This window comes from Sprattus sprattus (genome assembly GCF_963457725.1).
Source record: "Sprattus sprattus genome assembly, chromosome: 9".
NCBI lineage: Eukaryota > Metazoa > Chordata > Actinopteri > Clupeiformes > Clupeidae > Sprattus > Sprattus sprattus.
In genome coordinates this window covers 23,596,553-23,740,731 of record NC_137928.1, presented here as the reverse complement: position 1 = coordinate 23,740,731, position 144,179 = coordinate 23,596,553, and the positions used below count along the sequence as shown (strand labels likewise).

Genomic DNA, 144,179 nt, shown 5'->3' with positions numbered 1-144,179 from the left:
GTTTAAGATTTAAGTAAATGTTTAAAAAAAGAAAAATGTGTAGGCTACATTTGAATTGCTTTTAATGAATTAACATTAAACAACTATGTATTTACTTCTGGTCGTATCATCCGTAAATAAAAGTATATGGGATGCAATATCAAAATTATAAGGAAATACATATATTGATGACTATAACGAGACAGATTTTGTTAAGATAAGGGACAAAACAGGTTTTGATTTTCCCAAAAAATATTTGGATAACTTCCAAAATATATGATTACATTTCTGTCAAATGAAGTTTTGTCTATCCAAACATGTTTTGGTTCAACCTCCCAGTTGTAGTTTTTTTATGTTAATTGAATGTTTGCTGGGTCAGCACTTGATTTTTGTCAACACCATCATAAACATAAATAGACTTATGGAAATTATTTTAAATGATCTTATCAGAAATGTTTGTACTCATTAGTTTTCCCAGTTCCCCTTATAATGTACACAGGTCTTTAAATCATTAAAAACAAAAGTTTAGAGCCAAAGAAGTCAATGTTAAATGAGTAGAATTGAAATCAAACCACAAATTACATTTGTCTTTAACCTTCAGATTTAACAGAGACATTTTTAAGCATTAAAAATACACATCTACATTGGAAATGTGTTAGTCTTTGAACAAATATCCTTCAAGGAATGAAACAGATACCATTTTTTTTTTTAAACTATAAAAAAATATATCTGAAGGAGTTGACACTCTATATCTAAACTAGATTTAATTCGACACATGAAACTGAAATAGCAATAACAATGCATAGGAAGTGATATTTTTGGCATAAACAGCATTAAAATGATTAAAATGGACACTAAAATGGCCTTAGTCAACACCATCAGAGAAAGTCAACTCCATCAGACACAAATGTTGATGGTGTTTGATGGTGTTTTGATGGTGTTGACGTCTGATGGTGTTGACAAAAAAAGTACATTTCTCCTTATATCACACAAGATTCTCACAGGAGCCATCTTGTTTATCATCTGTTGATCATGGTCCAGCCAATCTATATAAATAAACACTAGATTGCAGAACATTTTACTCTAATGTTGACTCTTTAGCCATTTTGGAGTTGATACGCTATGGTTGTGACGTGTGCATATTAGTAAATAGATATGAAAAACAAAGTATTATTAAAAACTTACCAGAGCTCAAATTTTCTCATGTCACCAGGAAGACCAAGGAGGAAGGAAAGGGGTCCTTTGAGTTAAAGCTGCCCTAAATTATTCCTGATTTTTTTCCCAATTTAAAAAAGTCTGATGGTGTTGACGAAAACTCTGGACACATGTTCAACTGACCAGAAAGTACATTCAAAATATTTCAAAATTATTTGTTTTAATGTTTGTGAAATAAATACTATGTTATTTACATATGATATAGACAAAGTTAAATTTTATATCACTTTTCAGACTTTTTAAAGCACTGCAGTGTGATGTGACCTGCTTTCGGACATGGGTTTTTGTAGGTACTGGTCACATATCATATCATTAAGAATAAAAACAAAATGTTAGACAACAACAAAACACACTTTGTTGTGCTACCCTTGTCCTGTTGGTGAGTTTGGTGAGGATTTTAAAATATGTTACGTACATTTTAAGATAAAAAGACTGTGATTTATGTCACGGACATGTTTTGTCCCAGGTCTCAAGAATCACTGTTTTGCTATATGTGGACATGAATCGTAGGGATAATGGGTGTCAATGTATTATATTATAAGTAAGACTTAATGCCTACAGCCAGAGACACAACAAACCAACATCAATGAACTAGCAGGTCTGTATACTGTACTGTATACTGCGATCTCTTGCTGTGGAGAGATGACAAAGACAGCAAACGATTATCAGAGGAGCAAAGTGGTTCAGAGGGGAAATAGAGCTTAATCATAGCATTGGTGCCAATCCGGTGGCTATCCTGTAAACCAGAGTGAGGTATTCAAATTAAATTCTACCAGCTTTAGGGAGCCAGTGAAGGGTGATCAGCAGAGTCTCCTTGGGTTGATCAAAAAACAAATGTACCGCCGTGTTCTGAATCATCTGCAACAGTCTTACTACAAATGCAGGCAGGCCTAAAATTGCATTGCAATAGTCCAGTTTAGACATAACCAAGGCCTGCACAATTACGTTATTGAGCATATTGACTGAGATAGGGTCTGATCTTTTGAATATTATGTGAACCGACATGACCCCAAGACATTGGTCATCAAATATAACTCTTACATTTTCGAGCCTTTAGTATGCATCAATAAAGATGAACCAAGCTGGATGGTAATATTTTGTGGGAATACCAGAAGCTCAATTTTCACAATATCACAGAAATATGCAGAAATTTGAGCCGATATTGTGGAGTCATCCCGGGGGAAAGACAAGTATAGTCGACTGTCATCCATATAACACTGATAGGAGACCCCATGGAAACGGATTATCTCACCTAAGGAAGTGTAATTAAAAGGGGGGTTCAAGTGGCGATCCTAGAGGTACACCAGTGGAGAGTTGGTGAGATGTGACACTTGTCCCTGCCATGACCTCATCCACTGATGTACGATTCAAACCAACTGAGTGCTTTCAGACAGTGTAGAGAGGAGGATGTCATGGTTCACTGTGTCTAAGGCTGTCTGTCAAGTTGGGCAAAGGGACACGCAATCAGGACAGAACCTGGACCTTTCAACAGAGTTTCCCATAGATAAGGATATGGCAGAGAAAGACAAAGAAGAAGGAAACAGCACTACTGATCTTCTCGAAACGAAATGTTAATTATAATTCATAATTCATTTATGTAGATAAAACTTTAATCAAGTATGCATGTTTGTTAATCATATGCCTTTGTTAGCTGAAACATGACTTGTGTTTCTGTATATCTTTGATTCTTAAATGCTGACGGTTCTAACTCGGTGTATGTGCTTAAAAGTGTACCTTCTGTGTGTGTGCGTAAGCAAGGGCTAATACAAAGACCAAGTAGTCCTTTTTTTCTGCCTTGCTGATGCATTACATTGCATAAAGCATAATACGATGACCTTGGACATCAGAAACCCACCACGTGGTTACCCCTGCTGACAAGTGTTTTGGCGTCAGAGAACGCTAGCTTCTTTCTAAACCTTGTGTGATGTGAACTTTGCTTCTCTCTCGTCCGCTGCAGTGTGGGAGTGATCCCGAATCTCTCTCTTTCTCTCTGAGAGTGGGCCTGAGCCTCTCTCTTGCATGCCAAGACATTAGTGAGCCCGACAAACTTGTTGTTGTTGTTGAATAAATATGCAATTCCGGAGTCCTGAGGTAATTTGAGTGAATTTTCACCTAACAACTTAACCTACCTATACATGAAAACATATCCTATTTGACAGGAAACAGAATTGAACAACAATTGTGAATCTGAAAGAAGTGCAACCCAAAGACATTAGTTCCACATTCACACATAGTACACACGCAGCCATTGGGTGTCAGCAGGTTCAAAGAAGAACTGAAAGAGAAAAGTAATTTATAAAAGGTTTGTGTGAAAATATGTAGCCATCATGTTTGGAGTTAGAGGTATTGATTACCTATCCTAAAAAGGAGTGCCTCTATGTACAGGCCCATTAAAGGCTCTTACTGTGCCCGCGTCAGCATTTCCTCACAAGTATTAGGCACTCACATTGTGGTCTCACTAGCCATTATCTCATCCTCCAGAGCACCTCCTTAGAGCAAATGCAGGAAATGTCCAATCATTAGTTCCAGCTATCACCGTCACTCACAGAATATTATGCACCTGAGTTTTTTTTCATATAAAATGTAAATGACCTAAAACTTCTTCCACAATTTGTCTGTTGTTGAAAATGCATGAGTGAGCATGCACTGGCATTTTTTATCAGTGTAGACCTCATTCATAAGTCATCTCACGTGTTCAGGTGAATATATGATATACAATATTATAAACTGTTCAATTTGTACAACTGTACATAAGTATTTTTGTCTTTTATTACAGACAAGCAGTGAATTCATGTTTAAGGCCTCTTCTAGTCAATTAATACAAATATACTGTATATATCTTTTTATCTCTCTCTCTCTCTCTCTCTCTCTCTCTCTCTCTATATATATATATACAGCCGCGGAAAAAATTAAGAGACCACTTCAAAATTATCAGTTTCTCTGGTTTTACTATTTATTGGTATGTGTTAAAGTAAAATGTACATTTTAGTTTTATTCTATAACCTACTGGCAACATTCCTACCAAATTTCAAATAAAACTATTGTCGTTTAGATAATTTATTTGCAGAAAAATGACAATTGGTCAAAATAGCAAAAAAGATGCAGTGTCTTCAGATCTCGAATAATGCAAAGAAAACAAGCTCATATTCATTTTTAAACTACACAATACTAAAAAAAAAGTTCGTCTTCTCTGATGAGTCCAATTTCAAAGTTGGTGCAAGACTCTGTGGCTTGTAGGCCTCTCCAGGTCTCCGTCTAACCATCAGACGACCATGTGTTGGGCAAAGCTGAAAATTGGACTCATCAGAGAAGACGAACTAGGAGACCTTCCAGTCCGCTTTGGTTCAATCCTTATGGTCTTTTACAAACCTCAGCCAGGCAAAGTACAACGTTGTCCCGGAAGAAAAACTTGCTTCCTTTTGCTCTGACAATGTTCCCCAACTCTGAGAAGTGTTTTTTCCAGCAGGGCAATGCTCCATGCCACACAGCCAGGCCAGTAAAGGTGTGGATGGAGTATCACCAGATCAGGACCCTGTCATGGCCAGCCCAATTTCGAGACCTGAATGCCATAAAAAAACCTCTGAAATGTGATCAAGAGGAAGATGGATGGTCACAAGCCATGAAAAGAAGCCGAGCTGCTTGAATTCTTGCGCCAGGAGTAGCATAAAGTCACCCAACGGCAATGTGAAAGACTGGTGGAGAGCATGCCAAGACACATGAAAGTTGTGATTTTAAATCAAGGTTATTCCACCAAATATTGATTTCTGAACTCTTCCTAAGTTAAAGCATTAGTATTATGTAGTTTAAAAATGAATATGAGCTTGTTTTCTTTGCATTATTCGAGATCTGAAGACACTGCATCTTTTTTGCTATTTTGACCAATTGTCATTTTTCTGCAAATAAATTATCTAAACGACAATATTTTTATTTGAAATTTGGTAGGAATGTTGCCAGTAGGTTATAGAATAAAACTAAAATGTACATTCTTCTCTGAAGAGTATTTTTACAAATATTTCTTGAAGATTTTCACAATGAAATCCATAGAAATTATTTTTTTACCAAATTTTCAAGTTCAATTTATCTGTTTCGGTAGTGACTGCACTGTTTCGGTAGTGACTGCACTGTTGGATGGATGTTCATTTCTCTCCCAAAATCATCCAAAAGGTTTCTCTGGGCCGCCCTTTAGTCCACACAACACATTTATTTAAAAATTGTGGGATTGAACTACTTACCATTTCATTTTGTCACTACCAAAATCATCTGGTCACTACCATATGTTTCGGTAGTGACTGTTTCGGTAGTGACAATTCTAGTTAACTTTAAGCATAAATGAAGAATTCTAGCAAGCACACGGCTTGCAAACACATCTTTGAAGAGGTGTACACACATACAAACATAAGATTTTCCATGAAACCCCAAAAGGTTTACTTAATTGAAGAAAACATGCGTTTCAGTAGTGACAATTCTTAAGGTTACACTCTTGTGTTTCGGTAGTGACATGAAAACTAGGGACATGATTTTTTGAGTATAGTAAATTGATTTAAAAATTAAACCCACAATAAATCTAAATATTCCAAGTTCTGTTTCAACCCAATCATAAAGATCTTTGAAATTAAATCATTGAAAAAAATCTAAAAAAATTGAAAAGTGTTATTTAAAGGCATTGAAATTTAGATGTCAGGGTTGGGGACAGCTACTTCCCAATAGAAAGTACCCTATAAATGATGAATTTGTGTATATTTAGCTTATCACTATCTCATGTAATGCATTGGGTTGTATGCATATGTATTTTTATGGATTCTTTGTCTAAGCGTTAGCAATAACCTATCAATAATGGTCTAGAGCGCTTCAGTTAAGACCTACAATCCTCGGCAACATTTGTGTTGCACATACACAACTAACCGAGTCAATGTAGACATAAAAAAGTCGTGTACATAGCTTAAATCACATAAAATATGTCCCACTAAGCTCCCGAGACGCCGCCATATTGGTTCGATTTATAATCTATCTATCTAATCAACTCAAGCGTTGGTTGGTCATCCGTCCATCATCTATAAAGCCCGCCCTGACAATTTGATTGGTACGACAGAATCCTGACTTCTGATACTCTCTCCCCAATATGCTCAAAGCCAGACCGAATCTCCCTGACCAAAAATGTTGTGGGCGGGGTTCGGGCTGGTATCCAGGCTAAATGTTTTGCCTTCCAAAGTAAAATTTCTATGATCACGGTTTTTTGATTGTTGTGTCTGAACAGTTATAGACAAGTTTGAAAACATTTCACGCATGTTTTAGTGCTTTGGTAAGCTACACTATTAGTCTATATAGCTAGCATGATTTTAGCTCAAAACAGCTGGATGATGCATTTTTTCCAAAAAGGTGGGATTGGGGTGATTTGTGCCAAAGGGCCTGGGTTAAATTGTGCCAGTGATCTGTATAGAGAATTGCATTCAATTTGATCTTCATTTGAATTTCATTTTGTTCTGAACATGTGTTCATGTACATTTCCTTTAAATAGAATTGACTCAACTCAACTTTGTTCTGATGTGTTCAAGAAGCCCTACACTGTAAACCCAAACAGTTCTACTAACTTATTATCATTATGTATTCAGTACTTAAAACCTGGTATTTAGGCTGAATCCCATTTCTCCCGCTAGCCCTTTGTCTTTCCCCTTCCCCTCCGTTTTGCGCATTCATGTGGAGGGGTAGGGTTGTCCCAATTCACGTTAAGACAGAGGGGTAGGGGAAGGGGAAGCGCTTTCTACCCCTCCAAACGGAGATTTTCCGAGGGCACACTTCAAACGGAGGGGTAGACTGATTTCCCTCAATGCATTGCGAACCTGTGATCATTAAAGAAGAAACATCGCGGGAGTCAATTTAACGGAAACAGCAGGGAAAGCATCACACAAATGAAAGTATTTTCTTTGTAATTCATGATTTTAAAACGTGTTTGATGAAATGTTGCATTGTGTAAATAACAGCTGCAGGCGCCATGTTTGTTTATGTCTGGTGAGTGACAGCTGTCGCTCTCCGGTTACGTAACAGCCGACGCTTCGTACTGATGACGTACGTAATTGTTGAAGGGCTATCCCAATTCGAAGGGCTAGCGTTTCAACCCCTTCGGCTACCCCTCCGTTTGAAAAAGCGAAGGCAAAGGGGTAGGGGTAAGGGTAGGGGTAGAGATTAGAAATAGGATTGGGCCTTAGTTGACCCAACTTTAAATGTATTAGTTTTCTGAGCAAGTGAAGACGTTTTAATTGTATTGGAATGTATTTGTTTGAGTAAACATTGTAACTCTTTTTAGCTTGCGCAAGAAGTTGGAACGTACGGGAGATACACTTTCAAAAACTTGTAAGGGTGTAAAAACTAGTTTGTGAAAGACCCCGAGAAATTCAAATACCCGACGAGGCAAACTCTTGGACAATTTTGGAATAATATGAGTTCAGAGAACTTAAAAATTATGAAAATGATAACAAACTAAATCAGTATAGCTGATGTATAATTTTGAAGTTAAGTTCACTTAAAAAAAATCAAATTTTATTATGTAATGGGTTACATCAAAAGTTTTAAGTACTCTGAACTTGTTCAGGTTTACAGTGTAGGCCTTGTTTAAGAAAATTGACCTTTGATGTGCTCATGTGGCGCTATAGACTTGTAGAAAATCGGCCTCTGATGTTGTAAAATAACTTTAAATAAAAAAAAATGAGTAATTTTGCATTGAATTTGTCTAGCTTTCATATAGCATCACAGTTTCTGAGATGCAAATATACTGTTTTACTTCAACAATCAATGGCACAATTTACCCCATTGTATTCTCTTTAATGGCACAACTTACCCCGCACCGGGGGCAAGTTGTGCCACGAGACCAGAAAGCTATATTTCTTAAATACTATATTTCAGATCCAAAGTGATTGTTCCCAAGGATGCACCACATCCTGAAATATATGTACATATTTTAGTCTGAAGCGTTACTGTCATGGCCTCGCTTAAAAGTCACTTTAAGTCAAAACTGGCACAACTCACCCCACTCTCCTCTCTCTCTCACTCTCTATATATACCTAACCCCATGTGCTGCTGGGCTAAATTTGACTCATTATCAAACTTTTCTCTCTTCTAAGATCTAAAATAGGTATATAGTAAAAGAGTGACACGTGTTAGCGAAAAATCAATAAGGCACATTTGCTCAAAGAAATACCACAACTGTTTTATGTATTTATCCTCATCCAATCATCAGTGATACTGAGAAGTTGTATTGTTTGATTCCTTCTAATAAATAAATAAATAAAACTATGAATCAATGTTATAAGCCTAATGCCTTAGCCATTTGCTTTTGCGGCAGTAGAGTATCTTAAACTAGCAAAGCTGAGCATGCATTATAGCCTACGTCATGAATGCCATTAGTTTTTGTTTGTTTTGGTATCACTTCCAGGAAGTCGTTTAATAACACTATAACACAATCCTCCTGGATGTATATTGCAACAATGCAAAATATTTGCCATGGACCAAAACATCTCTGCCCACTGTTTAGGCTACACCAAGTGTTGAGAGGACGTGATTTGTTTTTTAATATGTACAGTTTATCCTATCTGTGAGACCCCGGCCCGTACCATCCCATATCAGAAGTCTCGCTCATTTTGGATAGTTTTGGAGGTGTAGCTTATCCTAACTTATGGGGTTCGACATTGCTACAGTGACCGCAGTGTAATTGTCCTAATGATAAAGGGAAAGGGGACCGTGCAACACAATGTGAACACAGTGTGTCGCTCCTCCCCTCCACTGCTGGTACCGCATGCTTACATTCTGGACAAATTTGTTGCACGACGCTTGCAGCTGTTCCACCCACAAACGGGAGTCCCCCGACTGTAACAGCACTGTCTGCGACGAGGCACAGTGAAAATCGCACCTGTGTCAAATACCAAATACGACAAAAGGAAGCCAAACCTTAAACCCTGGCAATATATAAGGAGGAATGTGGATTAAGCTACAGGCGCGAGTGAGTGGTAAGTAGAATATCAAGTGTTAGGTCTGTTCATTGTTCAGAGTTGGTTAAAGTTATGCCATTTTACCGTGGCTGCATGTAGCTGAAGTCCATTGTCGGATGTCCTCTCTCCACCAGGCTATTAAATGATGCCCCTCCGATGCAAACGCACGGATGAAGGGTGGAATAGGATAGCCATAGATCGACTTGATTTATTTGGATATAATTGCGACAAGACGAATGCTTATGAAACACAAGTTACATATTTTGTCTCATATCTTCTCTGTACTTGAAACAGTGATTACCTCCCGACAACATGACATCGGATATAAACTTTACTGCACTTCTCAACGTGTCTGAAATCAATAACAACTCTAGAGGATGTTCCCTCACGAAGACCGGGTTTCAATTTTATTATTTGCCAACAGTTTACATCATAGTTTTCCTCACGGGCTTGATAGGAAATAGCCTGGCAATATGGATGTTCGTCTGCCACATGAGACCATGGAGCAGCATCTCGGTGTACATGTTCAATCTGGCACTCGCGGATTTCTGTTACGTGCTTTCTCTACCCTTCTTAATTTTCTATTACTTCAATAAGACTGACTGGATTTTTGGCGACGTGCTGTGCCGGCTACAGCGCTATATATTTCACGTGAATCTTTATGGGAGCATTCTGTTTCTTACCTGCATCAGCGTGCACAGGTACACAGGAGTGGTCCACCCTCTCAAATCGTTGGGGAGGCTGAAGAAAAAGAACGCTATTCGCACAAGCGCATTGATCTGGTTCGTAGTTACTGTAGGAATTTCGCCCATTCTGTACTACTCACGCACAGGTCCAAAGAGGAACTCAACAACATGTTATGACACAACTACAGAGGACGAGCTTCAGGGCTATTTCATTTACAGTATGTGCATGACGGTTTTTGGCTTTTGCATTCCGTTTATCATCATCTTTGGCTGCTATGGATTAATTGTGAAGGCCCTGATATGCAATGACATGAACAATGCACCATTAAGGAGGAAATCAATCTACCTGGTAATCATTGTCCTGACAGTGTTTGCTATTTCCTATCTGCCTTTTCATGTGATGAAGAATCTGAACATGCGGGCCAGGCTTTACTTCCAGAGCCCTGAAATGTGTGATTTCAATAACAAGGTATATGCCACTTATCAGGTCACTAGAGGTCTAGCCAGCCTCAATAGCTGTGTGGACCCCATCCTTTACTTCTTGGCTGGGGACTCATTTAGGCGGAAGCTCTCCCGAGCCACCAAAAAGACTTCTCGGAAAGGAGAGAACACCCTTCAGTCCAAGAGTGAGGAGACTGCACTCCACAGCCTGCCAGAGTATGGAGAAAATGGACAACAGCGGCTCTGACTTTGCTCCTCTGAGTTGGAAATTGAGTGGACTAAACTTGTACATTGTCGAGCTGCCCATTTAATGAACCCATGTGTGTTGATGTTTGGATAGCATGATTTCAGCCTTATGTCACTGTGACCAAGTCATAGTACTGCATCATCTTCGCCAGTATTAATTAGGCTGCTCTTTTCTTGTGAGCTTCATGGATGGTTAACAAACTGAATGTTTGTTCATAATCGAAAGAGAACATTGAAGACTGTTGAACTGTCTGCTACTGAATGAGCATGTATTACAGCTGGGGTGTAGCCCCCAGGATAAACATAAATAAATGTTAATTATATTTCATTATTAATTTATGTAAGTGAAACAAACTAAAGTCATTTGTCTGAGAATGCCATTTTAAGCACTAACTCACATTTCCTTTATTAAACCTGAGATGCTCAAACTGAGTGTATGTAGGAACTGCAAAGCACTATGAATATTTTAATATTTTTTATTGTCAGCGCCACATGTTTCTATTTGAACAATGTGTTTGTCCCGCGCACATAAAATTGTGTTTTTCTGTGTAGTGAGAACCACTGATAAAGTCATTATCACATGCACTGTCATTTGTGTCTAAATTTAATTTCTTGGTAATCCATTTTTTTTTGAGAAATGAAGAATTAAAATGACTGCCTGCTAGTTGATAGTGAAATACTGGGATGTGGTGTGTGTGTGTGTGTGTGTGTGTGTGTGTGTGTGTGTGTGTGTGTGTGTGTGTGTGTGTGTGTGTGTGTGTGTGTGTGTGTGTGTGTGTGTGTGTGTGTGTGTGTGTGTGTGTGTGTGTGTGTGTGTGTGTGTGTGTGTGTGTGTGTGTGCCTGTGTGTGTGTGTGTGTGCATGTGTGAATTTCAGGCTGTTTGCATGCAGATCACGTTTTGTGTGAAGATGTATGAAGTGGAAAATGTGTTTACCTCCTTGCTCATATTGTATCCAGCAACCCTGCAGTAATGTGTGTATGGTGTGCGAATAATCAGAATCATTAAGGCATTTTTAGACAACTTGTGTAACCAATACCTTGCAAACCATTTGCTCAGGTGTTGTCATTACATCTGTGTGGAATTTATATACGTAGCAGGTATTGGGTTGTATGTAAGGATGTGCCAAAGGAAATTACATCAATTTAAGTTGACACCCAAAATATAAGTCTGCAGTTAAGGAAATTGGCAGTGTTGATGCTAAGTTGCTAATTAGTGCCAGGCAAAAGAGAATATTGAGAATGATGTCTGGTTTGCAAAGTGCAGATGTATCAGAAAAAGCATACAGATAAGCAAAAGAGCTAAACTTGGCAGTGTGCTATTGGTATATTTTAGAAGTGTTTCTTTTTTAAATTAATTTTGAAGGCACTCTCCGATGTTCAAGAACTGTTATCCAGCAGGGCAGTGGATTAACAGAATTTCAGACTTTGGGATGTTATGTGACAGTAATGATGCATGGCCTCCTCGCATCACCCTTTAGGTTCTATGAGGGACATTGGATAACACATATCCATATGCAGAATAATCAGCAGGGTGTGATTTTTAATACAGCTTGACTGTGCTGATACTTAAATAGCAGATTACAGCTTGCAATAGTTCATCAATGCTTATTTTTTTTAGATTTGAGACATTTTTAGTTAAACATTCCAAAACATATGGCTAATAGCAACTTGAAATCAAACATAGTTGGGTTTGTGTGTATTTAAAAACATATATGATTTCACACAATCAAATCTTTTTTCTTTTTTTTATGATTTACTGCACTCTTTTGTGTGACAGGAGTGTGTGAATTCATTGTGTAATTGTACCATTTAGTTTCCCTCCCTTGAGAACCAGCTTTGTTTTTTCTTTCCCCTGTGTGGGTTGATTTTCTTTTCATTTACAGAATAGGGGGGAAGGGGAACGAGAGAAGCATGAAGAGTGGCAACTTTTCTTTTTTTCTCCCTTCCAGCCTTTCCCAAGGCACCCTTTGTCTATGTGGACAAAAGCTCTGGACTTATTACTGTGGGGCAAGGAGCAAGACTGGGTAGCTGAGATCTGAGGCTGCCTCTCCACTGCTTCTGTTCTTTCTGGCATGGTGCACAGAATGCTCTGTCTAAACGCGCTGTATAAATAGAATGACTTATTTCCTGGCTTCCTGGCGGCTGAAGTAGACATCCAAGTCATTGAAAAGGGTGCATTTTCAATTCAGATAGGTGGATGTGGTTCCTGTTGTTTTGTTGCTGTTTCAGCTGCAGGGAAGATCCAAATGGCAGACGTGTTAATGACTCCGAATATCTGAGAGGGGACATTTGCAGCTCACAGTGGAGTTGAGCATTTTACTTTATTCAATTAAGTTGTGTATCACTACACTTGCTAACACATGTTTGAGACAGTTTATTTTGTGTAGCTGCGTATTCGACAAGCTTTACTCAACTCGAAAGACAATGCCACTTTTACAGTAAGACTTGCTGAGGCATGCAACTTTACAAAAATTACCAGTCTATCTTCTTTCTAGCTCATGCTGTGTTTTTTCTATGACACCATGCGTCTGCAATGGGCAACACAGGGAGGGGTTGAAAAAAAAGGAGACAGGGAAAGTGGGAAACAGGAATGCCACTAGTTGCACTTCAGGTAATAGAAGACATATAACCATGATATATGGAGGGCTGTCTTTCTGCATGAAACCTAGGCATGGCCTTCATATTAAAAGCAGCAATGGAGGTTTGTTTACAGCAACTAACTAACAGACTTGCCTTGCAAACATCAGCAACAGCACAGTTTCATGTGAACTGATAAATGCTAGCTAGTTTGCTGATAAACTGTATGTCTTGTGGCGATGCATTTGCTCTAAAAGCTTTTCTTACATTTGTGCAGGGCTTTGGACCCTGACCACAAAACTGCAGAGTCAATAGCCTGAGCAGCTAGTTAGAGCGACAGGTACGATTATCGGTCCTTCACTTGACTATATACCATTCAAAACTATTTAAGATCATACAAAAATATACCCCAAAAAGCAGATCAAAGCTACAAGTCAATAGCCTGAGCAGCTAGTAAGAGCAACAGGTACGATTATCGGTCCTTCACTTGACTATATACCATTCAAAACTATTTAAGATCATACAAAAATATACCCCAAAAAGCAGATCAAAGCTACAAGTCAATAGCCTGAGCAGCTAGTAAGAGCAACAGGTACGATTATCGGTCCTTCACTTGACTATATACCATTAAAAACTATTTAAGATCATACAAAAATATACCCCAAAAAGCAGATCAAAGCTACAAGTCATTGCTTTAAATATAACTAGCCTTTCTAGTGTTGTCAACACAGATGTTCCTGTGGCATAGTCATTTATTTGAAGGAAGAGAGGGAACAGGGCAGTTTCATTAAAAATGAAAGCGCAACTCTATTATCCACTTCATGTCCACTCTCAGTGACTTCCTTTTTCTGCCCTATGATCTTCCCTCTACCAGACTGCTCATATATTATGACTCTTAAGGACTGTAAGTAGCATAAATCTTGAGCAGCAATCTATTTTAATAATATGCTGAAGAGCCGTTATAAACAATTATTGTAGATAGAGTGCATTGACTTTTCTAATAAAGCTATACCCATTTCACCCACTGCAATAAAATAGTACACACTATGCATGAGTCTGTGGGCTCTTACACTTTCATAACATGCGCACATTCCTAAGGGCATTTGAGGGTGAACAACACCTCGTTTGGGTGTGTCTGATCAAAAAGGTAGGCGTTGCTCATGGAAGCTCTTTTGAGGGAGATATTCTGCTACTTCATAGTTTTAAACGTCTGGCTGGCGCATCTCATCTAGTCTCTGTACATTTTGACAGCATAACTTTGACCTCGTAGTTAACTCAACAAAATACGTTACCCAATTAAAGGGCCATGAAGGATATACAACTGTGCTGAAGACCACACAGACCGTGAATACAATAATCCAGTAGTTTATAATTTATTGCGACCTTAATGCACAACAAAATGCTTAATAGAAATGTAATATTTTTTGTATTTTTACAGCATCAGTACTCAGTTTAAACCACTATTTAACGTCTCATTCGCCCATTTAATATAGCTGCATGGCTCTCAGTATAGTGGCAATAAATTAGGCCTGAAGTGAGAAGGTGAGCAATTTCTTTCATTCATTTAATTTCACTTTTCATGGGTTTTGTTGTTAACACAAGCTTGGCCTACTGAAAATAATATATCAGTTTACATTTTTCCCCTGTAAAACACAACTAGTCATTGTAATAGTGATAGTGTCATGCAAGAATTTGCATCATCATGTACGTAACAAATATTCAATGTCTAAATGATGTAAAAGGCCAGAAATAAAAACCTGGCTTTTTACACCTGGAATTAAATTGCGTTTTGGGTGATGGGAATTGCAATTGGATAGTTCTTGACCACATGAAAGTACAGGTGTAAATGCACTCAAAACGCATTGATAACAGATTGTGATCCAGCCGGCCAAACCACCTCCGGAGGTGTAGGTGACGCATTGTGACCACACTGAAAACAAGTGTAAATAGAATTGCGTTGTAAATCCACATTCAACAACTACCTGGGTGGATGTATGAAATTGTGGCCAGCTCAGCACCTGACTCGTTTGGTTACTTGTTCTGCCTCTTGCTCAGTTATTCCCTGTTTTTTCCTTCCTATCCTCCGACAACGTCTTCTTTGGTTTCTTCGTTGCCTCTGCCATGTTGTCCAGAGAATACTGCGCTAGCTTCCTCTTATAGCTAGGGTCTAGTTGTTGTTGCGTGAGGTGGGTCAATAAAACATTATGTAGTTCTAGCGAGAGGTCTCGAGCCCTGAACCCCAATGTTGCAGGTGCACCAGACGGGATGTGACAGTAACACAGACGCCATTATCCGTGTACCAGTGTACCACACCAAAATGTTTTTGAAGCTTGAAACGCAGCTGTCAAGGATCCGTCAAGGATCCTTTGTGGACCTTGAGAAACACCCAATCATGCAGCTTCATGAATGGCTACCATCGTCTTCTATTCTTCATCTTTTAACTTTTATTTTACTTTTGGACCAACACAAACGAGAGGATGATGTGCCTGTATGAGAAAAGTACCCTTTCCGCTTGTTAGAGAAAATCTTGTGATGGTTTAGGACTTGGAAATACGCCAGTACGAAGTTTGTTGTAACAAGAGAGCTTTACTTGGTAAATTGTGGCACAAATATACAGCAATGGTCAACATATTTTGGAGTCAACCAATCGCCGGAGAACCTAGGATTCTGATGAGTCCTCAGAAAAAACTGTTCTTATAGTCCATCCTCACTGATGTCTTTTTGTGGGCCCCTCGTGGTAAACAGGTGGTCATGGGATCTATGACATGGTTTATCTGTTGTTCTCAGAAATAAGACATTAATGTCACATATTGTGTGAAACCCCTGCACCTCTCTCACCTTTCTCAGGGACTAGCTGACCATGTTATCTCCCTAGAGACCTACAATGTATCATTCTCCCCTGTCCTGGTCAGCTAGAAGCTACTGTTGCAGTGACCTGACCTTTCCAGGCCTGCTTTTCCACTCAAGGACTTTCTGCAAGACATTTAAAGATTGTACCTATTCTTCCTAATAAACCTATACTGAACTGAAATTATCTTACACGCTAAGGCCCAATTTTTTCTTCATTCATCAATATTCCAGAATCAAAATTACTCTCTCTGTCATCAATTCTTCCAAAATGTGTTTTGATATCTGACGGGGCATTTATTTGAGTTCTTCTGAAATTTCGACCCGACATGCTCCGCGGCGCTCCCAAGCCCCCGCCGCGCCCCTCCCTCCTCCTCCTAGTGCTCATGCAGTGTTGAGCAGACAGATGATCAACCGTAATGTTATAAACTAGGTCACCAACACTTGGGTTGAGTTTGTATTCAACAAACATGGCTGCCGCTGGAGAGCTAAAATTTGGGGATTCAAGTCTGTTTTAGAAGACATTGACAGCGCATTCATTTTGAAAGAGGAACAGAGACACGCTATCAAGGTATTTGTTGATCGAAAATATGGTAAAAGTTTAATGTATCAGCTGGCCCCGATGGTCATACTACGTTGCTCTGACTGGTTCTAGGTATATCCAATTAAGCGAATAGGCATTTCGTTTGAAACACGCCCCATAATCACAGCCCAATGGAGCAGTATCAGACTCATATTCTGACTAGAATTATGGGTATGACATCGTCAGGCTAAGTGTAATGCTGCTTGTGCTTCAACTCTGTCAGAAAACAGTTTTTTTTTAAATGTATGTGTACTGTGTTGTCAGTCAGCTTTACAGAGATTATGTAAGTCTCTATTGATTATTATGCACAACATTGATTTATCTCATTTACAAATTTTGCCAAGAAAAGAGAGACTCCAAAAGCAGAAGGACAGGGAACTGCAGCAAGCAGCTCAGGGTAGCAGCCCCCTTTGATCTTGGATCAGGCCATCAACTAGTAAAACAAAAATATCCTACTGTGTTTTTTATATATTTACTTATTATTATTATTTTTAATTTTCTAAATAGTTTTGGCGATGGGTGCCCTTTTTTTTGGTTTGAGCACCTGCCCCCCAAAATATCTGTGCATGTGCCTGCATATGATACAATCTGGATACAAAACACATTTTAATGCCAGATGTAAAAATCCCCATAGAGAGCATTGTCAGTTGCTCAGTATACATTTGCTGTAAATTATCTCACAACCAAATCTATCTTATTAGCCTATATGTTCTAAAATGTAACTGCAAATTTAGAAGGCAACCTAACTGCTACAGACAGATGAACAGAGGATAGATTTCCTTTGCCATCATTCACTTTTCACTGTCACACCTCTCTCTGTCCTGCTGCTCCATGTCCTGCTTTGCATTGAGCTTGGAAGCACAAAAGGGAATTAATCAAGGTAGAAGTCGAAACAAGTCAAAGTTTACAACGTTTAAAATGTTATATTTTTAATCTTTGCTTGGTTTGTTTGCCATTTGGTATTATTCACTTTGCTCTTGACATGAAATATTACCTGTAATATTATCTCTCCTCTTTCCTAAAAATGATAACATTATCATGAGTTACTCCATTGAAAGAATTGTCCTGGTTTTATCGATACTTTTTTCTTGTTCTTTTGTTGGAGAATGGCTGGGATGTTTTTTCCAGTAAATTGTGAGTAATTAGTTATATGATGTGATGAAATGATACACGTATCATACACGTAAATAACAATTTTGCCCAATTTTGTGTTGCTCCATTTGCTGACTATCATTACATCACACATGTAGCTCAAAGCTTGTTGCCCTATGAAATTAGGGCCCAGTGTGTTTTTCCTTCGTTCCAGCATGCCGTTGGGAACTTGCATCAATGCATCAACATACATTTATTCAACAAGCAGGCAACTAGCAACTGCTGCTTGGAACTTGATGCAGTGCATGTCATGTACTAATGTATAGGGCTTTTCTCTTCAGAATGACCCATCTTTTCATATCTTTCTCCAAAAGCATTTAGGTGGCCTGAATGGCTTATGGGGGATTCATGTTTTTTTGGAAGGCTACTGCAGATACAGATAAACAGTTTCAGACCAAATTGGCTTGCTATAGTTAAACATTTTCCCTGAAAGATACTCCATTTGACCATATTGAGCTTATTTGTGGCTGGAACACCAAAAAAAAATCAACTTTAAACAGTAATGAAACCTATCACACTAAACTAAAAGAAGCCATTTTGAAAAAACAAATCAGAAAACAAAACTAAACCAACAACACAGAGGCTTGGCCTGGAGCAACTAACCATACAACTGCATTTTCACAATGATCATTTAGTTTATTTTTTTGTAGAATGTATTCCTTACAAGATAGTTATTATTGTATGTGTAAAATAAAGCATATCTCTTTTTTTGTCAGGATCAATAGATTTTTTTTGTGTGCCTAAAAAGATAAAACTGAAGACATGTAATTTGCTTCATTCAAATGTGAGCTTTAGGTGTGGAAAATTACTGACTCACCCTTACTGAAGGATACCCTTGTTGTGAAGTGTAATGGCTAATATCACTGATCATGTCAATGTTGCGCATGTATCTGTGGTTTCACCAACGGCATTTGTAATTCAATTACAAAATGACTTTATTTTATGTAAAAATGGCCTTAAGATGTAACTAACGTATTACATATCTTAGCAATACTGTAAAGAAGAGGCCTTTCAGGGATTTTTTGCCTGAACTTCATCACTATGAGATAAAAAATGCTAATGTTTGTCCATGTTTGTGTAATGTTTGTGTGTCTCTGTTTAGCCACTCTAAATACTTAGCCTCTCAACTGGTATTTATCTAAACTTTGCTATTAAGTTCTGTAAGTAAATGTGTCTCACAGTCACACCCTTTACATAATGACATTTATTGACACAGTTACAAATTGTATGTTTATTCTCAAACTACTCTGAGATGTCCTCAGGGATTTGTTTAGCAACACACTGCAAAAATGCTTTTCTAACCTAGTGTTATTACTCTTATATTGAGATGAAAAAATCTAGTTGGTCTTGTTTCTAGCTAAATTGTACTTACCTAGTGCTCTTTGGTAAGGTTATTTTTGCCTATTTCAAGCAAATATTACTTATTTTAAGAAATCTTAACAAGCCAAATTTGCTTAACGCACTGGCAGCCAAATTTGCTTGTTTTAAGCCAAATTTGCTTAACGCACTGGCAGCCAAATTTGCTTGTTAAGATTTCTTAAAATAAGTCATATTTGCTTGAAATAGGCAAAAATAACCTTACCAAAGAGCACTAGGTAAGTACAATTTAGCTAGAAACAAGACCAACTAGATTTTTTCATCTCAATATAAGAGTAATAACACTAGGTTAGAAAAGCATTTTTGCAGTGCACAGTCACATGTAGTCTAGGCAGGAAGTAGGTACTGAGGAAGAACAGGAACTTGACCCTTCTGCTAGTCTGGCTGAATCATATGTGTACCGAAACACGCCTGCTGCTAATTCAATAGTCAGGCCATATAGACACGACTCTCCCCCCTCCACCTCAATATTGACACATTTAACACACCTTTGTTTGAATCTTGAATGGGCTGCCACATAAGCAAACAATTACATATCCGTCACAGCTTTTGGCATACTTGTGCTTTTAACGGTTTACACACTAACAGTGAAGGTGTTCCTCCCATTCCAAATCTCGCTGCAATTGAGCCTTAGATTTTACTTGGCTGTGTTAGCAAGTAACACCACGAGGACAAGATCATACAGCGGAGTTGATCTGATGCAGTGCAGTGCAGAGTTCATATCATGTCACAGACCTCAGTTTATAAACTTTCTTTATCTGAACAGATCTAAATAAATGAGCTATTACACATTGGTAAATTCCCAGGTGGGGTCCTGAATCAAATATCTCACATATAGTTTAAGTGTCTTCATGTGAAACTCTTAATAAAAGCTTATAAAACATTTGCTGTAATCTGTTGTAGTTAGAGTATGTGAAGATACTATTCAGTCATTATGTCTGCCCTTTTCTATTTAATGCATGTTTCTAAAGGCATCAATTAAGAGAGGTTGATGTCATCAAAGTTCAGTAAAACACTAGCTGTGATCCAACTCATCATTGACCGAGTAACAGACTGACTGGGGGTGTGTCTGTATGTTTACTGAGAAGCTTGTAGTGGGAAAGAGAGGAAATAATTGCAAGTCATGATAACACAACTAGGCAGGCAGGCAAATCCCCCAGGTCTGTCTCAGAAAACCAGGCCTGCCTCATTTCCGAGACCCATCGGTGTCACACGTATCACGGGGCTCATTTACCTCTACCCTGTCAGGTAATGTCGCCATTGGAGACCTAGATGGGGATCAGATTAAATCCTTGTTCCGCAATTTGTTTATAAATTCACCCTGAACTATAGTTTCCGGTATCTGTATTTTATCATGACAGAGAGGGCAATCCCTTTTCTCTGTGTGTTGATGAAACAAAATAGTGTGATACCACTGGCAAGTGTATGTCAGAATTTATGGTGTAATGTGCTTACATGTTTTACTCTTCAATGAGAGAAAGCATTTTTCACCGTCTCTGCAGATGCCTGTCTCATCAGGTACCAAATATAAATCTAGCGGGAGGATCTGTCTACTAGGGGGATGTACTGTATGCTAATGCTGGTAGCACATAGCAGCTTGGCCTCCGCGTGAAGATAACTTGTGTGTGTCCATAAATGTCTGTCGTACAGTCACACCACTACTGTTATATTACCCTGCTCAGCACGGTAGGATTCTCCAATCCAGTTCAATACATTTTGTATTATTTATTAACAATTATGGATTCTTTGGAGAACCCCATTCTTAAAACCCCCTGGAACATGTGCACATGCAACAGTTCCATTGAGAAGGAATAGAAGAAAAAGAGGAGAGCCAACAAGGATTTAGTATTGAAGGGCTTAAGTCATCTGTTATCTGTGGTTGGAAATCAGGAGGTGGTGGTGGTTTTAAGTTGATTGTCTCCAACAGATCCTAACAGGAAATACTAGTCTAGAGCTGGAGAAAGAGAGAGAACCGAAACAACAGAAAAACACACACACACACACACACACACACACACACACACACACACACACACACACACACAGAGACAGACAGACATAGTTTGATTTGCTTGACTATTATATCTATTAAAGAGGAAAGTTTTATGTGTAAATTTAAATACGCACAGAAACAGGGCATGCACTTCCTTGCAATCTTGAAATTACACAATGATCTGAAAAGCTCTGGGTGGACAGGAGAGGATTATAAATCGTTGAGGTCAGTTGGAGCAAGAATTCTCAGACTTTAAACCAAATGAATCTTGAAAAACAGCTCTAGATCTGATAAGGAGCTCGTGTAGAGTGGTAAAGGATCACTTCTCAGGAAACTCTTGTCATTCTCTGTTTGTGGGCTGGGTGTGACACGCAGTCACACTCATCTGTCAATGATACACTGACTTTCACTTGCTCCCGTTTTTACATTACTGCTTCTTCTTCTTCTTCTTCTCTTCTACCCTGTTTGAATTGCACTATAAATCAAGGTAATGGAGGTGCCAGAAACACAGCCCTTCAGTTTTACCACTCTGTCAGAAGCACCAACATCACTCCATTTGACACCCGACATCAAATCTACGACTACATGCTTTGTGCCACATATTGCATATAGCCATGTACAACCATAGATCCTTGTCTAAGATAATAAACTATCGTGTCTATTAAGAGACATTAAGCAGCAGAAATATATTGAACCATGCTTCATGTACTTGATGTGCAGGTCTTCCTGCTTGTGCAGCACCATTTATTATAATTTACTATTAGTCTCTTTGCATTCAGCTTTTCTCCATACCAGTCTGTATAACTTGTAGCTGTAGTTTATTGTACAGTATCCATACACAAGCTCTAAGTACATTTTTCCTTTAGCATGAATTTAATGCACTCAAAGGAATTCTCCATTTCAGAGCCTACCCCGTCACCCCCATCACACACACAATCTTACACAGACACATACAATATAAAACACACACACACACACACACACACACACACACACACACACACACACACTCAAGGACCCATTTTGTCTCGATTAATAAGATGAGAGGGCTGCAGTGGAACATCTGCCAGCAGGTAGTAAATGAGCTGACAGAACATATTTTTCCCTCAGGTTTGGCACAAAGTCACTTTATTCGCACACACACACCGAGACAAACATAGAGAGACACACACACGCACACACACCAAGACACACACATAGCAAGGAGGAGTTTATACTTTCTTGGTTTGAATTTGTAAGGAAGTGAGAACTAAAACTCTCTCATTTCATTTCCCCTTTCTGGATAGTTTGACTAATATCCTTCGTTTTCATTTTGTCAGTCAAATTGGTTCCCGTTAAATTGTCATGGTCTAGTGGTTTGTCTGATTAAAGGTGTGGCTGCAGGCAGTAGTGGCTGACTTTCTGCTGTGAGTGTGTGTGTGTGTGTGACTGAGGGTGTGTGAACTTGCAAATACACACACGCATGTTGTTCTGTCATTTATCACCAGAAAGTCATGACTTCTTGTGATTCAAACCATATCAGTAAATGGATCCTGAGTTTGAGAGTCCATTTTGCATCCAGCAATTGTTCCTATCTGAATTTGGATAAGGAATACGCCACATTAAAGGTGTATCAAAATGTGCAAACACATTCTGATACATAAATACATGCACAATACTGCTTCCATTCTTTTCCCACTACCTTAATAAACATGCACAAACACACATATACACACACAAACACACATACACACACATACACATACACACACACACACACAAACTCACACATACACACACAGTGCATCTAAAATCAGATAAGTGGCACTTTATCACTGCTGCCTGCATCTGCATGCAGTCTCAGGACCTCAGGAGATACACAGTGGCACTGTCATCGCTCAATGTGAGGGCTTTACACCGGAGAATACACTGTGAATGGGATCCTGTCAGGATGGTTCAGGTGCCGAACTCAATTAGCCTTTGCTCTTTGATAGATACCCTGTTAAACATTTCCTGTGAAAACTACAATAACTTACAGGCTGCTATTCACCAGTGACATAGTGTAGTTCTTTATATATTTTATTAGTATAGTATTCACAGTAAAAAGATGCATGCTGTAAAACAATGTTTAAAGGTTTTTCAGTAAATTAGCAGAAGAAAGTCAACAGCTAGTACAATCTTCTTGGCTCAAAGTGGAAGCTGATTGGCTATAACTCCCTTGATGCAGATTTATCCAGTGGGTTTGAGTATGTTGGGCAAGGCAAGGCAAGTTTACTTGTCAAGCACAATTCATACACATTTGAAATTCAATGTGGTTTAGAAATGAGCATGAACATAGAAAATGGGTGCACTGTACCAAAGCTGAAGAGAGTTACTTGGACTCTTTTACTGACTGTGAAGGGATGGTCTGCAGAAATGATTATTGGTGCCGACCTGCCCACCATCCATGACCTGTACACGGCCAGAGCCAGGAAACGGGCAGGGGAAATCATTGTAGACCCCTCATACCCTGGACATGATCTGTTCTAACCCCTCCCCTCTGGTAGGCGCTACAGATCTCTGTACACCAAAACCACCAGACACAGGAACAGTTTCTTCCCCCTTGCCGTCACTCTAATGAACAGTTGACAAATTATTATATTCTATTATATATTACATTTATTTATTTATTTTATCCTTAACTGTTGTGTTATACTGCATGTTTTCAGTTAAAGTACATTGAGAGCAACTAAACCCAGACCAAAATCCTTACTTGGCCAATAAACATGATTCTGATGAATTGGCCACTTTTTGGCCATTCCAATCTACCCCTCGGCTATTGGCCTTTGGATTGAGGGACTCAACTTCCTTTTATGGACAGGATGGGACATTGAGACTTGGAATTGGTCCACAAAACTGTACCACTCCAAAAAGAAGAGCTGCTACTTAGAAAAGTTTGTGCTGAAAAGTATGCTTCAAAATCTCCCTCTGGGATATCCTAGAGTCCAGTACTCCTCCACAAAATGCCAATAAAACCGAAGGGCCTCACTGAAAACAGAAATGACCACCCACAGGCTACTGCTTTTGTGATTACATTTATTTTGCAATATAATAGATCAACTTCGGTGATTATGTCTCAATTCACAATGAAAATTCTATAAAAATGGTGAACAAATTACAACATGTAGTCTACATGTCTGGTTTCAAGATGTGTGTATGGTCATCTGTGAATAACAGTAGACGCCTGGCAATTCTGTGAAAGTTGAACCTTCACCACAAGGCAATCAACAATGTGAACAATATGGATAGAACACCCTGGGCATCTTTGTATGTGGGCCATCTGAAGCTGAGACCTTGGACCTACCACATTATATAAATGATATGGATTTAGAATGCTATAATACAAATTGGGGTGGTATCAACATTTTGAACTAGATGTAGCAGGACCACAAGGTTGATGCACAGAGCTTTGAGACGCAAAAGGCAGCACACAGTGCTTTAGGACCTATAAGCACTGTCTATACTAGTGATCTAGGCCTACAAAAATAGTAGGTAAACTGAACTCTACAGATTTATAGTATATCAGAGAAATGAATTGCCTGCGAAATACCACCCTGCTTTCAGCCAAGGAGAAGGTAATTTAGGTTGTAGAGAAGTGGTCATACAGTGGAGGTCTTCAGGAGTTGCTAGACCAGGGTGTAGCAAAGCAGAGTTACAGCCACTACTGTCCCATTGTTGTTCAACATAAAGGTGGAACTATGTTGTTTTGTGTGTGGTCTATTGGCTGCTGACTATAAAGAAAAGAAGAGATGCCTTTACTTTGCCATTGAGGTGTTACTAGACACTCTTTCTGGTGCATCTCAACAAGGGTGGAACCAAGTGCACCACAGTGACTACAAAAGACCACACAAAACCCTTAGGTTTATTTCCATACAAATGAATGGCATATTTGGTTTCATTCTCTTCTGTAACTGGGTAGATAACTTTATGACACTTTAATGATAACATGTGATTTCTTCTTCAATTCAAGAGCACTTGCAGCAACTCAAGTTGGTACTGCAGGTGCAACAGGGTTGTTATATCAGTTTCATTTAATCAGTCTAATAAAATGTAATAACCATTATTTTACTATTTAATATTTTATAATTAAATTACTAAAATAATAGGAAACTCTTATTGTACCACTCTGCTACAGTCTTAGTATGGTATCACAATACTATGTGTTACAATTTTTTACAGTTTTATATTTTATAACACTTCATGAAACCAGATAAGTGAAGGCAATCGGAGGACTTTGTTGGCGGAAGATGGCTTTCAGTGAATATTGTGTTCAAGTCTAAACAGTGTTTAAGTCTAAATAAACAATTTATTAAAAGTAACAAACAGTAATAAATGGCTAATTTGAATCAGATATAATCACTTTAACAACTGAGTATAACAATAAACAAGGCACAAAGTGGAGTTGGGAAGTTGGGTAGTGTGGTTGTGTGTGTTCAGAAATACAGAGAAGGGTGCATGAGAGCGTCCTCGTCTGTGTGTGTGTGTGTGTGTGTGTGTATGTGTGTGTGTGTGTGTGTGTGTGTGTGTGTGTGTCTGTGTGTGTGTGAGCGGGTGCATTTGCTGTGTAAATGTACTCATAGCAATTCATGCTCCCTAAAAGGTTGCCCGTGTTGCAAAGCAATTCACCTCCAGAACAATAGGTCATTTGCTCGGCAGATAGAAAACAGTTTCCCTAACAGAAAGTCTGAAGCTTGAAGTTAAAAGAGGTAGCACTGTAAAACTGAGCAGACACGCAGAATACATTTTAGTAATCTCATTTCGTAACATTCATTTCACATAGCATTGTATGTTTAAACTGTGATGGAAAATACGTTAACTTAATGCTAACGTATAGGGGAAATTCCATAGCGACCGCGCTAGGTATTAGCATCATATAATTCACGTGCATGTTTTTGTATTTGAGCCTGATATTTGCTCGGCAGATAGATAACAGATTCCCTAACAGAAAGTCTAAAGCTTGAAGTTCTTTCATACCTTTACTTGGGAAGCACTGTAAAACTGAGTAGACATGCAGAATACATTTTAGTAATCTCATCTCGTAACATTCGTTTCACATAGCATTGCATGTTTAAACTGTGATAGAAACTAGGCTACGTTAGCTTAATGCTGACGTATAGGGGAAATTCCATAGAGACCGCGCTAGCGAATAGCATATTCATCAAAGTAAACAATTCAAACAAACTTTGGTTCATTACAAATGGTTTCGGTTCATTACGATGGGTTATAGACATCCAGACAGGATGACGTCAATCGACTAGCAGACCAATCACAGCCTTGCAGGCTGCGAGGCTTGTGTAAATCTTGTGTAAATTTTGGCGCAAGTCTAGAAAAATCGGCCGACACACGCAAGACGTGAAAAGACGCGCTTGGGGCTTGCAAGGGGCTTGCAAGGGCCTCTTACGCTTGCGCCTCTGCGCATAAATTAGGCTTGAGAGGGAGGCTGCACAGGCGAGAGATGCTATGTGCGTGAATCTAATAGTGTGCCCGCGTTTGTGTTAGACGCCAACTAGATTGTGGATGGTCACCGGATGCAAGAGCGGGTCCCAAACAAGGGATGCCTGTTTAAGGCGCCAATTAAGTTGAGGGATGTATGAGTATGCGTACGAGACAAAGGGTTTCTGCCCTGAGGACTGTGAATAACAGATTGCACATTTAAATCATAAATGAAATAAAATAACAATACTTTCTCACAGACTAGACTAATGTCTGCCAAAATGTCAGCCTTACTTGGATCGCTCTTGCGGGGCGACCAACGATGTGTACTTGCATGCTACAGTGACAGGTTTGGAGGCTGTGGGAAGTCCACAACCACTAGCACAAGGAATGTAAAATGTTCCTGTCTAGAGCTCCTAGTACCTGCTGTGAACAGGGGAGCAGACAACTGACAGGAGAGAATAGTCTCTATTGGAGCTCCTTTGGGCTAGCAACCCGTAGCATCTGCGTCTGTACCAAATACAGCCAGGTAGATGCACCTAACTAAGCTACAGAAGAACAGAATACCCCTAGAGTCAGCGAGTGCAGGGTTGGAGGATGTCTCACGCCAGTTCGGAGGGTAAGAGGTTTGTATGTGTGAATGGAGGAAGCCACCAGGGATGGAAGAGGGCCCTGCTCTCCGTATTATTGTTAAAAGTGCCCCTGCCACAGTTGAAGGAGGAACTGGCACAATTGCACAAAATGGTGGACATCGTGCAGCTGAAGAACAGCAGGGACAAATCAAGCAGGGAAACATGGAGTGGACAGAAACCAAAGTTTAAATGGGAAGGGGCTTCTGAAGTGATGGAATGGAGTTGCATCAATCATGATGATTTAAAAGGAATTTTGGAAGGATTAAAGGGTATACTGTGGAGAATAAATTGAGTCATGTGGATGAGGTCATGTATTATTATGGCGAGGACAAATTTGGAGTTTCTCAGAAAGCTTGGAAGGAAAAGCAAGGTCAAGCCAAGTCAAGACAACTGGTTGAAGTAGAGAGGCTGATTCGAGAGAGGACTCAGGTGAAGAAGCAATATAAATGAGCAGATGATGAACAGAGAGAAGATATTAGTGTGCTGCAGGCAGAGATGAAGAGTAGCTATGCTAAGGAGGGTGGAGCTCCTCAGATGAAGAAAGGAGAAGAAAGAACAAGCTAGGGCTGCAGTTAACAAGGATCCATACAGGTTTGTGAAGTCTTAATTCACTCAGAAGAATACAAGAAGTTTTTTTTTTTTTTTTTTAACAGTTTCATCCAACTTTATTCAAATTTATAGCCACAGCCTACAACTGCTAGAGGGCAGACTGACTTTTAACACACACACACACAAACACACACACACACACACACACAAGAAGTTTGAGAGTTGAATGAGAAGCCTGGAGGAGTATCTTCAATGGGTACATACTGGGGCAGGGGCATGTGGATCTTGAGTTGCCAGCAGACATTTCTCAAGTTAGAGAGATTGGTTCACCAATGGCTCGCCCAGGTGGAGAGAGAGATAGGTTCACCAATGGCCCGCCCAGGTGGAGAGAGGCTGCATCTGCTCCTGGCCCTAATGGGGTCCCTTATCGTGTCTGTTAAGGAACACCTGATGTTTTGAAATATCTATGGAAGCTTAAGGTTATTGTATGAAAAAAGGAACAATTCTGAGGGTGTGGTGTTGTGCATGTGGTATTTTCATTCTGAAAGTGATGAATGCTGTGACCATAGGCCAGTTTCAACCTATCAATCGTATTTAGAGATTGATATCATGGCTCGATGCACCCTTTTACTGTTGGTAATTATAAGGGCATCTAAACAAGTTATTTGCTGTGAGAGATTGAAGGACCTGTTTCCTCCCATCCAAGCTTATATCGACAACATGACAACACTTACCATAATTGCTCCATGTACCTGTCGGCTGTTCCCCAAGTTGAAAGACAATCTGACACGAGATGAAAAGGATGAAAGTGAAACCTAGCAAATGTGGAAGTGTATCTCAGTACGCTGGTGGGATTTCTTCTATTATAAAGAAACCAGTAAAGGGCTAAGGCAGGTGTTACAATTCCACGTTGAGTGACAGAAGACAGGTTGCAGATCTTAGATAATGTATTGTTCAGGCTATCAATACAATTACTAATATCTTCTTGTCTGGAAAATTGAAATTGTGGTGCTTGTAGTTTGGGCCTTTACCACACATAAGGTGGCTTTGACTGCGTATGAAGTTGCTATTTCAGAGGTGGAGAAATTGGAGAGAATCATTGACAAGGCAGGTAGCATGGAGTGTCACGTTTTTTGAGTACTGTAGCATTGCATGAAAATATTATTCTGAAGTTTTCAATGACCACCTTGGTGGAGGAAGACAAGCCTGGAGATGTCACAGGGTAAAGTCCTAGAAGTCAAGGACACTGATTTCACAGCAGTCAAGAACACTGCTCCAACGGCAGAGTGAGGATCCAGCGTTAAAGAACACTGCTCCAACTCCAACACTCAGGCTAGGTTGTTGGGTATGAGTACTTTCATGGGACAGATGTCCTATCCTATCCTAGCTTTGATAAATTCCACTTACACATTTTCCCATGTGAACACAGTTTCCAGTTAAGCAATTATACTGACTATTCAAGAGTGATTATTGATTACAATATCAGACATCAACTTCATTTCCTAAATGCCTTAATGCATTGTTAAGCATCACCCATTTACTCACCTTCAGCTCTGTTAGGACTACTACTACTGCAACGAAATGTCCAAATTAATTCAGTTCCATTTTCATTTTCTCACAATTTGCAAACAAACACAATGTGCAAAACTAAATGGAAATTTGGCTGCTGTTAAGTATGAAGAATCTTTTTTTTTAGTCTTTTGTTTTCTGTGCCAACCGGGTCTGTTGTGGGCTCTAAATGGACCTTCACATGTAAGCTGATAGGGGTGCCCTAAATGCTCTACTAAAATTAGCTCCCTGTATGACACTGTGATGATGTGTTAAATGTGAAGACACATTCTCTCATACCTGCTCCAACCAGCTTAAAAAAAGGTCTATACATTTTACCTCACGGATAAATACATAATTTACAAATACATACAGTATAGTTGAAATGGTAATACTTTACTTTAGAGTAGTTTATAGATTCATTAGAGAACTGGAATATAGAAATGTATGATAGATGAAAAGCTTTCACTTTTAACCTTTTAGCTCCCTTCAAACTCCCTCTCCCCAATTTACATCTCAGCTGTGGCATGCGACCATTCATATACAACCTCAACCTGGATAATCAAGCTACTGCACCATTACATTTATAGTGCACAACTCATAATCTATTTGTTTAATGTAATAGTATATCATTAACCTATTGATTATTTGCCTTTTGTTTGATCAAATAGTCCTTTAATGCACAGTTTGTGCTATGGTCATGACTGCCACACAACCTCCTGTTTGAAACTTGGCTGCTTGACCTTGTCTCGAGATATTGCGACAAATGATAGGAGGGCATGGACAAGATTGTGTCTAACATTTTCATCTAAGCATTATTGGGAAGGCAGAAGAGATGGCTAAAGTGACATCTGGATTTGCCTCCACTTCCTTCTCTCACTTAAGGGTTTTTCCTCATGATTGTTGCAGAGGGTTTTCCCTTAGAACATACACATACAGTCATGAACTATGACCCTTTGAGGTTTTTTTCTATCAGTAGCTGAACATGCAATATTAATGACAGTGAAATGTCACTGGTGAAAGGCACATATTGAGGAAAGGGTGAATGAGTCTGTGTCCATTATTTCTATCCTCCATCTGGTTGTATCCGGCCATTTGGAGGCTCACCCATTGGGACAATCACATGGCTGTGTGCTTGGGTCATCCCATCTTTCTCTTATCCGTTTGAATCCAGCTTTGTGACTATACAATACTGAGTGCTCAACACTACTCTTTTGTCATGACTTTTCTGGGGGGAAATCTCCACACACGCCCTGCTCACGCCCAGAGTGCTTTCAGCTGTCGCTGTTTTCCTCCACACTTGCTTCCCCCGCATGCATTCTGAATTCACTCAGAGCTCTTATTAATTGAATTTATAAAGATATCCTGTCTCCAGTGCAGAGTTTGAATTCACACATACTCAGCTATCCATTTTGAGATTAGCAACACAAACACAGTGTTCATTATGGCTTTTAGCTGTGCCCTAATGGCATTTCTGCATTTCCATCACACACTTTCACACATTAGCTCCACAGAGTCCAACAATATGAAATACAGCAGGAATACAACATGACATGAGACTGTTCTAAAACATTGCTGCTATTCAATTCCCAAGTTAAACGTGGCATTTGACTGAATTGTCTATATATTATTCTTTATTTCAGACACCAAGTTCCATATAAAGTAACAGACATACAATTATAATAAATAAATAAAAATAGAAATAGAGAAAAACAAAAAGATACAACACACATAATACAGTGCATTAAAAAGTATGAAGACATTTGTGCCAATGTCGTCTTAAGTTTGAGGTAAAGCGATAACAGCTCTTTAGAGGGTTGACCAGAGCCTCTACTATGCAGTTCTCAGACTTGTCCAGTCGACACATGAAGCCATACATCAGTTTTCTCAAGAGCGCCTCACAAGTTGGTACGTGCTTAGAAACAAACAACTGACTAGCACTATGCCACCTAGTCACATGAAGCAGCAATCTAAAAGCATCATTGTAAGCTACTTTCAGTCTCTGTACTCCTTTTCCTGTAATTAGACCACAAATGAGCAGTGTACATTGGTGTTATGTAGGTTCTAAACAGGGAACATTTAACCGAATCTGAGAACATAGAAAACTTTCTTAATAACATATTGGCCTGAGAATATATTTTGCAGCGCTGTCGATATATATCGTTGTCATCAGTCCAATCATCAGAAATGACATGGCCCAGCTATCTTATTTCCTCATGGGCACCAAGGGGACTGCTAGATAGATAAAAGGTATGGAAGGTTAATTTCCTATCCTGATTACTTCTGACTATCATAATGTGGCTTTTCTTTGCATTATATTTAATATCATGGTCTATGCCATACTGAGAGCACACCCTCAGCATCTGTTGCAGCCCAGCACTGTATGGGCTGAGTAAGACCAAATCATCTGCGTACAGCAGGTGATTGACAATAGATTCCCCTACAAGACAGCCTGTATTTGTCTTATTCAGCTGGCTTGATAAATCGTCCATATAAACATTAAACAAAAAGGGAGATAAAATTCCTCCTTGTCGAACTCCGTTGCCAACATAGAAAGGAGATGATACAACATTGTCCCATTTAACATGAAAAGTTTGATTGGCATACCAGAACACCAAAATCCTCACAAGAGGTTTAGGGACACCTCTCGCTAGCAGCTTCATAAACAGTTTTTCATGACAAAGACTATCGAAAGCTTTGGAAGCATCAATAAAGCTTAAAAATACAGATGAATTTAGACTTTTGTACCTAGAGACAATCTCCTTCAGAGCATAGATACAGAGATCAGTACCATGTTTTCTTTTAAAACGAAATTGATTATATATTTATATCATCATATGCACTTGGTGGTAAATCGAGTATTAGAATGGATGAGTTGAGGTTAACTCTTTTCAGGTTCATGACAAGGAGAATAGAATTTATTTAAGGCGAGAGTGGTAGAAAAGTGGTAACCAGGCATGTACTGTACAAAAAAGGGGCAGAGATCCCATTTCATTTTAGGGGGGGGACAATAAACAGTAACATTTCAGAGGCAAAATCCATTTTGGAATCCCTGCTGGACGCATGTTTTTAGGTCTCAAAAAGAGGACAAGTCCGGGTAGAAGAGGACGTCTGGTCACCCTAATTACTATATTATTCAAAAGTATTTATTTGTATTTACAATGATTGTTGGGGTGGCATTTTTATGGGGGACATGTCCCCCCTGTCCCCCCGGACAATACTGGCAAATGGGGAAAAGTGCAGGATTGGAGATTGCTGGCTGACCTCAGAAGCCAACTTCAAGTTCCACAGCGTATTGTTGTGGCTGCTATGAGACCAGACGGGGTGTTGTGCTCTAAGTGTGAGCGCATTGTTTACTTTATTGAGTTAACGATTCCCTTTGAAGATGTGATTGAGGAAGCCTTTCAGAGGTTGATTTTTTTGCGGAAGTGAGGGAGCAAGGTTGGTTAGCACTAGACCAGTGGAGATAGGTGCTCAAATTAATTTAATTAATAAAGATATCCTGTCTCCAGTACAGAGTTTGAATACACACATCCTCAGCTATAGATTTTGAGATGAATAACACAAAAACAGTGTTCATTATGGCTTTTAGCTGTGCCCCTAATGGCATTTCTGCATTTCCATCACACACTTTCACGCATTAGCTCCACAGAGTCCTGTTCTCAAACATTGCTGCTGTTCAAATCCTCCTAAGCTGAAAGATGGCATTTTACTGAATTGTGTGCCTCATCAAATGCATTTGGTGGTAAATCGTATGTAACAGTGATTGTCTGACTTCCTACATTTTGTATGAGTGTGCACACAAGGATCACATGGTTGCAAGTTCATTGGGACTGTGGTCAGTCACATATAGTGATCAGTTAGCTTTGTCAATCCACCAAACAAGTTGTCAGCTGGCTGGGTCACTTCCTGTTTCAAGATTTGTTGACTGTTTACACAACCAAGTCATTAATTCCCCCCCCCCCCCCCCCCCCATTTACAGAGTCTGGAAAGGACACATTTTTTTCTTAGACTATACACTGGAGTGACATCTAGTGGAATAAGAGGAGAGGTTAACCAAATACTACAAAGTTACCCAGCTGGCTATCCCTTTCTGTTTTCATTCTGAGTTAATTTTAAAGTTTCAGTTGGGCTACAATCATTTAATTTCACCTAGAAATGAAAATACTACCATTACCTAAACATTTTGATTTTTATTAATTGAATTCCCATAATCACTTAGTGTAAGTTTACAGTCATTAAAAATGGCAGAATCTCAGAGATGAGAAATGGTCACCATACACATCCATTGGATAAAAAAGAAGGGAAATACATCCCTCTGCATGTGTTTCATGGGACAGGAATGCACTGTCATGTGTATGAGTGAATTCATTGTTTTTGGTGTAACTGTTCCTTCTTTTATCTTGACTTAAGTCTTCTGTTCTGCCACAACACCAGTGATTCTTGCAACCATGTGCAGTCGCTGAGTGTGAAAATTACATGAGTCAATGCATTTAATGATGCTTAAAAATATATATATTTCTATTGCAGGTCATGACCTACAAAGGTTTTGTTCTTGTTCTGAGGATGATAGCAGAGGTTATTAGTGAAAAAGTGTTAAGAACTTTCCCAGATATTCCTCATTTGCCCAAATACGAATTGGCTTGTTTCCCTGTACTGCCCTCCTCCTGCAAGAATGTGCCAATGCAGCCAGTTGTTTGAATAGATGTGATTTTTTTTTCTTTTCACAAGTCTCAGCTTGACTTTATGGTCGATGGTTATATTAACATATTTCATTCAATATAAGATAGATAGATTTTGTTTTATTTCACTGTGTCAGCTACTTGCTTGGTCACTGATGTATTAATTGTAAAAAAAGACCTGTTTTGATAAATGTACTGTACATACTGTGCGACCAGTCGTGAATAATGAACTTGCTTTGACAAGAGCATGGGTACATGTCGAAGGTGGGGGATGGTTATTTGTTAAGACAGAGTGCATGGCAACTGCAGTCGGTGATAAACCCTATGTTGCTTTGTGCATCCGCCTTTGTCAAATGTCAAATCTAAACAACCACAGGTCAGATTTTTTTTGGTGCTCTTTCAGAATAGTAGCCTGAAACTGCCCTATTTGGTGATGAGGTTTTTATATGTAATTTTCATGGTGGTGGGGGTGGTGGTGGTGTCAAGGGGGCCCTGCCATGAAAAGTGTATGACAATTTCTGTCTCGTTCACTGTTCAGTGCGGCATAAAATGTTTATTCACTAGATGTAGCTATTAATAACAATAAGCACTAGAGTCATTTTGAGGTGATACTTGTAAAGTGGAGAAGAGAAGGAGTCAAAAGAGGACACTGTCCTCCTGTCCCAACTTTATCCCCTGAACTCGACTGCACCATGGGATGCACACAGTCCTGAGAGTGACATGCTGTTGAGTCGCCAGTGTAGAAAAGTGTGAAACTGAAGTACAAGCTCAAAGGTATACACGCATATACACATTTGTATAAGAATAGTGCATCCTGCATCTGCTTTATAAATGCAGTATAGATATTCTCAAGAATGGTAAATGACTAGGATAGCAGAAACAACTAAAAACTCAAATAAAAATAACATAAATGAGTAACAGTTGATGTAATATTGCATGTGAATCAGGGTAACACTGCCCTGAAACATTGTGTAATTCTACATAGCAACCCTTATTACTGTAACACATTGGGTTTCTTCTTCTTCCTTGAAATGTGACAATTGGAAGGTTTCTGACAATCTTAGCTGTGTTTCCTTAAAATCCCAATGATTTTCAACTCTACCCCTCCACCAAGTTTAACAGTTGGCCTGGTCAATTTTGCGTAATCCTGCTGACAAACAAACAAATCAATCAAGAAATGGCATTCTCTAGCTGTTTTGCAGTTGCCTGTTATAGAGTTCGAACTCAATATTGAACCAATTTAAATTGTAAATATTTGGACCGAAAAAAAGATCTAAAAATAGGGCTAAGGTTGGAAAAACCCAATGTTTCTGTTCAACTATGCAATGCAAGTCGCTTTGGATAAATGCATTTGCTAATTGACTGAATGTGAATTAACCTATAGGCCTTTAGGAGGAATTAGAAGGAATTAACCTATAAATTAACCTATAGGCCTAGTACACAAGGTAACTAGAAAAACAAGATTTTTCAGGAGGAAGTCCTTCATCAGCCTCAGAATAAACGTGCTTCTTTGTTTACCTCCTAAAGCCATTGTTTGTAGAGACATGCAAATGGTGTTTAACGGTTCTTCTCAACCAGGTGGACCGTGGACTAGTAATCAGGTTAAGGAATGACTGGGATTCATGGTTTAATGTGTACTTTTCCAATGTATTCCTGTTTGAAGTCTCTGGGATCATATATTTCCTCAGAGCTTTACAACTCAATGAACTTTATAGTTTGTCATATTGAAACTGTTGATTGTCTGACCTCTGACAAGCTATATGTGGGTTACAATGTGCTTACAAATGCACAGGTTAATAATGTGTCCTCTTTTCTAACTGTACAAGTATGTTGTGCTAGTGTTGTGGTTACACCTAATGTTATATTTTTTTTCAGTAAGAGGGTGTGTTCCTAATCATTAATCATTGCAGCCATGATTTGTTAATGTGTCTTCTGTAGCAGGCGTGTGTGTGTGTGTGTGTGTGTATGTGTGTGTGTGTGTGTGTGTGTGTGTGTGTGTGTGTGTGTGTGTGTGTGTGTGTGTGTGTGTGTGTGTGTGTGTGTTTGTGTGTGTGTGTGTGTGTGTGTGTGTGTGTGTGTGTGTGTGTGTGTGTGTGTGTGTGTGTGTGTGTGTGTGTGTGTGTGTGTGTGTGTGTGTGTGTGTGTTTGTGTCTGCATGTGTGATGACTGATTCAATCAAAAAGGTAATGGTAAGGTGCTGGCATCATATGATTAATTCCAGTGGGCTGGTATTTGATGATCAACGCTGATCAATACTCTCAGCACACCTATTAGGTAACTTCTGGGCAGGAAGTTAGTCAGGCTTACATAATCATACATGTCAAGAAGAATTCTACATCAGTTTGATCTTGCAAAATGTCTAAACTGATTTGAATTGAACATGTAGGCATATGCCATATTGGAAATGTTGAATCAGATTGGGATTTATTAGAAATAACTATGTTAATGAAAAACATGGCTTCAAAACCAATATATTTGTATTAAATAATAAACTAGACTGCAATTCTGATAAGTGCAGAAGTTGGAAGCAAATTGCCTACTACCCATGTTATAGAACTTTGGATTTAGAACCGAGTTTTTTCAAATAAAAAACTTTGTTAGACAAACTTTTAAAACATATCAACCATTTTATTGCAATGCCGCTGATTACTCAGCTTTAGTGTGGGTTAGGTTTAGGCCTATCCCTTTGATATTTAGTTAACCGATAAGGAACTCGCGATGACCTAATGACTGCCCCTTTAAGAAATGGACTGCGCCTTTAAGAAAAGCCAGCCAACTGTCTGCGCTGGTGACGTGAAGTCGCTGCGCGTTGTAGAGAGTGGGCAGGAAGAGAGTGTGAGAGCGCATTGATTACTCTTTGAACAGAAACGGTGCACAGGGTCCGGCAGGGTGTATCATGTCACGTTGCTAATGCTGTGGCACGGTCGAAATCAACCCAACACCGTCCCTAAACACCGAGCGTGCACGTTCCCCACCCGAATCGAAAGATTTGGGTTGAAACCTGTGAGCGCAAGAGCGGCGCTGTGTGCCGTTTGAACAGCAGGGCGAACAGCGGGTGGAAAGCGCGTTCGAGTGGAAGGCAGGGAACGAGGAGCCATGAGAGAATACAAAGTAGTCGTGCTGGGCTCTGGTGGTGTCGGGAAATCAGCAATTACTGTTCAGTTTGTCACTGGGTCTTTTATCGAGAAATACGACCCTACAATAGAGGATTTCTATAGAAAAGAAATCGAAGTTGACTCGTCGCCCTCAGTGTTGGAAATCCTGGACACGGCGGGGACAGAACAGTTTGCATCGATGCGAGATCTGTATATCAAAAACGGGCAGGGATTCATATTGGTGTACAGTCTGGTTAACCAACAGAGCTTCCAGGATATCAAACCGATGAGGGATCAGATTATTCGTGTCAAAAGGTACGAGAGGGTGCCCATGATCTTGGTTGGGAACAAGGTGGATTTGGAAGGCGAGCGAGAGGTCTCTTCCGGGGAAGGCAAAGCCCTGGCGGATGAGTGGAACTGTCCGTTTATGGAAACTTCAGCCAAAAATAAAGGCTCGGTCGACGAACTGTTCGCGGAGATTGTCAGACAAATGAACTATGCTTCTACTCCAAATGGGGACGACCAATGCTGCTCATCGTGTGTTATTCTTTAGATGGAAATTCACTATATTTTTAAGTTTGCAATGGTGAGTGTGCAACTTGTAATATATGACAAAATATGACTGAACAGACCAAAATGTTAGAGACCAGTTGAGCTTGAAGACATAGACATGCAGGCCTACGTCAGTGTCATCAGAATTGGAATGTGTCCTGTCATGTCTTTCAAAACAAAATTCAAACAACTGTTTACATGATAGAATACTTGAATGTTCTGGAATATAGATATAACATTAACAGCCGACACTTGGTCATAAACATGGTCGCCTAGCTGATTGTTGTTGTGAGACTACTATTTCATCGGGTATTTTTTTTTTTTTTTTTTTGGAAGTGTGTTGCAGGAATTCTAACCGTTGAGCTCTACGTGTCTCTCCCTGACATTGGAAGGAGCACAAATTCCGTTAGGGAGGTGAGACCATCGCAGGAGTTCAGTCTTGAGGATTTCTGTTTGGAGTACCCCCAATCCATGCAGCTCGAAGTCTACACCATTGAAGTAAACAAAGTGGCTGAACTGAGCTCTCCGCCCGTCTCAGTCTGCACTCCAAACTGGAACTTTTAACCTATGACGGATGGTGACGGAGTTGGACATAACCACGAAAGTTTTCCTCATACGAGGAAGGAATAAGTAGTGATTAAGTGCCGCGCATGACTTGGGTTGAACAGTCTAAACTTGCCCTCTCCCCCCGCTATGTAAAGCTCTACTCTTGGATTTTTGACGGAAACGTCAATTCGTTGAAACCACTTTTTTCAGCCAGTGCCACCCCCATTTTTCTCAGCGTAAATGAAGACTTGACTGGAGTGACGTGGGACGTCAGCGTTGCGTTCTCACGTCGAGTGCCTTCCAAAAATCAGCTATTCCCGTTCAGTGCCAATTTAAGGGCGTACAAGAATCTCATTTTAATGGCAATCCCCAGAAGTACTTAAATGTAACACTTGGTTATCCTTTGGGGGTCAAAAAGACACAGCAGCCCATTTGTTAAACGAATTGCAGTTTTCTTCTTTCACCTACAATCTTTTAATTTGGCCTTATTGGTTTTTTAAAGGTTGGTTATAGCCTAGATATGGCCAGATTTAATTTGAAACACAGGTACTGAAAATCAACCAGTTTACTCAACAAAACCTCCTCATTTAAGTCAAAGATTTTTATGTTTTGTTTCTGTTTTTGTTTTAACAAGAAATGTGATGTAACATTGCAATTCTAATATGATTGTAAGTTTAATTTCGGATCAGCTTTTTAACAGCTGTCTGTGTTTAAAGACTTTTAATACAAATTGCATTTGTATAAAAACCAGCATACCTGTGGTTGATGTCTGTTTTCATAATGATTTCATACACAGAGTGTGTATATATTGGGCACTGAGGTTAAAGACAATTCTGGTAATGATATTTTGCGGCAGGGTAAAATGCAAATAGATAACGAGAAGGGCACATATATGGCTCTGCCCTGATTCTAATGATGCTGGAAAATACTTTATTAAGAAGTAGATTTGGAACAGGTACCTCAATGGTTTAATATTTGCTGTATGTATGCCATGTGACTAGCGCAGGCATTTGGATGAAGGATTTATGTTCACATACCACTCTGCTGGTCTAGTTTGTATGAATGACCCAGAAATGAAAGGCTTTTGAGTATCCAGCCCAGTAACCATAAGACTTTTTCTCCATGGACAGCTTATCTCACCAGTTTATATGTAGAGAGACATTGGATGGTGCTTTGGGGGGAATTTGCTAAGTTGTGATTGAATGAATGTGACTATCCCTCTGTTAAGGCATGACAACATTTCCACTCTTGTAAAAATGATGAGGTATATATGATTTCAAGAAAAAGCTGTGCGGTAATTACCAACTTAAAATGTGATGCTTTATAATGCAGTACTCTGCAGATCACTGTTTATCTGCTGCACTCTTCCTGACTCTAGGGAGGGACTAGTTACTTGGTGTAGGCCTTATGTTGTATACATGGGATGTGTATGCTTTTGGGATGTTAAAGTTTGCTGAGCCAGGGAGACATCTCTTATGTCATTGTTATTCTACTGTACATGAAGGACATTGGCTGTTACACCCGCAGACATTGCTGAGGCAGTACCCACTGTATTCGAATTGAGACAACTAGTTCCTTAACAGGATGTATTGCATCACAGTCAGATTGTGTGGGTGGTGTGTGAGTGTGTTCGTGTTTGCACTTGTATCTGCACTCTTTCCTAACAGGCCTAATCACTGTCTAGTCTTTGCACAGAATTAAAGGGTTTTCTCTCTTGCAAGCTGTCTGCTGCCATCACAGGGTACTTCTGGGATATTTCTTTTTAAGTCCTCAAAGACTAGAATGTTGACTCCTGGAGTCAGACTTGCAGTTGCTAGTCATATCATAACATGGTCTCAGTGTATGTTCTGTCTGTGAGAGGACCTGTCGTGACCTCCTGTCTTGGCTCTCTAATTTTTAGTTACTTTTTTATGAATGTGTGGCAGTGGTAGAGTACCAAATGAAAGCAGAACAGGCACCCTGAACTCTAGGTTAGGCCAGTGTTTGATGGAATGAGTTTAGGCGTGTTTGGTAAACATGTGAAAAGGGTTAGGAGAGGCGTGTGTGTATAGACTTGTGATTGTCAAGTCAAGTCAAGTGTACTTTATTGTCAAAAATCTATGTAACAGGGTTAGCACAGAAGTTTGAAATTGCGTTTGACCAGTCTCCAATTTGCAGTTTAAAACATTTAAATAAGACATTGACAAAATCTCTCTCACACACAGACTCTCACTCACACACATACACACACACACACACATACACACACACACACATAGCAGCAGAAGTACAATCAGTGGTCATAAGGTGCAACAGTAAAGTAAAGTGCCAGTGGCATGGTGAAGTGACTATGGAATGTTCATGTGGTTTTCTTCAGTGTGTTGATGAGTCTGATGGCTTGTGGAAAGAAGCTGTTACTCAGTCTGCTTGTGCGGGCCCGCAGGTTGCGGTACCGCTTCCCTGATGGTAGAAGGGAGAACAGACTGTGTGCTGGATGAGTTGTGTCTTTGATGATGTTCATTGCCCGCTTGGAACAGTGTGAAGTGTACAGTTCCTGAATGGGTGGTAGGGATGACCTGATGATCTTTTCTGCTGTCCTCACCACCCTCTGCAGTGCCTTCTTGTCTGCAGCTAGACAGCTGCCGTGCCAGACAGAGACGTTGCTGGTCAGGATGCTCTCAATAGCACCTCTGAAGAAGATAGTATGTGTAGATAGATGATAGATGTGTAGTCTTGTTTTGACAGAACACCGAATACATGGTCCCATTTTAAGGGTACTATTCTTGAAAATGCCAATGCCCATGACAAAGAGCTGCCCATTTATGCATTTTTGGATGGAGACAGGTATGGAGCAGCCTGCTTTGTTGTAGTTACGTGGGCCTAGCCAGATCGACAAGACCTCAGGGCTGCTTTGACTTTGTGCACTGGGAATACCCCAGAATTCCAGTCATTTTTGTAATTCCTGGCCCTCCATTGCCCGGGCTTGTCTGAGCTGCAGACCTCACTTTTGGAAAAGGGCTTGTCCAAACACAATCCAGGCACTGCCCGTCCCAAGATGTGTGTGCCTCTCCTGGAAATCTACCCTGCTGTTTGCCAATAGTCTACATAGCTCTGGAATATTTTCTGTGCTGGTAATATATCAATGCTCAAAGAAGTGATGGCTCTCGATTAAGCTGTTTTGAGAGTAAACAGTATGAAATGGTGTTAGTACAGTAAATCATATGTTCAGGGTAGTATGTGGGTAATGATGTGTCAGGTCTGAATAATCAGATATGTCTGATTTGCTGATCTACACTAGGTACATGTGTAGTGCAGTGTAGGAATGTGTTGTGGTGGTGTCCTGGGCAGCATGTCTTCATACTGAGCTTTGTAAGAAATGAAATACACAAGTATATAAACATCTCTATGTTGATCTCAGAAGTAAAGATATGGCCGCCTCTCTGATTTAAAGGTAAAGATAAAGCACCTTAATTTAGCAGGTGCTTTTTTCCAAAGTGACGTAGATTTGCACATTGTAACAGCAAAAACATGGTGGGTAAACAAAATTTGAGTAACTTGTATCACTCCAGAGAAAAGAGACTTAAAGATTTATATTTATGACCAATAAAAGGCATTTTCAGTGAAATATGTAGAATCTGCTAGGAATGCTGATGGGTTCTTTCTCACTGTTCCACCACAATACATAATATGCATGTTTCTGCGGTGCGTTTACTTGGTGGGAGTGTTTAAGGTGTCACATAGATCACCATGGATACCTCAACAGTCTCTTGAGGTGTAGTCATGTCAGGCATTGTTATCCGACAATATTTTGTAACATGCAAAATTGCTAGTGATTTTTCCAGCTCTTCCTCCATGGATTTGTGAAAGGAGACTTAAAAGGCTGCTATTTATTGCTGCCTGTTCTGAGAAAATATTGAATTGGTTGACCATATTCCTCTTCTAAACTTACTTTCAGCAAGGGCCTCTACCTCACAACTGTTTGGGATTAAACCTCGATGTGTCTGTATGGCTGTATAGAGTATAGGCCCAGAGTTCGGGGCAGCATGTAGAGAAAACTTATTTGGCAGAAATCAATGCTTCACCTCTGTGCTGCTGTTGCTATTATTGCTTTAGCCGTTGGCATTTAGTAGTGACTGTGAAAAACCAGAGAGGAAGTTTGGTGTGATTTGTCATCTCATTCACTTTGCTCACCTTCCTTACTAGTGTGTAAAGGGTCTAGAGACAATGTGTCCACTGGACCTTTATGTAATTCTGCCAATATAGAGGGAGGTTGTGAAGACTATCTTTTCCTCTCAGTCCTTTAGGCTGACTGCCTCTTCTTTCCCACAATGACCTCTTCTCTTAACCACTCAAACTAAAGTGTAGGCTTTAATGCAGCATCTCTTGTGATAACAGCCATATTTAGCTGAGCGTTACTTGAGACTGACAAAAATGTGCCGTATTGAGCAACTTGTGTTTTATAACGGTGTTCCCAACTACAAGTTTGGAAAAATGGTGGAAACTTTTGACGGCGTTTATCAGCATCTCAAAATGAGACGTGTAAATGAATGTGGCCACTGCATGTCCGCGTATTTGTGTCCACATTGTCCATAACATTGCTTCTTCTGGTGACTGGACATAGGCAAAGACAGTATTCTGCACACTAATACAGGAGCATGGAGCACCGCTGTTAAGAAATGGGCACCTTCTTTTCCTTTAATAGCCTTATACGTATGTCAGATGATGGCTTACTGTAATGTTGTTACCTTGTTAAGCATGTGAATGATTCATACTTGTTTATAGCATTGCTTAAGAGATGTTTTGCTACTTTGTTTTTGTAAAGATATTGCATTGACCTGACATGCAAGCACCAGTTGCATCTGAAATTCAGTCAGGCAAGTAGTGATGTAGCTTTTGGTTCAAAAGTTGTTTACCAAGTGATTTCCATAAGTGTCTTTGTTTTCCTAAATACAGTCCTCAGAGCTCTCAACCGCAGTGTCCTGATATCAGTTATCAGTTTCTCCTTTTCGAAGTAATACACTGTGGAGGAAAAAGTTCATTGTTTGTTTGAGGATGGACATATTTGCGAGAAAGAAGGGGTGTGGCAGACAAAACAACTCTGACTCATCAGCCAAACCTTCGAGTGAACCTTGTCTGGAGAAACTGAAGAGTCACATAATCATGCCTCAACAGGAAGTAAACACATGACCAAACATGCACTGATAAACAGAACGTAGGACGGAACAAGCTACCATTAGTCATTAAGCCTAGTTTGACCGAAACTCCAAAACGAAATGTACTGTGACTATGTATTGCAAATATGCAAGTACGTGCATACGATTTTACATGCATTTCTACATCTGAATTTAAGTCAGACTGAGAATAGATTTATTTCCTGGATTAAACAGGAGGTGCCTTCCTTTAAACAAAGTTAGGAAAATCCTGTTCATTCTTGATCCTTGTGGAACTTCAGTTGTCAGCTGAATGTTAGGCTGTGAGAGGGCTGGTATTGTGTTTTGAGGGGATAGGCTTCACATTAATTGTTTGTATTAGTGTGAGTGTGTGTGTGTACACATATGTAAGCTTTTGGAGTCTTGTGTCTGTAGAGGCCTTCTGTAGAACACTGGTCAGGAAGGAAGGGTGGTTCCATTTCAGACTTCCTGTCTTGCTTTCTGAAAGTGTTACATTCTACCTCTTTTCTCTAGGCCTTGCTTGCCACACAGCTAGATCTCAAAATATATTTTATTGTTCTGCATTTCGGATGCTGAAGGTGTTGTAAATAGGGCCATCATTAACTGGTTCTTTGAACTAGCTGTGACTGAGTACAGGGTTTTTGACAACTGCAACCGCAAGAAATGTATATCTGTACTGTAAGGTAAATTAATAAATAGTAATGTATGTATTAGATCTAAGACTACATTTGGGTAATTAGCTGAGCTGATTTCAAAGTAAAACATCCTTTTATGCAGCCAAATGGATCACCATTTTTGGATGAAGTGTCCGACACATTGTGGGCTAATGCTTGTGAGAACGAACTCAGCAGGATTAAAGGTAGAGGAGTGGGATGGCTTGCTTGATAGCCTTCCTAAGTCAGGATGATGATGATGCCGTCAGAAGGTAATGGGTGGGTGTACCATATGACGCTTCAGGCTAAGTGTCCATATAGTGTTTTTCTTCTGAGCGCAAGCATCTTTAAAAAAAAAAAAAAAAAAATGTTCCCAATGAGGAGAGTGCGTATGTGGCTGTCTAGAGAACAGGCGCTGCACATAGAGTCTTTCCTCCAGAGTGCTCTGCCTTTTTTGTAAAGCTAATGGTTGATTCGCACCTCTAACAGCGTTCTTCTCTGCACCCATTTCTCCTCGTCATGCACAGACTCAGGAGTGGCTCTCAGAGTTTTGACTCTTGACCATATGGGCTCTGAGGGACTTAGCTTCCCTGCTGTTGCCGCCCGACAGCCCCAACCCCTCAGTCATCCTCAGGGGCCTGGTGCGAGGGGGAGGAGGGAAGGAGATGGAGGGTTGCTGGCTCTTGAAGTGTACAGGCGTAGTTGATCTGGGTTGCCTCTGAGCATGAGTTTGTGTGATTTGCTCTGAGCTTTTAGGTTGGCATCTAGTATATTCTTCATGACATGTTTTCAGACATGTTGGGAGACATAGATATTGTAGCGTTTGTTTATGAAGTGAATGAGGTTGTTTTTTTGTAACCATGACTGCTTGAAGAGGTCTTTTTGTGATAGGGAAGATGCACTCTGTGTGTATGTGTATATGAATCCAAGCCCGAGGTGCTGTCGATAGTGATGTGAGGGGCATAGTAGTCTGGAACAGATGGCCCTCCTGTGATCTCTTCAGAACCAAGCAAGACGATTTGGGTGGAGGAATTTCTGCTTAACGTACCTACCGTCTTATGCTGATTAAGGAAATCCAGATTTCCTTGATGTATGTTTGTGGTGTTAAATAATATGTGCTTGTGTCTGAGTGAAATCGTATAGTTAGCACAGATTTGTCTGGGCTTCTGTGCTGGCAGAACTGTCCTTGAGCTGTTCCTTTGCTTTTTCAAAGTAGCATTATTAGTTGGCATTCATTATCGATGTCTACATGTTTCTTATAACTGCTGTGTTTTGTACATTTACCATGGTATAAGTAAGGTATAACATGGTTATGTTCAAGACTTGTTTAGTGGTGTTTTGTTTTGAACTATGTGGTAATATCTGTGTGAGTTGCCTGTCTGTGGGATTTATCTGTGCCCAGCAGGCAGAGCATGACCATATGGTCCACAGAGAAGAGATTCCTAAAGCGATGTTGTTTAGTTTACCCCTGTCTTAGGCCCAGCAGATCAACCCCTGCCTCACACAGGGATTTGTGCAAGAGCTGCATATGCTGAAGAACCTGCAACAGTCTACCTCCAGCTTTAGAAATGAACCCAGTCATGTATTATCCACAAATTATGCCCACTATACACATACACACATAGAATTGTAAATGCAAGGGCAAGAATTGTCGGTGACTCCATATGTAATGGATGACCAAGTGAGTGACTGAATGAATTAACTCCGTGTCAACCAGCAGAGTCTATCAACAGGCACAGGTTTTGAACATGTCATAGATTGGCAAAGATTTTTGCCAAGTGGCATTTGTATGTAAACAGCAGCAAGCATTGTCAAGTGAGCATTACACCAAGACTCCCTCCTGTCATAGACACCATATAGACAGCTACCAGAGTTAGCACAGGACCTAGGTTTGAACCATTAAATTGTAATTGTGATGGAACTTGAAGAGAACTGTTCTTCCCTTTACCTCAATGCTGAACTTTTATTCTACCCTCTGAACCTTTTTTTTTCTTTTTACCAAAATATTTGATCATTGACACTGCAGCTTATTAAGCATACTTAGGCATGTTGTTATCTACTTGCTATATAACAAACAGGTGTTGAATCTTGACACTGACAAATATTTGAAACACAACTTTAATGTGCTGTCCTACTGAGACGTGTTTCCTAAATACATAGGTTTAACTTCGTACAGAGAATATACAATACTAGAGTGTTTTGCCTTTTTACCTAATATACCATGAGAATAGCAGTGAAGTAACAGAGATGTTTTGATGCTTAGGTTTAGACAGTAGTGTGTGTGTGTGTGTGTGTGTGTGTGTGTGTGTGTGTGTGTGTGTGTGTGTGTGTGTGTGTACCCATCAGAGCACATATGGATTATGTTAGCGCACTCCACCCTTCCCTAAAAAGACATGCCTCTTAACTGGTTCATCATGCCCTGAAGAGCCATCTTCTTCAGAGGAATCCGAGGTAGAGCTATGAAAAGAAAGGGTTAGATTCTGAGTCCTGGGGATTGGCCACAGCGCTTAAATCAACATCTTCCGGCAAACAAAGTTATTCATGATTTATTTGTCAATAATTGGCCCTCCAGGTCTCTCTTGTGGTCAAACTAAACCCTTTTCAAAAATATTTGGTACATACGAGTTCGAGTTGGTATGACTAGGTGATTAAGTTAGAGGTGCGGTCAAAGTGAAACCACAGCTGAGTAACTATACAGGCTTGAGAAACATCTTTGCCACTTAGATCATTTTAACTCTTTGTTTCCTAAGAAGAGGTTGCGCTAGCAGGGCTTTGGCTGACACATGGAGCGCTGAGAGGTGAGGTGGCCTCTGGCTGACTGAGGACTGGGTTTCCCCCTCTGGAGAATTCCAGTCTTACTGATGACCATTGCAACTGATGTCACCACAACTTGAGTTTCCCAGTTAAGGATTGAAAGAGAGGTAGCCAAAAGAGGACGGTCAAGTCTTTGCCAAGTTTGTAGCTGTTGTGAAAACACAGTAACAATTATATATTTTCATGGTTGTATATCAATATACCTCTCTTAGTGTTCATGCCAACCATCACAAGAGCAGCATTGTGTTTGTGTTGCCTTAAGCTATTTAGTCATATTAGTGTGCTTGTAGAGTTGCAGAGGTTTCTTAGTATATCATAGTGTAATTTCCCTTTAAGGTCTTCTGTGGAAGTTGGAGCACCTTGATAGGAACACCAAAAAAAAAAAAAGAGAAAGGCCCAGAAAAGTATCAACATTTTTAGAGCACTAAGAGGTTCCTGTTTGTCTGTTTTTAGATATGTGAGAGGTGATGGAGGAACAAAAGCGACAGTGTTCAATGCAAAATAGCATTCCAGAGGTTTCTTGTTGGTGGTTACCATGGCAACACCACACTCACACCAACATGTATCATTATGACCACCGCTGTGTGCAGGCAGGCACTCATATAGTGTTTCTTGAAGTTTGTTTTCTTCTACCTTTTTTTCAATAATTTCTGGTCTCTAACATCTTAGACTTGGACTTCACTATCCACATGACATTTGGTATGGTTGTAGCCCCACATGACTGCGTTTCCCTTGGTGCTAGTGCCTCCTGAAGTGGGGTAGGGTCAAATCTCCCAAATAGTTTTTGCCAAAATAATTTATGGCAAACTGGCTTCTAGGTGGCGCATTACATTAGCTCATTACGATTTGTTTGTGGAGTGATGCCTCCGAGGGAATAAGGTTCAAAGCAAAAATGAAGCACCTCTTTAACCAGTATCTTGCAATGTAAAGGTTAAAATTTCTCAAAATCATCCATTGGAGGCGCTACAACTGTCACATTTAAATATCTGAAGAACCGCTGAAGCTAAAACTTTGAAATGTTATGTGCTGGCTACATTTACTCACATCTAAAGTTCCATTTTGTTCACTCAACAAAATGGCCTTCAACAGTCAATCAAAATTCAGCACCCAATACATGCCTGTTTGAATGGCCAAACTTATACAATTTTGTAGGCTCATTCACAATGGCATGTAGAAGCTATTTACCCAATTACAGACAAATCAGTCATGTGTCGCAACAACATGCTATATGTTTTCCTCTTACATGGTTTGGTCGATCTTCACAAATGTGTCTTAACTAACTTTACATTTACAAAGTTCATAGGGTCCTTGTTCACCTGTTGAAGTGGTCAAATCAATCAACCCTGCACTAGGGCTAGTTCACACATGCTGCTTGGACCCTGGTGATTGCTGCTTGTGGCTACATTTAAAGTTATTATTATGATATGTGTATACCCTACCCCTATCCTGTTATAAATGGTGACACGCCAAATTAAGCATTAACTCTAAATTTGGTGTTGTTTTCAAACATATTCTTGCCTTCAACTAACAATCCTACATTTTCTATATACAGTAGACAATTATACAATAAAGCTCATATTGTTGTTGTATACATTTAAATTCCCCGAAGGCTCAAATGTATCTGTTATGAAGTCACACTCGCCCTCATATTCAGTAGACAGGTTGCAAAACCGTTGCCAGGTTGCAAAAATCACGTTGGGTACTGCTTGCAACCTATCAGTGTACAACCACCACATCCACAACTGTCTTGGAACAGAAAATATCTTATCTCACTTAATTCTGGCTCATTCTCTCACTTTATGCGTCAGTCACATCACACACCGCTATGCAATACGTCTAGTTTTGTTGAATTGAAGGTTTCTGTACATCTCTCTTTGTGTATAATATATCAAGATAACGTGTAATGCTGCTCTGCAGTGGCGTTGGCATAGCCTAATTGTCCCCCGAGGAGATGCTCACCTCTTGTTGCACAGGAAGTTGACAGCTGATTCATGTCTAATATAGTATCATATGGGCAAAAATTACAGAACAAGCCAGCATACAAATCTGAACAGAAGGGGAGTACCAGTGTTTATTTACCGCGTCAAGTTAGCCAGAACCACCTCTGACCAAATGTGGCGGCCTACTTAAAGTGCTGCAGGTGGTAGTCAAGTAGCTGTTGAATTTCTGCATGATTTAAAGCCTGTCAGATTGAACTTTATTTTATTGTTCAAAGCCTGTAGAATGAATTTTTGTATTTAATGGCAAGATGTAGAGGATTCTTAGCGCAGGCACTGAACTTTGGAACTGGCAGTATGATGAAGTACGATTTAGGCCTAGTCATAGGAAAGAAATGAAGATTATAGTTTACTGATGCTCTTTGTCTCATCTGGCTAAACAAAGCTTTAGAGTACCTGAATGAAGACGTGCAGCTGCAAGTGATGGTCATCCTTCAGAGCCCTGACAGTAAGTAGTGGTAAATTAATAAAGGGGAAATGTTTTTACAATTGGATGATTTGATTCTTTATTCAATCGACACAATGGCTTTTGCTTTATCGTGACAGCTTGTTATTTTTTGATCCCAGAAAAGAAATGTAATCGATTACTAATAAAGTGCACAGCATGGACATACAGTATCAGTCAGAAGTTTGGACACACCTTCTCATTCAATGGTTTTTCTTTATTTTTTATTTTTTTTCTAGTACATTGTAGATTAATACTGAAGACATCAACACTTTGAAATAGAACAATGAAGAATGGAATTATGTAGTTAAAAAAGTGTTTTAAATATGTTTAATATTTTAGATTCTTCAAAGTAGCCACCTTTTGCTCTGATGACAGAATTACACAATTATTGGCACCCCTAGAAAATCCTATAATTAAAATCTAACTGAAGTGTATTAGCAGTCATTTTTTAAATTTTCGAGTTCACCTGTTTGATTAGGAACTCTTAAGTGGTCAAACATGGCTTCCTGCTTCACAGAGGTATAAATATGAGGTGACACAGGCCAAATACCCTTAGTCATTCATCAAGATGGGAAAGACAAAAGAACTCAGTGTCAAAGTGCGCCAAAATGTTATTGAGCTGCTGGAACCCGGATTTAGGGATATAAGAAAATATCTAAACAGTTGGAAATACCCACTTCCACAATCAGGGAAATAGCTAAGAAGTTAAAAGCGACAGGAGATGTAAGGAATCAGCCTGGAAGAGGACCTATCTGTAAATTGACCCCACGCACCGTGAGGAGGATGGTTCGACTGGCAAAAGAATCTCCAAGGATCACAGCTGGATAATTGCAGAGGTTAGTTAAGTCCTAGGGTCGGAAAGTCTCCAGAACTACCATCAGACTGCACCTACATCACCACAAGTTGTTTTTGAGGGTTGTCAGAAAAAAGCCTCTGCTGTCAATCAACAACAAATTAAAGTGCCTACAGTTTGCCAAATGTAAGTCAGACTTTTATATTAGAGTAATATGGTCAGATGAGACCAAAATAAGGCTTCTTGGCAACAAACATCAAAGGTGGGTTTGGCGTAGACAGAAATATAGCCACACAGAAGAGCACCCCATACCCACTTTGAAGTATGGTGGCGGATCTCTGATGTTGGGGGGCTGTTTTTCTTCCAAAGGCCCTCGACATCTTGTTAGGATACCTGGTATCCTGGACTTTATCACATACCAGCAGATATTAAATAAAAACCTAACAGCCCCCCTCTCGGAAGCTTAAAATGGGCCGTGGTTGGACCTCCCAGCAGGACAATAATCCGAAGCACCCTCAAAATCAACACAAAAATGGTTCACCGACAGCAGAATAAAAGCTTTACCATGGCAATCACAGTCCCCAGACCTAAACCCCATAGAACATCTGTGGAAAGAGCTGAAACCTATTGTACCAGCGTTGACCTAAGAATCTGAAGGATCTGGAGAGATACTGTATGTAGGAATGGTCTCAGATCCGTGCCATGTGTTCACCAACCTCATCACGCATTATAGGAGAAGACTTGGAGCTGTTATCTTGGCAAAGGGAGGCTGCTCAAAACATTAAATTAAGGGGTGCCAATAATTGTGGCAGACCTGTTTAGGAGAATAATATTTATTTAATCTAAAAATTAAGTGTTTTCTTTCAATAATCTTATTTCAATGAAAAGGTAAGATTTTTGAGAATATTTTGAGTGAAAGACCAAGAGGATAAACAGCAAACAAATATTTTTTCATAGCCTGTTTTGGTCACATTCACTAAGGGTGCCAATAATTGCGGAGGGCACTGTATGTGTAGATCCATAGTAGATTATCCACTTGAACTGTCCACACCACCCATCCCTCGGCAAAAAAAAGAAAAACTCAGAAATTTCTGATTCCAGGTGACAAAACCAACATGCAATTCTTAAGAAAGTTGCTTTGGGGTTGATAGACAAACATTGTTCCAGTCTGTTTGCATCTTATCTGCACATTACTGTTGTTGTTAACAGATTGTTTGAGAAGTGACAGATGAGAGTATGAGGTGCGTTTGGCAACCAGCAGCCTGACAGGAAGATTTCATAGCTTCAGTGGAAACTGATCTTATCTCAAACAAATGCTTTCGTGAGAGAGGCATCGCTCCCTCTCATTTCCCTGAGACAGTGATTGACACTTTGGTGTGTTGGATCATGTGAATTCTGAGTTAAGCCACACCCATGCATTTCCATGTATTTTTCCCTTTTTCGCTGAGACTCAATATAGTAAAAAAATTCTTTCTCTCTCTGTTTCTCTCTCTCTCGCTTTTCAGCTGCACATTCCTACAGAGTGAATTCATGGCTCATGCCTTTCTCCTGAAGTGTTGTCTGAGGGGAGGGCTTCTTGCAGCTTGTGCATTGACTTGCAGCTGATAAGAAAGGGTAGGGTTGCACGCCTGCAAGCTGATACTATTGTGACCGTTGAAAGGAAGCTGGATTGGCTGTGTTTTTGATGTGTGGGCTTGTGTGTGCTTGTATACTTTCACCGCTTTAGTTTCTTAGCAGGTCAACCAAAAGTGAAAGTATTAGTATCCCTGGTCCTGCCCATAAGCATATTTGGTAACACAGAATTGTGTGGAATTGCTGCCATACATTTGTGTAAGATTGATGCGCTTCAAACTGTTTAACTAGTCTAACTATTCCAGCTCCAGACTTGAGTGTATGATTTTGTGTCTGTAGATGTTTGTTCTTCTGAGAGGCCAGAGGGACTCAGTGGGCAGTGTGGTTGCAGGCCTGCTGCAGCGCGGCCTTGTACCATTGTCCAGGGGTGAATGGAGGCCCTGTTCTTCACACTGCTCCTCTTGGCTCAGTGAGGCTTGGACTGTCTTGTGTTCCTGATCCAACAGAAGAGTAGTTTGCTGTGCTGCTGCTGCTGGCACCCTGGTCACAAACTCTCATTTGTTATGGACAGGCCAACTTCACAGAATCGCTTCTCCACAAGTTCCACAAAGTCTTATTGTCAAAGTGTCATGAGGACAGGAATCGAGAAGACCTCTCAACTTTTGAAATTCAGAAATCATGAGATTAGTGAAGTTAATTTCTGCAATCCACCTCATCAGCTCCTAAACACACACACACACACACACACACACACACACACACACACACACACACACACACACACACACACATACACACACACACACACACACACACACACACACACACACACACACACAAACAAACTGCTGCCCCAGTCAGGCATCCAGTCAGGCATCCAGTCAGGCATCCAGTCAGTCGTGAGAGTTGTGAGCTGTTAGGTTTTTGGGAGGTCATGCAGAGGGAGAGAGCAGCCATCACACTTAACCTTAAACCGATTGAGGCTGAGGCACCTCTTATTGAAGATTATCTGATCGTAATGTAAGGTTATGAATGATCAAGAATTTGTTTTCAAATGTTTGGCAAATTGTATGTACACAGTAAGAAATAAAGGATAAATGACACACAGACACAAACACACAAGGGCTTTGAATGCTAGTGAATATGAGGTTCCGTTGTTAGAGAACACAATCATTCTTACAGTCTAAGAATCTGCAATCTACTCTCTCATCACTAAAGAACGTATCTCTTGCTCCAAACATCAACCTAAGCAGTCGTGGCCTCTCCAGCCATCTGTTATTATCAGTGACTCCGTTCTACTTTAATGCTAATGTTATGACTTTAAAAATAATCCTGGCCCTAGACGTATCATTTCTTCTGGGTGTACCACTTTCTAGACCCTGCTACACAGAGAAATACAAGTTTTATTGAGGAATCAATAACATGTATTCTTTCCCTTGGGCAGGTAAGATGTTTGTTGTGGATCAGCTGCACCCTCTACATTCCCTACCCCTCAGGTGGTCAGTGTGTGGGAGTCGTTGATCTTTCAGAGAGGCCTGGAAGGATTAAGGCTACACTTCACCCAGATGAAGCTAGCGTGCAGATCTTGAGAGCACTTTGAAACCCACACACACACACACACACAGACATACTTATTTCTCTGGCTCTGAAATTCCTGTAACATCCCAAAGATATGTTGAAACATCATAATTTCTCAAAGCACTCAAAAAACTCACACACATACTTCCATGAAAGGTGATCAGTGACGCTCAAATGCTTTATGTGAATTTGAGAAAAGAAGTCTAATTCACATGAGAGTGTGAGGATATAACACTACGAATATATGGACAATAATCCCCTTTTCATTGATATCGGTCTCTTTGTCATCTCCCACTCTCCCTGCAAAACATTGTTTCACTGATTTGTATTTGAAGAGCTTCATCTTTCCCACCTATCAGGAGTGACAGTCTCATTTCTCTTGGCTCTGAGTGTGTGGGTGTGTGTAAATGAACAGAGCTGGTATGTATCAGCCCTCTTTTCTATCACCTTCTCTCTCCCTCTCTCTCTCAATGCTCAGTTCAGAAGACTTCACCTCGATTCCCATCAAGATTTGATGGTCTATCACACGGAAAGATGAGCAGTAGGCCATCTGTCAGTGTCGGTAGGCAGACCAGAAGAATTCTGACACAGAAAGTAGAGATTTATGATGTGACCGATGGGTAGGTGTCTGTCAACTCTTTTGCATTGATTCCCTGAGCACCAATAAAATGTATTGGACTTCACTGTGCTTTCTATGACCTGAACCCACTGCACCACAGTCAGTACCAGTAGCAACTGACATGTTCTGGAAGTGCTTGTTGAATTTTTACAGATTTTAAGCTCACCATGTAGAGGTCGGTATTTTGCACAACTGACCAAAGTGTAGGGGTGAATGCTCTATTCTGTAAAGCATGTCAGGGATGTGATTCATATGAGCGTTTCAGTTAGTCATACTTTGGACTAAATGATGGCTCGGAAGTCAGACCTGTCACAATGTTCAAATGAGATCCAGCATCTAAAGGTCAATTCTGGAGGTATAAATGGACCTGGTGTACTGCTGTGCTGAATTTACTTTGGGTCTCCTCTTTTCTTATCCTCTCATGCCATGTCAGTACTGGATTACAAGTGTTCATTGTATATTGGATCTGCACAGAAATATATGTTGCAGCATCTGCATCAAACAGCTGAAAGGAAAGACTGTCAGGTAAAGCAACAGAAGTGTGCAGTTCTGCAGGCATAAGAGGAGAGTAGAGGTTGGGGTTTGAGTGTGTGAGTGAGTAAGTGAGGGTGCAGAGAAGTGTATGCTCATGTAAGCTCAGCTGGGCTGCCAATCCATCAGCTGCACTCTGGTTTGTCTGAGGACGAGAGCCCGAAGGGGCGACAGAAGCTGCACTGGTGTGGGAGGAATCCAGCAGAGAGAAGGAGAGAGAGAGAGAGAGAAGGAGAGCGTTGCCGGGCGCGCTCAGTGCTGTAGTGTGAGTCAGCACAGGGGGCGTATGAGTGGATGTGAAGTGTGTGTGGAGCTGGGGGAGGAAGCTGCACTGCAGTGTATGGCTGGGAGGGATCTGGGAGTCAACTGCACAGGGGTGTTAAGGGTGTGTGTTTTCTAGATTCCTGTGCCAACAGGCATGTGATGTATGATGAAAGCTGGAGAAGCACATGTTCGGGCACATATTTACACACACACACACACACACACACACACACACACACACACACACACACACACACACACACACACACACACACACACAAAGAGAGAGAGAAACATCCGATGTTTATACTTGAGTATGCCCACTTTATGTTTTTCCATACCGAGTAACAGAGTCAAAGTGGTCAACTAAAAAAATAATGCTTTTAATATGGCTTTTAGAAGTCTTCTGTTGCTTCACTTTTGTCTCTTGTTCCGGTTCTATGAATGATAGTCCTGTAATACTACCAGTGGTAATTCACCTTGGATACAAAATCTAATTCAAGAATCAGTTAAAGAAAAAACAACAACCCGGAAACCATGAGGGATAGAATGAGAGCAAATATGACAATCAAAGATCAGGTTGTGTGTCTAACCTGGGGGTGAAGCTGTAATATTCAGAAAACCTCGGTAAGACTGTAAGATAAATGGATTCAGAGAAAGAGGGGAGAGGAGAGAAGGGAGACTCAGGGATGTACACCAAAATAGACTGTTGCAGTGTGACTAAGATGCTAATTACAGAGGAACATTGTAACACACAGCAGTGAGAAAATAAGAGAGAGGGGGAACTGACAGCTTACTCGGTCTCCTTGCCAATGTGCTGTATGGCGTATTGGCAGCAAAGCACAGCAGAAACATCACAGCTGTAAGCTCACAAGCTGCCAAGTGCCCGGCAAGGTCTGAGATGTATTGTGCTCACTTCCAGTTCCATATATCTCAGACACAGTATCCTATCTCTTTTTTCTTTCTATGCATGCTGAAACCAGTTGACACGCTTAAAACAACCACAATTTGCACAGTGACATACGTAGTTGTGTAACACGTACGTCTGACAACCATGCCTTGAATGTTTTAGAGGCCAACGTTTATGGCTTCTCAGTCCTCTTTTTTCTGAAGAAAAGAGCAAATGTAATGTCAGTGGAGTCTCAGGTCTCTAGTCATACTCTTGGTATTTTGACTCACAGAATCGATTCGATTAGATAATTAAGTGTGTCTATGCTTCATTCTTTACTAATTTTAATTTAATGATTTAAACGGCAACTCTTATTTTATGGCCCAAATGTATCACTACCTTTCTATCACTCTCTTGAGAGGTTTCTGCGTTGTTTTTATGATAGTGTAAGTGATCATGCGTCAGGCTAACATATAAATCCAAGTCAATAAGAAAAAGCAGGCTGGATAATCACTATAGCCCAAAATAGACTGTTGATACCTTGACTTGGGGATAAAAGATTCAGTGTAAACAGAAATGAGATCAGATGCCTTTGACCAGGTTCGTGAGTTACTGTGCATTTTTTTACTTCATTACTGTTGATCAGTGGAATTTGAGAACCTGGTAGCACGTCTTTAGCAAGTACAGGAAGAATAACCAGAGCCAATAACCAGCGCATGTTCCTGAGCCAGAAAGAATCAACTGTAGATAGCTGTAGATCTCTGGCAAGTACTGTATAGCAACTGTAGGCTGTAGGCTAAATCTGTTAAAGCTACTAGGAAAACGAATATGCAGTACACAATACTATGTCATGCCTCTTTGAAAGCTGTGTTGTGTTTGCTTAATAGCACCGCTAATAACAATACTAATACTAATTCAGTTTTATGGAGAAAGTGCTTATTTAACAAGTTGGGTGTGTATATGTGTGTAGGTTTGTGTGTGTGTATTTGTGTGTCCATAAGAGAATTTCTGCTGATCAGACTGGTTCTTTAAGAATGAAGTTCCTGATTGCTGCTCCCCAACCCCCAACAATGTCCTTGTCAGCTTTATGAAAACCCTCGTGTCCTCTGGGAGGTCAGGGTGAGAGCATGTGCTGTATTTGCAGCCGGTTGGTTTACTTGCACTGAGGTGGTTAGTAACAAAGAACCTGTTAACAAAGCTGAAAGGAAAGATGCCCTGAGCTACTCTTGGTTTGAAATCAAACTTCGTCCAACGATCTCCCAGCAACTCTTTTGTTTGTTCATCCTATCTCTATTTCACTCCACCTCTCTCTCTCTCTCTCCTCTATCTCTCCTTTCTGTTTGTTGGCTGTTCGCTGTTGGCTGTGCGGCTGTGCGGCTGTGTCGCCGGTGGCCTGAGTCAGATAGGAGGATGTGTTGGGCTGATTACGGATCTCTCTCAGGCTGATAACAGTGCCTGCCTTTCCTCTGCACGCCTCCAGGTCTCCCCGGGGTCACAGCGGATCAATCTGACCCTTTCAACCAAAGCTTTTATTATCAGTCTCTTCATCACACGACTCCCTTATCTTGACACTTAAATATTTTATAGGTTAAAATTGCCTGGGAAAGGATGTTTCTTTGTGTGTGAGTGTGTAAACTACAAGACAATGTTGGGTGTTTAAATGTTGGAAATGTGTATTTGTGCATCCCAACGTCTCTTGTCATTGGAGGAGTGTAATGCACATATCCAGCAGTGATGTGCACCATATGTGCATGCTGAGACACTTCGACACTACTGCTGATGACTAACTTCCCCTTTGCCCTTTTCGCTGCTGTGCCAAACAGCATCACAGTTGTTACTGTATGTGGCCGCATGAGTCATAAACCAATCAAGCAGAAGCATTTTCCCTGCACTTTACACTTTCACAAACATGCAGGCTGAGGGAGAATAAAAAACACATTCCAAATGTGGGAGAAGGTGACATGATTTGCCACATTAACTTGTCTTCAGTCTCTCCCTTTTTTTGGCTAGCAGACGAGTAGATATAAGTCTTTGCCTGTCCTCCCAACGACTCAGTTTCGTTCCCCCCCTGGCCACTCCAGAGGACCCTTCTCTCTTCATCTCCCTCTCTCTTGTTGGATGGACTGAGGATCTTCCCCCACAGGGCCTTAATTACACCTAATGACCTGAGACTGGAGTCATTTGTAAACAAAGCAGGCTGAGAGACACAGCAGTACCACATCCTCTCCCCTGTTCCCAACTAGCATTGGCGGCTTTGATCTCCACAGACTCGCACCACCACCCACCCACTGCCTAAATAGAAACACTCTGGCATTTACATCTGAATATAGCTTGTGTCCCACAAATTCATGTGAATGTACAAAAGGAATGATACCATACATACATACAGTATATCTGCACACACACGCAGCATGACAACCCTGAAATCATGTTCAGAAACTCATGTCCGTGAGTTGAATATAGGTACAAGAAAAAAATAGTACTTCACTGACTTACAGTGGATAGCTGAGTGCTGGTCTGAAATGTGTGTTCAAGTGTTTGTGTTTTTTGTAAGTGCATGAGCGGCCTCTTTAATGTCTGTAATTATAGGGGTGATTATGATGTTGAATGGTAATAGTTGACTGTAATGGCGGACGATCCAGACAAGGATGATTGGTCCCAGGGTCCACTATGGGGTAGGACGTTTTAAGAGTTGGCTTGCATCTGTGTGTAGTGGACACATGAAGAGTGTACCTAACAACATAACCAATAAAATATGGACCACAATGAACATGAACATGAACAGGTACTGGATTAGGTATGCTAGACAATGTCCCCCAATGCCAGGCCACTAAGTATGTCAGGTAGAGACTCCTAATTAGTATACTCAATTTTTCTACTGCCTTTTCATCTTGTTCTATCACCCTCCTTTTCCAACAGTTTTTTTTTCTGTCCTCATCTTGATGAGAGTATTGTAAGTACAATGCCTGACTAGGACTCATAATGGACTGTCTTGGACTGATTAGTACACAACTATCTACAAACAAATTACTGGGCTGGAAGTGATGTTATCATGGCTTCCTGTGAGAGTGACATTTTGTTATTCTGGACTTGAGTGGGGGAGGGGGGTTGTTTATACATGTGTTTGTAACTTATACTGGGGGTTTGAAGGAATGTATGTAACGTTGTGTTTCATGAGAGCAGGAGAGAGTGAGTGAAAGCACTTAATGTAAAGAAATGGTACCTAATTACAAAAGATTAAAAGTCCTTGCTGAATTCCCTCTAGCTTGCAGCGCTAGGAGGCAAGCCATGCTACATGGAGTGCTTCATACAATAATTCATATAATTCATGTGTTATATGTATTTTACACAATTTCATCACAGTATAATCCGCATTAAATTACAGACTGTGTCCTCTGGTTGCAAGCATAGACCTGTCTGATCTCGTCACAGGGAGACAATCACTCCCCCTCTAATCTCCCTCTCTCTCTCTCTTTCTCTCTCTCTCTCTCTCTCTCAGACACACACATTCTTCCAAGTCCTTCCCCGCCTATAGGTGTCACATACGCACACAGGCACACACACACACACACACACATACACACACAGCAACACTGATGAACATTATAAACCTCTGTCAATCTTGATCAAACACTGAATTATCATTGTTTTCCTCCTGTCACTCATACTGATGAGGCTAAATTACCTTTTGGTCTCCAGCCAAAATGTTTACCTTGACCACACATCACAGAGAAATAAACCAAATAGTCTCCTTGTCAATCTACATCAAACAGGCTGGCATGACACCAATACCTCACCACATACTTATAGCTCCTTTTGGTCTGTACTTCACAAAAGATAGTTTTCCACAATCAAGAAATCTCAGTTTCCCCAAAAAACAATCACATGTGATCACAGATGCCTGCTATTAATTAATCCATTATCATGATTCAATTTCTTTTTCTGGCAGTATTCCACTGCTAGTGTAAAAGGATCATGTTGAGGTGGCCCAGGCATCCTCACAGAAATCCCTTCAATGGGGATCACTGCCCATCACAGTGTCTCACTCTCTGCCCCCCCCCCCCCCCCCCCCATGTCTCCTTCTGCCCCTCCTCTTTCAGTCTCTCTCTCTCTCGCTCTGAAATGAGCGAAGGAGAGCTTACAGCAAGCTTCAGGCATGCCATGTGCTGTCTCTGACACTGCAGTATCTCATGACTCAAGGGAGTGTTTAAGTGCAAAACTTCCTCTTACTCTCCACGGCATAATGTTTCAAATAGGAGGAAATTATGCCAGCATTCATCTCACGCAACCAAAAACAAAAGTAGATAAAATCTGGATTGGAAAAAAAAAGTTACCATAGCAATCCCTGTTTGGACAGATTGATTTCATCTTGAGGAAAAAGGGTTTGGTTCTCTACATAGTCATGGGTAGGCTAGGGTGAAGAGGAGTTCGGGGGGGGGGGGGGGGTGATGAGTCTAGTCACAGAGCCCCATGACACTAGTAGGGAGTAGTGGTGGTGGTGGGGGGGGGGGGGGGTCACAAAGGCGACAGCCGTTTTGAGTGGGTAATTAAGTGGCTCGTTAAGCGGATTTTGAGAAGAGTAATTAGTTTGCTTGATGAGCGTGCTCGAGTGGAGCAAGGAAGGGGGTGAGGGGAACAGCTGACAGATGGCTCCTCACTTATGCAAGGGTGGCGAGGGGAAGAGGCCATGTTGATGAGGACTGTAGACAGTGAGGAACTTATAAAAAAGTTAAAGGTACAACATGTAGTTTTGTGGTCAAAAATGCCTCCAGACAGCTTTTCGATTCTAAAGGCATTATTTCCCTAGTATTCCTGTTTACTCAGTTGACTTCTCTGTTTCAGGCCTTTTTTAACCTTTGTTTACATTTATCAGCCCTGCAAAAACAAAATGCATAGAAAACACCGGAAACAAGGAAACAACATGCACAGAATGCACAGAAATATTGTGTTAGACTTTTTCTTGTCCTTCCAGGAATTATTGTTAGTCTAGAAATAGTTTAATGGTTGACAACAAAAACGACATGATTCACCTCAAACAGCTTTAATACATTGCAGTTGTTAAATTCATATATTTATGAAACAAGCAGCTGGCAAATAAATGAACACTCAGAGCCGTTTTTTTTCCCTTGTTTGATGTTTTCAGACTATCCCCCTGGGTTATGTTTTGCGGTGTTATTATATATACTGGGGGTCTGTTTTGTACTGAGTAAACATTGTTGCTGTACCTTACAAGGGAGATATAGCTGATGAACCCTCTCTCCCACACTCAGACTCTCTCTCAATCCCCCCCTCTCTGACTATCAGATCATCTTTGTTCTTCTCCTCGGATTACAGAGGAACCGAATGGCATATTTACACATTTTCTTTTAGGAGAGACACCTGCACACACACCAGTGATGGTAAAGAGGACATTAGTCCACACGCCTATCATCTATATCTAAACTCACAGGGTGACTTTATGCTATGTGGATAGAGGTTTGGAAGCAAAGGACACCCGAAGGGAGGTGTCCCATCAATCTTCTCCTTTTGTACTGATAACTGAGATGGAAAGTATATAATACACAACCCCGAAGCGCCATGAGCCAAGTCTTCCAACTCATAATCATGTTTACACAACGTACAACAAATAACTTTTCAAATGCTAAGCACCCAGTCACAATCATGCCACCTGCTGGCCAGTATGCTGAAACACCGGGGCATACTTGAGTCATGCTAGTCCCAGAGCGTGTGTGACATGCCCATGAGGTCACGATGATGTCGTCTCCTCTCCACATTCTTCAGCTGCACGATTTGCTGCCAGCCAATCTGACGTGAGCTGCCACACCCTTTGTATTCCAGGAAGGACAAACAATGAACAAATTATTGTAGATAGTTCTATTTCACATCCTGTGTGTGTGTGTGTGTGTCACATGGTGATGATGAGGCCAGTGTGATATTGCGTGACCTGTTCCGTGGTGATACAGAGGTTGTGTTTGCTTAAGCAATTCAAGTCAAGTGTGTCAGCAAGGGGTATGTTATCTCTGATGAAGCAATGTGCCTGGACAGGTTGCTTCTTCTCATGGGTCACCACACTAGGACACAGTACCCAACACAATACCAACCCATATGGCTCCTCTCCAGCCAAGGCTTTTACATGTCACAGTGGGTGTCTGTGCGTTCGGAGATGTTGGTGTGCTGGGATATATGCATGTGCGTGTGTGCAGACAGCAGTATGCTGGCACATATGGCGTGTATGTGAAAGATAAAAGAAAATAGAACAGTGAAGTGAGAGTTGCCAATAAGGAGAGCAGAGAGTTTGGGTGTAGGGAAAAGATTCTCTCTGACTTCCAACAGATTAGACAGAACTTCTTACAGGCAATGGGATTGCTAGAGTAGACAAAAGAGATGGAGGGAGATGAGACAACAATGAGAAGAAAGACCTGACAATGAGAAGAAAGACCTGTTTAATTCCATATCACAACGGCTCTCAGTCTCTCCATGTATGGTTGACCTTTTAACGCAGTGGCCCGTTGATCTCGTTTGGCCTCATGAATCAAGCTGTGACACTTCAGCTAATCCTCTACTGTAGAGGTGAGGAGACTGTTTGTGATCTGTGATGAGATCATGAGATCATAAGATCATGATCAAGGCCTTTTTAATGTGGAGTTCTATAAACTAGGTTCTAGATATGGCTTGAAGTGCTATCTAATCTGTTAACAGATAGGAGTGCAATAGCCACCCACTCACACACACTCACACACACACACACACACACACACACACACACACACACACACACACACACACACACACACACACACACACACAGAGGTCTTGAGGCATCACAGTGTGACTTCAGGGTTGGGATCACACTGGTCATTTAAAAAATCTTTCCCCAATTACCCTTCTTGTCAAGTTACCAATATATAGTCATCACTTACAACAGCCCAAGGGGATGTTTTCATCGTCTGTAATTGCCTCTGATATTTCCTCCAGATGAGTCAGTGGCCGTTTAAATCCAGGTCGGTTCCGTCAGCAATGCCCGCTGTCGAAAAAGTGCACCCCAGTGGCCCTCTGCTCCTCAGTCATTATTTGCATCTGTGGGCGTTACCTCAGGAATAAGGAGCTTAGGGTACTGCATGCTGAGGGGTGCTCAAATGAAACTTCCTTTGAGACAAGATGTCCTAGCAGACAGACGGGGGCAAGAGATTGTGTGTGGGCGCGACACAGAGAGAGGAAGAGAGATGGTTCCGCATGCTTCATAATGGCTTTTAATGACAGGTTTGGAGATTCACAGACAGGTGACTCATACCTATAGAGAGAGATGAGGAGGGAGAGATGAGTCATTGTCGGTCTCCTAGGACAGGAGTACAGGCTCGACTCTCATTTATATGGATGCAAAGAAACAGAGGAGAAGACATGACTCAGTAGCAGGCATATGGAGCTGTGCGCTAATACTCTTTCTAGAACCTTGCAAACACAAGGTGAGAAAGTAGTGCTTCACTTCACACAGTAGCCGTCCTGGGTAAATGTCACACAGATTATTGCCACCGACGCTAGGATATTAAACAGAAGGCATCCCTCCACTGGAAGGACATATTCAGGTGACTGCCCAGACTAGTCAGTGGGCCAAGAATCCCACTAACTTCCCTCTAACTTCACAGGCCTACTCATTGTGAGTATACAGGGTACAGGCTATCATGGGCTGCACACGTTGGGCTCACACTCTGGAGCCCCTGATGTTCCCAGGGTAAAGATGCCGAGGTCCTGTCATCGGCTTATCTGCACTGGGCCACTTTGATATGATTGACTCGGCCTCAAGCCATGTAGCCATTAAAACCTGCAGTGGTCCCGCACAGACTTGTCACTGGAGTGACACTGACCACCATGTCACTGGATGCGGTCAAGGAGTTGTCTGCTTTACTGGCTTGTGTTATGTGCCAGCTCCTCTCCCAGCTCGTTAAACATAAGATATACTCAATTACATATAGTCACTAAGGTCTGTGTGCGTGAAAACAAAACAATCGCAGCTGGGTTGGTCTGGCACCTGGCGGACCCCTGACAGAGATGAGGCCTATCTTCTCTCACACCGAAGTATGGCCTTCTCCAGTGCCATCCACCAGCCCTGCACAGACAGCCCGTGCAGTTTTACCCCTTTTGGTTTTGTTCAGTTTTGTTTGTTTAGTCCTTTTTGTATTTTCATCTTTTCCTTAAAAACTGGCTGGTGTTTCCTTTTCCCAGTATCCCGTTTTGTTTGTGTGAAGGCAAAGGCGTGTGAGTCACTTTGGTCACGTCTCCCAGGGTAGGTACAGGTGGTTAGCTGGCTTGAAATAAAAACACGTGCCCTAGAGCCAAGCTAGTCCACCTCCCTCTAGGCTGATCTGACTTGCGCAAACCCTCCTTTTACGGAGTATCCGAACACTGTACTTATTCATCCATACATTCATACACTCTACTTATACATCCATACATTCATACACTCTACTTATACATCCATACATTCACACACTGTACTTATTCATCGCTACATTTATACAATCTACTTATTCATCCCTACAAAGAACAACTTCTGCTGCAGCACCTTACACACAGTTTCTAGGCCATCGCCATTATTCAATTCCCATCACCCAGCAGAGGTGCCGCCATCCACGCAATTAAAAGGATAGCCCCATCCCAACTGAGGGGCCGCCAGTCGCACCTATAAAGACACAGCAGGTGCCAATAATACATTAACAAAAAAATAAACAAAAATAGGAACGCATTGGGTGTTTAAACATGTACGTTACACTTGAACAAGAGCTCTTTACTTATGTCTCAGTGAACTAAACCAATGGCCAAATCCCACTGTCTCAAGGGTCACTGGCAGGGGCAATGCACAAAATCCTGCCTTCCTGATATTTCTCAGATTTCAGTGTGGAATATTACAGGGTTGGACATAATCATGCACTAGGCACAGAAAATGATTAAGCTTCCTTTCTCGGACCTCTCTGAACAGGACAAGGATTGTATAGACACTCTTCCTCACGTCCACATCTCCTTCCTGCTGAAGAATATAATAAAGTTCTTCCGCTTCCTCCACCCAAATCTATACATATTTTGAAAGGTTTCCAGCTTCCTCTTACCTCTGTAAAATGTATGTTTCTCTATGATGTGTGTGTGTTTGTGAGTGTAAGAGTGTGTGTGTGTCAGGGGTATCAATTGTTGGGAGAGAGGTGAAAGTGAATAATCTGGGGGCCCTTCATTTACGTTTAAATAATCCAAAATGGAACACTGCACCACTCCAAGGGAGGCCACAGAAAGTCTTCTGTACAGGCTACAACATTTGGCACTACTTCCCTGATGTCTGTGTGTGTATAGGAAGTGGTTTGCATTGAAACAATAGTTCTCATGTATCACATACAAAGCAGTTAAATTGTTTTCTTGCCATGGCTTGGCCAGCAGCATAGGTAATGTTGTACTCAGTGAGTTGTGGCTTCAGGGCAATGACTCAGGTTTCACTCTGTCAGTGGGTGACAAACTGCTGATTTGGTGCCTTTATGAGCGGGTAAAGCCTAGGGAAGTGGTTTTATGTGGTCAACCTTTAACCTGCCTTTGCTTGGCCCTAACCCTCTGCACCCAAGGTCTGAGGCTTCAAAAGGCAGTGAGAACAAACATTGAAACTTGTGTGTGTGTGTGGGTGTGTGTGTATGTGTGTGTGAGAGAGAGAGATAGAGAGATGGAGTCAGAGAGAGTGGGATAGAGAGAATAAGCCTGCGGACCTCACAGTTACTTAGATCATTCAGAACAAGGATATCACTTCACAAAGAAGCTCTCATCCCACTGGAGTGAGTGATGATGGAGAGAGCTCAAGCTAAAATAACCAGTGAGGTCTGATTAATCATGCTGTGGGTGTTGGGAGGGGCTGCATCGATTACACCTTTACATAATACTGTGTGCCGCATGAGTGCAATTGGATTTCATAGGGGTTGGAACATTTTATTGGCCTTTTTAAAAACACTGTACATAGTAACAAAGAGCAGTGAGCAGTTGAGCATGTAGTTTGTTTCAATTTTGTCTACCACAATTTCATAAAGGCCCAAATCACTCTTGCTGTGTTTGGTTTGGTAAATCTACACATCAATACTTGCCACATTAACATGGAGTTCTTACATGTTTTCCTCAACTGCGTAGACAGCTTGGACTAACCCACAGATTGGGATTTCTTTGGGCTGCCTCTCCTGGCGTTCCCATCAATGATCCCACAGTGGAGCCTGTCCCACCCTGCCCACTGACAAAACCATAGCAGGCCAACAGGAGCATGTTTGCATTGTGGAACGGTTGGACAGGTCGAGGCAACTGCATTATCCCACAGTGAAAGGAATGTGGGGGGTCTAGGCTTAAACAAAAGTTTACACAGGTTTGACCTCCCCCTCAATTAGTGCTGTTTGTCATTGCCTGCTATTATGGAGGGTATATGCAAACGTTGTATCTTTCAGAAATGGCTCCAGGCACAAATTTTATTTAATGGAAGATGGAAATTAACAAGGACTAATTCCAAAGCCCAAAGATAGTTGATTTCTGTGTTATTCTGCACGTCCTCATGTGGCCTTTTGGGCCAAAGGTCAGATTAACAATGGGGCTAAAGGGGTGTTAAGCCCCAGGAGCAGCAGACTGGCAGGGCCACTGGTTGATGGAAGAGGAGACCTACTTTGGTAAGGTGTAAACTTGTAGCCCATTCCTTGTTCATGTGTGGGTGCAACAAGTAGGCTGGGAGTACTTATATCATAAAAGGATTTTTTTTTAACCTGGGCCCTATTTTCTTTTGGGACAAAAAAGATCAAAATCAGTCCAGTATTGAGTCAGAGTCAGAATGCTATACCAAACAACCAGGAAACGGCTACATAATGTGATACTATGGTGCATGCATCCATGTCAGTAAACCACTATGTTCTGCAACTGACAGACTCATAAGGTTTGATTTGACTGAATTATCTTTTTCTCTCATCTAGTCATTAACAATTTGTGAAATGCTGCATTTGAAAGTGTGTATTTGTGTTGCTGTGTAAAGGATGGGATAGTCAGGATGTAACATTTCATTGTGGTTGCAAATTGGTGTATTTCCTAGATGCCTGAAAATATTGCGTTATAATGTTGAGGGAGCCCTTTGAAAAGGTGTAGCCCCAGGGCCCTTAGTGTTCTTAATCCGGCCCTGTTTCTGGTTGGCTCTTTGTTTGTGTCATTAGACCAATTTTTTTTTTAAAGGGAGATTTGATCTTTTGAGCAGAGGTGTACTGCTGTTGCTTAGCAACAGCTGCTCAACACTGAATGGACATTCACTCTCTCTTTCTCTGCTAATGTGTATGTATGTGTGTGTGTTTGTAGCAATAAGACAGAAAATTCTCATTTCTTTTGATTATTGCTAATCAGACAAAAATAGCTAATTTCAATTGCTCTCGCTCTGAAATAAGCACACATATACACAAAGACACACATACACAGACACACACACAGACACACAGACACACAGACACACACACACACACACACACACACACACACACACACACACACACACACACACACACACACACACACACACACACACACACATATACCCATACACACACGCACACATACACACACACGTTCACACGTTCACATGCTCAAAAGCCTACCGTGTCAAGCTTTGTCTAAATCAGTCATTTATCCACTTGACCAAGTTGGTGACACCGTCTCATTATATTCTTCTCACAGCCCAGTGGCCACCACATTCCTGCTCTTGGTCAGCCACCTCCAGAGCTCCCAGGGTGACAGGGTCAACAGATTTCAGAAGAATGGCATGACAGATTAGGTGGAGTAAACACGGGCACCTTGTCATTCTCAGTGAAGAGTCTCTCACAGAAGTCTCTGTCCAAATCCTGTCACAGCATCCTGACCCAGCTGCCATGACGTCACTCTTCCTTCCTTTACCTGCGGAGCATTTGGAGCAGGATCATATGTCATATGTTACACATGTGCTGGGAGGGCTCAGTCATGCTATGCTATACAGTCATTTCTTTTTTGCGTCTATCATTCGACTGTCTCTCACTTTTGGATTGTGAGATCTTCTTCTATTTCCTGCTTCCCCTCTGTAAAAAAAACTCCTGTTGCTATGATATGTCCATATTGTGCTACTTCTTTCTCGTTCTCTCTACTTTGTGAAGTATGACAATCTAGATTCAATGTTTTATATACAGTCTAGTTTAAACAACACACAGCTGCCTGTCACTGATATGCATCCACCATGACTGACAGGTACATGATGGGTAGTAGATATGAAATCACTACTGCATTGGCTGCCACAGAGAAAATAAAGGGTGTTACTCGAGAGAGTAAAGGGTTTGCTCGAAAAATGAAACTTTTTAAATTAAATTCTCCTTTTTTTTTAGGAAGCAAGATAGAGGGTATCGGTTCATAAACTGAGATATCAAAGGCATTATTGAGTCTATGACAACATACCTGGTTGAGTCCTATACAGACAGGATAAAATATTCGCCAGGCTTAGACTGGATTTGAAATGCAGTGTATCTCTGATGAGAGTAGTTTGAAACCCCTTTTCTATTCTTCTATGTGTCATGTTTTAATGTTGCTATGCAAATGCAGTAATACAAAAATAATTTTTGTCATGACATTGTCAGGAGCTTGGGGGATCCCTAATAAAATAAACTAGTCTTGTGGTCAGTATTTAATTAATTTATAAGGCCTTCTATGGAAGTATAACAGTGCTAAATGTCCTCAATGCAAAATGCCATGTTGAATAAAAACATCGCAATAACAACCTTTCTGCATTGCAATTTGACACAAATTGAAAATAATTCCACAGTATTTATGATGCTTGAATTTTTTGGCACTGCATTTTCACAAAGACTGAAAACAAACACACCAGCAATGACATTGCTTGAATATTTATGCACTGCAACTAATTGGGGTTGTATATTTTGACTGAAAACAAAATTCCAGCATTCCAAATTCAATACACAAATATTCAACTTATTTAAAGGCACCCAGTGCAACTTTATGTAAACATTCAATGAAAAATAAACATTCAATTTCTAGTCTTTTTTACACGTAGTAAGTTTCAATAACTCCATACCATTACATATCGTCATTCAAGGAGCAAAGATGAGACGTCATTGTGTGGTGAGAACTGATAGAAAATCGTAAACAACAACAATCGCCGGGGGGGAGAGGCCATTTTTCCATTGACTGGAAGCCTGCTGTATTTATTGTAGGTTACAAAAAATAAAGAAAATGGCGGCGATTGTTGTTGTTATCGATTTTCTATCAGTTCTCACCACACAACGACGTCTCATCTTTGCTCCTTGAATGTCGATATGGAATGGTATGGAGTTATTGAAACTTACTACGTTTAAAAAAGACTAGAAATTGAATGTTTATTTTTAAGCCTCGGAAGTTGCACTGGGTGCCTTTAAATACAGTTCCGAAATATTTTGTTGTTAAAATACCATCTTCATTATTTGGTAGGTAATTACCAAAAATAATCCATTTTTTTTTTTCAATTCTACATACATTTCGGTTGACAGGAGGAGCAATAGATTGCAGATAAACTTCAACTTTCAATTGTAGGGGCAAGGCTGCTAAGGGTAATACGTGCATGGCGTATGCCAATCCATATACCCGGATCTAAAGACCTGAACAAAGTGTGGGAGTGACTGTCATAATTTTGAATGCAGTGGATTAGCATTTTTGCAAGTTCCGGTTTAAAAAGGAAAAACCCTATGACAGATACAATGGGGGAACACCCAAGATAGCACCCATGGTAGTTAAATAACTGCCTGAGAGACCACAAACTCCATTATTTTCATTAAAATGCATAGATCCATTATAACTCTATAATATGACTGTTGCTATCCCTCTGCTACCAGCGAAAATTTACAGACTTCAAGACAAGTCACAAAAATGGCCTTTCTGTTGTAAAAACTTCATATTATGCAAAAATCATCAGAGTAGGAGAAGAAAACACTAAAGCTATTTTTTTCAAGTCTAAAATTGAGATAATTCATCAACAACTGATTTGCTCAAATACTGAGCAAAATCTACCATGCTCCCTGAATACTCCAACAAGCTTAATTAAGGCATGCCTGCCCTCTATTGCCCCTCCGATAACCTCAATAATTAACACTTCTCTTACAACTGGCACATCCCCCCTTACCTAACCTAGCATATATATCAAAAGGCCTTGAGAGGATAGAGGCACCTCAGGTCCAGGATCACCTGAAATCAATAATGAATCAATAATAGAAACACAGCACTGAAACAGCCCTAGTTAAGGCAAAGAGTGTGGCTGATTCTGGTCTACTCTCTATCCTCATTCTTCATGGCCTCAGTACTGTGTTCAATACTACATCAACATAGCCTACTATATCAGTTCCTCATGGATCGTCTAACTAGCGTTGGAGACTGTGTTTATCAGTGGTTTGCCCACTATCTGGCAGACAGGACACAGTTTGTACAAATACAGCATTAACGCTCAGAAAATGTCATAGGTAACCATGAAGTTCCACAGGGTTCGGAGTTAGGGCCACTTCTATTTATTGGCAACATTTTTCTGCACTATGGTATCGTAATTGTCCCTGATATGCTGACGAAACAAAGCTTTATGTATCTACTAACGCCACTTCTACTCTGACTGTCATCTTGGACAGTACTCTTTCCTTATCCAGTCATATTAACAATGTCTCTTGGATTGCTCAAGACTGTGCTCTTCTTTAACACTGCACTCTACGGAAGTACTAGTCAATGCTCTGGTCACATCATGCACTGACTACTGCAATGCGATCCTGGCAGGCATCCCAAACAAACTCATTCACTGCAGCACAGTTTATTACACAGTCAACGTCCACTGATCATGCCACTCCCCTGCTGTTTCAATTACAGTGGCTCCCTCTATTACAACCAATTAACTTTAAAATCATATTAATGACATTTAAAGCTCTTTATAATCTTTCCCCTGCTTGCATCATAGTCCTCCTTCAGACCTACACTCCCTCTCGTTCCTTTCGGTCATCATCAGCAGGTCTACTGGCACTGCCACTCAATAATCTCACCGCTGAATTTGTGAGATTGAAAAAAATAATGGGTAGAATATTACCTGCCGAATAATGAAGACTGTATTTCAAAAACTGAATATTTTGTATCTGTGTTTTGGGAAGGTGAATATTTGTGTACCGGACTTGTTTTGTCCTCAACCCCAATGTATTGCAGTGCAGAAAAATACAAAAAAATTTATTCAAGCATCATAAATGCTGTGGGATTCTTTTCAATATGTTGAAGGTGGCGCTGTTATACTTCCATAGCCTCCAGAATTCAAACACCTATGCTTCACAATGTGGCCATGTTCTGTATATGCAACAGGGAATGGTCAGTATCCACCAATGGGCCAGAGCTGATTGTCCAGTTCCACCAAAACCCTCATGGTCAGTTATACACAGTCATGGCATTCAAATAACTCAAAAGGAAAGCAATAGGCCTACAATGTCCAGAATCCAAAACATACATGGAGTTCTCCTTCCTCTTCTCCATTGAAACAATGCCTGATAGAGAAGTGGTCCCCTGTGTGGCCTCAGAGACCGTCTGTAACCCAATCCAAATAACGTGCATGGGGATCAAATTAATTCAAAGATTATTCAAAGGCAAATCCTGTTAGGCTTGTTCTTTTTTCTTCTGTGTCTGCCAAACAACTTCCTCTTAAATGGGGATTTTTGTTTGTACTTACTTCACACAAAGAGGATGGCAGTTTCCTCTGGTGAAACAGAGGAACTGTATCTGTTTCACATAACAAGTTCGAGTACAATGACTAGACAATGTCACCAGACAACAATTTCCTCAGTATCACACATACGAAGGGAAAATACAGACAATTGTTTTAATCCAGGTAGGAAAATATGACAGATGTCTGTGATTTGTGTGAACAGAGCAGTGGATATAAGATGAGAGACCACATATAGTACACAATTAGGACATGCACTAAGAAAAGATCTGTTAAAAAAAAATATTTATTTTAAAATAAATCACCCACTGCACTGCTGACAATATAATAAGCATGACATGGAGCAACAGACCCCTAACTCTCATTGGGAGTGTTACACCTACATAATCTCTATGGGTCACACACACACACACACACACACACACACACACACACACACACACACACACACACACACACACACACACACACACACACACACACACACACACACACACACACACACACACACAGAGACACAGACACAGACACAGACACAGACACACACACACACACACACACACACACACACACACACACACACACACACACACACACACACACACACACACACACACACACAGAGACACAGACACAGACACAGACACACACATTCCCTTTTCACAAACTTGAGCACCTCCCAGTCATCAGTACCTCTGAAGTGTAACCAAAAATAGTTTTAAAAAACTCTTGTTTCTATAACAACAGCAGAGGCTGGCATCAGGCATCGTGGGGGCCGGCTGTACTTGAGACAGCGTGAGAGGACAAGAGCGGTTGGAGTGAGGCTTCTGAGTGATGGAAATACTGTGAATATGCATTCAAACTTTTCTAGTTATATCTCAAGTCACAGCTAGCAGCACTTTGGCTGAAAATAACATCACTTCGGCTGGCAAATGAGCTTCGTGCAATTATGAGAGAGGAGTGGGTCAGAGCAAAGTGAGCAAGGGAGCCAATATTTCAGCATGGTGACGATGTAATGATGTGATGCTCTCTCTCCAATGACTTTCCCACCAAAAGGACACATGAAAACAGTAGTGAATACGGTTGTTACATTGGAGGACAGCTAATTACCAATTTTATGAAGCTTTTTTATTTAGATTTATCAACTTGAAATGGTTATATTGATTTGCATCTGAAATACAAATGGCATACTCACACCAAGAAGCCAAATTCAGAACACTGTCTTATTCACAGTGTAGGGGGAAAGTGACTTGCGATGTTAACAATGAAATGAATGAAGAACACATGGACAGTTACATAGAGAACGGATGCTCAAAAACGTTCAGGCTAGGAATACTTCATGACAAAACAGCACATAATGCTGTCTTAGAAAGACTTGTAGGCCTAATATAACCCAACACAGCAGTTACTCAGAGAAGATTTGGGAGTAGAAATCACCCTAAATCACACATTAAAAAAAGAATTGGTAAGAACTTAAACTCTGGAAAAAAGTGCTGTTTTGTTTTTGCACCCTCTTTGCTTTGAGCCTACAACCCCACTGCAGCCGTATCTGTGAGTGTTTGGAAGACTCTGAGGAGGGCTCTTTATAAACATGCTGCCCCAAGCAGATGGACCATCACCACACTCTTACAGACAATACTGTGTGGGAGTCAGGACTTTGCTTTCCCGCAAGGTATGTGCCCTACCTCGGAAGGGCACGCATTGCTCTGAAGCACTCAGATGTATGAAAACGCTACAAATAGTTTGGGTTATAAAATGGTAAATGTCAAGATAATATAGCTTTAATCTGAAATAAAGCTGTAAAGTATTTACACTGCAGTTGATGTAGGCCTAATGCTTTGGGACAACAAAATATTAAACATTATTACTATTATAACATAAGTTATTGTAGGGGAACATGGGACACTTAAAGTGCAGGATAAATAGGTAATATCAACATAAAACATATTCAAGAACAAATAATCCAAATAATGGAGGATCTGGTGAAGTTTGTGCTATGAACAGAATTATAGTGCTTCTGTTGGCACTAAACCTGCATGACAGCCTAGAAAACCTCAGGTCAAGTTGCAACTTGAACCCAAGCCGCCCCTCCACAGAGGGTTGGGCTACAACACCGCCCCTGTTGACGCGTTTAAGACTTGCATAATGTCTCCATCTCGCGGTGAACAGGTAGTATGCAAGATATCAGAACGTCAGCTGTGACTTGGCTGTTACACGTATATAACTATTCGGCGGCTGCCACACAGTTCACCTATAACTACTACGTTGTATAGTCAAGCGAGTTGGCATCGATGTCATCATCTGTTGTACATTGAGGAATATTTATTTACACAGAATGTCACATTTATGACTAAGCTATTTTTTTTTTGACTAAGTTGCAGAATGTCAGTTGTTTTGTCGATTGTTTATGAGTTTTCAAAGAGATACAATAACTGGCTAAAACACGTATTATTTCTGTCGATCTCCATCATGTTCAGGGCTGTAATCTGTGTTCTATGATAGCCTACTATTGTCAGATGTAATTTTGTCTACCACTAGATGGAGCAATTGCCATACTCAAGTTTCTAAGACAAAAAGTTGGTAACTAGTTCAAAAAAGTTGGAAAATTACTCTCCCGATCTCCACATTTTCATTATATTGTGCATGAATAACTGCTTTGGCATTGCTAAATAAGGTGGTAGTCTACATTTAGCCAACATACTACACCAATACATACCATTCTCTTGACGAGTTAATAGCTCTGAGTGCTTGACAATAGTCCAGGAGCCTCCAGATTGCAGCGCCTGTTACGTCACTTGAACTTGGAAAAGTCCTGGCCGCTTCAGGTTGACTTTATTTTGAGCGTTGGCCACGCGCGGGATGGTTATGTGTTCCAGACTGTGCAGAGTTACAGAAAACAACGGGATGATTATAGTGTCCTAAGTTTGGATAGCTTTTCGCCTCAGCAGGTTCAGATACACTTCAACGCAACATAGCTAAAGAACAATTATGTTGGAATTTCGGCGTTGACCGTGTAGGAAAAGGTAAGTGTTTTCTTAAGATCTTTGCAGACGAGTGTTTGAAAATTTGTAGTCCGTTGTGATCCACGGGATAGACTAGCTTGAGTTTTTTTTTGCCTTAATGCCACCTACGAGAGTATTTACTTACTGCCCAGCAATGTTTATGTGGATGTAGACTAACATCAGTCCAAACAAACTGAGAGTTAATTAGCTCAAACTTGCAGCCACAGAGAATGACAGTCTTTCTTTGTAACCTTATGAGAAAAAACCTGATCCTCTGACCCAACTCGATCTTATCGTTAATGTGTAACCAGAGAAAGTTGCAGAGCACCTCAGTCGTTGTCCCTTTGGTTCATTTAACGTTTACCCTCTCGTCGGTTCAGGCTGGAGTCACATCTCGCCGAGCCACTGCAATGTTTGTTTTGTGAGGTTCTGTTTCGTCCGTCGCTTCTTGGCGACACCTGAATGCCACTCACGATGGACTACGGGAACGAGGTGGATTTATCAAACAACAACATCTTTCCGCTTTGGAAGAGACGTCCCAAAACTGGTTCTAGAGACTTGAAACTAAAACCTAGACCTCTCAGTTACCAGATTGACGGGGTTCATACGACGGATTTCCCCGTGGAGGACAAAAGTGAGTTTACTCTGACTCAGCCCGCAGAAAAGCTAGTTGCAACGCCAGCTGGAAGGACCATGGTCCTGACACATGTCTTAAACAAACCGGAAAGTCAGAAAACACGGGTGGTAAGAAGCATCAGCATTGGACATATATCCAACGGGAGATTTTCTCTTTCTAAAAAAAAACAGGAGGTTGACAAACACTGCACAGGTAGCAATGAAAACCGCATGGCTGGTACAACCAGAATGGCAAACGGGGCCTCTTTGTGCCAGGATGTCAAGCCTTCTTGGGCTGACAACAAGAACCTCTCCAGCCCACTCACTGTCATGTCGCAGAGTGACCAGATTGTTTATGGGAGTTCGGCATCCTCTCCAGACCCCATGCGGATGACATACAGACCTCTCAGCCTGAGTGTCACGCCTCAATGCCAACATGAGGACACTGGGGCTTCTTCCCCCTCTTTCCCCGCCTCCTCCCGCAGCTCATCCTCCAGCATCATGTCCCTGTCCTCCACCCCGAGTACCATCTCTGACCCACCGACACCTCGCACCCCATCACCAGAAGATGGGCTGTCTGGTGGGGTGCTTCCACGCCAGCCTCCAAATTCCTCCCCGGTGTCTGAGGGGAAGCACCCCCCCTCTGTCGTCCTGAGCACCCAGAGTCCTGCTGCACAGAAAATGGGCACCCAGCAGCTCATCCCCCAGGGGCTGGCATCAGACATTCGCCCTCTTAAAACCGGACACTTTGGTGCTCAGAGCAAGGGTGGGCTCCTGGACCCTGGCAAACGGGCTCAGCGGGCCCGCAGCCTGGTGGAGACCGGCTCCTTCTTCTCCACGAGCACTGAGCGAGAGGAGGGCGCTGAAGGGGTGGAAAGCCCCGGGCTGCTCAGGAGAGGGCTGCGTTCCACGTCTTACAGACGGGCGGTGGTGAGCGGGGTGGATCTGGACGTGTCCCCTACTGATCTCAAGGCCAAACGCCTCTCACAGCCTGTGCTCAGGGGGGTGCTTGAAGACCCATCCAGCCCTGGGAAACACCCATCCAGCCCTGGGAAACACCCATCCAGCCCGAAAAACAAGGTGTGTAGATCATTCATCAGTCTCGTTCATTGAATGGAAAGCTCTGATAAATAGTGAGTTCTGTTGATAAGCAACAATGCATTAAGCAGTTGTAAACATGTGCATTGTCTCTCAACTATTCTGCTATTAATAAATAATGGGATCAAAAACATCACACAATTCATTTTAAGCTCTACCTGCATGTGCTTTGGTTTGTGTTTTTTTGGGGGGGGGCAATGAACCTTTCATGACCTTTAGGAGTGGCTTCTAATGTGGGGTATTTAGGCTCTGAAGAGTCCTTGTTGTTTATTTTGTGCCTCAAGCACTTCCCAAATTGCCGGCTAAACTTGGACATGTCAAAATCTCACAGTCACACTGGGAGAGGTCTCTGAAAAGGGTCAGGAAGGTGAGAGGTTACTGGCAGGTGTGCGAGGGAGACCTCTACTTTAGCCATCACTCAGAATGTCACAGCCCTATGAGAAGAGCAGCAGGAGCACAGTGTGTTGGTGGGCAACGTGGCCTCATTGAGCCCTATTTTATGGGTTTAATGTTTAGAGAGGGAACCCATATGGAAAAGGACTGAAAAAAAGCACTTGTCTTGGTCCAAAATCTGTGGTAAAGAGCTTGCATATACATCTCATTCTAAAATGTAATAATGCGTAGCTCATGCATGAATTTTTCTATGTTACGGTAAAGAGGTCATCATTTTGTGTGTTATCTTTCGTATATCGACTATATAAAAATCCACATGAATTTGACAGACTTTTTCAACATGGAAAGTTAGATCTTCAGTGATGAAGACCAATCTAAAATCAGACCCCACTAATCGTTCGTTTCTCTTTGTCTGCAGAGTCCAGACAAGAAAAGAGGCATTCCGTCACAGAGGACGTTTGACAGTGAAGGTAAGCTTTGCTCGTGCTTTATTCTGGGATACTGTTTGAGTCTAAAATGGGAAACGGTTGGATGAGGCAAATGTCCCGTGGCCCTGTCGGCCGTTTGTCATTGGAGCAGAGGAATGCTTTGATCCTCAGGTAGACACGTTTTAGGAATGCAAAGGTCCTGCAGTCCACACTGTTCATCCAGCTGGTTGTAGCGCTTGAATCTCTCACCAAATGGAAAAAGAGGAATGACGAGGGACCACTGACGGATATTGTGGAATGTGTGTTGGAATGTTGTATCAATGTGTTTGAAGTAATGTCTTGGCATTGGATCAGTGTTACAAAAAGTCTATTACATACATAAAAAGAACACATTTTCTGTCAAAATGTATTTTATTTCTAATGAAGTGATTGAAGTGACACTATTTGTCCCTGTATTTTAACCATCAGAAGTGAATATGGTTTATAAAAGGGTGAATGACCTGTGGTGGTTTCTGGGGTATTTACCTGCATGTGTAACTGGCCTGTTTCAGAGGACGAGGTCTTGTACCAGAACTACCAGGAGAAAGCCCTGCACAACGACTCTGATGAGGATGCAGAGTCTAGGGAGCCCAAGCCTGACGATCGTATTGTGGTCCAGTACAAGCCCATTCGCACGTCCTGGAGTCAGCTCAGTGTGGTAAGCCCAAAACACAAATTCAGCAATGCACTTACTTTGCTGCTGATGTCATTACCTTGTGCAGTTTTATATGCATTAACACGCAAAAGAGTCCTCACAGCACTTGGAAGTGGCACTAAGACGCATGAGGTGTAGGGTGTAGGGCAGTGTGCTCTCTAACCTCTCTTTACTGTCTGCCAGACTGTCCCACAGGGCAGTAGGAGAGACTAATGGAGTAGAGGGCACTGCATTCGGTCCGGGGCAAAGTATTCCCTCCAGAATGGAAAAAAAGTAAAATGTTAATGGATAAGCTGACTCCTATTACAGTATTATGTAACTGAGTTTGAGGCTGAAATGGCGGGAGTCAGTAATGCCATTTTCCACTTAAGTGCTGCGCTCGCTCCCTTTTGTTTTTATTTACTTGTATCTGGAGCAGTTTAGGGGCGCCTACCAAAGCTTTAGCAATTTCTTGGAAGCCAGTCAGACTGAGCATGAGGTACACTTGCACACTAACAACAGAAGGAGAGAGAGAGGAAGATAATAAAACAAAGAGCACAACATTGAGAGAGAGAGAGAGAGAGAGAGAGAGAGAGAGGTTAAAGAATAGAAACTGGGAATGAAACTCAAGTAAAAAGCAGTCTAAGTAAGAGAAACAAAAAGCCATTATAGTAAATACAGAATGACTAAGAGGTTGTAAACAAGTCGGATGAGAGCAGGGAGACCTGAGTGGACAAGAAGGTTGAGAAGGGAGGGGAGTGAGAGAGCAGAGACTGGAAGAAATCAAGGAACATTTTTAGGATTTCTGCGCCATGGTCTCCAGTGTCTGTAAATTGTATGTTTTGGCAGGAGGAATGGTCTGGAGTTCCTCAGCTCAGGAAGCAGAACTCAGAGCACTCTGCAGTGACAGGTGTACACACCTGGGGCCCTGGAGGACCCAGAGTTGGAGGAAGTTTTGATAAAAAAAATGTTTGGGCATAAATGTTAAAACACTATTTATTTACACTACTGATTTAATTCTGACTTCAGGTTGTGTGTTTACTGAGAAATATGCCTATAAATCCTCTTTCAACATCTGAACTCCTAATGTGCCCGCTTCTGGAGCTACTTCCACATATCCTAACTCAGAATAGAACTCAAAACCAACAGCAGGTCCCTTGAACACCTGGTCCTTGGAATAAGAAACAGAATTGACTGGTATTATTTATATTTATATTTGTTTTTCCCTTATCAATTTCATGAATTTGGTTGGCGAGGCCAGACTAGGACTTGACAAACATTCCGGCAGATTGTTCAAATACTTCAAGCTTTGATATGAAAGATAAGACCTAGAATGACATTATTTGTTCTCTGAGCTGGCCGTGTTCCACTGCTCTGTGTGTTTGTGTATTTGCATACTATCGGCCTAAAACTCTAGCTCTTCCCCCCTTAGCCCCTTTGGGTTTTTTGTTGTTGTGGAGTGCACACAAGCAGAATTGCAGTTGTACTTTCTGTTTCTCAGAAATGATTGTCCTTTCCTTGGAATGAAGCAGAAAAAGTCAGACAATACAGTGTAGCTCTCTTCTCTCTGCACCTTGTGTGAGCCACACCTGCCCGAGCGCCCTCAGGAATCCCTAGCGAGGGGTTGAAGTTCAGTGGCCTGACATGGGTTGCCACGGACTACTAATGATGTTTACAAGCCTCCTGACTTTCTTGCCATCCTGGTTCCTTTTATTTGTTCTTCGTGTTTGTTCAGGATTCTTGCGTGTGGATGAGTTTGGAGTCTTATTTCATTTAAGGTTTTGAAAGAAAAAAATCTATTCAAACCTTCAGGGAGAGAAAAAGACAGAGAGAGAGGAAGAGAGAGAGAGGAAGAGGGAGAGATGAAGAGAGAAAGAGAGAGAGAGAGAGAGAGAGAACAAATATATCTGTACAGAGTCGATGGCCATGGAGTAGAGGATCCAGTGGTTCTGGCTCCAGGTGTGTCCCTGTCATCTGACCCCGCCACAGGAACCTCACTGCACACTCATTTCCCCTGGAATATTGTGTTCAGTTTAATCCTGGTTTGAAGCCGATTGCCTATGTGAACTGGGGGAAAACTTTTTTTTGCTGATTACAAAGAGCACAGGTTTCCTTTGAAAGGCTCAAATGCTGCCCTGCCTTTATGGGCTTGTTTGTCTGAGCTGGTTAAGAATTAACAGAATGCGCCTCGGGAACCTGATCGGCTCTCTGTACCATTCACTATGCCTACAAGCCCTCACAAACCAAGTAATCATTGCATTACGCCCACACACATACACACACACACACACACACACACACACACACACACACACACACACACACACACACACACACACATATAAATATATGTGTATGTGTGTATAAATGACTACTATAACCTCAAATTACTAACACTGCAGAGAAAACTCCATATTCTTGTGTGGTGAGCAGTCCAGCGGAGAGGCTCTTTCAGAGTGCCATGGCCTGCCATGAGACATGCCTCTGTGTTAGAGTGGAGCCAAGCAGACGGGTTGTTCTTGTCACGTCTCACCTAAACACTGCTGGACTTATACAAGCCTGTAGCAGCAGCCTGCTGTTCTGATTTAGACCCAAATAGATGAGATCTAAGATGGTGAAGATAGGACTGTTTGGGACACTTTGAAGTCTAATCCACTCTAACCTAATCACAGTGACTGTGTGTCTTTCCTCCCTTGCTTTTGTCCCAGGTGAAAAAGACTGGAGCTGCTGAGAGGTTAAGCCCAGAGGATCGGAAGAGGCAAGAGGTATGTGAAACACCGTAATCTCTCACTGAAACACCGTTATATCCACAGTTAGTTATGTTATCCATCTAGTTACTGTTATTTTTACCCCCCTTTCCGGCCACACACACACGCACACACGCACACACACAGGAGAGGATGAGAAAGAGGGCTTTGACTGTTTTTTGGGAATTGTGTAGATATGTCTTGTCTGAGTTTCAGTTGATGGCTCATTAAAAGCATTAATAAACAAGCACAGCACAGCACAGGAAATGGAGCAGAAAGCAAGCCATGAGCTTATGTTTCAAGACAAATGGAATCGGGGATAGTTTTGGCGCACATACCATTTCACTCCTCTAAATATACAAGTCAAATAATTGTTATTGAGTTCTACGCATAGTGAAATAGCTGCTCTTTCCATTATTGCTCAACCTGTTCGGGAGTGCTTACTGTAAAGCGCTGATATGTTCGGTATGTTAATTAACGTCATCCACCTCCAGATGAACCGCTTCATACCAATATCCTCTTTCATTTCAAGAACGTGTGGCATTTCCAAACCACTAATGGGAACATTGGCCCTTTCTTATTCTAGTTTCTCTTGTTCTCTTATGTCTCAAGGCCATCTTTGAGGTGATCTCTTCGGAGCACAGCTACCTCCACAGTCTGGAAATCCTGATCCGCATGTTCAAGAACTCGGCAGAACTCGGCGAGACCATGACCAAGACGGAGAACCACCACCTGTTCTCCAACATCTTGGATGTGTGCGCGGCCAGTAAAAAGTAAGCACTGCTCTGATCTGATCTTTCACACTCGTTGAAGTCTTCTTTCCTCAGTCAGTGAAATCTTTCCAAGATTTTGGTGGATTTTGGTTACCTTAGCGGAGACCATGCAGACAGCAGCTTGCTTCCCCATCCTTAGCCTCATGCCCTATTGCCGGCTGCAGCCACAGGCCATTATTTGCACAGTCAGGGGAACTGTGGAACAGGGCCCAGGAATGTTAGGAGGTCTGGAAGCAGTGCAATTAAGAGTTGATGTTGTTGTTGTTGGTGGTGGTGTGGGCGGATGAATGCGTGTGTGTGTGTGTGTGTGTGTGTGTGTGTGAGGGAGAGAGAGAAAGAGAGAAGGTGTATTTGTGTGTGGGCGAGTTTGTTTTTGCATGCATGGGTGCACGGCACAGACTGACTCAGTTGAGGCATGTTTCCGGTGGCTGTTGTTGCTTTGGTTGGCATGTGTCCTTCTAGACTCGAGGATCTTCCCACATGCCTACCTGTGTCTGGGCAGGATAAGTAGTGGGAAAAGCATGTTGAATAACTGAAGTTTTTAACGGCTGCCCTGGAGCTCTGATCCGTTTTGGTAACAGGAAGTGCTCATTGTTGATTACCATTCCTCCATCACTGACTGGGAATTTACATATTATTACTGTAGGGCTTTTGTACTGTACACTGCTGGACACATGTTTGTACTTAACCTGAGCACAAGTTTAGACTTGTTTTTAGGGGTCATTACTCAAAATGACCTTGATCAGTCACTCCGATGACTAACACTCAGATAACATTAGGTTTTACTGATGACGGTGTTACTCGGTTCCAACACACTAAGGACACCCACACAGACACACAGACACACACACACACCAGGGTGGTGCTGAGAGGAACTGTACAGTATCTGAAAGGAACGCCTGATTAGAATGGATCAACATATTGCAACGGGTGAAAAGCAAGTGCCCACTGAGGGACTGTCACAATCCCAAGCCCAACAGGTCCACAGCCTGTTAACTGTTATAACTGTTATAATGCTCAATTAGGTGTAAAAATGTATTGTGTGTGTGTTTTTTACTGTTGGGTTGTCATAAGTAAATTGGTCTTGTAATTCCTCCATGGGTCAGCCAGTGTGCGATTGGCTATGATTTGTGCTCCCCATTCACAGTGATAGGACTGCCTTTGTGGCAGCACCATGATGGGCCTCAGACTGATATCCTCAGTCTGCTCTTTGGGGCTCTTTGTATGCAATGGAGACACTGCTCAACAGCTGCATCTCATAGACAACCAGATGCCCAGAACTTGTTTGTCACCTTTCAGTTCTATTGTGTAAGAGTGTGTGTTACCATGTGCTGGGTAGGGTCTTTTGCGTGTCGGTACACGTGTGTGAACAGATATGGGAATGTGTGTCGTGTGCTTGATGTATTTACATGGCAAAGGCCCCCTCCATTGTTGAAAAGAGGACATAAAGCTTCATGCGATGCTCATCCTCATACCGTTGTATGGAAATTGTGGGAAGGGTCATTCCAAGACATCCTTTGTCTCTGTCTGCCCCCTCCCCTTGTCCTCTCAAACACAGACAACACACAGTTACACAGGCGCTGCTGTCTCTGTGTTTATAGGAACACCATGTTCACATCCGCTTCTGTCTCATAATGGGTTGGTTTACTGTACTAGACGGCCAGCTGTGTGTGTGTGTGTGTGCCTTTGTGCTTGTGTGCATGTCCTTTTGATGGTTTGTGTGTCCCTCTTTATGTCGTCCCATCTGTAACATGTCTTCTCACTGAAGCACAGGAGACACTGTTGTTCTTCGTGCCGTCATGATGCAGAGTATTGTGTAAAAGTATTGAGCAGCTGCCGAGCTGCCGAGTTGTGGCAATACTGATACGAGTGTGAGCGTCTGCTAAGTCTTGGGCTACATAGCTCTGGCTATTTACACACACACACACACACACACACACACACACACACACACACACACACACTCTTCTGGAATATTGTCATGGGGTGGACCTGGACCACAGTAGGCATCCACACACACCTACACACACACACACACTTGGTGTGGTAAGTGGGTTAAGGTGACCCTGCCTGGAAAAGCCCAGTGTTTGGATGGTGTACAGGTCATTGGGTGAGGATTCTGGCTGAGGTTGCTCTGATCAGATCACAAGCACAGAGGATGATCTTGATGTTTGCTCTGGATCTGTACTGGGTACACATGCACACCTTTGCACTATACAAACATTTCAAGAGATGGAGCGGATAATTCATCTCTAGGGTTTTCTAAGGTTAAGTTAAGTAGGGCAAACCAATTCTAAATTGAACACACCCGTTTACATAAATTGGTGTTTTGGCATTGTGAAGACCAGTGTAAAGTCCTATTTGGGAATGGGTGAGTAAGTGGTGTTTGGCCAAGCTTTACTTACCCATTACATCTCCTACTGAGAGTTTAAAACTGGCTTTGGTGCATCAACTCTCCTTGAAGGAAAGCAGTATACAGACATACATTATCACGTCACTACATTTTGAAGTATGAACTGCCTGAAGTAACATTCCTGTACATTAGAGATTAGTGCAAGCACATCTCCCGCCATTTCATTTGGTGGAACAGGGTGGACTGGATGAACTGCAGTGTCAAATAGGCGCACATATTTCTGCCACATTGTGCTGTCAGTCACAATTTTCTGTTGACTTAACAGAGTTGGTTTATTGATTTTAAAATCATTAAGCCATGATGACACACGTTATGTTGTGTGGAAGGCCATACTGTAAAAAGTAACTGATGACGCACACAGACACTGCAATTACTTTTATGTTTGTATATTCAAATTTGCATTTGCTTTTACTTTGAGCTTTAGTCCCTTTGAATGTTATCGATAGTGGCCTTTTTTCTTTATTTATGATGCCTACACCCTCTCCTCACTCACATGCACAAATAGCACAACATGTCAGTCATGAAGTTCAACAGTAGTGTGTGTGTGTGTGTGTGTGTGTGTGTGTGTGTGTCTGTCTGTCTGTCTGTCTGTCTGTCTGTCTGTCTGTCTGTCTGTCTGTCTGTCTGTCTGTCTGTCTGTCTGTCTGTCTGTGTCTGTAAATCTGACCCAAATGGGTTATAGGTTTATAATGTTCCATGAGCCAACTCTGAGTTAATGTTCTCCCCTGGATCCTCCCCAGAAAAACCATCCCATTTGCTGTCAGACCCAGGTAGAACTGGTGGGGCTGGTTTGACGACATGTTTGACTGCTGTTCTTGAGAAGCTACTTGTGGTTGTTCTGCTGAACTGCCCCCTGCCCCAGATCCTCCGATCCTCCTGTGATCTTCCCTGCAGCAGCCCGTCAGAAAAGGCTTGTTGGGTGGGGCTCCTGGGTTGTTAGTAGTCGATGGTGCTCGGAGGGTTGAGAAGCCACCCTCAGTTGTGTTTGAGAACTGTGGTGAGGCCATCTCTCTGTGTGCCTGCCATCTCTCTCTCTCACCCCTTTTGTAGTCGCTGCTTTTTCCAGGCTCCTCTCGTCACCCAAACAGCTCAACATGGTTTACTCTACGGCCAAAAAAAGCAACAGGGAGCATGATTATTACTCTCCCGGGAGGCAGGCAGTTTGTCCTCAAAGCTCAACGCTCACTCTCGTTCTCCTCTTCTCCCTTTCCCACATACACACTCACACGCACACACACGCACACACACATGCACACTCACACACACGCACACACACATGCACACTCACACACACGCACACACACTAACCAAACCAAACCAAACCAAGTCACATGGCAAACCAGTCATCTATGTCTAAACACTTACACACACACACACACACACATACACACACATGTACACACCCATACACACCCAAACACACATGCATGGGTTCAGTCCTGCCCGCTCCTGCCATAAATTTGTCATGGGGAGCATGACTGAGTTGATGCAGTGAAGGGTGATTAAGATGGTCAAACTCTACATAACTGCAGTACTGATGTAATGTGACATAGACCGCTATGATGTCACTTAGTCAGGGGGGTGATGCACAGAGTATGGAGAAGCCCTTTTATCTTCCCTCAATAAACATGTTTATGACACTGAATCAGTAGTCAGAAGAGTAGTCAAGCCTGCTTTTTACTCTCTCTAGCTGATTACATGTCTTACATGCTGCTCTTATCTTTTGGGCCTCTCTCTCACACTCATATTCACACACACACACTCACAGATGCAGTTCACACAATGTCCTTGGCTCTGTTTCAGATCAGCTGTATATCGTATTGCCCTGTGTGTGTGTGTGTGTGTGCATATGTGTGTGTGTGTGTGTGTGTGTGTGTGTGTGTGTGTGTGTGTGTGTGTGTGTGTGTGTGTGTGTGTGTGTGTGTGTGTGTGTGTGTGTGTGTGTGTGTGTATATGTGTGTGCGTGTTGTGTCATGTCTGTGCATGGAGAGTAGGTCAAAAGTATCCTATCCCAGCAGGGAAGAGTAAAGCCATAGTTATCCGAGATTCCTTGCGTTCCACCTAGGGGCTGTGTGAGTGTCAGTGAAATACAGAGAGATGCCCTTTGTGCTATGTGCTTTGCTGTGCTGCTTGACACTCCAGCATTCCCTGCGCTACCTGCTCTGTCAGGTGTCTGATTGATATGCAATTAAAGTTGTTGTTGCTGTTTCACAGATTTGTTTTGTCCATCCGGTTTTTAACTCTGTTTTTTTTGCTGACGTCGTTGATTTTTTTGTTCCCTCTTTGCCAAACTGAAGGGAACGATTTGCACTCATCCAGCTGCAGGCTGGAACCCTGATCGTCATCGCTAGAGTGACCTGGTGACATAAGCTCCAGGAATAGGCTGTGAGTCAGGGTCGAGACGGCCTGTGCCGTGATGTGGGGGAGGTGTGAGGCTTTAGGTCATGGGAGGGTGGCTCCACAGATGCACCGGAGCGGAATTGGATCTCCTTCCTTCCTGTTTGTCCCCCGGGAACAAGGAAGCCCCTGGCCTGGGCCTGTAAAGTCCCCTCAACCCCCCCTGTGCTCGTGTGTGTCCTTCAGGGGGGAAGCGTCTGTGTTGCGCTGCTGTCATTGCTATTTCAGGGGCTTGGGGATATCCTTTGCTCTGAAGTTCGTGTGAAGGTGCGGAAGATGGTGTACAACCACTTCCAGGCTTTGTGTGGTGCTGGTCTGTAGGTGACTTTGTGTGAGGTGATGACTGCATCTGTGAGTCCCTCCTGACTCAGCCGAAAGCAATGTGTGGCATATTTGACATGCAAGCTTACACACTTCCTCTGTCTCTGTCTTCCTACAGGTTCTTTCAGGAGTTGGAAGACCGACACCAGCAGAATATAGTCATTGATGATATCAGTGACATTGTGGAAAAACACGCCCAGTCGAACTTTGACCCCTACATAACATACTGCTCCAATGAGGTGTACCAACAAAGGACCCTTCAGAGGCTTGTGTGAGTATAACATTACTCTCTCTCTCTCTCACACACACACACACACACACACACACACACACACACACACACACACACACACTAACACACGTCTGATCTGTGAGATGCTGAAAGATAATATTTTTCCATAATCATTTCATGTTTGCTTGGGATTTGTCATTTTTAAGTAGTGCTGCTTTTTCTCATGACAGAATGAAGAACCCGTCGTTTAAGGAGGTTCTGACCCGTATCGAGGCCCACCCCGACTGCAGGAACCTCCCCATGATCTCCTTTCTGATCCTGCCCATGCAGCGTGTCACCCGTCTGCCTCTGCTCATGGATGTGAGTGCATCCTGTCCTCTCTCTTCTCTTACCTCAGGCCCTCCTACCTGTCAACACCAGCACCTCCTGCCCCTTTACCACACCAGTGTCTTCTCTCAATGCACCTTTCTTTCTCCACTACACCACAAACCCACACCCTGTTCTTCTTTACTATTTCTCTACCAGTACTCCATTCATACGGTTTCGCCCATACTACCCCTACACGTTCTCCTCCAAGCAGTTTGTCTCCTCTTGACATCAGATTGTCAGCAATTCTTTTCTCTCTGCTCCATCAGAGCTCACAGTAGTACAGTCCAAACTCTGAGCCTGCTTTAATGTGGCCTTAGTTCACCTCCCAGGGGCCCCACACATACACACGCGATACGGTCTCCTCAAGGGAGTCAACTTACACAGGGATTATTAGGTTAACAGAGGGGTTGACTGTTATGTAAGCCACTCTCTTTTTCTCTCACTCTCTCTGCCTCTTTTTTTTTTAACAAAGTTTTCTTTGCTATGTAGTATTGTCCATGAGGGGATAGCACTACATTGTGTTTCCACCTGACCACTCTGTACATTTTTTAGGTTCAAAGGCCCAACACTCTGTTATTCTCTCCCTGTTTCCCCCCTCCTCTGGCCTTGCTTGTGTTGCGCCTGCGTCTCGTCTTGTCTCCTCTCTAGGGAGAGTTTGATGTATCTGGAATGGAAGCTGTCAGTGAAAGGGAAGCCAGGCTTTTTTGAGTTGTTTTACTGTAATGCTGGTCCTCCTTCCCTCTCCTTCCCTCTCCTCTCCTCTCCTCTCCTCTCCTTCCCTCTCCTCTCCTCTCCTCTCCTCTCTTCTCCTCTCATCCCTGAGCCTGTCAGCAGGGTTTAGGGCTTAGAGCAGCCCAGTCAGTCTGCCTGCCACAGGGAGAAAGCTGATCTCCTCTACCCCTCTGGCCCACCCTTACTCTCCTGTGACACAGAGAGTTGGGAAGGACATGAGAGTGAGATGGGGAAAGAGTCTCAGAAGCGTGAGAAAGATATGACCTTGTGACTTCCTGTTCACGAGTGAAGACAAATCAAATCAAGGAAGGCCAATGCTGAAGCTGTTGTTTTTGTGACTATACTTAAATGGCCATATATTCAAAACCTTTTTATAAGGCTTTTCCCTTTGTGTTTGTGTGTCTACCTGTAAACAGTATGTATGTGTTTCACATATCTTGTATCCTCCTTCAGACTATCTGTCAGAAGACCCCCAAAAGCACAGACCAGTATGAGGCCTGTAAGAAGGTCCTCCAGGATGTCAGCAAGGTGAGGTTTCTTCAGAGGTCTATATGTGTGTCTACGTGTGATTCTTATACCAGCTCGCAAGGACTACATTTCAAAGTGGTTCACTACCTTCATGATCTTAATGATTGTGTGTGTGTGCGTGTGCGTGTGTGTGTGTGTGTGTGTGTGTGTGTGTGTGTGTGTGTGTGTGTGTGTGTGTGTGTGTGTGTGTGTTCAATTTCAGATTGTGCGAAAATGTAACGAGGGTGCTCGTACTATGGAGAGGACTGAGATGATGTACACCATCAACTCTCAGCTGGAGTTCAAGATTAAGGTACATCATGAGAATGAACTAACTGAGATCATGTTTCCTTCTGTTTTATAACCAGATGAGAGTAGTTACCCAATCATTTGCGTGTGTGTGTGTGTGTGTGTGTGTGTCATTGTGTATGTCTGTGTCAGTGAGTGAGTGAGAGAGAGAGAGAGAGAGAGAGAAAAACAAAAACAGAGAAAGAGACAAGACTAGCAGTGTGAAGGCTCCCCTCTTGCTGCTCTTTGAGATATCCCAGAAGGCTTTTAACTCCATTAGAAAGACAGCCCTCCCATCCCAGCAGGCTGACATTAGGACCCTTCTCAGCAGCGCTGCACTGTAATGTCAGCTGTTGTGAAAGAACAGATTGGAAGGGAAGGGACTGCAAGAGTTACTGGAAATGAGAGCTGTCTGTGTTGAAAGAAAGTTGGGGTGCAGATCATACATGCAGATATTGGACGGATACCACAGTGTCCCATATATTTCCCTTTAACAAGCCTCCTCTTTCTTTGGCTCCCACAACTGTGAAGGAGAAATGACTTCGCATTTTTTTTATCATGTACAGGTGCTTTTAACACACACACACACACACACACACACACACACACACACACACACACACACACACACACACACACACACACACACACACACTTTCAAGTGTGCATTTGTGTGTGTGTGAGAGAGCGGATGATCCAGGAATAAAAAAAGTGTGGGAAAGCAGTGTTGGCGCATGTGGTGAAGGCAGATGTCGGGAGGCTCGTAAGCATCTATGGAGAGCTTTGCCATGTCCAGCTGTTTATAGGCCTACTTTACTCAAAGCATTCAACACATGTGTAAAACACACACACACACACACACACACACACACACACACATGAGCTTCACTGTGACCCCTGAACTCCTAATTCTGTCAGCTCAATGTTGTGAAGATATCTAGATCCAAATCTTTAACCTCACATTAACACTTTTACAACCACTTTTCCAACTGCTGTTGAAATGCCAGTTAGCATTCCGTTGCATGACTTCCTCATGTGTAGTCCTCTCCTTCTTGCCCCTGGCCGTTCATACTTTCAGTCTTTTATGGGCTTCACTGGCTCTTAAACATCACAATGTATGAAGTGGTTTATCCATATTTTTTTCCATACAGTGCCTGATTATGTGGTGCCACTTGTGGTCCATTTGTTTTAGGATCTGGGTTCAGGAATGTGCCCTTTGTGTTGTGTAATTGTTTCAGTGGGGTCAGTGGAATCTTCTATCTGAGTCTTTTTGTTTTTCTTCGTCATTTTTGTTTTGACTCCTTCCCCTCCCCCCTTCTCTTCAGCCGTTCCCTCTGGTGTCTTCCTCCCGCTGGATGGTAAAGCGCGGCGAGCTGACGGCTTTTGTGGAGGAGAACGGCATCTTCCTGAAGAGGACGTCACGTCAGCAGGTCTACTTCTTCCTCTTCAACGACGTGCTCATCGTCACCAGGAAGAAAAGGTGGGTTTTCCTTCGAAGGGGAACCAGCCAGTCCCCAGGGTCTGAAGTAGGCGCTCTGAAGCTCAGAGGGTGGACCAGGCTCTTCCTGTGTACAGTAACAGAGATGAGAACGCTGATAGAGAGAGTTCATCTCTCAGGCCGGTCTCCCCCGCCTCCACTATACACCAGCCAACAACATCTGAACTCGAATCTTACAAGCAGACAGTGGAAAACTACAAAACTGGCTTTCAGCCATTAGTTACCAGCCACAGTCATCCACTGTTCCGCCGTAATTCATTAGATTGTGACATTGTTTGTTACTTGGTTGTTTATTCTTCATTGATCCCCATGGGAAGATTAGTCCTTAGCATTTGACCCAGCTCAACCCATTTAAATCACTGTGGTGGGAAACCACAGTACAGCTCATAGGCCCAAACCAACTCCATCTTTTGATTCCAGTGTCCCATATATTTCCTTTAACAAGCCGCCTCTTTCTTTGGCTCCCACAACTGGGAAGGAGAAATGTCTACACATTTATTTAATCGTGACATTGTTTGTTACTTGGTTGTTTATTCTTCATTGATACCCATTGATCCCCATTTTGATGCCAGTGCCCCCTCCCTTATCCCGTGTGGATAGCAGGTCAGACTTTGGGTAGCTTCCTTTCCTCTGCTGCGTGTCAGCCTGAGCTGTCCTGTTCCTGCACAGCACAGGCACACAACACAGAAGAAACTGTACCAGGGAGAGTGTGACACATAATAACAGTCTTGCCTAACACATTGTGGGATGGTTACTTTTAGCCTACTTTCTGTACCCTGGTTGGTAAATCATGATGTCATACACGAGCAGCTTTAGGAACCAACATTTAGGACTTACTCTGGCAGCTTTACTTTACTTGACTGGTTTAAATTCGCATGAAAACTGCTCTTTTTCCATGTTTTTTTGTGTGTGTGGTTTGACTTCCTTTGCACATATATCTGAAAGGGGACCTCCATATCAGGCCCTCCATATTCTCTGGAACTGGAAATCTGTTTTTTTCTCCTAAATTTCAGGAACATTCGGTATTCCTTAGAAAAGAATGTCTTCCTGGAAACAATGTGGTTTTCATCTGGTAGAATCTAGGCATCTTTCTCTCTCTCGCTCTGTGTGTGTGTGTGTGTGATGCGTTACTGATGTGTGTCGCAATACTCTCTGCTCTCCAGACCTCGTGAGCAAAGGGGAGCAGGGAGGTACCACGCTACCGTGTCTGGCTGACTGGAAGAAAAACAGAACCATGCACGCTAGTCAACACTCCACCACACCTCCTCTTCAACTCCATTCCATCTCTCCCTCCCTTTCTCTGTCCCCTCTCTCTTTATTTTCCCACTATCCAGAACACTTATGTAACTTCCAGTTCAGCACCAGCTGGCTGCCATTCATTTTTTTCTCTGTCCTCTTCCTGGTGTTCAGCTCAGTAGTGTTGTTATTGCTGGAAGTGGGAAAGAGGGCGTTGATACGTCCCCCCCCCCCCTCTCCTTTCCTCTCCTCTCCGTCCTCCATTTGTTCCCTCTGCTGCTGGTGCTGCTTGTGAACCCAGGCAGAGATCCACACAGATAACTAGTGAAGCGCCTGCTGCCTGGGATGCACCGCAGTGGAGCAGAGACGCTGGGTCAGTGACGAGTAGAACCACTCAGAACTGGCAGGTCCGCTACAGAACAGAAAGACTTTACAGTTCATAGTCTCCGCAGCTGTCAGGACATGGGCCTCTGCAGCAAGAAGTGTTTGTGTGTTTCTTTTCTTGTAATTACAAGTTTGTGTGATTTATTTGCAGCACCTTTCTACTGAACTTGGCTTCTTTCTTCTTCTTGCATTAAAAGTGAACCAACTGGATTTGTGTGCGGCGTGTGAGTTTCAGGCATGCAAAGTGTGACGAGGGAGTTAATGCAGTAGAGGACCTTGACGTCTGTGATGCGTGGAGGAGGAGTAGGCATCTCTGTTATCTCACAAGGGCTGGGAGTCTGGAACTATCTCTAGGGACAGCATGTTTCTCATTCCAGCATATACATGCCCGTGTGTGTGTGTGTGTTTGTTTGTGTGTGTGTGTGTGTGTGTGTGCGTGTGCGTGTGGAGGGGTGGTGGTTGGTAGATGCACTGGAGCATTGGGAGGGAGTGTTTCTGCATCCCCACTGCTGGAACATTCACTGTGGAGTACATCAGGCACATCAGATGAGAGGCCTGGCATGAACTCCATGTACTGAAAGAAATAGCTTGAGCCCTTGAGCCTGCCTGGGATGGGAGGGCACATGGTACGTGTGTGTGTGTGTGTGTGTGTGTGTGTGTGTGTGTGTGTGTGTGTGTGTTTGTGAGAGACAAAATAATTGTCAGGAAACTCTAGGTCCCTGTGGAGCATGAGGGTGGCTGTAGGGGACAGGTAAATTAGTTGAGTGCCACACCCCCGTGCCCTCCATCAGGTGGCAGCCAGCCTTGGGCACAGAGCACAGCAGATGGCGTGTCTCACCCGCTCACACGCGTGACAATCTGCACTCTTCCAAAAGATAGGCAGCAGCCAGGTATTTATAGGCTCTGCCTGATTTTATGCATCAGTCCTCTTCTGACTTGACCCGTCATGCATGGAAGTTAGACGAGAGATTTGCGTGGAAAGTCTCTTGGTCACAGGTCACATGCATGTCCACCCAGGGGTGGAGGGGGAGCATGTGTGTGCAGGTCCCCCCCGCCGGGCCATTCCTGGAGCACGGAAAGTCTCCCTCCTCTGGGTGGTCTCCGTCCTGCCGGGCTGGCCTGAGGTGCCTCACAGGTCCGGGGTCAGTCCTGTGACCGCTCGTTTCATTTCACCCAACACTCCAAAGAAGTCCCGTGCCCCAAGCCTCTTTTCCTCCCTGGTGAGGAGCCAGCTCGCCAAGCGGAATTATTTCTGTTACAGTCTGTTCCGTTTCTCTCTCTCTCTCTCTCTCTCTCTCTCTCTCTCTCTTTCCTCCCCTTTTTTTTCTTCACTTCTCCATGAAATTCAAATCGCATTCCCGACATTTCTGACATTCTGTCCCCGGGCCATTTTTGGGAATGGGACGTTGAGGGTTTATGCACTAGATGGTACTGAGTTGCCTTTTCCGTCCCTCCCTCTCTGCTGTCTTTCCCCACCCCCACTCCAGTGTGGTAACACTGCACGCCGCAAACGTCACTCTGATTAAAGATTACACTAGAGTATAAACAAACCCTGTGGTATCCTCCCTGAGACTCGAGTCTCTACTGACTGGTGGCAGTACTTCTTGGGGAGCAGGGCAGATATGAAGGCCTGGGCTGTGAGCTGTTTGAGAAGGCACTGAGCCTACACTGTGGCAGCTGCCAGTTCTATCTCCTCCCCCTCTGGAATGCATTAAGGGAGTGAGTCCTGACAACCGTGTGATTGAGAAAGATGTCTGAAGCTGATGTGCTCCAGCTCATCCTCTCAGTTTCAAAGTCACTGTGGTGTTACCTGACAAAGATGTATGTGTGTGAGTCTGTGCATACGTGTATGTGTGTGTATTGTGCGTGTGTGTGTGTGTGCATGTGTGTGTGTGTGTGCGTGTGCGTGTGTGTGCCCATGTTTTGCTTGTGCATGCCCTTGCTATGGTAGTCCCCCAGCCTGCACTGGCCAGACGACTGTGGAGCCTCTGGTAGCGGCTTCATGTTGAGGTTGTTGAGGTGGTGCCGAGTTCAGGTCCCAGTCGGCCAGCCAAGACCTTGGCTTTGCAGTGGGGTTCCTAAGCTGGCATTCCACTGAAGCCAATGACTTCCAGATGGACCCCTTAAGTCTTGCTGTGTGTAGTCAGGGTAGCACTGATGAATGAAAGAGAGGTCAAAGTGCACAAAACTCATGGGACATGTAGGCATAGAGGTCTGACCTTTGTATCAGTGTGCTTATCACAGAGCAATTTACCTGTATTTGTCTTATTTTTCTCATTTGTCTGATTGTCACTGTCTTATTTTTGTTTGTCCCTGTTTGTGCCTCTGTCTCCCCACCCCTTTGTTACCTCCCAGTGAAGAGAGCTATACGGTGATCGACTACGCTCTGCGGGCTGAGATCTCGGTGGGTCAGTGTCAGGCAGAGGACCTGAACCTGTCGCCGGTGCGGACCACAGCCAGCATGCTGACATCACGCCAGGGCACAGCCAATCATCTCTTCCGCCTCAAGTTTCGAAGCAACCACTCAGGAGACAAAGTGACGATGATCCTCGGTGTCGAGCAATTGTAAGTTGACTTTAGGACACACACACACACACACACATACACACACACACACACACACTTATACTCAGGCTGTCTATATGCACAGGTCAGCAGTAATATGCCTCTGAAGTTGAAAGCCCCTTTTGAAGTTGATGTGTGAAAGGATGGTGTAAAGGAGTGTGCCCGAGCGGTTGGTTTGGTCAGACTTAAGGGATGGATGACGGCACAACAGTATTCCAAAAAGGTTTTTTTAATTTTCTCTTTCTGTTCTACCAGCATGTTTAACGAACAAACAAAACAAACAAACAAACACTGAATGTAACATAAAACAAACACCAGGACAATGCCCACTTAGCGCTTCAACTAGGACCTGGTTTCAAACAACCATCAATTTAGGTCTGCTCACAACAGCAACCTAACACCGGGACAATGCCCACTAAACTATGCACCTGGTTTCTTCAACCCTCAACTTCGGTCTGCTCTCGTCAGCAAACTCTCTCAACTGAACTGTGCGGCCCGTATTTAAACCAGCTGGCTGTTACCATTGACACGCATTAAACAATTAACCGTTTTGCAGGGTATTCTCTGCTTGAACGCATACTGCCATGAAACATCACATACGTACATGCAGGTTATATTATCTATTCTACCATTAAACACTTAATAATAAGAGCACCTTAGATAACTAAGAACCCCCCTGCCCCTGATGAGCACGTCTCTAGCAAAGCACGAAATAATCACAGATTAGCATTCTCAGCCCTGCATCCCCGTTTGCCTCCCACGATCCCGGAAGACTCGCAACTAAACAGTTTGGGCCACCGATCAATGCACACAGAAACCCCATCCTATTATATTCTCCACATAGGATCACATATATGCACATCACACAACAGTATCACATATTCTAATGTTCATATTCATGTCCATCCGAACGCATCATATAAACAGTGACTAAGATCTGCGGGGAAACCACCGCTTTACGTGACAGTCGCCCTGCGCTCTGTCACAGATGGCGTAAGGAACAGAAATAAAATGAACAGAAATGAAATCGAATGCTCTTCAAAATGCTCTTTGAAGTACAACAAAGTTGAAGGATTGTGATGATGGTGGTTATCAGCATCAACATTTGAACAACATTGTACACAATTAAATTACTGCTATTAAAAAAAGGCAAATTTGGCCAGAATGAGACCTCATCAGGAGCACTCCTATCAAGTAATTTCCCCCAGGTGGAACAAGCCAGTGCCTCAACTTTTTATCTCCGTTTAGCAGTTCTGTCTTAGATGGTGTTATTGCTTAGGGTGAAATTCACTGACTCCAGCCTGGACTCCTAAAGCCCCCCAAACCAACTGAGAATGTCCAGCCGGGAAATTACTTTACTAAGTGCTAATTTCAAAAGAGGAACATTGGGTCCTGTCTGTGGTCAAAACACATTCTCTCTGTAATGCAGTAATGCTGTGGGACAAAGCAGTGCCCGGCTGTTTGTCTGCTGGCCTAGGCATGTGTAGAGGCTGAGAGACTGGCCAAGCAGTCTGCAGCTGTCTTATACACTTTAACACACACACACACACACACACACACACACACACACACACACACACACACACACACACACACACTGTCCCCTGGGCCTTGAGATGGCATGCAGTGAGGAGATGAGGAGGCTACTATCTCAGTGCTATGTGGTGATGAGATGAGTATGATTACTGCTGTCTTGATTTGAGCTCACTTTCATTACGTAACCTCAAACAAAGATGCTTGTCAAGCAAGCTCCATCCTTTCTCCCACAGGCAACCAACAAGTTTCCCTGCCTTTTCAGGTTCTCTCTCGGGTCGCCATCCTCTATATTAAAGTTCTGTTCTCAGGCCTTAGAAGCATTGTAGCATGTAGCAGTGTAGCATTTAGCATTTAGACAATCCACCTCTCTCTCTCTCTCTCTCTCTCTCTCTCTCTCTCTCTCTCTGTTGGAGCAAGTTGTTGTCCGTTGGCCTGACCCTCATAAGCAGACACGCGTGATGAATGCAGTACTGTAGCCGTATGGTGCTCGCAAGTCCCCTGTGCCTCTGGGAAAGGCGTGGGATTGGGGCCCCCTGTTGTGATGTCACTGGGGTGTCTGGAGTTTGAGTGGCACTGGTGGGGACAGGAGGCTACAGGCTGGGGAAGGGGAGCTGAAAGCATGACTGCCCTGGTTGCTAGGAGGCAGGCCATTGTTCCCAGGGCTGGTTCCCACAATGCCTCCCTCCACTGTTTGTGCTCTAAACGGTTTCACCCCACCCTGCCCTCCTTTCAGTGCTCCCAGGCTAGGAGTTACTAAAGGCTTGTGGGTGTAAACAGGATACCCACAACAACACAAATATTCCAGATCAGATACTGCACGGGTGTGTATAAAAATTAACCGAGGTTTCTTTGCTCAGAAACAAAACACCCGGAAACGTGTTATAAAGTCTGGACTTTATTACTCAGCCTTAGAAATCCAGGGTCCAGTGTAAGTGAAGCTGCTAGTCCTGAAAGTGTAAGGCATAAGGCTCTTGTTGAAGTTTTTTCCCCAAACACGCTCTGCCACAGTTTACAAGATGATGAATCATAAGATAAAGAATGTTCCACAGTGGTTCATGCCAGGACATGCCAGGTAATATTCAAAGTGATTGCATTTGTGTGGGCATTGGCTCTCATGTAGACCATACATCCTCTGTCCGTGCATTTTTGTATAAACCACTTCCCTAGGCTCTCAAATAATGTACAGTATGTTTTTTAGTGCTGTGCGGTATGGCTCAAGGGCAGGGCCCTACAGTGAATTTGAATATTGCGTGCGGAGGTGTGTGCAAGCCTGTGGTGGAGAGGAGAGTTAGGCCCAGTTTTCACTGAGGGTGAGGGGCTGCTTGGAGTCCAGAGAACCGGGCCCCCCCTCCATCAGGAGAGTCTGGTCCTGCCAGGCTTTTAGATGAGTGAAGATACTGCTCTGCCTTAAGGCTGCGATACTACCGAATTTTGATCCTTGCCGATGTGACGTAGATAAGTTGTACAAAGGGTGTAAGATGATCGGGCAAGATAGTTTTTGCCACCAAGAAGGTTTTTCCTGCTCTCAGGATGACATTTCTGAAACTCACTCAACCTGGGTTTGGCATAAGTATTAGCCTACATCACAGCAATTGAGTATTTTTCTGTCTCTGGCTGTGTTAAAAAAAATTCTTTATGCACAATATAATAAATAAGATTGTTCTGTTCTTCACAGTCTGAAAATGTACTGAAACTGTATGTAGAAAGAGGCTCATTTTAGTAATGTGGTATGTGAGGCTGCTGCTATGCTGAGTACATTGTGTGTGTTTTATTCACTCACATTCACCACCCACACACCACCCACCCACCCACCCACACAGCTGTCTACGCCTCTGAATATTTGTGTTCCATTCCATGCATATCCCGTGGTCTCTGCATCTGCACACGTGTGTTCCTGCGTTGGTGAGTGGCTGTGTGTGTGTGTGTGTGTGTGTGTGTGTGTGAATATGGTAATATTCCTGGTAGTTCAGCTGGCATACTGGGAGTTCAGCTGGCATGCTGAATCGTGGGAACGCTACCTGTGCCTCTTCAAATGGCACATCTACAAATGTACAGACATGCCTTTGGTCCATCAGGCAAATCACATAGCCTTCACATCACAACCATACAGGCACTTTCACACTGCTGAGGCAAGAGGGTGAAACTGAGTGTCCTTTCCCCTGACAGAAGGACAGAATTCATTATTTTGCACTCTGACGACAGACCACAGTCACGTAATAGTGAGGGGTGTTCAAACAGAAGGATGGTGTCGAGCATTAGAATTTGATTCTGATGTATTTGTATGGTCAGTTCCTTATAAATACTTCTTGTCTTTGACCAAGACCTCGTGTCTGTCTGGCATTTGGCTACAGAGGTGCTTGAGAAATAGTAACACACATTAAGACTTTGATCTGCCATTTGCGCCCTGAATTGCTGTGTCCCATATTTGTCATGACTACAAAGATATTTGCCCTTCATCACAGCTCTGGTGTCTGGTAAGTTTACAGGGCTGTGTGTACCACGTACATGAGAGGAAAATCTTTCTAGGTCACCTGTGACAAGTCATAATTACTTTACAGTCTGGCGTACACAAAGACAAGGAAACAAGTCACTAATAATTAAATCAAAGAAGCGGCCTTTGTGGGTCATTATCCATTGTATACGTGTAATAGCGTTAGAAGAGGGCTGACCTTGTTTGCTGGCCCACGCTTAGGATAGGATTTGGGGGGAATGCTGCATGATGGAGTACTGAGTCATAGATTATTTTGTAGCTCTGGTAACTCGTTAAAATTCTCCGCACAAGACATTTTTCCTGACCGTGGTGCGTGATTGTCCTGCACGGCTCTGTTCTGTCTGCTCTCAAGGCTGGGTGAGTCATCGGAGGGATGGAGGCAGGGAGGGAGGGAGGGATGATGCCACCTTCTGCATACCCTTCCCAGTGTGTGGATATCACTCTTCATCAGTGTCATTCACTGGTGCTCTTGTTTGAGTTGAAATCACTGAAAAAAAATCATAGGAAATGATTTGAAATTTCCTGAGAAACATGTATCATACCTCTTTAGAGTTTGGGATTTGCAGTGCCAATCATAGGCTATCTGAACAAACTAGTTTTTTTTTTGCTCTGTATTTTTTCATTTTGAAATGAATGGTCTTGCATTGCCACTGCAGCTTCTCCCTGATTTTTCTCCGAACAGTCTGTCACTGTATCTTCCCTGGCATCAGCCATGTCATCAGTCCATTAGAGAATGGAGACTGGAGAGCCACCTGTGTCTCTTTTCATCCCTGTAGTCTGTCCTCGCCTCTCTCTCTTTCTCCCTTTTGGGAGTGGAGAGGAGTTCTCTTGCTCGAGCCGGAGCGGAGCGGAACAAAGGGGAATTCACAGCACAGAACAGTGCAGCTTTTGCTCTTACCCATGAATGCTCTGTGACCAGTTTCAGGTTGCCGAAATGAAACCTTATCTGCAGTATCACCTTAGACTGAGTGCCAAGACATGCAAGACTGGTCATAAATGGAGGGAATTAGGGGAGGAAGTTAGAGAAAAAAGTTTAAATGTAAGAAAAGAATAAAGGAGAGGGTAAAACAAGCAAAGAGGTGACCCTGAATCATAATTCATGTCATCATTCATAATATGGGGTGCGTGCCGTGTTGTGATTGGTGTGTTTGTCTTCACAGGAATGAGCGCGCTCGGTGGATCAGTGCCCTTGGCCTCACCAACAGTGACAAGAATAACATGGACAGAACAAGTGAGTTCATAGTGGCACTGCACCACCTAGTGGTGACATGTGTTAATACATCACAGAGCAGTTCAGGAACCTCAGAGACTTTTTATGCATACAAAAACTATAAAAAGATGCATACATTCTGACATTGACTTTGATTGATTAATTATACGTAAGTGTAACTTATTGCCCTTCACTCCAAGTGCAGTTATGATGGATAAGTAACTCTCTGCTGTTATTGGCCATTGGCAGACATGGTGCAGGTGGAGGTCACCAGGACGTACACATCCAGACAGCCAGAGGAGCTCTCGCTCCAGGTGGCAGATGTGGTGCTGGTGTCACAAATGGTGGATGATGGTAAGTAAACACTCCGACCCTTTCCTCTCTCCTATTTGAAGTCTATGTCCCTCTCTCCCCCTACTCCCTCCATCATTGTTTCCCTAGATCTTGTCTTTCATAACCTTCCCATATCCACAGTCCTTATTTTTCTCTTGTTTGATTTCCCTTGTCCTTTGATCTTGTGTCAGACTTCATTGAATGGCACAGACAAAAGAGTACAGTACAGTGGTGAAAGGTTCGGCTGCTGTGATTGGTCAGCGCTCTTTACTTTAGCAGTGTGAAACCCCCAGGAGGGTTTGCCTACTACATTTGATGTGAAAAGGGCATTCCCAGGATAGACCATCAAATGCCTCCTGTATCCTTTGGCAGACATTAAACTTACAGCGGTCGGCTGAAAGTTTGATGTTTCAAACCTTTGAAGCTGGAGAATATTTGTGCCCATCCTGGAGCACTTGCAATTCATTTCAAACCGTGTTCCATATTTGACTAGCTTGTTGCAAAATAAAGAATGTTATCTGTGTCTTGAAAAGCTTCACAATGCATGTGCCTATTACGCATAGCTTAAGGGTCTGTATGGTGCACCATGTTCCAAAACTGACAGCATCTCCATGTCATCTTGTTGTAGGCTGGTATGAGGGAGAGCGTCTGCGGGACGGGGAGAGAGGCTGGTTCCTGGCCGAGTGTGCCGAGCGCATCACCTGCCAGGCCGCCATCGAGAGGAACTGGCAGAGAATGGACCGTCTGCAGTGCCTGGAGACCAACGTGTGAGCTGGCTTTGGAGACACACCCACTAAGGACCTTCTCCATGGACTAATGGGTCTCTTACTGACCAGGGGTTACTCTAGGACAGCTACAATGTCACAGCCAAACAGACATCACGCAGGGGGGATCCTTAAAAGTACCTTCACACCCACAGCACTCTACAAGCTTGAAGAAGAAAACACTCTGTCATTCTGAATTGAACTAAAATGACAGGCTCTTTGATGGAGGAATGAAAGAGGGGCAGGGTCAGATGAGGCAGTGTTTGCAAAGACTCCGTACAGAATGCAGAATTTCCATCAACCTCAAACGTCCAGGGCAGTGTTACAGCCAGGCCAAGCAAAAAGATGTATGTTGCCATTTCTTCACCACAGTAGGAGGCTACTCAAGCAACGCACCTGTCACTTGGTTTCCTCCTCTCCTTCTAGGCTGGGTTGATTGTATAGTCTTACGGAGAAACTTGAGAAGGTCTGCTTTAACTCGAACTCTTCACGTGCCTACCGCCAGCTTCTCTCTTTTTTTGTAGCCTCGGAGACTTCCAACAGAGACTTGTCTTTCTCCACTTTCTGTGTTGGAACCAGCAGCTTCTTTCAATAGAAGAAGCCTCAGTCAGTAGAGCTGAGAGGATGATGTCACAAAACTGCCCCACGATGGTCTGTAGCTAAACAGGAGGATTCAGGGACTGACTGACCCAAACTGGAAGAGGATGAAGTCGACAGTTTCTAGATGGACTTTAGATGGATCATGTAGAAGGGATTCCTTCAGCTATTGTGATGGTTGTGAAGTGGCTAAAATATTGAAGGGATTTAGAAAGACCATGTTCTTTTAAGAATATAATGTAATATAATGGCATTCTCACCCAATCTGAAGCTTTATGCATTTCCACTCAGGGACATACTCATACATACAAGACTCATGCTTAACAGCAATGTACAAAACTGAATTCTAAATCTAAAAATGTTTTAAACTAATTCGCCATTTTAAAAGATTGTATATTGCATATAGACATGCTCCTTTATAACCCTTCATTTGTAATACTTGTGAATAAAAGGAATGTAATTACCAACGAAGTTGTTTCTGTCTCACTGATTTCTGATTCAGGGAAAATACATTCATTAAACCTGCGTTACTATGCTACTATGTTAGAAGGGTTGGTATGGTATATGCAAGTCTAGCATGTCAAGAGGTTTCTTGCATATTCACATGAGTCATCTTTAATAATTCAGAGACTTTCAGTTTCATCAAAACCATTCAAAAAATTACACTGTGACAGTTCTTAATAAACTACTGAAAGTCTTTACACTGATCAGAAATTTCAGGCATTTTGTATAGCTCAAAGACTTACAACCTAATCCCAGAAGTTGCATTGATATTTATTTCAGGTATGCGTTCTTGTGATTCACAATGGAATTAGCAGAGATGGGGCAGAGGGTCCATGGCTGGACTAGCACTGGTCACTTCTACTTCTATCAATGTCCCGTTCGCTAGCTCACTGGTCATACCAGTTGTCGCCTCTAGGGGCAGCGCTCCTGTCTGTGTAGCCGCTCCTGTCTGTGTAGCCGCTCCTGTCTGTGTAGTCGCTCCTGTCTGTGTAGTCGCTCCTGTCTGTGTAGCCGCTCCTGTCTGTGTAGCCGCTCCTGTCTGTGTAGCCGCTCCTGTCTGTGTAGTCGCTCCTGTCTGTGTAGCTGCTCCTGTTGTCGGCCTCCTGTGTGGTGATCAGGTCGATGATGGCGGAGATGACTGCACAGTCTTTGGAGCTGCGGTTGCTCCAGTTCACTGGCTTTGGGTTCTTGATTTTCTCTTCCAGGAGGAAGTCCAGCTCCTTCCTTAGGTCCTGATAAAGCAGAAAGCAGATAGCATCTAAATGGGTATGCAACCGACGTGAAGGTCTTACTCAAGAACACACTTTAAGAATATAACGACTACAGGCTTTAAAGGGCAATGAGCAGTGAGCTACAGCGTAGGAGTCTTTTACCCTCTATGTATTGCTAAACACTTAGCGCAGGCACAGTGCAGTCAGAAAGTATTCAGATTTCTTCACTATTTTAATATTTTGTTATGCTGCCTTATGCTTAAATCTTTTTAATGAATTCCCCCCCTTCATCAATCTACATTCAATACACCATAATGATGAAGCGTAAAAAGGATTTAAAAATGTTTTGCAAATGTTTAAAAAAAAGAAAATCTATTCAGACCATTTACTCAGAACCTTTGGCGGCAATTATAGCTTCAAGTCTCAATGCGACAAGCTTTGCACACCTGGATTTTTTGCCTGTCAGGTCAGATGGGGACCGTCTGTGGACAGCCATTTTCACGTCTCACCAGAGATGTTCAATTGGGTACGAATCAGGGCACAGCCTGGTCCACTCAAGGACATTCACAGAGTTGTCCCTGAGCCCCTCCTGCGTTGTGTTGGCTGAGTGCCTGCGGAACCTTTCCTGAGCTCTCTAAAACAGGCTGTGCTTAAGGATAACTGTACTTTGCTCTGTCAGCTTCCCCTCAACCCTGACCAGATGCCCAGTCCCTGCTGCGTTGGGGTGGTATTGGGCAGCTGGGTTCCTCCAGACATAACGCTTAGAAATGAGGTCTTCAATTGTTAAATCTTGGTTTCATCAGACCAGAGAGTCTTGTTTCTCACAGGTCCCTTAGGTGCCATTTTGCAAACTCTAAGTGACTATCCTATATTACTGAGTAGAGGCCTCCATCTAGTTCCTCTGCCATAAAGCCCAGATTGGTGGAGTGTTGCAGCGATGGTGCTTATGGAAGTTTCTCCCATCTCTAGACATGATCTCTGGAGCTAATCCAGAGTGACCATTGGGTTCTTGGTCACCTCTCTTACCAAGACCCTTCTTCCCCGGTGAGAATTCCTCAGTTTGGCCGAGCTGCCATATCTAGGAAAAGTCCTGGTTGTTCAAAACATCTTCCATTTCAGAATTATGGAGGCCACTGTGCTCTTGGGACACCTTTGTTGCCTTATCCAGATATTTGCCTCGATACAATATGCAGGCGTTCCTTTGGCCTCACCTGTAACTTGTCCTCTTATATGCAATGTCAGCTGTGAGACCTCACATAGTGTGCCTAAACAAATCATGTCCAATCAATTGAATTTACCACAGGTGGACTGCATTCAGAACCATCTCAAAGATGATTAGAAATATGACGCACTTAAGCCTAATTTCAAGTGTCGTAGCAAAGGGTCTGAATAGTTTCACTATTCAGTTTGTCTAAAATCCTGTTCTTGCTTTGCATTATGGGGTATTGAGTATACCCCCATAACCATAAGGCTGCAACATAAAAAAATCATGAAATGTGAAATACTGAATACCTTCTACATCTACAGAACATGCATAGCAACCGTGACAAATGTGCATAACGACCCAATTTGTAAACACAACCACACATGGATACATTATATACACACATTACTTTTCCCCCACGGCCATGGTCCTGATGTCAGGCAACCCAACACTGGCAGCAAGCAATCAGGATCATAAATAATGCAGTTTCTGTTTTTATAAGCACGAGAGCTTGGTAGAAACCACATGTGGAGAACAGTGGCATTCAGCCACAAATGGAGCCAACCTGCTCAGATGTGTAGACAACCCATTATTCACAAACAGAACAGCTGCGTCTCAAGGTCAAAGGTCACACAGTCACCCGCAGGCTCCTGTGCCTGTGAGCTTACTTTGACTAAATGGGCGATGCGTGCTGGAGACTGGAAGACGATCCATTCGTCCACAGCGATGGTGTCCTGATCCTGGTCCTTCTGGATGGAGATGTCCCCGCCGAAGAAGAGCAGGGAGAACGGAGACACCTCTGTGCAGTCATACAGGAATATCTGTGCCGGGAGCAGAGACAGGACACATGATGGGCATATTAACAGCCACAGGCAGACTTCCATTATGGTGTTTGGCATGCCAGGATGGAATAAAACACATCAATGTCTTCACACCCGCAGGCAAAGCACCCTTCCCTCCACTTCCTCCACTTCCTCCTCCTCCTCTCTCTCTCTCTCTCTCTCTCTCTCTCTCTCTCTCTCTCTCTCTCTCTCTCTCTCCCCCTCTCTCTCCCCCTCTCTCTCCCCCTCTCCCTCCCTCCCATCTCTCTTTATCAACATCTCTCTCCATCTCTCTCTCTCTCCCTCCCTCCCTCCCTCCATCTCTCTTTATCAACATCTCTCTCCATCTCTCTTTATCTCTCTATCTCTCCCTCCCTCCCTCCCTCCCTCCCTGCGGTGTTTGAAGGGAGAGCCAAACAGCAGTGATTCACTGGAGGTGTGAATGTGCTTGAAATGTGGTCTGGCTACTAGCAACCCTGCCCACGCACTACTGTATCCTCCCCAGCCTACACCCACACACACACACACACACACACACACACACACACACACACACTATCTGCCACAAATCAAAGACCGGGAGCAGAGCCATGCTCGCTGTGTGCAGACCAAAGATCGGTGGATGTTTGGGTCACTGAACTCAAGCTAAGGGGTTCAATGTTGCTTTGAGAGTACTGTCCTGAATGCGAGGGAGAGAATGCCAACAAATAAAAATACTATAAATGATTAAACAAAGCAATTACAATTTACAAGCACAATACCTACATATATAAATAAAGCTAGGTATGAATAAATATATCAAAACGTAAAGAACATTGAACACTTGAGACTTGATGGAGGGGATGTGTGTGTGTGTGTGTGTGTGTATATATATACGGGCAGACAGTTATCATCTATGCTCAGTGGATTGGTAGAAACGGGGCTTTGATGTAAAGCTGCAGCTGAGAAACACTGAGGCTGAATAAAATATCAAGCTTTCCTCTCAAACACATCAGGCATTAAGATGAAGCCTTTCTCCTTTCCTCCTCAGCCGGCAGGTCGCTTGCTAATAACGAATAATGACTTTTGAAATGCCAATCAGCTCCAATAGGAAGCAGTGTCAGGTGCAGTTGGGGGTCGGTACTGGTCACAACAGCTGTCAGGAGGAAAGTCGTCAACACAGAGCCAGGCTCTTTAGAGGCAGAGTGAGGGAGGAGACGTACACTGGAAGTCTTCATTTTTAAGTGGTAAATGAGCCACGTGTAGCGGAACTGGCTCTCTTCTGCATTTACGGACTTGGGATGAATACACACTTTTCCATCTTGTTTAGTGTACACCTTCGGTGGCCTGTGGGACAACACACACACACAAGACCCACACACGCACACACACACACGCACACACACACACACACACACACACACACACAGGAAGAAAAACAAAGGGGAGGTGAATCACCTCCAGATTTTCAGTGAAAGAACAGAAATGTGATCGAGAGGTGTTGTTTCTGCTCTGCGAATCCCATCCTGCGTCACCTCTCTGAGCAGGAAATCAATATGGGTGACTGGCAGAATAAGACCATCGGTGATCTTTACCGGGCTCTTGGTAATGACTTTACGGTGATGTCACAGGAGGAGTGTTTGCCACACCATCACTTTTGAGGCGTGTCAAGACAGAGGCTAGCCGCTAATAATAGACATTGGGTGGGAAAGATTTGATTAGTGACGTAAAAGGAGGAAGAAAGAAATCCACTTGCACAGGCAGCAGAGACGCTGTCCCCGCACTCTTTAAAAGAGCAGCTCTCTCATGACGCCTTCCATTTAAACACATTAGTTTTGTTATTCTCCACACATCACTGTCATCTAGGCAGGGCTCTCACCGGGAGGAAATAGCAGTCTTTGCCCCCAGTATTATTTTTCCATTTAACATTTAAGCAGAGAATTCATCAAACATCTTATATTGTGGGAACATCATTTTGCCTGATAAATTCTAGTATTTTGGCTTTTGGCAAGAATTACACTCTGTCCCCTTTTACAAATTGTATTTTATGTTCAGCAGTAATAGGGCTTCGAGGACTCCTTGGAAGTAATTTTAATCGTCCTTCTTTGCAAAATGTTGTTATGTTAAAATGTTCTTTTCACTAATTCACCTCCAATGCACTCTACACAGCATTCAATACATTGAAATAATAGGACAACATTAATGCAGGGCAACTTAAACAGGCCCAGCTTACAAACCGAAGGACAGAAATGTGACCATGTCAAATTCAACTAGTACCTGCATGGGCCGCTGACAGAAAATTGACCTGTTTTTATCAATTTTGCGATTTATTGTGAGTGTAATCTATTCTTTTGAATTTTGACAATTACCATTTTCATTTATAAAATACTGCAGGTCACCTGAGGGGGGGCGTGAGCTGAAAGCTCTGAGGCCATGATCATCAGAGGCCTGATCATTCCTCTGTCTTATGACTGGTGCTCATGCTCACAGCACAGGGCTTCCATGTGACCGTGTTTACTTACATGGGCCTCTTCTTGTTCTGGCCAGGCCGGATCTTGGCCACTTTCGGATACAAACCAGCTACAATGACTGCTTTGATGAGTTTCTCATTCTCTGAGGGCAGACAGAGAGAGGGGGAGAGAGAGGAAAAAAATGAAACAAAAATGAGGAGCAAAAGAGCTGGAGGTGGGGGTTAAAGACAATATCCCCAGTGCATGAAAATAAAGCCTGGCTGATGGAGCAGGTCAGACAGATACACATGTTGTATTCCAAAAGGCAATTAAAGCCAAGCATAGGGGACATTCGGGCCTGACAACCTGACAGCCAAACTGAATAGAAATACAGTATGCAGTGAAGCAAAGCTTAATCCAACTAAATGGGCCACAGACCAAGACCAAATTGCTTGGAGAAGACAAACAGATAGAGCCCAAACTCTGACAGAGCGGAGAGTCCATGAAATTACCTGAGTTGATGTTGGCACTCGGGTCCTTGGGGTCCTTGCAGCTGACAAAGCCGGCAGTCAGCAAGTGCTCAGAAAACTGGCTCTTCATGTTGTGAAGCATCTGCATGAGAGAGAGCGGACCCAGAGCCGTTGAATGTATGAATGCATGAATGCATGTATATATCTATCTATGCATGTCTGTATGCATGTATATATATATGTCTGTATGCATGTATATATGTATCTATGCATGTCTGTATGCATGTATATATGTAACTATGTATGTGTGTGGCATATGTATGACTGGGGTATACAGTATGTATCCATCTATCTATCTATCTATCTATCTATCTATCTATCTACCTACCTCTTCTTATGTGGTTATATATGTATGTATGTATGTACAGGTGCATCTCAAAAAATGTGAATATTGTGGAAAGGTTCAACCTTTTAAAAAAAAAAATCTGGATGATTAGGCTTACAGCTCATGAAAATCAAAAGTCCAGTAACTCAAAATATTAGAATAAATAATTTAAAATATAGAAATGTCAACCTGAGAAGAGGTCTAATCAGCTAATTCACTCAAAATACCTCCAATGTCTCAGTTGGGTTCAGAACACACAACCACAATCATAGGGAAGATTGCTGACTTGACAGTTGTCCAGAAGACACCCATTGCCACCCTCCATGAGGAGGGTAAGCCACAGAAAGTCATTGCTGAAAGGGCTGGCTGTTCGCAGAGTGCTGTATCACAGCATATTCATGGAAAGTGGACAGGAAGTGTGGTGAAAAGGTGCACAAGCAACAGGGATGACCACAGCCTTGAGAGGATTGTCAGGCGGCAAAGACGATTCAAGAACTTGGGGGAGCTTCACAAGGAGTGGACTAATGCTGGAGTCAGTAAAGAGCCACTACGCACAGACGTGTTCAGGAAATGGGCATTACTCGCGTTAGGAGTTTCAAGTCACTCCTAAACCAGAGACAACTTCAGAAGCTTCTTACCTTAGTGAAGGAGAAAAAGAACTATCAGTTGCTCAGTGGAAATTTTGCATTTCACATTTCATTTGGAAATCAAGGTCCCAGAGTCTGGAGGAATAGGCGAAAGGCACAGAATACAAGTTGCTTGAAGTCCAGAGTGAAATTTCCATTGTTAGTGATGATTTGGGGTGCCATGTCATCTGCTGGTGTTGGTCCACTGTGTTTTATCAAGTCCAGAGTCAATGCAGCCATCTACCAGTAGATTTTAGAGCACTTCATGCTTCCGTCTGCTGACAAGCTTTATAGAGATGCTGATTTCCTTTTCCAGCAGGACTTGGCACCTGCCCACAGTGCCAGAATGACTGGTAACTGGTTTTCTGCCCATAGTATTATTGTTCTTGATTCGCCTGACCTGAACCCCATAGAGAATCTATGGGATATTGTCAAGAAAATGAGATCCATAAGCCTCAACAATACAGACGAGCCGAAGGCTGCTATCAAAGCCACCTGGGCTTCCATAAGACCTCAGTAGTGTCACAATTTATTCAGGGCATAAATTAACATACCTTTTTGTGTTTTTAGTTAATTAGCTGATTTAGAGCGCTTCTCAGGTCGACATTTCTGTATTGTAAATTCTTCATATTTTGAGATACTTGATTTCTGATTTCATGAGCTGGTAGCCGTAATCATTAAGATTAAAACAAAAAAAAGGCTTGAAACATGCCACTTTATGTGTAATGAATCTAGAATATTTAAAGGTTTCACTTTCTGAATTAATTACAGAAAACTTTACAACGATATTAATTTTTTTGGAGATGCACCTGTATATATGTATAGATATATGTATGTGTATATCTTTGTTTTTATCCATCCATCCATCTATCCATCTATCCATCTATCTATCTATCTATCTATCTATCTATCTATCTATCTATCTATCTATCTATCTATCTATCTATCTATCTATCTATCTATCTATCTATCTATCTATCTATCTATCTATCTATCTATCTATCTATATATATTGTAATACTCCAGACAGTCTTGGTCAAACTTGTGGGAAACTTCCCGTGCTTTATTGTTCCAACAAGCATATAACAACCGAGTTGCTGTTTCAGCCACAACTCACGCTTTAACTCGAAATAGACAGCACCAACTTACTAACTATCATCTTCACTCACACACCTGCACACGCACACACTCACGCGCACACACTTAACTCCACCCCCTAAATCTCCCTAAAAGGCACACAACATTTCAGGAAACCTAACAGGCACAGAACACAATATCACAGGATATTACACTGCCCCCCCCTTTATGAAGCCCCTCGCCCTCGAGGGGTCAAACAAAAGTCATTCAACCGTGGCGGTCTCCGCCGCTGTCTCTGTGGCCTGCGCGTGTCTGGTCCCGTCCCACCTTGCAGTGCTACAGGGGGGTGAGCGGGGACTGCTGATGGGGTGTCAGGGACATTAAGGCTGGGGGACATCTGAGAAGGGGAGGCCAAGGAATTTGAATCTGCAGAGGGCCCGGGGTTTGCCTGTGAACTAGGCCCCTGCTCAAACAGTGGGACGGCGTTCCCTCTGTATGGCGCTAATCTGTCCCGGTGGAGAACTACTCTCCTACCCCTAGGGGGAACCTGTACCCTATAGACCACCTCACCCACCCGCTCGATGACCCTACAAGGCCCGTCCCAGTGGCAGTCTAGCTTGGGGCACCGCCCTTTCTTACGCTTAGGAGTATAAACCCAGACCAACTCCCCGGCCTGGAAGTCTCTGCCCTTACTCCTAACATCATAGTTCCGTTTCTGCCTCATGGCGGCCTTCTCCAGCTGGTCCCTGGCAAAGGCATGGGCATTTTCTAGGCGATCCTGAAGCTTTCGAGCGTACTCCGGGCCTGGTGGATGTTCAGAGTCCGGTGGCCTACCAAATGCCAGCTCTGCAGGTGTCCGAATCTCTCTGGCTAACATTAGTAGAGCAGGGGTGCAGTTGGTGGAGCTTTGGACAGCAGAACGGTATGCCATCAAAACAAAAGGGATGTGTCTGTCCCAGTCACGCTGGTGGGCTGCTGTGAGAATGGCTAGCTGCTGCTGCATAGTTAAATTAAACCGCTCCACTAGGCCATCACTTTGTGGATGTAAAGGTGTTGTGCGTGTTTTCTGCATGCCTAAACGCTCACACAAGGCAGCAAAAAGCTTGGATTCAAAATTACGACCCTGGTCGCTGTGGATGACCTCTGCTGCTCCAAACCGGCTGAACATGCCCTCTATCAATGCCTCTGCCACCGTTTCAGCTTCTTGGTCAGGTAGAGCATAGGCCTCCGGCCATTTCGTAAAGTAGTCCATCGCACACAGCACATATTTGTTTCCTCTGTCTGTTACGGGAAATGGGCCCATTATGTCCACTCCTACCCTCTCCATCGGTGCCCCTGATGTTTGTTGTTGCAGGGGGGCATGGGATCGGTCCAGGGGTCCTTTGTGTGCCGCACACGCATCACAGCGCCGACAAAAATCTTCAACATCCCGGCGGTGCTGACCCCAATAGAACCCCTGGCGTAGCCGATGGAGAGTTTTAGTGCTCCCGAAGTGACCAGAGCCGGCACCCCCATGGCAGGACCCCAGCACGGCTTCTCTGAGGTCTTTTGGCACCACAACTTGCCACCTCTCTTCGCCTGTGGCTGGCTTCTTCCATGCACGTTGCAGTACCCCATCAGACAGGCGCAGCACATTGAATTTACTCCACAGACTTTTCGTGGCCACTGACAGTCCTGACACAGCTTCCCAGGGTGGTCTGTGCCCGTTGAGGACCCACTGACGCACTGGCCTCAGGTCTCCATCCTCCTCCTGACGGGCAGCCCACTCAGCAGCATCCACCACCTGCAATGCACAGCATGTTGGTTCAGCAGCAGTCTCCTCGCCCCGTAGCTCTCTCTCTCTGGCATCCTTTCTGTCGCAGTAGCTACACCCATCCACAGCACATGGGCGCCTGGACAAGGCATCCGCATTGCCATGCTGAGCCCCAGGTCTGTGCACTATCGTGAACTGGAAAGACTGCAGCTCTTCAAGCCAGCGCGCTACCTGGCCCTCTGGCTCACGAAAGGACATCAGCCACTGGAGCGCAGCGTGATCCGTCCTGACGGTGAAAGGCACACCACACAAGTAGTACTTGAAGTGCCGAGCAGCCGTCACAATGGCTAGCAGCTCACGCCTTGTCACGCAGTAACGCCGCTCACTCTTACTGAAGATGCGGCTGAAGTACGCCACCACTCGTTCCCCTTCAGGCCCTGTTTGTGACAGTACTGCGCCCATGCCAATGTTGCTGGCGTCTGTATCCAACAGGAAAGGTAAGGCTGGGTCTGGGGGGGTGAGGACTGGTGCATGTGTGAGGGCCTGTTGAAGAGTGTTAAATGCCTCCTGGCAGTCTGTGGACCATGTGAACGGCTGATTTTTCTGAAGCAGGCGGAAAAGCGGTGCACCAATGCAAGAAAACCCCCTAACAAACCTGCGATAGTAAGAGGCTAATCCTAAGAAACTTTTGAGCTGTCTCTGGTTATTAGGGGTTGGCCAGTCTCTAATAGCACAGCCTTTCTCCTCAAGTGTGCTAATGCCCTCCCCGCTCACTCTATGGCCTAGAAACTCCACTTCCCTTCTCATGAAATGGCACTTATCAGGATGTAATTTAAGGCCTGCCCCAGCTATTCTCTCCAGCACCTGCCTCAGGGAACCTAACGCAGCCTCAAAGGACTTCCCATGAGCCAGGACATCATCTAAGTACACTAGGCACTCTTGGCGGGGCACACCAGCTAGCACATTGTCCATAAGTCTCTCAAATGTCCCTGGGGCATTGCATAGTCCAAAGCTAAGAACCTTAAACTGCCAGTGCCCCCTGCTAGTGCTGAACGCTGTCTTAGGTCTCGACTCAGGAGTGAGGGGGACCTGCCAGTACCCACTCCGCAGGTCAAGAGATGAGAACCACGATGACCCAGACACCAGGTCCAGTGTCTCATCCACCCGCGGGATGGGGTAGCAGTCCTTTCTCGTCACCTTATTCAGCGGTCTATAGTCCACACAAAATCTCCATCTTGAAGTCTTTTTCTTGGGGACCATGACTATGGCTGACGACCATGGACTATCAGAGGGTTCGATGATGCCTGACTTGAGCATGGCATGGACCTCCTGTTCAGCAGCCTCCTGTTGCACCATGGGTAGACGGCGGGGGCGCACTTTGATGGGCCGTGCCTCGCCAGTGTCAATGTGGTGCTGTACTAGATGTGTGAGACCCACCTCATCATCGCTGAGAGCGAAAGTGTCTTTGAATTCCCACAGCAGTTGCCACAGATTAATTTGCTGTTGGTCATCTAGACCAGCACAGTTTTTTCTCCAAATGTCTCTGATTGCCTCTGTTCGATCCCCTAGGTCCCTTGTCTGTTCAGACGGAGGCAAGACTGCATGGCCCCTGGGAGACACGGGTGGGCTAGACTGCATCATTTGCACCTGGGGACCAGTTGCTTCAGAATGCGCTGTTAAGCTGTAGGTAGGCACAATTTGTGTTACCTGTTGAGAGGGGGATGTCAGCTGAACACATTGTCCACCGGGTAGAACTAGCACCCCAGAGCCCAGGTTTACTGCACACCCCATGAATCTTAGAAAATCGAGGCCAAGTATGCATGGGTCACGCACCTCTGCCACCCATGCCGTAAAAGTCACTGCTAAATTCCCCAATGTGAAAACAAAAGTTCCCCTACCTCTCATGGAGGCTGTCTCTCCTGTAACTGTTTGTAATTTTACAGAGGTCTGTTCTAAGACGGTCCCTTTTGGAACAACGTCTGGTCTAACTAATGTGGCAGTGGACCCTGTATCCACCAGGGCTGAGCATGACACATTTCCTACCAGCACCGGAACATGGCACAAGTTACCCACCTCTGTCCAGCCCACTGTTACAACAGGGTCAGTCTGTATAAGTCTGTCCATGCACTCTTCCCCTTCATGCGAAAACTGCAGTCCCCGGTGAGTGGCTGAAGGGGTCCGTAGTGTCGGGGCTACCCGGACCCATTGCCGTTTCCCTGCTGGCCCCTCTCTGCAGGACAGCGGCGGAGCAGGTGCCCGTGCTGGCCACACCCCCAGCAGACAACAGGGCGGCGCTTGGTGTCATCCTCAGGACGGGCAGCCGAAGTCCGCACAGCACGCACCAGCTCGTCCACCCACGCCGGCCTCTGGTCTAGCACTTCCGACGCAGCAGCGACTGTGACAGCAGGAGGTGTTGATTGCTTTGTAGCACAAACTGCAGTCTCCCTCTCTATGGCAAGATCAAGCGCTATACCCAGGTTGGCTGGGTGGGCGAATTGTACATGCAAGCGTAGTTTGTCCGGTGTAAGGGCTTGGATAAACTGGTCGCGGGCTAGCTCACCCTGGATGGCAGCTGGCATATCAGTGTACGCGCGCCTGCTGAGGCTCTCAATCTCATAAGCCAGGACGCGGAGAGACTCACCCGGCCTCCTAACGCGATGTTTGAACTCACAACGTAGAGAGTCTTTCAGGTTAGATTCGCCAAAACGCCTCTGCAACGCTCCAACTAGAGTTGTATAGTCACCTCTCTCCTCCGGGCTTAAAAGTAGCAAACAGGCTGAAGCATCCTCCGTCAGCGAAAGGGCGAGCTGAAGGGCCTTTGTTGCATCTGACCAGTATGCAGCAGAAGCTAAAAGTTCAAACTGAGCTCGGTATGCTTCCCAGCTTCCCTTACCAGAGAATTTCGGCGTCTTCGGGCTTGCTGGAGCGAAGTGCAGGGCGCCGCCATCTTTGTGTACATCCGAAGCAACCTTGCGGTCGTGACGTAGCTCATCCGAAGCCCTCCCGTACTGCCAGTGGCGCGAATCAGTGGCATCGTGCCGCAAAGTTCCAAAGTTTTCGTCAGCCCAGGTCGACAGGCCATGGAGCTCCGGCAAATCCTCACACTCACTTTTCACCTTGGAACGGGCACCCATGAAGCCATCCATAATGCCCTCTGAGTGGTAGCCAGGAACAGCCAAACAAAGCGAGGTCCAATCTCTATCTTCTGACACCAATGTAATACTCCAGACAGTCTTGGTCAAACTTGTGGGAAACTTCCCGTGCTTTATTGTTCCAACAAGCATATAACAACCGAGTTGCTGTTTCAGCCACAACTCACGCTTTAACTCGAAATAGACAGCACCAACTTACTAACTATCATCTTCACTCACACACCTGCACACGCACACACTCACGCGCACACACTTAACTCCACCCCCTAAATCTCCCTAAAAGGCACACAACATTTCAGGAAACCTAACAGGCACAGAACACAATATCACAGGATATTACAATATATTAGTGCTGTCAAACGATTAAAATATTTAATCGCGATTAATCGCATTTTTGTCATAGTTAACTCAAAATGAATCGCGATGAAATGAATCAAAATGAATGCTCTTATCAACATGGAAAAGTGGATTGGCTTGCTTTAAGCAATGTTTTATTTGACTGAAAAACAACATTGCCAAACAACGGTACAAAATAAAATTATAAAGTGCACATTTAAGATAAACAAGGACTCAGCCTATAGTGCAGTTAAACCATGGCTTAATATTAGTTTTTTGTCAAATTTGCTGTGAACATAGAAGTCAGGCCTCTTATTTCAAAAACAATAAACCGTAACAGTTAGGTTACCATTAAAAGGTAAGCCAACTACTTCTGTGCTTTCAACCAGCTGCCTGTTGACATTTTCAGACAACAGTGAAGCTCGCTTCTTTTGCACAACACAACTTTTAAAGGTTAACTTTTCTATTCAGAAGCTTTTTATCATCTATTTCGCCGTATCGCGCTCACCATTCACTCAAACGTGACGTTAGCCTACTACACAGTTTGGGAGGGCAAAACGTTTTTTTTTTTTTTTTTTTACAAGCGTTAATCGCGCGATAAAAAAATGAACGGCATTAAAATGGGTTCGCGTTAACGCCGTTAATAACGCGTTAAACTGACAGCACTAATATATATATATATATATATATTAGGGCCGGGACTTTAACGTGTTAATTAAGATTCATTAATTACACAAAAATTAACGCGTTAAAAAAATTTACGCATTTTAATCGCATCTATTTTTGCACCGCGAAACGTTTCTCACTGGAGGAGTTTCAGACGGACCGATTATACTGGCGCACCAACTAACGCGCATAAATTTGGTTCAAACAAGTTGAACAACAAACCACAGTGGCACAGTGAACATGAACAAATAAGCTGATGAGACGGCATTGGTTGGCCCAGTCAGTGGATGGGACATTTTGTTACAAAAAACGAACGGATGGAGGCGTCGTTAAGAACATGGTTCAGTGCAAGCTATGCAACAAGGAATTTGCATACCACCGCACATCGAGTATCACCTAAATGCAAAACATATAGCAGCTAGCGTGGACGTTAAGCCTGACTCCGGGTACAACCCACACACAACCCACACTCCACCAAAGATGTTTTCTAACAGTCAGGGTTTCCAATGTTCTGAATGTACTTGAAAGTATACTGTTTTACATTAAAAACCCATATTTATAGTTTACAGAAGGTCTACCTATCTATAGACTACCTGAATTTCTGAAATGTACTACATTTCTAAATATGGTATTGCTACACTTAATGGCAAAAATTGCACTGGTCTGTTGGACTTGAACAATATTTTTGATGCTTATGTATTCAGTCATTATTCAACTCGACTCATCAGAAAAGACGAACTAGGAGACCCTCCAGTCCGCTTTGGCTCAATCCTTATGGTCTTTTACAAAGCTCAGCCAGGCAAAGTACAACGTTGTCCCGGAAGAAAAACTTGCTTCCTTTGCTCTGACAATGTTCCCCAACTCTGAGAAGTGTTTTTTCCAGCAGGGCAATGCTCCATGCCACACAGCCAGGCCAGTAAAGGTGTGGATGGAGTATCACCAGATCAGGGCCCTGTCATGGCCAGCCCAATTTCGAGACCTGAATCCCATAAAAAAACCTCTGAAATGTGATCAAGAGGAAGATGGATGGTCACAAGCCATGAAAAGAAGCCGAGCTGCTTGAATTCTTGCGCCAGGAGTAGCATAAAGTCACCCAACGGCAATGTGAAAGACTGGTGGAGAGCATGCCAAGACACATGAAAGTTGTGATTTTAAATCAAGGTTATTCCACCAAATATTGATTTCTGAACTCTTCCTAAGTTAAAGCATTAGTATTGTGTAGTTTAAAAATGAATATGAGCTTGTTTTCTTTGCATTATTCGAGATCTGAAGACACTGCATCTTTTTTGCTATTTTGACCAATTGTCATTTTTCTGCAAATAAATTATCTAAATGACAATATTTTTATTTGAAATTTGGTAGGAATGTTGCCAGTAGGTTATAGAATAAAACAAAAATGTACATTTTACTTTAACACATACCAATAAATAGTAAAACCAGAGAAACTGATCATTTTGAAGTGGTCTCTTCATTTTTTCCGCGGCTGTATATCTCTTTCTCTCTCTCTCTCTCTCTCTCTCTCTCTCTCTCTACTTTACACTCCTACCTTGCTCTTCCTGAGGGCTCCTTGCACTGAAGACTCACCTGGAGTGTAATGGTGGAGACTCACCTGGAGTGTATTGGCCGAGAGGAAGTTGTCCCAGCAGTAGTCTTTCTCATATCTGTAGCCTCGGCGCTTAGCATCCTCCCAGCCCTAGAACAACAGGAACCAAAGATAGGTCATGTGTTCTCAAACTGATTTAAATGTTTAAGCTGGACTCAGGACCTCTTAAAGTGGAACTTCACCCCAAACTATGAGCCACTGCATCATTTCAAAAAGCTTAAAAGTGGCCATGGGGCAAATCGGTCTCCTGTGAATGAGTCTCGATCAGCAAATGGACACATTCATTGGCAGCGGCAGGGGGAGGGGTGGGCTGCCCATTTCATGACATAGATATGTAACAACCGTTCGCCTATACATCAGCATGAGCCTTGAATGATTTTATACAGGAGCAGATGGCGTCGGAGCCATTTTTAAACCATGAAATCATGAAATGCTCTAAAAAAAATGCTCATTTGGGTCATTTTAACACCAGCATTGATGTGGTTCATCACAGCACGGTCATATCATTTAGTTAACAGCTCAGAAAACACACTGAAGTGTACAGCACCCTTTTAAGCTACAGGGTTCTCATGAAGGAACACTGCCATAGGGCTCAGATACACATACACGTTTTTGTAAAAACGGGACGCGAGCAAATGCATTGATTCCTATGGTACGGCGCGTTTAAAGCGTGCGCCCCTTCTCCACCACGCGTTGCGTCTTTGAAGCGTTTTTTAGGTGCGCTTAAAAGTTGAACTATTCTCAACTTTCCAGCGCAAGGCAGGGAAGCGCACCACTTCTGTTTTGGCCGCCGCACTTTGCCAAGGTGTTACTGAAGCGTTTCTGCCTGAAAAAAGACGCGTATGTGTATCTGAGCCCTTAATGAACAGGGTGGTGTGTCTGTGGGAACACTCTAATAATATTACCTCATAAACACTAATACTTAAAATACCATAAATTCATTCAATCATCATTATGATAGAACTCACCTTCCTAGTTTGGTAAAGAAAAACTGCAGATCATTAGTCCTAAACACCCACAGACTGTGTTGCAGCCTAAAGGCCATACTGAATCATAACAGGCTAGAGCATAAAGCACACAGTACCAGTGGATTCGCCTTTTAATAATTCACACTTTAATTTCACTCTTGCCTCATCCAGTATGTGCGCTGGTTTAAAAACAGTGCCCTTACTCAACACGGTATAAATGTGGCCAGAGCCACCTGAACTACCCGTGGTAGTGGAACTCAATTATATATTAAAACTATTAATATTATATATTATATTTGATCAACATTTGATTTGATCAAACAGCATATGCTACCCTACAGATTACCATATTTGTGTGTGTATCTTATACTTGTGTGATACTGTTATGACAGGTTAGAATTTTCAAGTCTGCCCTTTGTACTAAGTAATGAGCAAGTAAATAATTGGCTTGGAACAGTCAATTTGACCACCACACTATTATTAAAATAATCATACTTCATCCATCATTCACCCTTCTAGCATATTCAGTTTATCCTGCATAGAAATCCTCTCATTGCTCAGAATTAAACCCAATCCACAAAAGTCGCCAAAGCTAAATCGGCATGGCACCATTATCATATTTCAATCTTCAGCCAAGAAAAACAATGAATGGCCCTCATCTCTGGCAGCTGCACAATAGGAGCCATTGATTGCATTTGCATGCAGCACATTCTGGGTTCATAGAGAGCCCTTATGAGCCCTGTGTGTCTGTCTGTGTGTCTGTGTGTCTGTGTGTCTGTGTGTCTGTCTGTGTGTCTGTCTGTGTGTCTGTCTGTGTGTCTGTCTGTGTGTCTGTCTGTCTGTGTGTCTGTCTGTCTGTGTGTCTGTCTGTCTGTGTGTCTGTCTGTCTGTGTGTCTGTCTGTCTGTGTGTCTGTCTGTCTGTGTGTGTGTGTGTCTGTCTGTCTGTCTGTGTGTCTGTCTGTCTGTCTGTCTGTGTGTCTGTCTGTCTGTCTGTGTGTCTGTCTGTCTGTCTGTCAGACAGACAGACAGACAGACAGACACACAGACAGACAGACAGACAGACAGACACACAGACACACAGACACACAGACACACAGACACACAGACACACAGACACACAGACAGACAGACACACAGACACACAGACAGACAGACAGACAGACAGACAGACAGACAGACAGTCTGTCTGTCTGTCTGTGTGTCTGTCTGTCTGTCTGTCTGTCTGTCTGTGTGTCTGTGTGTCTGTGTGTCTGTGTGTCTGTGTCTCTGTCTATGTTTCTGTCTGTCTGTGTGTCTGTCTGTGTGTGTGTCTGTCTGTGTGTGTGTCTGTCTGTCTGTGTGTCTGTCTGTGTGTCTGTCTGTCTGTGTGTCTGTCTGTCTGTGTGTCTGTCTGTCTGTGTGTCTGTCTGTCTGTCTGTCTGTCTGTCTGTCTGTCTGTCGGTGTGTCTGTCGGTGTGAAGTGGGTACATTTCATACCCAGAATGCATTCACAATAGTGAGATGGTCACTCTTGGTGTTCTTGGAAAGGATTTTCCTCCTGTTGTCTGCCAGCTTCTCCTTTCCCTGATGGGGAGAATACAAATTAGGATCTTCACATCACCGACTCTTGTATACTTTTGTATTTTGTATATACATGGTCAGACAAGAATCTGCAAATGTAATTTTTAAATGATTGTGCGTGTGTGTGTATGTATATATGTGTGTGTTTGTGTGTGTGTGGGTGTGTGTGTATATGTGTGTGTGTGTGTGTGTGTGTGTTAGCACCAGAGGAATGAAGAAGGGATCCTTGAAGCTGAGACTGGCGGCGATGGTGAGCACTGGGTCCAGGCAGCCGAGCAGAGCTCCAAACAGAATCATCTTGCCAATGTGAGGCTCCACCGGCATACGAGCCAGATGGAAGCCCAGAGGAGTCAGCTCCTCATCTCTGTCCAGAGCGTTCTGACCAGGAAGGAGTGAGCAGGGGGGAGGAGGGGAGAGAAAGTGGGAGAGAGAGATAGAAAGAGAAAGAGACAGAGAGAGAGAGAGGGGGGGGGGGGAGGGGGGCATGTCAGTGTAACTTTTGCTTAAGACTTTTTGTTATTTCTGTTTGTTTGTTTTTAACTATTCCTTGAACACAACCATACATATCTCCCGGCCACAAACACACATTACCACGCATATCTCCACAACCACGCAAACACACACACACACTTATCTCCAACGACAGATAGGCTCCCCTCACCAGGTCAATGAGGTGTGTTATGGCCAGTTGGATGGTCTTCTCAGAAGGGGGGTCCAAAGCATTAAGCAAGAAAGAGGCTATGGAGCCCAGCTTGAGAATCTGTGGAAGAACAGTAAACACACACACACACACAAAGTGTATTATAACAGTTGCACTTTAGAACATTGTACTTAGTGTTTACTGCTCCGGTCCATTCACTATGAGCACACTACCCAAACTCCACGGTTATCTGAGCTCATGTGGCCTACTAGCCATTAGTTATGGTGACGCTAGCGGGAGACTTCAAATATATTGCATTGTCATGTGCAAAGGTATGTTAGTGACTTCTGTAATCTGGAATGAACTGGCACTTCAGAACCAGCCGGGGGTGAAAAAGCAAGGATCACGTTTCATCTGGGCAGTTACTCACACACAAAGATAGACAGACACGCATACAAAAACACAACAGAGAGAGAGAGAGAGAGAGAGAGAGAGAGAGAGAGAGAGAGAGAAAGACAGAGAGATAGAGACCGAGAGAGAGAAGGAGAGAGAAGGAGAGAGAGAGATGAAGAGAGAGCAAACATGCGTTTTTCTGATTCACAGCAGGAGTTGGCTTTCTGTGTGTGATTTTAAGAAGCGGACCCGTCTGGTAAAGAATATGTGTAATTGTGATTCACAGCAGACTATGTCTGGCTCTACCACAGCAAGCACAGACCTCTGGCACTGAGCTTTGCTTTGCATGAAAATAGCTTAGTGACGTTTCAGCAGTTAATAGCATTTCTTTATAACATCCTTTGTGTGTGCGTATGTGCGAGTGTCTGTTTTTATGTGTGTGTGTGCGAGTGTCTGTTTTTATGTGTGTTTTTGTGTGTTTTTGTGTGTGTGTGTGTGTGTTTATGTGTGTGTTTGCACTCGTGGGCAGGACTCTCAGGATTAACTAGGTGCGAGCTCAGATGTGAGTAAGTGACACCCCTAAAAGGTGTGCTTAGAGCGTTCCAAACAAACACATCCGCAATGGCAGTGATTAATACACACGCTAATCCATTAGGTCATTAATGCTGTTCTCTCTGGCCCCATTAGAGCCCAGAACAGAGAGCATGAGTGTTTGAAAGGTGTGTGTGTTTGTGTGTGTGTGTGTGTGATTGTGTATGTGTATGTGTGTGTGTGTGTGTGTGTGTGTAGGTGTGTGTGTGTACGCACGCAAGAGACAGATACAGAAAGAGAGAGAGCGGGAGAGAGAGAAAGAGGGAGACTGCAACACAGAGTGCCCATTAGGGTTGTGATGGCAACTATTTGGAGAGATATCCTTTCACTCTCATCTTATTATTGCTGAGGTCTTCTAGAATAAAATCATACATGCCACTTTTGCCTCAATGTTTTTAGTTAGGTGAAATATACAACAATATCAAGGCATGTCAGACAACCTAAGAGAGTGAAAAACAGAGTTTAGAGCCCCATCCCTCTCTCACACACACACACACACACAGACACACACACACACACACAGACACACACACACACACACACACACACACACACACACACACACACACACACTCTCTCTCTGTCCCTCTAGAGCTGTAAGCAAGAGACAGAAGGAGTTCTGATGCTGTCTCTCTGTTCCACACCTTAATCTGGAGACACAGTTCCTCCAGTGGGGTGCGCTGGATCTCGGGCAACTGGTAGCTGTCCAGCAGGCTCGCCCGCAGGCCATTGTACAGGTGGTAGCACTTTCCTGGAGACACCCTGCAAACACACAGACAGACACACACCTGATTTATATATTTACATTCACGTGGAGCTAATATTATGATTTTATGATATATTCCAGGCCAAAACTTACAACAAAACATAATGGCATGTGTACAGCAAGTTACTAAAGATCTCTACTTCATGCCGTTATACACCTTCGCCTGAAAGAGGCTAAGGACAGCCAATGTGATGTTGTAGGGAAAAGAGCATCACAACTACACCATACACACGCACACACACGCGCACATACACACACACAATCCCATCAAGTGAGAGAGATGGTAGGAGATGGAAATGCAAGACAGAGCAATAAAGCAAGCTGAGGGATTTGAAATGGATCTGATAGAAGAGAAATGGAGAGAGGGCCAGCGAAGCTTCCAGGTGCGGGTCTGAGCGAGCTCATGAATAATGCAAGCACATCACGTTGCTGTGGAGACAGAGCGAATCGGTGAGAGGAGCTACGGGGAAAAGTGTGACTTTGCAGGCAGTTCTTTGGCAGGTCTGGTCATTAGCAGCACTGCCGGCAAACAAAAGAGTACATAGACAGAGTAGAAAAGGGGAAAAAATGAAATGTCGAAAGAAAGAAATAAACAGAGAAAGAGACATGCTGAGAGAGATAGAGGGGGGGGGGGGGGGGTAGCGAGAGAGAGAGAAAAGAGAAGCTTGTTCCAATTTCAATGCTTAAGACTGTATCTGTGTGAGTCACCCTAATCCATCTAACCCCATCAGGCTTCAACACCTATGCAACAAACTGAAGTGCAATTTACCCTGTCACACACATTCCAGTGAACACACACATACACACAGACGTACACACACACACACACACACACAACTCTTCTTATTTAACATCACCGGCGCATAAAAGCTTTAAACGTGTGACAGGAACAGGAGCACTCATTTCACATGTCTATCAAACAATTCCCAGCGTAGGCACACAGACAGAGAGAAGCACTAAAGCTACAGAAACACTGACTGGAGCACAGATGGAAGTCACAGTGACAGGGCCTTTAAGAGCATGCACCCACTCATAGGACAAGAGAAGAACAGAAGAGAAGAGAAGAAAAGCGCGAGACAGAGGAAAGGAAAAGAGCACCATAAAAAGGTTTTGTCCTGCATCACAATGACAGCGTATGGAGAAGAGCTGTCATGTTAGCGAATGGTGACGGCTCCAAAGATGATAGGAACATTTTACCTCTATTTTTTATTTTCTGTCTTCCTATCTACACAGTTGAGACAATGGAGGATGGAGAGAGGGCAGAGCAACAGTGGGATCATACAGAAGGGGTGGGGGGGGGGACGTAGGGAGGGAAGGGGGAGAGTCATGGTACCTGCCAGCACGACCTTTCCTCTGCTTGGCATTCGCCAGGCTCACCCACTCCGGCGTCATGGTGCTGATGTTGTTCTGGGTGTCAAAGTGCGTCTCCTTAATCTTGCCACCGTCTATTACATACACCACGTCGTCTATAGTGATACTGACAGGGAAAGAGACATACAAAAAAGAAGGGGGGGGGGGCATGAAATCACTCATTTATTTAGGGTGTCTTGATTCTCTCAGTGTGATTATCTTCTTATATATATTCAGAAAATGTAGTTTCAATAAGTGTCCATTTTTGTCAATAAGTGCAATCGGGATCATGATGTAGAAACGCACTAAAGACCATCTTTTACAGTTGAGGTGTACATTTATTAGAGAAAAATGTACACAAGCCCTAAACTCACCTGAATGAACTTATCAAATACCTTTAAAAAAAGCCCTTAATTTTAATGACAAAAAAATATCATCAACATGGCCGTTTATGAGCTGAAACTGATTTCCGCAAAAATCGCTGGCAAGAAAGACAGACAACATACAAAGATATGGGAAATGGATTGACACCAAATGAAAAATATCAGGAGAAAACAAAGGCAATTGTCAAATCAAACACACCTCCATCCACAACACAAAATACTGAAGACTGCAATACTGTAAAACTCTAAATAGCTACAATAATAACAAAAAAAAAAGAACTCATTCAAAAGGGGAATTTTTGGATTGCGCATTTTCAAAACTTTTACAGATCCAGTTTGAAGAAAAGCTACACAATTTTAAATCTGTATTTATAAAACAACCAAAATCCACTTAGCACAGAATTGGCACAACAATTTAATTCTTCTTAAACTCATAAACTTCTGAAACTGTTTTCCTGATATCTGGAATTATGGAGTTATTAGCCCAATTCCTAAAGTGAAAACAAATTCAACAACAAATTGGACACCAATAATTATCTGTGAGAGCAGTAATCTGGGGAGGCATTTAGTAGCATTTTAATTGACAGAATTCAGACCTTCCTTAACAAACAGAATGCCAAAAGTAAAAATCAAATAGTCTTCCCCTCAAACCACTGTACCACAGATCATATTTACTCATATTTCATATTCACAGATCATATTTACCCTACACACCCTTATCAGTAAACATTAACAAAGACACAAAAATGGAGCATTATTTGCTGGCTGTGTTGATTTTCTTACAAGCTTTTGATCCTATTTGGCACACAGTATTATATTACACACTTTTAGAAAGTGGTCTACAGGGTAAAGTATATGATGTGATGAAATCAATGTATACGAACAATAAATGCACAGTAAAAATGGACAGATAAATCAGAGCTCTTTACACAGAGATGTGAACTGAGACAGGACCGCAGCCGGAGTCCAACACTGTTCAATATCTGAATTAATGAGGTGCAGTTGGAACAGTCTTCAGCCCCTGGACTTGCCTTCAGGAAGCAGAGGTCAAAGTCCTGCTCTATACTGGACCTGCTGGAGAAGTACTGCACTACAGACCTGGGCCCTGGCAGGTTATCTTATAAAAACTAGAATCTTGATTTTCCAAAACAAGCCCAGATGTCAGGAAAACAAACATCTTTTTCAGTCTAGGTAGCACCTTCCTAGAGCACACAGCGCAGTATACCGCGGGACTGCATCAGGAAGTTTCAGCACAGCCGTGGATGCACTCAAAGAAAATAAAAGAACCTAAAAAGCTCTCTATGCTACCCAAACTTAACTATATAAATATGCCAGTCACAATCTGGTGCTCATGATCTGACAGCATAATACAGCCTGTTGCACCATATGGCCGTGGGGTCTGAGGTCCGCTCAGTATGGAGGACAAGCATCCAACAGAAGCCTTCAAGCCAAATTCTTTCGATCTATATTGACAGTCCAAACACAAATACCCAACAACAGGGCAGACTTAGGCTGTTATCCAAGGGCTTTATCTATTCAAAAACAAACTCTAAAATTCTGGATGCATCTAAAGCCTAGTCTCAAAAATACACAGTCTGATGCATTAAAAACCCAGGAACCCAACCCAGAAGACTCAGCTGGTACTGAAGCTCACTAACTCAATGACAAAAACTGATACACAACACCCTCAGACCAATGCTCCTCCCAAGCCATCAATCTGTGTCAATAAAAATAATCAGACAAACAAAAGAAGACTATTTAGAACATTGGAGAAGCCAAACATTTACATTTACATTTAGTCATTTAGCAGACGCTTTTGTCCAAAGCGACGTACAAGGGAGAGAACAGTCAAGCCAAGAGCAATAAAAACCTGGTGTAACAATAAATACTGCCTTTTTTTTTCAAGAAATAACACAAACTACCAGTCAAAGTAGAATGAACATAAAATCTGACCCTAAAAAGAGAGTATACATGGACAGAGATCTCCTCTGTCAGAGATCTGAAACTGGGGCATCTCCTGACCAAGTACAGGCTCAATGACAATAACCTTACAGTGGAAACAGGTGGACATAGGGACACCTGTCTGGCCAAAGAGGACAGAACATGTGGTCACTGGCAAGACAGGGAAGGCTGAGACAGAGGAGCACTTTCTTCTTCACACAGAAATAAGAAAACCTCTGTTCTGTTAATTTAAAAGCATCCACCCAAACTTTGACGACCTCCACACAAAAGAAAAGAAAAACATGGCTATCCTCTCAGAGGAGGGACCTTCAGCAGCTTTGGCGGCAAAATATATTTAATTATTTCGTTACCTGAGAGACACTCGCTTATTCCCCCTCTAATATCTGTGTTTGTTTTCTGTAGGTTTGAGGTCACGTAAGGTTACACATAGACATTTTCGATTTCTTTCTTAGATTCCTTTTTGTCCATCCATGATTTGTCATGCAAATAAAACACTTGAATTGAAATTGAAAATTGAGAGAGATGGAGAGAAACAGAGATAGAGAGACAGAGAGAGCCTCTGCTTTTGCATTACAGGTACTTATTGCCAATGTCAGGGACAGATGAGCTTAAGATCAGTTCAAAGGCAATTGAAGACTGCAGCACACGCACGCACGCACCCACCCACGCACGCACCCACCCACCCACCCACCCACACACCCACACACACACACACACACACACACACACACACACACACACACACAGGGAGCTATAAATAAGCCCATCAGTGGGCATGAAAGCCCATCAGTTTGGATGTGAAGCGCAGTGGAAGTGTTGTGTGTATTTTGGGCGAGGTTGCTGGAGCCTGTTTAAAGGCGTTTGCTGTAGACTCATTAGCCATGCTGTGTGCCCAGCACTTGTGCTGACAGAGCTCTCAGATGTGATAATTAACCCCGAAACATGAAGGGCCTGTCAAACAGCTTCACTCCATGTGACCGACAAAATGAATCACACCCCTGCTTCACCACTTACAGGAAGGACGTCAGCTATGGGTTTCATACCCAAACACAGTACACAAACACAGTACACTACATGTTCTGAAATGGCATCCTCATTTGCGGTTTTCACTTATTTCCCTATATGAAAAGTAAAATGGCTTTGAAAGCCCACTTTCATCTTAGACCAAAGAGAGCCCTTCCTGCACACCAATGTCTGTGACACAAGGACATTCCATGTCCATTACTTACACATTAAACAGGTGATAATGGCGATACGTAGGTGATATTGGCGATGCGTTGGTGATATTGGAGATGTGTTGGTGATATTGGCGAGGCTTAGGTGATATTTGCAATACGTACTGTAGGTGATATTGGCGATACATACAGTGCCCTCCACAATTATTGGCACCCTTAGTGAATGTGCCCAAAACAGGCTGAAAAAATATTTGTTTGCTGTTTATCCTCTTGGTCTTTCACTCAAAATATTTACAAAAATCTTACCTTTTCATTGAAATAAAATTATTGAAAGAAAACTTTTTTTTTTTTCATTAAATAAATACTATTCTCCTAAACAGGTGTGCCACAATTATTGGCACCCCTTAATTTAATGTTTTGAGCAGCCTCCCTTTACCAAGATAACAGCTCCAAGTCTTCTCCTATAATGTGTGATGAGGTTGGTGAACACATGGCACAGACCTGAGACCATTCCTACATTCAGTATCTCTGCAGATCCTTCAGATTCTGAGGTCAACACATTTGCAGATTCGGCTTCAGCCCTTCCCACAGATTTTCTATGGGGTTTAGGTCTGGGGACTGTGATGGCCATGGCAAAACCTTTATTCTGCTGTCGGTGAACCATTTTTGTGTTGATTTTGAGGTGTGCTTCGGATCATTGTCCTGCTGGGATGTCCAACCACGGCCCATTTTAAGCTTCCTAGAGGGGGGCTGTTAGGTTTTTATTTAATATCTGCTGGTATTTGATGGAGTACATGATACCATGTATCCTAACAAAATGTCCAGGGCCTTTGGAAGAAAAACAGCCCAACAACATCAGAGATCCGCCACCATACTTCAATGTGGGTATGGGGTGCTCTTCTGTATGGCTATCTTTCTGTCTACGCCAAACCCACCTTTGATGTTTGTTGCCAAGAAGCCTTATTTTGGTCTCATCTGACCATATAACTCTAATATAAAAGTCTGACTTACATTTGGCAAACTGTAGGCACTTTAGTTTGTTGTTGATTGACAGCTTTTTCTGATAACCCTCCAAAACAACTTGAGGTGATGTAGGTGCAGTCTGATGGTAGTTTGGAGACTTTCTGACCCCAATACTTAACTAACCTCTGCAATTATCCAGCTGTGATCCTTGGAGATTCTTTTACCAGTCGAACCATCCTCCTCGCGGTGAGTGGGGTTAATTTACAGATAGGTCCTCTTCCAGGCTGATTCCTGACATCTCCTGTCGCTTTTAACTTCTTAACTATTGCCCTGATTGTGGAAGTGGGTATTTCCAACTGTTTAGATATTTTCTTATTTCCCTAAATCCGGATTTCAGCAGCTCAACAACATTTTGTCGCACTTTGACACTGAGTTCTTTTGTCTTTCCCATCTTGATGAATGACTAAGGGTATTTGGCATGTGTCACCTCATATTTATTCCTCAGTGAAGCAGGAAGCCATGGTTGACCACTTAAGAGTTCTTAATGAAACAGGTGAACTCAAAAATGTAAAACATGACTGGTAATATACTTCAGTTCGATTTTAATTATAGGATTTTCTAGGGGTGCCAATAATTGTGGCACCCATGTTTTGGAGAAAAATATTTTATGTAATGTCAAAAAAAAGATTTCTTTCAAGAATTTTACTTTGATGAAAAGGTAAGATTTTTGTGAATATTTTGAGGGAAAGACCAAGATGATAAACAGCAAAGATATATTTTTTCATAGCCTGTTTTGGTCACATTCACTAAGGGTGCCAATAATTGTGGAGGGCACTGTAAGTGATATTGCTATTTGTTTTTTGGATCTACTACGGTTTATATTACTTGTTTATTTATTTTATTTATTTTAATTATATTTTGATCACACTTGATATTTATATTCTGTATATTGAACATCTGTATTATTTCACTATACTGCGTCTATTTTGTTTTCTCTGTTTGACTTCTCTTACATATGTGCATCATGCTACAAGGGTGATATAGAACCACAATTACCAGCATCAGTATTTCAACATTTACCCAGGAGTCCCCTCCTTTCCCTTCACATCACATCACATCATAACATAACAACATATTCACATATTCACCTGGTTTCAGCAATGTTAGTGGCTATCACAATCTTCCGGACTCCAGGTGGAGGTCTTTTGAAGACCTGAGTGGGGAAAAATCATATCTTAATCCATGAAATTCTGCCGGCGCTCAGTAGTTTCTGGGGGAGAAGAGGTGCATAGAGGCGGGAGGAAGGGCTCACCATTGTCTGGTTGACCGTGGGCATAAGGGAATGGAGTGGAATTATCACAAACTTATCTGGAAAAAAGCACAAATGGCATCCATGTTATCAGATATTGACAAAAGATAGATTTTCACTTGAAATGCTACAGACTTTCTGACTGGCAACCTAGATGCCTTCTGATTGACATAAAAAAAAGACAACAGACAGCTGTTTCAGCAGGACATCTAAACTACCGGTATATGCATCTTTCCAACCAATGGATTATCTGTTTTTATATCAGCTGTTCACAACTCCTCCCGTGACTAGGAGAGCGTACATTTTTAAATCGGCATAGCACAGCTAATTTAAGCGGGCACAGACATGTCCTAGTCGTATTTTCATGAATGCGCTTCAAATATGCAAATGTGTTGGGTGGAAACAAGCTGCTATCGTGTTGAAGGTTTACGTTGTTGGAAGTCAAAACCAAACTTGAGAGAATCTCCAAGGGCTACTACAACCAGTGTTAATAGGGCAGACCAAGAATACACTTGACACGTCACCACCAGCCTAGTAAATAGGGGCCTACAAAAATCAACCTCAGACGTGATTCTTTATCCAATAGCCTTCAGTCAATTGAAGCATCCCACACGCACACGCACACACCACAGCGGGCAGGTTAAAAAAAAAACACATAAGCCTACCTGCAGTGCAACATGCCCGGAATAATACCTAGGCTACATGGTGCGTCAGAGAAGACGAAGCTGGGCATTGAATAGTGTCATTATTACATCAATGTTTGTCTTACCGATGCTGCCAGTTCACACACAAGCTACCAGCTGCTGCCAACATGCGTCTGAAGACGCAAAGGGCTGTGCTCACACCCCCTCTCACAACTCTCCCACACATGGTGTCTAAACATAATTAAGCATACACTCGTCTTGGGGGACAAGTTCCAAAAGCTCTTTTTTTTTAGCTTAAAAAATTAGATTAAAAAACAAAATACAGAAGTGTGGACCTCGGTGACCTTATAGCTGGTTACAGACATTGCTGTCATTTGAACTTGTTGATGTTTGTTTAAATACCCATGAAATACTTGGTAGGGCATTAGTTGACGTCAAGTCAAAATTCCATTAGAACCTATGGCTGAAGGCTGATACACACAGCATGTTACGTCTTAACTGGATGAATAATGACTGAAAAACAAGGTTAAACATCAGTTTCTCCAATATTCCAGGAGGAAATGAACACAAACAGCTAAAAATGATAGGTGATGTATAGGTTGCTGAGGTTTGAAAGCAAACCTGCTGCTTCACCAGGCTTTTGTTTTGCTAGCTTTCCCTGAGTGATAGCTGGGAGCGGTGAGCTCTCAGCCTGCTGCCTGCTCTGAACCGATTAGGTGGGAGGGACTACAGAATACAGCAATCACTTTTCAATAATGTGTAGTGAATGAAACGACAAGTTTATGTAAGCCCTATGTTGCAAAGAGAATTGCCATATTTAGCGTCTGGCTAATCAATTTGAAGAAACAATAACGGCTGACGCACAGACATGTCAATCATGGAGCTGAATTTTGTTCTGAATAACAAAGAGCAAATTCAGGAAAAACAAATTCCATCACATTATTTGTACTTGCCTGAATAACATATCTCTCAGGTACATCATAATTGAGGTATGATTTATAACTTGACAACTGGTGTGCAAATGTTTATTTGTTGATACTGTCTCTGTCTCTGTGTGCGTGTGCGTGTGTGTGTGTGTGTGTGTGTGTGTGTGTGTGTGTGTGTGTGTGTGTGTGTGTGTGTACCTGACTTGAACATCTGCTGAGCCATGAGAAGGTCATTAAGACCACTAATGTTGTCCCAGCCAGGCAGGAAGACCAGAATGGCCCCATCCTGAAATACACAAACACCACATTATGAGGTCCAAGCATGCATTAAAACACACAGACACACCCAGGCACGCTCTCTCAATCACTCACTAACTGCTTCTTTGTCTCTCTTTCACACAGACAACAACAAGACAGCATATATTCTCAACTAGCCCCTTATATAGAACCTGCTCAAATCTATACCTGTACAGGACTCGCCGTGGGTAAAAGCCTCTGCTGATGAATATATGTAAAATGTAAAATGTCATATCTGCGGAAATAAAGGTTGTAAATGTTCAGGTAGCGCTCGAGATGTCTGACAACCCCCTATGACAAAGCAGGGCTGCTACTTGCGTCACGCCCTAATGGCTGCATTTGCGCATGTGCACTTCAAAGTGAGAGAGGAAAATATTACTCAGAGCAAAAGGGCAACGCGAGTCAAACGGGCAGACAGACAAAATGCCTCTCCTGGGCGACGGCCCTCTTATGTGTGCAGGAGCCTTCACGCAAACGTCTACCTGACCTCACTAAGACAGGGGAGCAACTCTCACGCAGTCAAGAGGAGGGAGGCAGAGTGTAGTGGATGGAAAGAGAGAGAGAGAGAGAGAGAGAGAGAGAGAAAGAGGTAATGGAGAAGTACGGGGGGATGGGGGGAGAACAAGGCGGAGGATGGAGAGTGTAGAAACAAAGCGGAAAGCTGAGGGACACGGCAGCCTTGTTTTCAATTCATCCTTCCCTTTAGACCAGATGCTGTGCAACATTTAAAACACAGATACCACAAGCTCATGTCTGTGACAGCCACAAAGGAGTAGATGAATGTGCAGGGGAATGAGCGTGTGTGTGTGTGTTCACATATACGAGCATGTTAGTGCACACATCAGTACTCTTCTTGACCCACTTTGCTCTTCCTTGTGAAGCCAGGCTGACATTAAAAGGCACACAATTCCCAAATGCGATGCCTAATTAATGATCATTAAGGTGTGTGACGTGGGGACAACATCCTCCCCACTGCGTCCCTGCCTTCTCCTGCCTCACATCTTCCTTCCAGCGAACACCCTCCTCTCGCTGTCAGGACGGGCTGCCGAGGAGGAGAAAGCTGGCGAGATCAAGAGGAAGATAAAAGGCTGGCAGAGAGTCTCGTGAGGGCCCTTTTGGCGATTGTGCGAAAGAGAGCCCGCCCACGTGCAATCTCCTCAACAAAGACCTGGCCTTCACCTGGGCGCCTTTTTCTGGTGCACACAAGGGTGCTCCATGCACAAACACGTGCACATAAGAATGGCTTATTAATTATACATTGCACTGAAGCCACATTAACACACTCACACAGCCTCTTCCTCGCTGAACATAAAAAAGTTTCCCAACACGCATCTTACTTGAAATGACAAATGGCCCCTTAAAGGCAAGACTCCAAGTGCTGCTAAGACAGACTCTGTCTATCTGATTATACCTTAGGAGGGGAAAAGTGCGCACACACAAATACTTTATTGCAAAGCTCCTGAAATGTAGACACTGAGCACAGACATATTGCTAAATGTATATTATGTCTATATTTCGTATAATGTCTGCAGTGTAGAGGGTAGACAACACAGCCGATTCATATAAATAAGTCTATCTTACAGAGAGACTACTCTCAAGGGTACCGTTCTCTGGGCTTCCATCCAATAAGGGCAGAAGCAGCAGGCCTGGCATGGGTTCAGCTAATGAGATGAAGTGGCATCTGCACAGCTGCAGTGCTCTGGCAGGGGACTGAACAGCCTCGCCTCGCCTCACCTAGGGGAGGCCTGCAGTGCATCTTCATTAAGGCAGGGCGTAATGTCGGAGCAAACACCCTTAAGCCCCGGAATCTCCTCACAGATAAGAACCAGCACCACTGATCAAAGAGTGGGAGGAGAAGGAGGGAAGGCAGTAGAAGAAATGAAGGGAGAAAGAAGAAGGGTGCTGCCGAAGAGAGGAGAGGAATGGCAGGAATAGAGAGCGAGAGAGCGAGAGAGAGAGAGAGAGAGAGAGAGAGAGAGAAGGGCAGATCACACGCGTAGCATCTGTTAAGCTCTCCTATTAACAACCAGATAGTTGCCAATGAGCTCCTGCTGTGGCAGTCCTCACCCACTAGACCCCATCTGTCTCTGTTCACTCACTCCCTCTCACACACAGCCATCATTTACACTCAGGGTGAGCATGTAGGAGACAAAAACACATACACACAGACAAACAAACACACTTGACACAAACACACACTCACTACTCACATCCTCTTTCATCACAATATGTCTAATGAGTTCTATGATCAATTCCAGGTCGATTTTGTCATCGTCATCCATCATCTCCATCACGTCAATGGTGCTGTCTGAGAACCTGTCAATCACAGTCAATCACGAGAGCCAGCATTAGTGCTCATAAACTTTTTTATGAAGCTCAGCTGCAACCCACTTTGCTTTTATTTCATGAGCTACAACTACAGTCCCCTGTCAACAACAACATTTCCACCATCCAGATGGTGTCAGAAAAGTTAATGTACTGCTGATCAAACAAACAACACTAGCCAAACATTTGAAACATTTTCATGATGTTAATGGGAACAGGAAATACAAAATGCCAACATTTTCAATGATGTTTGGTTAAATGAACAATGGTGCCGCCAACATGATTCTGACACTGACACCAGTCCTTATAAAGGTGATATCCTTATCAGAAAGGCCAGAGAGTTTTACAGTAGCTCTGCTGTGTGTCTGGTGGAAGTGAAAAGGGGTCTGTGACTGACTTATCCCTGAGGGTGCGTGCGTAGCAGGGCCAGCTCTCTCGGTACTCTGCCTCCTTCTGCTCCTTCTCTGGGCGGGACACTTGGCCCTGCATAAAGCCCCGCTTCCACCTGGGCCTGCGCTCCTTCTTCTGAGGTTGGTATCTAAGGAGACACACACGCAAAACACAGAGAGGCCCAGTCTGGTAATGAACACAGCTTGCATGTGCGATGAGGAAATCGGCTAAAGAGGGCCACACAACTTCACAACTTTAACAATCACACTTCACACTTCAATTAGCGCATGCTAGCTCATCTTTATCCAAGAGATTCCCTTTCTTTAGAAAATCTCAGATCTTGTGCATGCTAATAGCTAAGGAGCACAAAGTAATAACCATCTCTCTGTAAAATCCAAATGTTAACATGGAATGATTATTAGTGTGCTTGCCCGAAGGGAAGCACACTATTGTTCTTCGTTTTTTACTATTTTTTTTATTCTAGTAGTTTTTCTTGCAGCTAACTACTCCTCGCCCGATTGAGATAGAGACGCAGTTCAAACACCAAAACGTCCGGCCCGATCCGGTGCAAGCTGCTATGACTTTTCGTGGCGGTACTCCTTGCCACTCCTTTTTTATTCCTCTTTTTCCATCACCTTTTTTCTCCATAGACTTGCATGGCAGAACTTTGAGGCATTATGACATCATAATAGGCTCATTAAACTGGCTTGCACCTGTGATTCACTGACAACTCTCACTGACACCTGCGCACGGTTCCTCTTCTCTCTCTGTCCCTCTCCATTCAACTGTATAACTAGGAATATTAAGAGACACCTTCCATACCAGGGCTCTACTCACTCATGCATACTCACTCATGTTTACTCACTCGTGCATACTCACTCATGCATACTCACTCGTGCATACTTACTCATGCATACTCACTCATGTTTACTCACTCATGTTTACTCACTCATGCGTACTCACTCATGCGTACTCACTCATGTTTACTCACTCATGCATACTCACTCATGCATACTCATTTGTGCATACTCATTTGTGCATGCTCATCCAGCAGGGAGAGCTGGAGAGCTGACACCTGCCCCAATTCCAAGGCACTTGTTCTCTCGATCATGGCCGCAACAGAGCAAGCACACTCTCGCAGTTCGTTCACGAAACGCATTCTAGTTTCATATGTAGTCTAGTCCTTTATGTCCTATTTGTTCTAATAGAAACCACTACAACCATTAAACTAAAGATGTATTATGCTGTCGAATTTCTTCAAAGAAACAACTTCAACCAGATGCATTTTCCACAAGAGGATGTGAAGTGTGATTGTCCAACAGTAGCAGAGGATTGCTAACCTTTGCCCAGCAATACACAGACTATACAGCCCAAACACATGAGCCTATAGCACACAGACTGTACAGCCCAAACACATGAGCATACAGCACAGAGTAGGGTTTATGATTAATATAACACTATTCAAAAAGAGTTTATAGTCTGTATTCATTGTGTGCAATAATCTACATAACTTTACTACTTTACCAGGCAAAAATACGACCATCTGTCCATGTATTAAGTTTAAAGTCTAAAGTGTTAAAATACTTAAGTCTTACCCAACTCTATCCATCCTCCATGCTTTAGGTGTTAAGAATGTCAATGATACTTAGATGAATTGCTTTGAAAAAGAAGAGGACCTATTAGAAGATGTCTTCTTATAGTCTTCTAAAATGTCCTCTTTGATAGTACTAAGACGAGGAATGGAGCTGGCTTAGCGGAGTTGGTGGTGTGGCAGTTAGCATGACAAGCTATAACCTAGCTCTTCAACCCAACGCAGTCTCAGGAGATCAGGAGGTCACAATAGCAACAACTGAGGAACTTGAAGGGACTGAAAAATTATGTCATGGTTGCCGCATTTCTATTGGACAAGTAGTTATCTGTTTTGGTTTTTTGTTATTTTCCTAAAGTATGTAGCCAACATAGCTAGCTACTTATGTAGCGCATGTATTAACGCTAACACTAGTAGACTGTAGCTATGTTTGGATGGATCCGACGGGCCGGGCCAGCTTCGGCCAAATATTCAGAAATGATACTCGGGCTCGGGTCGGGATCGGACACATCAGTGCGATAAGACATTGAACATTCCATATTTAAAATATCTTAATACATAATGAAGTCAAGCGTCTGCTTCACATGATGCACAAGTTCGTTTTTGAGAATAAAAGAAATCACATTTAGGATAACCAGGGTTGCGTCTGAACCCGTTCATTGAAGGAAAGTTCATGAACTTGTTTTCATGTTCTTTCTTCTACTGTCTATAATTGGTGAGAGAAATAGCGCAGAAATTGCGTAGAGGCTGAGAGCAGTATTGAAGACAGATAAAGATTAAGAAAAGTTATGGATCGCAACATATTGAAAAGGTGGCAAAATGGCATCACGGAGGAAGTTAAAGAGAAACTGTCATCTGGAGAGTTTAAAACCATACTAAACGAAATCTACTGTATGGAGATTTTTCTGATTAGAAGTCGATGCGGATTCTCATTAGGCTGTTGGATATGTCCAATGTAAGAAGTGTGAAGTTTTAATGAAATTTGGTTGATGCAATCCTCTTTCTCCACAACAAAATGGATTAAACAACGATGGTTGGAATATGTAGATAGTTTTGAAAAGAATGTTGGCGTGCACTTACATTTTTCAAGAAAAGAAAAGATCTTCAATGGTAAGTCTTGTCTGTTGTGTCTCCTTTGGTGTAAGATATAAAGTGAGTTTTATTTAGGCATAGCGTGTGTAATATGTTGGCTATTTGTTTGTTAACCTTTCCTGCTGCCTGTCTCTGACCATACGTTATGCGCGTAAATGTGTCATTAGTATGAACAGTTGAGAAATTGATTCCGTCGGGCTCGGTTCGGATTTGGACAAAATATTTGAAATGGCTGTCGGAACCGGGCCGGGCTCGGTTACTACACTGTCGGATGCGGGTCGCGGTCGGACAGAAAAATCCGGCCCGATACACGCTCTAATGCTCATGTGGTTGGCTGGCTGGGCGAGGCAAATGGCGTCCAGTGGAACTAACCTGAGCATCTCCAGCACGTCCTCCAGAAGGTACTCCTGGACAGGGTATGTGAAGCCAGGAATATGAATCATTGGGCAGTTACCTTCAGGGGAGGAGGGCAAAGGAATCAGAGGTCTCGATAGCGAGCTGATAAACACAATCATGTTTCTGTAACATTTCAGCTAGTGGCCTACACATGGCCTGACTGATTAACCAACAACATGTGGATCGCTGCGTAATCATATGTGTGAGGAAACAGCATACCAGGAAAGTAAATCTCATGGCTGCGAAAAGTCTCCAATTTTCTTTGGAAGCTATATCAATTTGTTGATTGACTACTGTGGAAATTCTCAATTGCAGCCTTCCAAATGGAAAACAGTCAAGCATGAGTTACTACACTGACTGGGATCGTGCATTAAACTGTCAGTGGATGTTACATTTCCATTCTGTAGTAATGACATGTCCATTAGGAATATTTCCCATTCGACAGTCAAAATGACACTTTCCACACAACAGTCTCTTCTCACCAAAGTACTTGCTGAATTTTTCTGCATTGAGTGTAGCGCTCATGAGAACCACCTTCAAGTCATCTCGGACCGACAGCAGGTCCTTCACAATAGTGAGAAGAACATCAGATTGTAGGTTCCTCTCATGGATCTCATCCAGAACCAGGTGGCTAATGCTGGACAGGTGTCTAAGAATAGGTGAAACCAGATAAAGAGTATCAGGTTGGGTATTATCAAGTACTCAAGGGAAAGAAAATTACAGACACATTTATCCATTCAATTTCATTTTAGTCATTACTAATTTAGCCCTCGGGTTATTACAAGTATTACAGTGACTTATAATTTCATTCATTTCAAATCAACGTAGCATTTACTTATTTACAAGAAGTAGTGTGTGTGAGAGAGAGTTTGTGTGTGTGTTAGTGTAAGAGGGAGAGAGTATGTGTATGTGTGTGTGTGTGTGTGTGTGTGTGTGTGTGTGTGTGTGTGTGTGTGTGTGTGTGTGTGTGTGTGTGTGTGTGTGTGTGTGTGTGTGTGTGTGTGCGTGTATGTGTGTGAGAGAGAGAGAGAGAGAGAGAGAGAGAGAGAGAGAGAGAGAGAGAGAGAGAGAGAGAGAGAGAGAGAGAGAGTTGGTGAGTGGGTGAGTGAGTGAGAGAGAGAGATACTTGTTGCAAAAATCACATTGGTCTGTAATCTTAGCTTTAGTATCCTAGCTTTCTTGGTCATGTTACTCGGTACAACCAGGAAGTTGTGCATTCCATAAAAGCAAAAACCATTATACTGTCAATAGTTAGAACCAATTTCTGCTTGTAAGAAAATATACAACAGGAAATATGTTCCTACTATGTCCAGGCTTGTTTGAAGGCTTTCATGTCATGTGTGTCAAAGAAAGCGACAGGATGTACAGGTATCATCTCTCTGCAGGTTGCAAGAACATAAAGGCAGCTACAGACCTTGGGCTTTCTGTAAGTCTGCTTAGAGTCTATACAGACCTGCAGTGGCCTGATAAACCAAAGCCTCATCAATGACGCCAGTGAGAGAGAATGACAAAGCTAGGTGAAAAGAGGGAAGGAAGGAGAGTGAAGGAGAGAGAGAAGGGGAGAATTGGAGAGGGATGAATGGGAGGAGGACACTCACTGATCGGAGCGGAGCCACTGAAGAATTATGCCCGTCGTACAATACAAAATAGAGCCTTGTTTCCGTGGTAACCGGCTGAAAAGCAGAGCCAAGAGTAGGGGAGGGGGCAGGGAAGGGAGGGGGGGGGGGATAAAAGAAAAAAAAAGGACATAAGAATTTAATAAACACAAATAATTTCAGGTTTATATTTTTCACATTCACTATAAACGAAAAAACTATTTTAACATGAACAACAAATCTGTGTGACTGCTTTTGCAAACTGACGGATATAGAGAGAACCAGAGACAGACCGTCAGAAGGAAGCAACCAAAAAGACGACACACACAATCCCTACGGGTTTCACAGGCACATCCCCATTCCTTCTGTCATCATCTATTATTAACTCTCCGACTCTAATCCACCCTGCACCCCTCTCAGTTCTCTGTACCTTCACCCTCTCCACCTGCATGGCCTCTGTTGCTGCAGATTAACTGTGTCACTCTTCCGACTCCCTACCATGATATGTACCCTTTCACATTGATCCATCCTCCTATCACCTTCATCAGTACAGCTATTGCTCTGGCCATCTGTTCCTCCTCATTCACAGGAGACTGGAGCCTGTGATGTTCTACTCCCTCTTGCCTCCCTCTGGACCCAGTTAGTCCCCGCCAAACCAACCCAAGCTGCAGAATGCCCCAGGTGGAAACAACCACCACATGGCCTCTGAAAATAAATAAATAAGATAAATCCACACTGTCTGTCCATAACTGTGAACATTGTGGACATTTTCCAGCGATGAAATTAGCTAAAGCTAAAACAAGATCAAACCGTGGTGATGATTATCAATAGTAATTAAACTGGAAAAACAGCAACTAGGCTGCGATTTGAGCTTCTTTAAGAGTGGGGCTGTTCACAAATGCTCTGAAATGATCGGCTATTCAGCCACAAATTAAAGGCAGAGGGTATGAACCTGATTCTGGCAGCAGACTGCTTTCCCATCAAATCTAAAATGCAACACATACTCTGTCTTCTGAGCCTGTGAAGCCTGAGAAACTGCAGGGTAATTAAGGACGCTGAGGGATAAAGCTGAGAGATTGATTTGTGAGATTTGAGTGTGTCTCTGATGAGAAGACAGGATGTTAAGATAAGTCAGTGGAACACTGTGACCATCAGAGTTGAATCTCGGTTCAAGGAACACTCCAGCTGCAAAAAGAGGAGGACGAGGAGTAGGCATAAAAGGGGAACATGAAGAGAGAAACCTGGCAGGCAGAACATAGAAGTCACAGATTAAAAGCCAGTAGTTTAAAGGTCTGAAACATCTGAGAACGACCAAGAGACAGTCTGAGAAGCACTGGTTGAAGTCAAGAAGAGATTGGCAAATACCATGTCAAATTAACACTGACTGAACATCTTGGATTTTCCTCATACCTTATGTAAATAATGTACTTGTGTCCAACAACTAGGGTGCAAAATGTTCTGCTTGTATCTTCTTTCATTTCTGAGTAATGGAGGTTTTTTTTAAAGTGGGGTTGTGGCCCTGATTTTACAGCAAACAACAAGAGTAGCTAAAGGTCCATAAGTAACAGCCAGTGGTAAAGGTCATGTGTTTTTAGCAGAAACAACTTACCCACAACCTGCAGCAACCTGCAGGTCACCCGCTAACAGGCGTTAACACTTACCACTGTACCACTTTTGCATATTTGGCTTGCTGAAAATTGGTACTTTGGACCAACTATTTTAGAAGTTAAAGACAATACTGTAGAACGATCCCTTAAATTCCAAGCATACAGCATGAATGATTCAAAAGCAATGACCTATAGGACTTGGGCATTTTTTAGCAGCACTTGTTTTTTTGGCAGTTAAATTAGGGCCACACCCTTTATATATATAATTAGATATTTTATATATATAAAAATGACAGCACTAATATATATATATATGTATATTAATATAAGAATATACAGTCTTGCATTTTGCACACTAGTTGTTGGGTACAATGACATTATTTACATAGAGTATGAAGCAAATCCAAGACAGTGAATTGGGAGGTTGCACATGGAATGGCCCTGATTGTCTCGAAGGTCAAGAGGGCTACACACTAATCAGGAATCTCTCCACAGGCACACTCCCCTGAGAGAGAGAGAGAAACACTCCAAAGCACAGCAGGCCCCACTAAGCTCCCTTCATCATCAGACCATAATAAAGCTACTTTATACAAACAAAACAAGACAGGAGAGAAATTACAATTCTGGGAGAGGTTGAGACAAAGACACTAAAGAAGAAACATTCAAAGACACACTGAGGCTAAACAAAAAGTTACATCAAGTGGGAGCAAATCCACTGTGGGGTTATATAACACCATATATGTAGTAAAAGGGTGCTATATGGAAAGAGATGACGACAACAATTCTGAACCTAAAACCGCTGATCATCTGACCATCATCACCTTTCCCTGCCCTTAATAATGACTAAACAAATGCACAAAACAGATTTCATTACTTCAATATTCATAGGCCATACTAACCTCTGAAGTCGAATCTGGTATCCACAAGAGTTTCCATTACCCACACTCTCAGCACGCTCTGAAGACACTCTCTCTGCAACCTGCATGGAAAATGGCTGTTAGTGACACAGCAGCTATGTAAAGGTTACAGCTCAATCAGTTAGTCTGAGTTATAGATATCTGCAATAACAATTCCTCCTAACTCACGCAAATCTGAAATTAGACTTACAAGGCCAAACTAAAGCCAAGGACTTCCATGACTCTCTAGACAACCAATGACACATAAAGGATAATGTTTACATGTTTGAAGGAGTTATTGATGAAGGCATCTACCGACAGACTTGTAGCATACCGAGATAGCACTGATGCGGCGTGGCTGGGTGCACACCACCCTGCAGAGGGACCCCATGTCTCTCTCGATGTAACTGTCCAGGATGAACTGTGTGACCTGAGTGGTCTTCCCACATCCAGTCTCCCCGCTCACCACCACAACCTGGTTGGCCTGGATTAGCTCGACCAGTTCCTGAATGAAGGATATGACACAGGTCTGTTAGCTGGAACTCTTCAGTGGGCTGTCAGCGACCCATCTGATGACCAACGTGTAAGTCATACCTCTCTCATTCCATATGATGGAAGTTTTTCCCTGAATTTCTGAAACAAAACAAAAAGGTCATACTGTCAGTTTGTGGCACAGACATCTACACAGTAGAGGGAATAACACAGAGAAAAAGGAACAGTAGAGCCTCTCACCAACATGTCCAAATACTTAGTCTCAGCCCTTTTCATCTGCAAGTCTTTCTTGAGCTCTTGGTCAAGGGTTGGTTTGCGTATAATGTCCTGAAACAGGTATTCAAGGTCTTTGGCGCTGATCATTTCAGTTTCTTGCTTTTCTTCTTTAATTTCAGTTTTTATCTTAGGTACTTCCTCCGGAGGTTCATCCCCATCAAAGTAACTGAGTAGACATGGACAAAGTAATTAACAATACGTTTATTTTGATTATGTTTATATAAGCTTATTTATACAAAACATTTATGCTAACAACATTGATGTAAATATTACAGCATGCAGCTCAGAACCCCAAAGGCATCATACTACCTGGTAAATAAAGTCTAGCTTAATAGTAGTTAAATTAGAGAGGAGCCGAGTATTGAGAGGCTACTCACCTGTGTCTGCTCTCCTCTGGCTTAGATCTCCAGCACTGTGATGTGGAGGCGTCTGTTTTCATGCCAGCTCCCGGTGGCACTCGTTGAACCGAGTTTAGTAGTTCAGTGATGTGTTGCTCTCTTGACTGATCCATCTGAACCACGGCCCTCTTCACATGTCAAGCGTAAAATCAAGAGTTAACACGGCAAGCACAAAACGATAGGTGATGTTTATTCTAAAAAGGGAGCAAATACTCACTGATTTCCTCTCCTGTTCGGATCTTTTGATACCACCGGATTTGGCGTACCATAAACCAATCTCTCTGCCTTTCAGATGTGGCGGGTGTTTACCCCGTGGGCCACCGCCTCCACGGCCCTGATCCTCCCGTGTTTCCCAGCCGGAGTTCCTCTGATAACCTCCGCTACTTTGCCCTGTTCCTCGCTCCCATCTTTCATCATTCCCATCTCCAAACCTGCGACCTCCTCTTCGGCCTCTTCTGCCACCATGACCATAACTCATACCGCCCACAGCAGTGCAACGACTCCCTTTCCTTTTCGTAAGTACACGTGAGGTGTCCTTAGCATGAATTATCTTTGGCCGAATTCTGTTGTTAACCAGTTAGCTTTAAGATAGTTAAAGAGTTAACTTCACAGGTATGCACGCCTGTTTGCAGCCTAAACAGTTCATCACCTTGCTAACTAGAAACCCTTGACAGAGAGACGTACATCCGTGACGCCGATAAAGGATTGAGCAGAAAAAAAGAGAACGTATATTGAGGTATTGTTGGTTTTCGAATGAAAAAAAAAAGTATTCCAATAATTTAATTCAATAGTATAGGCTAAATCCTGTGTTTACTTCTGGCTAGCTCTCTGGAAAAGAGACAGCAGAAAAATCGCACAGTGATGACATCATTTGGTTTTAAGTCGCGTCGTTTCAAATTGTATCATAATAAAAGTGTGGTGTAGCCAACGACACTGATAATGTGCAAGCTCAAGAAAGGTTTCAAAACAGTCTATCTTTCAGCCTAAACGGTACGCCAGATGTTCTGAGTATCTTCTTTTAAATGGAAGGGTTGATTAACATTCTGAATAAATTACCGTGGCAAATATTGTTGTATTGATGTAATGGGCTATTTACTGGTCATAATTATGGTTTTTCTTTTGCGGGCCGTTATGAGAACAGTGTCTAATATTCAACAACAGAAAGTGGGCTACAATCTGGTTAAGATGTCGTGTGGAGATCATACTGGTAGATAGCTGGTCCCTCCTGTGACATTTTGTCCAAATTTCCTCCTCAATGCCATCCGTGGTCACCACGGTTTTCCGACCTCTGGCTTAGTAGGCCTACTGTGTAAGGGTGCTACCACAACTCTAAAATAGAAACATGAAGCACAATCATTGTCCATTTATAGTAAAGATAGCTTAAACAAAGCCACAATTATTCATAGATATCTTTAAACCCTTTAATATCACTCTAATTGCTGTATTTCATTCTGGGTTATAGTTTGACACAGAGTTTGCAAAGTTTCCATAACAAAAATGTGAAGGTATTATCGTCCCCAAGATACTGAAAAGGTCTACAACAGTAAATGAACCTGGTACCTTGCCAACAGTTCCAGAAAATGATGGTTGGGTGAGCTATGTTCTCAATCAAGCTCTTGTGTTACATTGAATGGAGACTAATAAAATTGTAGTTTTTGTACAGTCATGCGACAGAGCCCTTTAAAAGCTTATCCAATTACTGGCCCATACTGCGTCAGGGAGAGGCAAAGGCTGCGCTAAGTCAGCTATGACCTCTTGGACATGAAGTCAGTAAGTTACTTGTATATATGTTTCTTTTGTGTACAAATATGTGTTGCATGTTTGTGTACGTGGGTGATGGGCTGATCTGTGGTTGGGTCTAAATGTTATATTTGCTATTCATATGTTTATTGACTTTTTGTATTATGTGCTTGAAATATTACAGATTGGCACCAACATTTTCAGCGTCCTGAACAATACACCCGAGAGTGGTGGAATATTGTAAGTGTAAGCTTAACACAATGTAAAAGTATAGTCAATTTACATTTGGAGAAATAATGCTTTTATTTTGACAGTTTCTTAATATATTTGAATGCAAATATATCAAATAATTTTATGAATTTTATATATAAATGAATTCATGGTACTTTTTCTAATAATTTCGATAATTTTTATTTTCCAAATGTAAAAACTATAGGAATGTGTCTGTATTAATATTTAAAATGCATACACATTCCTGTCAACTGGCTCAAGATAAACTATGTATGTGTTCTAGATCAAGATTGCCTGCTACAAGGGTTTTCAGAGAGATTTTACCAATGTTTGAGAGGTGCTATGCACATTTCACAAACAAGCGCTTAGGATGGCGCTTAGGATGCATTCACTGTTCTACCATTTCATTGAAACTCTCCATGTGAGTCGGGAACAGACCAAATGTAAGATCATTTGTAAGATAAATTCTTCAATGCACTTACGTACAATGTCTTCAGGAAAAACAGGGCCCCATTATATTTGTCTTTCGCTGTTATGGCTACTTTCATATGTGATCTTAATATTTTATCTTGCAATGGCATAATAACTTACATATTAGCGTGCCCACAGTAGAGATTATTAAGGTTTGAAAAATATTCCTTTAATGCCCTGTTCAATAAAAAAAAAATTAGTCCAGCGACAAAGTATGCTATACAGTATGTTAAATGTATTCTCCATGCTT

At 42.7% G+C, this 144,179-nt stretch overlaps 4 protein-coding genes across 5 annotated transcripts; 3 read left to right on the top strand and 1 right to left on the bottom strand.

Moving 5' to 3' along the window:
* The first annotated feature begins 9,114 nt into the window (after positions 1 to 9,114).
* On the top strand, positions 9,115 to 10,635 carry p2ry1 (purinergic receptor P2Y1). Its single transcript, XM_080845296.1, has 2 exons — positions 9,115 to 9,191; positions 9,468 to 10,635. Exon 2 carries the CDS (start codon positions 9,486 to 9,488, stop codon positions 10,545 to 10,547), a length of 1,062 nt encoding a protein of 353 aa, XP_080701422.1. The 5' UTR covers positions 9,115 to 9,191; positions 9,468 to 9,485; the 3' UTR covers positions 10,548 to 10,635.
* Positions 10,636 to 36,812: 26,177 nt separating this feature from the next.
* On the top strand, positions 36,813 to 38,886 carry LOC308370081 (ras-related protein Rap-2a). 2 transcript variants are annotated; one of them, XM_080844645.1, is made up of 2 exons: positions 36,813 to 37,619; positions 37,932 to 38,886. In XM_080844645.1, exon 1 carries the CDS (start codon positions 37,035 to 37,037, stop codon positions 37,584 to 37,586), a length of 552 nt encoding a protein of 183 aa, XP_080700771.1. In that variant the 5' UTR covers positions 36,813 to 37,034; the 3' UTR covers positions 37,587 to 37,619; positions 37,932 to 38,886. The 2 variants fall into 2 exon arrangements, with proteins under 2 accessions (XP_080700771.1, XP_080700770.1); XM_080844644.1 differs by having other exon boundaries at positions 37,922 to 38,886.
* Positions 38,887 to 74,023: 35,137 nt separating this feature from the next.
* LOC308370607 (rho guanine nucleotide exchange factor 26-like) lies at positions 74,024 to 101,113 on the top strand. The gene is made up of 15 exons (XM_080845287.1): positions 74,024 to 74,189; positions 74,549 to 75,863; positions 76,693 to 76,744; positions 77,254 to 77,399; positions 80,084 to 80,140; positions 80,735 to 80,895; positions 86,145 to 86,297; positions 86,489 to 86,618; positions 87,813 to 87,887; positions 88,090 to 88,179; positions 89,480 to 89,634; positions 93,628 to 93,837; positions 99,025 to 99,095; positions 99,324 to 99,428; positions 100,036 to 101,113. Exons 2-15 carry the CDS (start codon positions 74,631 to 74,633, stop codon positions 100,176 to 100,178), a joined length of 2,781 nt encoding a protein of 926 aa, XP_080701413.1. The 5' UTR covers positions 74,024 to 74,189; positions 74,549 to 74,630; the 3' UTR covers positions 100,179 to 101,113.
* Positions 101,114 to 101,538: 425 nt separating this feature from the next.
* dhx36 (DEAH (Asp-Glu-Ala-His) box polypeptide 36) lies at positions 101,539 to 142,288 on the bottom strand. Its single transcript, XM_080844353.1, has 25 exons — positions 141,705 to 142,288; positions 141,467 to 141,615; positions 141,054 to 141,255; positions 140,916 to 140,954; positions 140,656 to 140,826; positions 140,325 to 140,404; positions 137,822 to 137,896; positions 136,706 to 136,872; positions 136,200 to 136,281; positions 133,155 to 133,295; positions 132,643 to 132,748; positions 130,334 to 130,421; positions 128,569 to 128,624; positions 128,405 to 128,469; positions 122,757 to 122,900; positions 121,302 to 121,419; positions 119,695 to 119,793; positions 119,238 to 119,411; positions 118,950 to 119,036; positions 116,511 to 116,594; positions 106,949 to 107,048; positions 106,509 to 106,599; positions 105,210 to 105,333; positions 103,855 to 104,007; positions 101,539 to 102,003 (listed from the first exon to the last, which is right to left on the bottom strand). The coding sequence occupies exons 1-25, from the start codon at positions 141,963 to 141,965 to the stop codon at positions 101,659 to 101,661; spliced, it is 3,201 nt and encodes a 1,066-aa protein (XP_080700479.1). The 5' UTR covers positions 141,966 to 142,288; the 3' UTR covers positions 101,539 to 101,658.
* Positions 142,289 to 144,179: the final 1,891 nt, after the last annotated feature.

Coding starts and splice junctions, on each gene's coding strand:
- LOC308370081 (XM_080844645.1), top strand. CDS start 37,035: ATGAGAGAATACAAAGTAGTCGTGCTGGGCTCTGGTGGTGTCGGGAAA.
- dhx36 (XM_080844353.1), bottom strand. CDS start 141,965: ATGAGTTATGGTCATGGTGGCAGAAGAGGCCGAAGAGGAGGTCGCAGG. Junction 140,827..140,915: donor CATCATATGGAATGAGAGAG/GTATGACTTACA, acceptor TCCTTCATTCAG/GAACTGGTCGAGCTAATCCA. Junction 132,749..133,154: donor GCACGCACCCTCAGGGATAA/GTCAGTCACAGA, acceptor TGTGATTGACAG/GTTCTCAGACAGCACCATTG.
- p2ry1 (XM_080845296.1), top strand. CDS start 9,486: ATGACATCGGATATAAACTTTACTGCACTTCTCAACGTGTCTGAAATC.
- LOC308370607 (XM_080845287.1), top strand. CDS start 74,631: ATGCCACTCACGATGGACTACGGGAACGAGGTGGATTTATCAAACAAC. Junction 87,888..88,089: donor TCCTCCAGGATGTCAGCAAG/GTGAGGTTTCTT, acceptor GTTCAATTTCAG/ATTGTGCGAAAATGTAACGA. Junction 89,635..93,627: donor ATCGTCACCAGGAAGAAAAG/GTGGGTTTTCCT, acceptor GTTACCTCCCAG/TGAAGAGAGCTATACGGTGA.